Source organism: Rhinichthys klamathensis, unplaced genomic scaffold (assembly GCF_029890125.1).
Source record: "Rhinichthys klamathensis goyatoka isolate OS25496 unplaced genomic scaffold, OSU_Roscu_1.1 h1tg000184l_1, whole genome shotgun sequence".
Lineage (NCBI taxonomy): Eukaryota > Metazoa > Chordata > Actinopteri > Cypriniformes > Leuciscidae > Rhinichthys > Rhinichthys klamathensis.
Window position 1 is genome coordinate 282306 of NW_026606712.1, and position 144179 is coordinate 426484.

The 144179-nt window shown below is 38.7% G+C and overlaps 9 protein-coding genes across 14 annotated transcripts; 5 read left to right on the top strand and 4 right to left on the bottom strand.

Annotated features, from left to right (window-relative positions):
* The first annotated feature begins 6847 nt into the window (after positions 1-6847).
* On the top strand, positions 6848-10884 carry si:ch211-198p11.6 (uncharacterized). The gene is made up of 4 exons (XM_056261696.1): positions 6848-6979; positions 8788-8898; positions 9136-9273; positions 10231-10884. Exons 1-4 carry the CDS (start codon positions 6977-6979, stop codon positions 10315-10317), a joined length of 339 nt encoding a protein of 112 aa, XP_056117671.1. The 5' UTR covers positions 6848-6976; the 3' UTR covers positions 10318-10884.
* Positions 10885-12103: 1219 nt separating this feature from the next.
* On the top strand, positions 12104-16971 carry aldoaa (aldolase a, fructose-bisphosphate, a). Of its 2 annotated transcripts, none has more exons than XM_056261599.1 (7): positions 12104-12252; positions 13616-13734; positions 13820-14086; positions 14255-14415; positions 14958-15216; positions 15346-15545; positions 16446-16971. In XM_056261599.1, the coding sequence occupies exons 2-7, from the start codon at positions 13623-13625 to the stop codon at positions 16539-16541; spliced, it is 1095 nt and encodes a 364-aa protein (XP_056117574.1). In that variant the 5' UTR covers positions 12104-12252; positions 13616-13622; the 3' UTR covers positions 16542-16971. The 2 variants fall into 2 exon arrangements, with proteins under 2 accessions (XP_056117574.1, XP_056117575.1); XM_056261600.1 differs by lacking the exon at positions 12104-12252 and adding an exon at positions 13205-13262.
* A 13855-nt stretch (positions 16972-30826) lies between these two features.
* On the top strand, positions 30827-37489 carry cln3 (CLN3 lysosomal/endosomal transmembrane protein, battenin). Its single transcript, XM_056261601.1, has 15 exons — positions 30827-31075; positions 31161-31197; positions 31272-31368; positions 32330-32407; positions 32540-32619; positions 32930-33015; positions 33097-33169; positions 34091-34234; positions 34327-34487; positions 34592-34644; positions 35239-35307; positions 35421-35476; positions 36704-36797; positions 36920-37060; positions 37153-37489. Exons 1-15 carry the CDS (start codon positions 31027-31029, stop codon positions 37267-37269), a joined length of 1335 nt encoding a protein of 444 aa, XP_056117576.1. The 5' UTR covers positions 30827-31026; the 3' UTR covers positions 37270-37489.
* An 800-nt stretch (positions 37490-38289) lies between these two features.
* On the top strand, positions 38290-43983 carry prpsap2 (phosphoribosyl pyrophosphate synthetase-associated protein 2). 3 transcript variants are annotated; one of them, XM_056261604.1, is made up of 11 exons: positions 38290-38408; positions 38877-39211; positions 40249-40301; positions 40670-40736; positions 41142-41314; positions 41418-41533; positions 41917-41972; positions 42954-43102; positions 43192-43262; positions 43344-43490; positions 43573-43983. In XM_056261604.1, the coding sequence occupies exons 5-11, from the start codon at positions 41161-41163 to the stop codon at positions 43729-43731; spliced, it is 852 nt and encodes a 283-aa protein (XP_056117579.1). In that variant the 5' UTR covers positions 38290-38408; positions 38877-39211; positions 40249-40301; positions 40670-40736; positions 41142-41160; the 3' UTR covers positions 43732-43983. The 3 variants fall into 3 exon arrangements, with proteins under 3 accessions (XP_056117579.1, XP_056117577.1, XP_056117578.1); XM_056261602.1 differs by having other exon boundaries at positions 38877-39085; XM_056261603.1 differs by having other exon boundaries at positions 38292-38408; positions 38925-39085.
* A 5849-nt stretch (positions 43984-49832) lies between these two features.
* LOC130095051 (uncharacterized) lies at positions 49833-51615 on the bottom strand. Its single transcript, XM_056261697.1, has 2 exons — positions 50774-51615; positions 49833-50658 (listed from the first exon to the last, which is right to left on the bottom strand). Exons 1-2 carry the CDS (start codon positions 51239-51241, stop codon positions 50197-50199), a joined length of 930 nt encoding a protein of 309 aa, XP_056117672.1. The 5' UTR covers positions 51242-51615; the 3' UTR covers positions 49833-50196.
* On the bottom strand, positions 51286-57302 carry LOC130095040 (protein FAM83G-like). The gene is made up of 5 exons (XM_056261685.1): positions 56531-57302; positions 55673-55840; positions 53949-54073; positions 51602-53828; positions 51286-51300 (listed from the first exon to the last, which is right to left on the bottom strand). The coding sequence occupies exons 1-5, from the start codon at positions 56987-56989 to the stop codon at positions 51286-51288; spliced, it is 2994 nt and encodes a 997-aa protein (XP_056117660.1). The 5' UTR covers positions 56990-57302.
* Positions 57303-58051: 749 nt separating this feature from the next.
* Positions 58052-66321, bottom strand: grapa (GRB2 related adaptor protein a). Its single transcript, XM_056261605.1, has 5 exons — positions 66009-66321; positions 65816-65913; positions 65107-65226; positions 59455-59623; positions 58052-58645 (listed from the first exon to the last, which is right to left on the bottom strand). Exons 1-5 carry the CDS (start codon positions 66084-66086, stop codon positions 58469-58471), a joined length of 642 nt encoding a protein of 213 aa, XP_056117580.1. The 5' UTR covers positions 66087-66321; the 3' UTR covers positions 58052-58468.
* A 3364-nt stretch (positions 66322-69685) lies between these two features.
* epn2 (epsin 2) lies at positions 69686-99922 on the top strand. 3 transcript variants are annotated; one of them, XM_056261609.1, is made up of 9 exons: positions 69686-69851; positions 74547-75302; positions 81313-81425; positions 85621-85722; positions 90284-90401; positions 93968-94135; positions 94281-94370; positions 94465-94662; positions 97119-99922. In XM_056261609.1, exons 2-9 carry the CDS (start codon positions 74708-74710, stop codon positions 97493-97495), a joined length of 1761 nt encoding a protein of 586 aa, XP_056117584.1. In that variant the 5' UTR covers positions 69686-69851; positions 74547-74707; the 3' UTR covers positions 97496-99922. The 3 variants fall into 3 exon arrangements, with proteins under 3 accessions (XP_056117584.1, XP_056117582.1, XP_056117583.1); XM_056261607.1 differs by having other exon boundaries at positions 69687-69851; positions 90275-90401; XM_056261608.1 differs by lacking the exon at positions 69686-69851 and adding an exon at positions 74359-74382 and having other exon boundaries at positions 90275-90401.
* A 1254-nt stretch (positions 99923-101176) lies between these two features.
* On the bottom strand, positions 101177-103187 carry b9d1 (B9 protein domain 1). The gene is made up of 7 exons (XM_056261698.1): positions 102972-103187; positions 102793-102861; positions 102404-102512; positions 102094-102190; positions 101928-101990; positions 101573-101640; positions 101177-101427 (listed from the first exon to the last, which is right to left on the bottom strand). Exons 1-7 carry the CDS (start codon positions 103032-103034, stop codon positions 101300-101302), a joined length of 597 nt encoding a protein of 198 aa, XP_056117673.1. The 5' UTR covers positions 103035-103187; the 3' UTR covers positions 101177-101299.
* Positions 103188-144179: the final 40992 nt, after the last annotated feature.

Here is a 144179-nt window from a genome sequence, read left to right on the forward strand (position 1 = left end):
TAAAGCCACTAGATGGCGCTCTTCTACTTGAACATTTTTTTTTAAGGCTGGCACTCTATTTTGATGTGAAATGTTGCATTTATTGAAAAAAAAATTAAATAAATATAAAATAAAAATATATATATTAATTCTAATGGAAACAAATAGCTCATAAAAATTATATAATTAATGCAAAGTATCATAAAAAAACTCTAAAAATTCTAAATATTAATTAGAAAATATTATAGAACAAAAATATATTTGATTGGTTATCCTGGGAAAAAATAAAGTTATAAAATATAAAATATAAAATAAAAATATATATATTAATTCTAATGGAAAAAAATAGCTCATAAAAATTATATAATTAATGCAAAGTATCATAAAAAACTCTAAAAATTCTAAATATTAATTAGAAAATATTATAGAACAAAAATATATTTGATTGGTTATCCTGGGAAAAAATAAAGTTAAATTTTAAGGCTTCGTCCGTTTTTGACCGGGAGGAAGCTAAGTGTAACCCATTTACGAAGAAGCCCAGAGGACTTTCTGTTACTGAATTGTGCGGTTACCATAGTGGTGAAGAGTAGCGCCTGTGAACTGTGGGCACTCAATGTTCTATGCTAATATAAGTACTGACACCTATCTTTCCTTAGTAGTTCATTATATACATTGTGCATAATGATGAACAACACTGTTAATCCAACTAAACTGATTTCTTTTGAATAAACTAAATTAAGTTGTATGTAAAAATATCTTCAATGAAATTAAATAAGGGTAATTAATTATTTTTTGAGTGTATTTACATCAAGCTGGAAAAGGACTTTCATCATATAGATTAGAACAAAAAATACTATATCAAAATTATTAAGTAATTTTAACTAGCTGGATAAATCAGGTTATATCTACTGACAGAAATGCTTCAGTAAAACCTTGTTTTTCAGGTTGGTTGAATTCAGTTAAAATCAGTAATCTTAAATAATTTATTTAATTTCAACAAAACCAGTTATTGTAGATGTTACCACATGAAATACATTTTTTAAGTTGAACTGACTAAACATATTTTTCAGTGTATAGTGATGGGATACTTTGAATCAAATGAACCAATTGCTTCAATCCATTGATTGAACCAATTGATTCAATGTTTCCAATTGCTGGAGCCTGGAAATGCCACACGCTGGTGATGCCTGCTGGTCAGAACAGTGTTGAAAATTCAACGAAGCCCAAGCATGAAAATACCTTTTACAAACCAACAGCAATTTTTTTTATTATGTTATATGAAGTCTCTAAAATATGTGTTGTTTTATTAAATTGCATGCTTGTTTTGTTTGTTTGGTTTGGCTTGGTTAATCAGGCTACTCTTCCTTTTTAATTTTACTAATTGTAATGTCTAAAAAAAATTATAAAAAAAACTGATCCATGATTAGGTAAAAACCATAAGCATTCTGCTTCAGTTGCTGTGTTGTTGATTCACATTGTTTCTAGATTATTGTGCAGAGTGATCAAATGCATTTTAAAAGCTTCACTGACCTTTTTGTGTGATAAAAAAATAATACACATTTCACTGTATTTTGGCCCTGGCACCAAATGTCCACTTAACATCATTCCACTGATCATATCATCAGCACATGGGAAAGTGTGAATGAGTACTACACCGTTTTGATTGGATTATAAGAGCAGACTGATTACTTTAAAAGGAATGAAGAAGTGCTTCCAATCCTTATGTTCTTGTGTTAACAATGGTTCCCTCCAAATAAAGATGTGCATCAAAATGGCTTCACATGCAAGGCAATTGCTGCAAATAATGTTGCACCTGAAAGAACCATTTACCAGATTATCAAGAACTTCAATGAGAGCGGTTCAACTGCAGTGAAGAAGGCTATAGGACGTCCCACAGTATCCAGCAAGCACCAGGACAGTCTCCTCCTGAGGAGTCGGCTACAGAATCGTGTCACCACACCAGTGCAGAGCTGCTCAGTATCGGCAGCAGGTGTGTGTGTGTGTGTGTGTGTGAGTGAGAGCATCTGCACGCACAGTGAGGCCAAGAGTTCTGGACAACGGGCTGGAGTCAAGAAGGGTAGCAAAGAAGCCACTTCTCTACAAGAAATACATCAAGGACAGACTGAAGAGCTGCAGGAAGTACAAGGATTGGACAGCAGAAGACTGGTGCAGAAGACTGTTTGGGAGATCTGGAAAACCGTTTGTCCGGAGAAGAGAAAGTGAATGCTACCATGACTCCTGTGTCGTGCCAACAGTGAAGCATCCCGAGACCATCCATGTGTGGCGCTGCTTTTGATTCAAGTGAATGGGCTCTCTCACAATTCTGCCCAAAAACACTAAAGAATGGTATCAAAATGTCCTGCAGGAGCAAATTCTCACAACAATCCTGGAGCAATTTGGTGATGATCCATTCATTTTTCAGCATGATGAAGCACCATGTCACAGGGCAAGAGTGATAATGAAGTGGCTCTGAGATTTTGGATCTGTGGCTAGGCAGTTCCCCAGATCTTAATCCCATAAAGAACCTGTGGTCAATCCTCAAAAGGCAAGTGGACAAGCAGAATCCAACTCCAATCACTAAAAAGGCAAGAATGGATCCCCATCACTCAGGATTTGTCCAAGAAGCTGATATCCGGCATGCCAGAACGAATTGCAGAGGTTATGAAGAAGAAGGTTTGTTGCTGCGAGGTTGCACCCCCTTAAGGATGGCCATGGAACTGGCATTTATAGATTAGAGAAATTCCCATTTTCAAAACTTATGGGCATATCAGAGAGAATAGGACTGGTTTCATCACTTTTAGCTCCATTTAGCCTGTTGAGGACCAGAATGAGAACTGTAGCCGACTACTCCATGTATGTTTTTAAATAACATCACCATCATTGAAATTAATTTCTATTTTACAGTACCTGACCACAGCATCCTCTCGCTGTTTCATCTCAGCTTAAATATTTACACTCGATGGTTTGGTCTGAATTCAGGGTGTTGGGACAGATGTCAGCAGCACTATTCTGTCAGTTTAGCTCTCTTCATTTTCTGTCTGTAGGTTACTGTTAAAATGTAATTCTCAATTTCTTTCAGAAGATTCTCTTGAGCCTTCATTTCCTGGACAGTGAGCTAAAAGTCTAAATCTATCTTGAGGACTCTCTCTTTCTCTTTTCTCACCTGCGACATTCGGCTAGTCTAAGCAGGAAAAAATGTAGTTCCCTTTTGGAGAATGTTTACTTCGTATTGTGTAGCTATACGCAGTGGGAAAAGTCCTTTTCTCTAGAATATTGTAGCCATTATTTTAAAACGCAGTGCAGAGACGGGTGAACCAATCGCGTCGAACCCGCCAGAATGGGCGTGGCTTATGCCTATATAAGCAGACCATTTCGCCATAGAATCAGATTTAATCTCCTTTAGCGAACATCTTCTTCGCTGATCTCCGAGCCTTCGCCATCGACGAGCCCCTGCAGCGGAACGAGCGACCTGTTCAGCGGACGTGGCACCTTCAACTCGGTGCCGCCTTCCCCTGAATCGCCGTTAAGGAGCATATTGCAGGTAATAAAAAATCTAAATTAATATATAACCTTGTATGAAAATACCATATGAAAAGTTAATGCAGGATATAAAATGTTAGCCTTATATCCTTTTTGCTACTTCTGTGTGTTCGCCGTCATGACACTGAAAGACAGCTGAAAGAGAAAAAGAGCAAATTTCTATGGTGTTGTTGCAAATGGCGCGTTCCGGATGTACTTATTGCAGAGCTTTTCTGCATGAAACTGATGGACACAGCGAGTGCGCCCCATGCCTGGGACTCGCTCACGCAGAGACTGCACTCTACAATGGCGGCTGCCCGCACTGCAAGAGCCTGCCCATCTCCATCCTGCGCTCGCGGCTAGCTCTCCTTTTGGACAGCGACCCCGCCCCGCAAGCTTCCTTCCTTCCTCGAGCCGCGACGGAAGAAGCGACGAGGCCAAAGGATGCCTGAACCGATCGAGCCCACGCCGGCCCAGTCCCCGCGTGCTTCGCTCTCTCCTCGCGAGACCCCCTCATCGGTGCTTTTCTCGAAAACGGATCTATGCCCCTCCCCTCAAGCGGCAGGACTCGTTTCGTTTGGCACATCTGAGGAAGATGGAGACGACAGCCTATCTCTGGCTGCATCTGAGGGAGAAGACTGGCCGGGCTCGACAGTTGGTCCCGCCCTTCAGTCCCAAGCCAAAACTTATTCGCGTCCTCACTAAAGCTGTCAAAGGCCTCGACATCGAGTGGTCCCCGCCTCAGGAGCCCACCATAAGCCGCCTCGACGGGTGGTATCTGCCGGGGCGTCAGCAGACCCCTCGTCAAAGACCAGCACCCTGCTTCCCCGAGGTACATGACGAGCTGACTAAATTATGGCGCGCCCCTTACTCGGCTCGCTTAAAAAAATCAACTTCCGCAACGCTCTCCACTATTGACAGTGCTGAGGAGAAGGTCTACAACATGTTGCCCCCCCTAGAGGAATATGTGGCTGCGTATCTCTGCCCGCCCGCCCACCTTTAGCGGATGGAGAACCAAGGCGGTCCCAGAACAACATCAGCCCTCGCCGGTCGCGCTTACACCCCAACTGCCCAGGCTACATCGGTTTTGCACACCATGGTAATCCTCCAAGTGTTTCAGGCCAAGCTGCTCCGCTCTATGGATGAGACTGGCCCGGACCCTGAGGCCTTCGGGGACTTGCGCAGCGCCCCTGACTTAGCCCTGCGCGCCACCAAGACCACCACCCAGGATATCGGCAGAGGTATGGCCAGTTTGGTTGTGCTGAAGCACCACCTCTGGCTGAACCTTACGGAGATCAAGGATGCGGAGAGAACCGCTTTCCTCGATGCCCCAATCTCCAACAAAGGCCTCTTCGGTCCAGCGGTGAAGGGATTCTCTGAGCGCTTCTCTGGGGCGCAGAAATCGCCGCAGGCCATGCGACACTTTCTGTCCAGGAGTTCAAGTTCGGATTCAGAGCGCCCTAAGAAAGCGCCGCCCCCTCAGCCAGTTAAGCCCGCGCCACCTACTTCTCAGCCCCGCCCAGCGGCTGAAGCTCGCCTAAAGCCTGCAAAGCACTACCCGTTCCTGGTACATCAGGGCCCCCGACCCAAGCTTGTGTTGGACCCTGAGCCTCGGAAGCCCTCCTAGTCAAACGACAGGGGGGAAAAGAGAGGGTTTAAGTCCCGCCACGGCTGGACCTCCCTCGAAGAAAGCTTGTGCACTTCTCTCAGTCCCCTCTTCAGTTCAGGTAACTGGAGATGTTCTAACTGTAGTAAGTGGGCCCGTTACAAAACACGCACCCCTACAAACAAACACTGTTTTAACAGCGACCCAAATAAAGCACAAAAAGAGCACTTTTCTATAAACCCTCCTTATAACTGAAGTCAATGGCTGTAAGGCGCGCACCACTGCAGAAAAATGCTGTTTTAGCAGCAGCTCAAACAGAGCGAGAACTGAATGTTTTCCTAACAGCCCCCCTTACAGTTCGGCCGGCTGGAAATGTTCAAAAATCAGACACCAGGCCCATTACAAAGCACGCGCCACTGATAACAAATGCAACCTTTATAGCAAACCCAAACACACTCGAAAAGAATATATTTCTAGCTCTCAAAGTTCGGGCGGTCGAGTCCCCGTTACACGACGGCCTGCCCCCAGATTTCATTCAACCCCTAGCTACATGGGCCGAGGCCTGGCAGGCCATCAGCGGGGTATCTAGCCCTCTAAAACATTATACCTCAATAAAGGGCCTGACCTTTTGTCCGGTCCTTGGAGGGAATTGTGACTTTCAAACTTTACTGTTGACCTCGGGCCACTTAACAGGTAATGGTTCAGGACGAAGTCACTAGCTAACGTAACCTCGGTTCCCTGAAAGTAGGGAACGAGCATTGCGTGCTCTTACGCTTGGCTCAGGTGCTGTCACTTCAGTCGATTTAACCTGGTTCTTTGGCGAAATGGTCTGCTTAAATAGCCATAAGCCACGCCCATTCTGGCAGGTTTCTGATGCGCCCTGGGCGCGAAGCGACCCGATTAGTTCGCGAGTCTCAGCCACCTCGCGATAGGTTCATGCAGTTGCTGCAGCGCAGCCAATGAGCAAGCTAGACACTCTGCTCTGTGCTTGCTGTGCAGCTGCACTGCGTTTTAAAATTATGGCTTAAATATTCTCGAGAAAAGGAGTTTTCCCACTGCATATAGCTACTCAATACTCGTTACCTACTCTCAGGGAACATAGGTTACGTTAGTAACCGAGTACATTATTGAGTGAATGAATTAATAAATTAAATATTTATTCAGTTTAAATTATTAAAGATTTGGTTTAATAAAGTTAATAACATAATAAACGCTTGGAAACCCCTTTTAAAGGGGGATTTAAAAAAATAAATAAATAAAAAAAACAAGAGAAGAGAGATCTTTTTTCTGTAATTTTCCCAGGCATACCTATCCAAAAAAATAACACTGGAGGACTAAACCTAACAATATGTTTATGGTATTACAAATCTGTCCGCACAAACAGTAGTAATATGCACATATAAATTACACAAATACACTAAGAAAACTTTAAATGGCTTCTAGCTTTTTTTTATTTGTTTAACTCATTTAAATTGAAGTAATTTGAATTACTTTATATAAACGCTAAAAAAAAGGGTTAATATTCGTATAGCACAGACGTCTGCATGCATTGCAGTATTCGTTTCCATTCCACTGTCGGACTTTTTATGATGTTTTCAATATGGATTAAGTTTGGTTTGGCAGTAATGCAACTCAATGGATGCCAGCTGCCGTAAAAATCCAAAGAAGAAGAAGAAGAAGATTAAGTTTGGTCCTTCCATGTCGCCGTACACTCATAGGAAGTTGTTTCGCGGTTGCTAGGACAACATTGATCAGCAGCTTCGCTGTAGAAAAATGTGCTATACGAGTAAACATCTGGTTGAATTAAATTAAAGAAATCTCCTGATAACTGAAAACCCTGTTCAATTCCACTGGGAATGCAGGGACGTTATAATGGTATGTAAGATCGTTTTGTGTTTTGTGCTACGTCATTTAAATTAAGATCTGTTTGTTGGACATCAAACTGTGTAGCTGCTAAATGCATCTAACATTACAGCAGCTGCGTCTTCAAGTCGCGTATAACCAAGCGTTCAAGCTACTAACGTTTTTTTCCCTTACAAATTAAGTTTTAGTGTTTTCAATTTTTTTTTTAACCATACTGCGCAATACTTTTTTAATTATAATAATAAGACGAAGAAAAGATCGTGCATATTTAAATGCACACTAATTTGCACACTAATTAACTTCTCCTGTATTTAATAGGTGTTCCGTCATAATTTGATTCAGATTGTTTTTTATTTCGGTAAAGTTATTTTGACAGAAATCCCAGCTTTCAGACTCAAGCAAACTTGCACATAGTTCCTCAACGGTTGTTACTATCAATTCAAGTCCCCTTTGTTTTTGCTCTTCTTTATACAATACAGATTGTTTCAAAGCAGCTTTACAGTGATAAACAGGAGATCAATGATTCCATGATGCAAACAGAATTCAATTCGGATGTAAAGCAGCTCTAAAAAGACAAACGTAAACAGTCATTCAGTTGAAGACAGTGCATTCTGTGTTGAATAGGCTAAATTCGTTTCAATAACTGAGGAAAGTAAATCAATAATGAACTGAGTTCAATTGGCTTTATGCACAGCTGCAGTACTTCCTGAACTTTAGCCAGCTCCTTTGTTTCCTGTCTGCCATTATTGGACAAACTGATTAATCCAGGTGTGCCTGGCCTCAGTAACAACAATCAGGCACACCTGGATTCATCTAGATTCTTCACTGATCCTCCAACTTTGCCCTATTCGCCCAACTTAGTCCCTACTTCAGCCCAAAAGATGCTGAATAATTAATTAGTACATACATTTATTACATCACACATTGACTACCTTCACACTCTATCTCCCGCTTGCAATATTCAAAATTCTGCTGCAAGAATATTAACTTACACTACATGATCTGCTCAAATTACTCCCATCCTATTTAGCCTCCACTGGCTGCCTGTATCATTCCATACTTTAAGTCACTCAATGGTCTTGCTCCCTCCTATCTTTCTGACATACTTTCACCCTATATTCCCTCTTGATCACTCCAACCTTAAGGGTGTGAACTTTTCTGTGTTCCTAGATTTTACCTATCATCAATGGGTGGCAGGTCTTTTTCTGTTATAGCACCAAAGCTATTTAACTCACTCGCCTGACACTTAGGACAATTATCTGTATCCATGAATACAAATAATTTGTTTGCCCAATATTATCAGTCATAATTTGTATATGCTTCAGATCACAGCCCAAATCCCAGATTATCAGTCATAATGTGTTCTTCCATTATTATCAGTCATGTTGTGTATTTGCTTCATGATATTTTTTACTGTCTACCTTCTGCATTGTCTAGACAATGTTACAGTTCTTTGTCATGGATTTAAATGTTTGCACAATGTTTGCAACTGCATTATCTCTTGTTCTGGACTGGGCAAATGTCCATTGTCCATATAATTGTTCATGTGAAACGTCTGAGCCCGGGATATACGCTAGCCTATTTAAATTAACCATATTATTATAAAAAAAGTAAATGTTTCACATTTTTTATATTTCATTGGGATTTTAAAAAGAAAAATCCAAGAAGGATTTGAAGGATGTTATTTTTTTATTTTAAAAACGAAATAAATGACTAATCTCTCAAAAAGTACTTATTCTTATTACATAAAAAAGGAGATTTTTCCATAAGCTGTAGTGATGTCTAGTGAAATCAAGTGCTGTTTCCTTCGACTCTGTCAGGCTGTTCCTGTGTGGGCTCTCTCTCTCCCGCTGCCTGCCATCATCATGATCTCTGTGGGACTCTATATGATGGTCCTTGCGGCTGTGCTGTGGTGTCACCACTGTATCAAGGTACTTCAACATCATCAGTTCCTCTTTCTGAAGAAACTTCATGAAACGTTACTGTAAGCCAAATTGCTGAACAATCTACTTGAGTAAATATTAATGGCTGTTGCTATACACTAAGTCCAGTAAGTATACACTTTTCACAGTTGCCTTGCTCTGAATCTCACTTCCTGCTGTTTACAGTTGTCTCTTTTGAGTCATTTTGGCACTGTGGATCACACTTGTCTCTCGCTCTCTTCACAGGCCAAGTGTGATCCACGGTGTTCAGATTGCTGTGCAGGTTTCTCTCCTTGTGAGTACTGTTTAGTGTGTGCCCAGTCATGTGACTGTCGTCCACCCTCTCTGCGATCCTGCCTGGACTACTCCTGTCCCTCCCCTAATGTAAGTCATATGTCGCCAATTTCTTTTTGTTTTAAGCTGGATGCACACTGCATTGTTTTTGCCACAATTTTGCAACCTTAGACAAATTTCAGCAATCGTAAAATAGTTTTTTCATTGGTGGGAAACTCCCAAAGTTTTTGATTGTTTAAGGTTATATGCTCTCCGAAGGCCAATTAAATGCCTTGGTAACACTTTATAATAAAAGTCTGATTTGTTAGCATTAGTTAACAACAAGTAACTATGTGCAATATAATTCTAAAGCATTTACTAACCTTTTTTAATGTTAGTTAATAAAAATACATTGTCTGTTTATTTTAGTGCATTAAATACTGTAAAGTTCTGTCTTGAAACTCAAGATGGCGCAGGCTAATAGGTCTTTAACCCGATCTGCTTACAATCACATCATTCTCTATAGAGCACTGGTGATTAGTTCCTTCTATATCAGTAGCCAATGATCTCACATGCTCAACCTTCAAATACTTGGTTAGCATTTGTCTTAAAGGGATACTCCACCGTTTTTTCATATTAAACTATGTTATTCCCTTAACTAAGACGAGTTGATACATACCTCTCTCGTCTCAGTGCGTGCACTAAATCGCTCTGTCATCATTTCTTCTCGCTCTATATACGGTAATACACAAAACCACATTCGGACGCAATAAATAATAAATTAAGGTCATTCTAGATGGCATTCTATGCGTTTGTCGTTTGTCTGTCAATCATCATTAGAGCACCACCCTCAGGCTGAATAACGCAATGTGTGTCTAATGTGTTCAGCGATTGGGATATAAAGCTTACAAAATGTTTATCATAAACTAGTGCTAAGACCCAGAATCTGCCTAACCTAAATTTACGGTCAGGAGCCCCACCTTCCTTTAAATATGAACAGAAGTGGTATAAACCTCCTGATACTGTCAGCAGGTTTTTCTTGTTCATCATCATTTCTTCTTATTGCAGTGTGCGATGTGGGATTGTGCTTGTACCTGTCAACCACCAGAGTGTGACTCCATCAACTGCTTCTGCTTTGAGATCAAGTTTAAGTAGAAGGAAAGGTGGAGGAAAAGAGGAAGACCCACCTCACTTTAAAAGATGCCTTAAATTCCAACTCCAAGTGACACTTAGGTATGTTTTAAGATAGCCAGAGAAACTGTGATTCAGTCTGTGGTTGTTCTGTAATGTTTGTATCATTTGGGAGACATTACAGCATCCTTCCTATTCACGGTCATTGATTTAACCAAAATTAACCTTTAAAACATCGGTTCTAAAAGATTTAGATGTGCATTTATTGGGATTGGGAATATACATTGTTTAGTTGAGCCATGTATGGACGAAGTGAGCAAGATTAATAAATGCTTAATAAAACATAATATACACTGTAAACACAGTACATACTATTGTAGTATAATGGTTATTGGACATATTTAAGTCATAGTGTGATGCCAGTTTTCCAAACTGCTGTAATTCCTGAAATACACAATCACTACAGAACAATAGAAGACTGAAGCTAAGGTTAAGGCTTTAAGCTGTGCCATGGATTTTTAAAGCATGACGTTTAATGAATTTTTACATTTCCTCACAAAAGGTCATATTTACAAACTTTTACATTTATTTTTTTAAAAAAGTGTCTTTTCTAGTTTCCTAGTCAGCAATAATGAATTATGCTTTGTGTAGCGAATGTGTTTCTCTGTGGTATCATTGTACTTGGTATGATGGACATTTGTTCTTCAGTTACGAGCCATACAAAGAGAAGAGAGGAATCTATAAACCACACATGCTGTTAAATATATCTCATTCTGGCACAGATGTCTTTGTGTGGACTGTATATAAGATACATGTTCATATAGCGCTGACTTACCAATTTTAGATTGTAATAATCATTTTTGTGATACATACTGTAATACTGTACAAAGGTAATAAAAGCTAGTTCTAATGTTTACTAATGTAATTGTTTACAGGACATCATCCTGTGAAATATGTGTGCATATTGTATTGTGTGAAATATGTTACAGTTATGTATGTGGCCATATTTTTTAATGCTTACAGCCATTTTTTTTGTATGGCTTACAAAGTAAACCTGCTGTGACTTAGTCACTTCTGTCACTTTTCTCTGTTGTCAGGCAAAATTTAAGTTGAAATGAGTTTTTTTGTATCAATTTTTTTATATATAAATATGCGCTATTTTTGTAACTGTGTGGTTTTAAAATGAATTAAAGTTTTTCTTTCATGCAAAAGGCTTTTGTGTACAGTAGTATTATTATCTATCGAGCATTGGTGGTAAAATATTAGAGAATTCACTTTTATATTCATTGTTTGATTGTCTTAGATTTTCTGGTGGCTTCATTTGTTTTCATGCATTTGCAAAAATGTATTTGTTCCTAGTTTCTAAATGTTTCTATAAAGGTTTTCTATTTTTTCTATACCTTCATGAATTGGTCAGACATGTAGCTCTTGCTTATTATAGGGAATATGTAGAGAAGACATTTAAAAGATGAAAGGTCATGACAGAAGATCTCATGTCAGTAGATCCCTTTTCTGATGACAGTTATCTCGTGGGCTCAGGAGGTTTGTAAGGACTGCATGGAGTAATATTAAAGAACATCATGCGGAAGATTCAATCGGGTTATTGCAGTCATCTATAGACCACCAGTCTCCCTTTTCATCATTATTTAATAGGGATTGTATTATACTTCATGCATGTAGCAGCAACATTAATAATCATGTGCCTTGTCCATGACACTCACTGCCTTTCTCTTTAACCTTTCTTTGCTGCATGCCAATGTACATGAATGTCACATCGCCCTTCTCCAGTTGCATCGTGGGTTTGCCTGCTGCTAAGATTAGCCAAACCCACAGAATGTCAAAGGTCACGCCGTCTGAATAAATACAGGTCATCTGGCACCAGAAGAGTGTCACAGACTATCCAGACCTCCTCTGCCTCCATTTGGGGAGTATCTCTCGCTCACTTCATCCAGCTCCACGGTAAAAACGTGCATTCTACTTTCTTTTTTTTTTGGTAGTACAAAGTATAAATGACTACAAAAATAAGATTACCCTATATACTGTTGCCTTTTTTATTTGCTTTTATGTAAGTGTATTTGCTTCTGTCAAATGTTTTTTTTTTTATCAAAGTAATAATGATAATTATAATAATAATAGTTTTTAATATTAAAATGTTTTAAATAATAATGATTATTATTGTTGTACATTGATTACCATAATAAAATGTAGGCTACTGTCAAAATAATTCATACAACACTGATAATCTGTGTTATTTTGGCATGAATTAATCATATTTAATACCAGCTTGATTGACTGTGCTTGGAATTCAACATCACAAAGAGCAGAACCTCTTTCACAAATCAAATCCTCTTATAGAGCTGGATTTCAGCCATTAAATGATTGTCTATATTTAATTTGCCCTTTCGTTGAATGCAACTTGAGCGGAGGGAGTTAAGAGGTTTGTTACTGGAATGTTAAGAGCCTTTTGTGGGGTTGTTCAATGTCCAGTAGACAGAGATGCAATTTGATGTTATACATACCAGACTTCTTTTTTTTTTAAGCTCATTAGTCTTTTAATTCATAGCCTGTTAAACATACTCCTAAAATGCACAGCACACGTATGTCAAGGTCATTTATTCGCTTGCATCCAAAGAGGATTTTAAAATGTCATTTCCATGTCTGTTTTTCCTTGCATGTGCATGTGAACTGTCACGTATCACAAGAACGCGTACCCGCCTCTAATTGTAATAAAACCACTCCCCTTTTGGTGCGTCATTCTTAAACCCGCCTTTCAAAGCACATCAGCCAATCATCGTCTCTACGCCCTGTCCATCAAAAGATGACTCGCGTCCTGATTGGTCAAGCCTTGCAAAATTGCTCGTAATTTCCTTCCTTTTATTGCAAATCGTTGCATCCGCATAATAACGTGACTAGTAGCTACGTTGAAAGTGTGATTCGGAAACCATCGCTTCCTCGACCCGTCTTAATTGGTGAGTTTTTACTTAATTTAAAGCGCCGACATAGAAGTAAAAGCAAATATATTTGACCGCTGTCGTTAGCTAGCCGTTCACTAGTCGCTTTTCCGTTTTAATGCAAAGTTAACTGTTACGTGAGCCGCACAAGGTCATTCATGCTTGTCTCCGAAGGACATTTCATCATGTAGTTTGTTGAAAGATACATTTTCGGTAAAGTTTGCGATCAAGTACACACAAGTGAACTTGATTTAACCAGTCACCTGATTCATTTCTTGATCGTAGGTCACTGTTTTTGTTATGTGATTCATGAGTTTGTACTGCTAATCTGAATGATTATATGAATCTGTTTCCCACACCTATCTCCCTAGAGTCAAGATGCCTCACGCGTACCCATTCCTCACAACAGAGCAGAAGAAGGAGCTGAGCGATATTGCTCAGAGGATTGTGGCCCCTGGCAAAGGCATTCTTGCTGCGGATGAGTCTACAGGTACTTTGGGCTGTTGAGTTCACATTCATTAGTAACCCGTTTATTTGCTCGTCTTATAACATCTCGTATCGTTGATCCTGTGCAGGTAGCGTGGCAAAGCGATTCCAGAGCATCAATGCTGAGAACACAGAGGAGAACAGGAGACTGTACCGCCAGCTGCTGTTTACCGCAGACGACCGCGTAAAGCCCTGCATCGGTGGCGTCATCCTCTTCCATGAGACCCTCTACCAGAAGACAGATGATGGCAAAATTTTCTCCCAGTACCTTAAGGAGAGGGGCATGGTAGTTGGCATCAAAGTGGACAAGGGTGTGGTTCCCCTGGCTGGCACTAATGGAGAGACCACCACACAAGGTGAAAATCCCATGATTATCTGGTAGTAAAAATTACACATGGTATTTTTTTATCCTTTTGTATCCACTTAAATGTTGGGATTTTATGGACTTTGACCGGAATTGAATGTTCACTTAGTTGCTTAGGAATCTTTTTAAACCCTAATTTCTCTCTGCGTTCGGTTCGCAGGTCTGGATGGGCTGTACGAGCGTTGTGCTCAGTATAAGAAGGATGGGGCAGACTTTGCTAAATGGAGGTCTGTGCTGAAGATCACTCCCACAACTCCCTCTAGACTGGCCATCATTGAGAACGCCAATGTGCTCGCTCGTTACGCTAGCATCTGCCAGATGGTGAGACACACACAGCTATGTATCCACCACCACAATGCTTTTTGTAAACTTTCATTCAACATGGACACATTAAATAGATCAAAAGCAACAGTAAAGACACAATGTTACTATTTCTATTTCAAATAAATGCTGTTATTTTGAACTTTCTCTTTTATGTATCAAAAAGATTAAAAATGTATAACTGTTTCCACAGAAAAATTAAGCAGCAGAACTGTTTTCCAACATTGATGATAGTAATAGTTTCTTGAGCATCAAATTAGAAGGATTTCTGAAGGATCATGTGACACTGGAGACTGGTGTAATGATGCTAAAAATTCAGCTTTGCCATCACAGGAATAAATTACATTTTAACATATATTAAAATAGAAAAGTTATTTTAAATTGTAATAATATTTCACAATCTTACTGTTTTACTGTATTTTTAATCAAATCAATGCAGTCTTGGTGAGCATAATCTTACCGACCCTAAACTTTTCAACGCTAGTGTATATTAAAATAATTGTATTCTTGTATTACTGACATGATATCTCCTTTTTCATTAGCATGGCATTGTGCCCATCGTGGAGCCTGAAATTTTGCCTGATGGCGACCATGACCTGAAGAGGACCCAGTATGTGACTGAGAAGGTTCTGGCTGCTGTGTACAAGGCCCTGTCAGACCACCATGTTTATTTGGAGGGCACTCTGCTCAAACCCAACATGGTGACTGCCGGCCATGCCTGTTCCCAGAAAAACACCCCCCAGGAGATCGCCATGGCAACTGTCACTGCTCTTCGCCGCACTGTTCCTCCTGCTGTGCCTGGTTAGTAAAAAAAACGCAATTACTCACTCGCTCATGACAGAGACAGGCCTGCTGGATAAGTTCTTGAGTGTGTAATTATTATAATTTCCTAATTTCTGACCCATATTGCCACACCCCTTCTTGATATAGGCATCACCTTCCTGTCTGGAGGCCAGAGTGAGGAGGAGGCCACACTCAACCTGAATGCCATGAACCAGTGTCCCCTGCAAAGGCCCTGGGCCCTGACCTTCTCCTACGGCCGTGCCCTGCAGGCCTCTGCCCTCAAAGCCTGGGCTGGCAAGAAGGAGAATGGCAAAGCCTGCCAGGAGGAGTTCATAAAGAGAGCTCTTGTAAGTGTCAGTAACTTGAAATAATCTGCTGGTTAGTGATATGGGTGTATGTGTATATATAAATATATAATACACACACACACACAGAGACAGACAGGCACATGCACACACACACACACACACACACACACACACACAGAGACAGACAGGCACATGCGCACACACACACACACACACACACACAGAGACAGACAGGCACATGCACACACACACACACACACACACACAGAGACAGACAGGCATATGCACACACACACACACACACACACACACACACACACACACACACACACACACACACACACACACACACACACACACAGAGAGAGACAGTGTTGGGGGTAACGCAAGTTACGTAATCAGATTACTTTTTCAAGTAACTAGTAAAGTAACTACTTTTAAATTTGCAGCAAAATATGAGTTACTTTTTAAAACAAGTAACGTAAGTTACTTTGTTTTCCCATTTATTGACACCTCTCTTGCCCCCATGTTGAGAGAAATCGGGAGTAAGTGCAGAGGTGTTGTGTGCGCTGTGTGAACATAATGCTTATTGTTTCAGTGTTCCTTAAAAGTGAATAAAAACAGTGAAATAGTATGCAAACCTGCAATAATAAAATATGATAATGCGTATACTTTGTTTAATCTTACTTTATTAACCATACATGTGTTAATTTGCATTTCCTTCAGCCTGAGGCTTATTCATTTCATTTCTGGTGTGAACATGTTTTAATATATAGATATTTATTTATTAAAAAAAGTAATGCAAATTGTTACTATATATTAACTCGCTTGTATTTTTACTTGTTAAAAGACATGGACTAATTAATTCAGGTGGAGGCTAAGCATTTCATGTTTGTTTAGATCTACTTTACTCTTTTTGTCTTGTGCTTCTATCTCCAGAACAACAGCCTGGCCTGTGTTGGGAAGTATGTGTCCTCAGGAGATAAGGGTGCTGCTGCGGGAGACTCTCTCTTTGTGGCCAACCATGCCTACTAATCACCAAGAAGCCTTTTTACATTTCAATCCACATCTTATTCCTAAAGAATCTCTGAACCCAAACACATCTGTACTCTGAACTCCATCATTTGACCCATTCCCTTTTTCTTTCTAGTGTTTGTTACTTCCATGTGTGAAACAAAACTATGAAACTAAGAGATGAATCCTAAAAGAGTAATAATTGTAATTTATTAACTTGATGTCCAGATGTTTTTTGCCCTAATCTCCTCCCTCTTCCTCCTTTTAATAACACTCCCATGTGTTCTAATGTCGAACTCTGCTGAGAACCGTTGCTCTTGTACTTATATTAACTGTATTTGACTTGCACAAAGAACATATGCCTTTCAGGGGTATATTATTATTATTGTTATTGTTTAATATGATACTCACTGGGAAGAAAACAATAAAGTATCTTTCACAGCTAACCTCATTTGCTTCTCTTTGTGGTGTTGTTCAGACAATACGTTTTTGTGAGTGTCGGCACTGTTGGAACATTTCTCATTTGTAGAGGATGAATATCATTATGAGAAGCAGCACTGGTTAAGAACACCTTTGATATTGCAGTAATTGAGTATTATTATTTGTAGTACTTTTTCTTATTATTGTGCTTTGTAAACGCTGCTTCATGAAACTTTTGAACCTTTTTAAGGGTTTAAATTAAACTGGCTAAAGGGTGATATTAAATGACTTTAGTTTTGGCCATATTGCCCATAAGTCATTCATTGCCTCTGTGACTTTGCAACGGCTTGCATTTCTATTGGTCACACCACAAGGTGTCACTGGCCTCAAAGCTTCAGCACTGCCACTCTGAGCTCGATTGCTATGTCTGAAGTAAAACAAGCCCCCATCATTAGCATACAGACAAAGAAATGTATAAATATATAAATGTGAAAATAAATAAAAGTAGAATTAAATAAATGTGGGAAAAATACAATTATACATAAGGGAATAAAAGTATAAATACTCATTTATTTTTGTTTTGTTTTTTTTACAATTCTTTGTATATTTATTTAGGGTTTTTTTTTTTTTTTTTTTTTTTTTACATTTTTTCGTATATTTATTTATGTCAGCTTTGTACTATATAGTTTTGTATTATACCAACCGTAACGAGCACTGATTTGGCCGTAATCCAGGGGTTTTGTCGCAGACAGTCTGCGACAGCAACATCTGGACAAAAGTGTGAGCTTGCCTTCATTTTACGTTTTACCTGTTTTGAAACCTTTCGAAATTCCACTGTTTCACCACTTGATCTCACTGTAAACGCATTAACAGTATCTAATAATTTTAAAGGATCTTGGCTCAGTTTGTTGGCAAATGGCAGTAGTTCATAGCCATAGCGGTTTCAGAAGTGTCAGACCAGCAGGAGCCTAAGCTATGTCAGGGGAATGAATGTAGGCCTACTATAAAAATCCACAAACAACTTGCAATGTGAATATACATTTAATATTAAATATAATTTTATTATGAATTGTATTACAAATTTATAACAGATTATACATTTCTCAAAAAAAGTGTTTATACATTATCTTACAAACTTTTTTATGTAAGTTTTCTTATTAATTTTCTTACAAATCTTCGTATAAATTAAAGGTAGGGTAAGACATTTTCGGAACGGCTAGCAATAGCAAGTTAGCTTTGAAAGGATTAGATCCCACCCTCCCTTCAGAGTGTCTCCAAAGCCATGCCTCCTTCAAAACAAATAATTGCACAAAGCCAGAGCAGAGTCTGCAAAGCGTCAGGAGGCGAGACGGCGTTAAACTACCTCAAAGCATATAACATTATGGCATGAATGCAGCATGAGCTCGTTGTTTTGATTTAGGAGAGACTGTACAAGGCTGCTGCTGTTTGTTTGCCGCACTCAGGTGACTGGCGTCTGTTTAACCCTGCATAGCATGAAACACGCTTATGACATGTGATGTCTGCGCGAGGCGAGCAGGTGCACGGAGGTATGAAAATACATACGTTGACAGGCAGGGAGGACATCATACCATTGCATCCGGACCGAATGCAATGATTGGAAGAACATTTTATGGTCCTATGCCTTCCACAGACTTTCAATCAGCATATCAAACACTGTTTCTGGAACAAATGGCCTACCTTTTTGTAAGAACATTTCTAATGATTTTTATTGTTTTTTTTTTGTTGTTTTTTTTACAAATGTTCTTAATTTAGAATTAAATTTTATTATAGATTATAAATGTTCTCACACATTTTCTTACAAATTAAGAAAAAAAAAAATGTAAGAGAATTGTTTACGTTTTCTAATACATTTTCTTACTTTTTTTATTTATTTATTTTATTTTTTATAAATGACCAGTCCTGCAGTTTAGTTTTTGATGCATTTATGAAGACTGACCAGTAGAGGGAGACAGTGATATGCAAATGATGTCCTGATAATGGAGAATGGAAGAAGTGTTGACTCATGGGTTTGGTAACTAAAATGTCAAATACTTGTTCAAATGGTACAAATATTCTTATATTACTGTGAACAGTAAACTTCTAGTGGTTAATGGGAGGCTACTGAAAATGTGATTTTTTTTTTCATTACCATTTTCTTTTCCAAAAGAAAAATAATCCAAAACTTTTACAAAAGAGGGGAAAAAATATACAGAAACTGATTACGACTGTCAGAAGAAACAATTATTTTTTTGTTATTCACTCGGTTGTTGTATAAGTAACACCCTCACAGCATTGTTTAGTAGTTTTTTGGTCACTTAATGCAAAAAGGTAATAAAACATAGTGAAGTGAAGGCCAAGTACCCATACTCTGATTTTGTCCTCTGCATTTAACCCATCAAAGTTACTGTACACACACACACACAAAGACACAGACACACACACACACAGAGCCGTGGACAGCCATTCACTGCGGTGCCCGGGGAGAGATTAGGACGCGACGGCTGCAACTACAGGACCAGCACGACAACCGTCTGGATTGAGCCGAGTAGGGGACATCTCTAGGGTCTTCAAGTGGGCACCTTCCGTCCTCAGTGTTTCGTCGACTAGCCCACGACCCCTCAAGAGGGCTCGACAGTGACTCTGGCGTCCCAGAGTCACCCCCCTTCGTCCTCCACTCAACTCAGCCCAGCTTACTGTCCTCTACATCCCTCCTGCTGCTGAGACCTAACCACAATCTCACAATCTCTCCGCAACCCAACCATACGCGCCAACCCGTTTGATTAAGGCTGTCGAGCCCCACTGGTGCGTTAAAGCAGTTTCAGTGGCAACGGTTCCGTGTGGCATACCACCTACCGCAAAACACAATATCTGTCTAACCACCTGTCATTCACGCAATATCCACAGGAACGTATACAAATAAACCAACAGACTCTTCGAGCTTTTCAAGGATTCTACGAAACCGTAGCGCGGCGGCCTTTACACAGCCAGCTAGAATCTTTCCGTCTCAACCGCAGCCAGTTGCTGCTCCTTTCTACTGCTTCAGATAAGTTCTTTACTGTGCGACGCAACTCTTGGCCGCTGAATCCGACGTCTCTGAGGAACCGGGTTGTAGAGTGTGCCACAAAACCTCGACAACCCACTTCAACTGGATAAACCTGGACTCTCCATCCTCGCTGTTCTGCTTCAGTGGCCAGATGAGCATACCACAGTTTCTTCCTCTCATATGCCTCATCTACCGCATCCTCCCATGGCACCACGCGCGGCGCTACCATTGGGCCCGGCCATTTTAGGTCCGGGCCCGCCCATTTTGACCAAGGCCTATAGTGAGTAGTGAGTGATTTTCATTCTAGCAGCCCGAGGAAACAAGTGCGAGGAAAGCTTTGAGTGAAAGCTTCTCAACCAATCAGTGGCTTCTACCCCACGTGTGACTTAAGGTGGTCGCACACCGGACGAGAAGTGCAGCGCCGCGTCTTTAAAATTCAAACACATTCTCTACGAGTGTACACACCGGCGGCGCCATTCGTCGTCTGTCTGCGGCGCCCAGCAACGGCTCAGGACCTTGTTCAAAAACCTGCCGCGCCACAGAGCGCCATTTGTTTTATAAATTTAAATGTATTTGTCTCAAATCGTCGTTAATGTATATACTGACTTCACTGTGCTGCAATATACATTGATTTAGTTTTATATTCATTTACAGAAATCAGCTGCTTGAATGAAAATTGCTGATGTTATCGAATTTTCAGCTGATATTCTCAATTCATTCAGTTAACGGACGCTCTGAGGTAAAGTGGCAACGATTGTATTTAATTGTACAGTAAAATCATAACATAGTACAGACATTATCATGTCCTTAAACATAACAGTATTGCTGGCCATAAACTGAGAAAGTGCGCGTCCAGTGTGCGATACCTCGAGTTGTCCTGTAGCTGCTACGCGACGCGGCACAGCGCTTCTTGTCCAGTGTGCGACCCCCCAGTTGCTAACGTTACTGCACTGAGCTGAGGACAGCGACACAAGAGCCACACAGGTAGGCTACTGAGTCGCTGTCCTTAGTGCCGCAGAAAAGCGCTGAAACGGAGATGATTTTTTTTTTGTTGTTGTTGTTGCTTATTTTAACTGGCCCATCCAGTTTTCTGGAGGCCCACCTACAATCAAATTCCTGGCGCCGCTAGTGATTTCTAGTACTAGATTGCACTTTTTTGTGCACATTTCAGTCTATATAAAGTTGGTAAGCATCTGTCAAAAAATGGCACTGAGTTTTTTTCCCAGGATTAGAAACGGCCGTCACGAACTTTACCGAGTATGAATAAGTTTGAGAAACGCGCCATCTAGTGGACAGATGTACGTCATGCAGGATTTTACTACTATCAACTACACGCGCTTCGTGTGATTATATTACATATTTAAATATGGATTACGTTTTCAAAAAGGGAACGTGTCTTTAAAAGACACGTGCCTTTATACATTACGACTCATTGCTTCATTAAAAATTATGGTCAATAGGGGTGGAAGGTTGTTGAGTAGCCAATATCTTTAACGTTTTAACGTTATATTATATTAACGTTTATATAGCTTTATATTAATTGACTTTACATACATAAATTAATCAATGACAAATATTCACTGCAGTGGTTTGACAACCTCAGATGAGTGGAAATGCTTGTGCATATTCGACTAGTAAACATTTAGTCGAGGGATCTGAGCGCAGCTGTCTGTGATTGATAGATGCATAGAATATAGCCTATATTTTTTGTTGTTGTTTTATGAGATTTTTGTGGGTCAACGTATTTTTTATGTTGGCCAATTCTGCAGATATAATATTACACATTGTTCTAATGTTGTTTTTTTAAATTCCTCAGCTACATGAACTAGATATGTCGTCACAGTGACTTTTAGAACGTCGCCTGTGTTATTAAAGCCATTCAACTCTGTACACTTTACTCATTTACTGAGTTTGTAGCTGCTTTAGTGTGATTGATACACAACAGCGATTCATCATCATGGGACACAGAAGTTCACGAGTTCAGCCGTTTACGGATAGCGAGCAGGTTCACGACCTCCATCACCGTGATCGCAAACCCTCAAACCCCAGCAGCGCGGCGGGGAAACATCTTCCTCATCGGCCTGACGAGAAGAAGCCTGAGGGAGAGGGAGACCAGCTTCCTATCTCTCTTCTGAAGAGGAAGAAAAAGAAAGTGGGCTTCTTTAAGAGTCTCTCTTTCAGATGGAAGAAAGTATCCACCGAAAAGAGCTCAGATCAGGGTGAGACGATGAAGGATCAAGAGACGGAAACATCCAGGAGAAGTACCGACGGTAAATGACAAACATGTTAGAGAATAGGCTATATATTGAATATCCTACATGTAAAAGTCACTTCATATTTTACAAATAAATGAGTGACCGTGAGTAACGGGAAATGTTCTGCCCCTTATGGTTTTAAACAGACCTTTTAACTTTCTCTCTATAATAAATTAAGAAACCTCAAAAGTGTAGGCTACAAATGTGTAATATTATACTTTGCACTTTAAAAATCAATCACTTTAATATCAAAGAATCGCTGTTCCCAATAATCAGTATTTTCTTTCACCAGTTAATGGACTGCTAGCTAACTTGTGCTGATATTCTCCTCTTTAGATCAAAAGTCTCTACAGTTCATCTCTAGATCTGTAGAGGTCATTGATCTCGAGGAACCTCCTGTCGATGATCCTGAAGTCCTTCCCGCTGCTGAGCCTCTGGTGCAAGAAGAGCTTCAAACTCAAGTCCACGACGCTCCAGTCCATCTGACAGCAGGTGAAACGTCTCCTCTGACGATACAGCTGGACCATAACCAAGTGAACATGAGACCTGAGGGTGAGTTTCCTGCCACAGTCCCCAACAATAATCTCACAATATCTGCAAAGCACCACTAAACATCGTCTTCTTCTCTTCATCTTTTAACAGACGACATTTGCTGCCGATATTCAATTGGCCGTCAGCTGGGGCAAGGTACACTTGGTGCCGTCTATGAAGGCACTCGTTTGTCGGATGGCTTGAAGGTGACTTTTTTTCTTTTTACTTACCACTTCTAGTTTAGCAAATTGTTTTTGATCTGATTCTGAATTATTTCTAATCCTTTGATATCTCACTTTATCCTATGGAAGACATCTTACTGTATCATATATTCAGTATTTAGGGCTCTTGACCTTTTATGATTTAAACTCTTGCTTGGAATGTATAATATAATCTGTACACACATTACTTGGTTTTTGTTTTGTCCATCAGGTGGAAGTGAAATTTATCCAAAAGACGGAACACATGGAATGTATCAGCATTGTGAGTATACGTGATTTTTTAACAGACAAACTGAGTTAAATCCCTATTTAGAACCAGCTGACATCATATTATGTTTCTTTTTTCCAGCCTGATCATCCCAAACCCCTTCCCAAAGAAGTGGCTCTGACAATCCTGGCCAATAAAGGTCCAGCGATGGACATTATCAAGCTGCTGGACTGGCAGGACCAGCAGGACTTCTACGTCATGGTCCTCGAGCGTTTCTCGCACTGCATGGATGTGTTTGACTTTGTGGGACAAAACGGCGGCAGCATTGACGAGAAGTTTGCGCGGTTCATCATGTGGTCGGCAACACTAGCCTCTGATACGTGCTGTCGCCGTGGAGTTTACCATGGCAACATCAAATTAGAGAACCTGCTGATAAACGTTAAGAAACTCGATGTCAAACTCATTGACTTTGGATGCGGCGATCTCCTGACAGAATCGGCCTACACAAATTACTCTGGTGTGTATTAGTTCTCAAAACTCTTCTGAATCAGTTAACTCAACACTCGAATGCTAATGGATGCTAAGAAGACATGCTGTGGTAGAGACTTACACATCAGACAAACTCTCTTTCCTCCAGGCACAGTGATGTACTGCCCCCCCGAGTACAGAATGAAGGGCGAGTTTCATGGAAAGCCGGCGACGGTCTGGTCTCTGGGGATCCTCTTGTTCAGAATGCTGTGTGGAAACTTTCCAGATAGTTTCGACTTCTACAGGATCAATATGAACACCTGGTACAAACCTGAATTGACAGAAGGTGATTTGTTTATTACTTCAATTACAAGTCTAATGCAAAACTTCATAGGCTTTATAGATGGCTGTATAGATAATGCAGGAATTTGTCCCGGGTGTCTGACCTGAAGATCTCACAGCTTAGAATAAAGAAAGTAGAGCGGATGTAAAGTTTGTGGTAATAATCAGACGTCTCTCCATCTTTCTCACAGAATGCTGTGATTTGATCTGCTTTCTTCTGCAGCAGAAGCCAGAGCGTCGGCTTGATCTGGGCAGGATTGTTCAGCACAAATGGTTTTAGGTACTGAGCCATGAGCCAAAAACTATTTAAGATATATTTTGAAAATCTCACTGTTCTAAGTGTAATGAATTTAGCACCTTTATTTCTGTTTTTCGTTCCAGGTGTAAAACCGGTCACAGCCACGGACTGAATCGACTGTTCTCTCCATCATCAGCTTTAGCCTCTGGCTTGAAGAAGCAACATTAGCATCTGGCGCTATTGATTCAGAAGGATGTGAAAATAAACATACTTTTGTAAATAATTTGAGAGTTGATTAGTTCTTCTGAACAGCCGCAGAGGTTCCTGTCAGAGTTTCACAGAGATCTACTGTCAAGTCATGATGTTAACACACTGTGCCTTCAACTTGTGTAAAATTTTATATTTTACATTTCATATCTGCTTTTGAGAAACACAGCCCAGGCTGATTAATATTTGGCTAATTTGAAATGATATGCACTGGCAAATAATCAAGTCCTGAATGATATACAGCATGTTGGTCTATTATCAGCAACCGCAACTGATTTCCATTACACGAGAGTAGATGTTAAAACTTCATGCTGATTTGTACTCGGCTTTCGCCAAGATAAGCAAAACTAAGACGTAGCTTTACAGTAAACTATGCTTCTCTATCCATTTACGCTTCTTTCCATATGGTGGTGTGACTCCCTTTCTGTCCGGCGTTAACGGCTGCAGTGAGTGTACTTGGCGCGTCTCCAGCACACGTGACGCGAGGCAGGTACCTTGCTCGAGGGTAACATCAGAGACTTTTTATGGTAACATGCAACCTTCAGGTTACAAGTCTGACTCTAACCATTAGATAAATGTTAAAAAAAAATAATAATAATAACTGCGGAAACCCACCATCAGCAATCTGTAAAAAGGGTTCGTTGCACTAGCTATGCGTAGCATTATTGGTTAAAAAAAAACTGCTGGATGCTCCTGTGACCTTTTTTGTTCTGTTTTCTCTATTCACCTTATTTTCCACGACAACAAGGGTGACGCCATTACGTTCGTTTTGTCATCTTACTTCCGGCTGAGAGGGACTTCAACTTCCGGCTGAAAGGACCTACGCTAGTTTCTAGACGTAATTCTATATTTGTAACGGTAAAATATGTAATGTATTATATGCTCAGTTAGGGGCTGCCATAACAATTGAATTAAGAGGATAGAAAAAAAAACGGTGTTACGAACACAATGTAAAGCGATCGGAATGTTGTGGTGTACTACGATTTACACCCACCACCACCTAAAGACGAGGAGCACCTGAGGCCATGGCGGAAGGCGATAAGCTTGAAGTGCCCACCCAAGCGCTCTTAAGTGTGTTCGTTTGTACCATTTTATGGACGGGAAGCCGACTGACGAACACCCTTTTAGCCCGAGTAAAGGCTCGGCTACGATGTTCTGGTAAAGATCATCGCCGGGTGCTGAACAGGTTGTCAGATTCAGGTAAGCTAACTTGCATAACTGTTGTTACCTAACTTACCTATCTATGTGCTTGTTAGCCTAACGTTAGATTCGTGAAGTCCGTTCTATGAATACATTTAAGATTAGTAACGAGCCGTTAACAAAATACAACGAATCTTGCATGATTACCATTGGCCACCTATAACAGTCATATTTCTTATATTTCGTTTACTTTGTGATATGGACCTAAGGGTCTGAAGTAAAGAATGAATGAATGAATATTCACGATAGTACAATATATTATGGTACATTACAGCCTTACAATAGCTCACATTCTTCCTGTAAGGAGGCCAGCTAGCTCTCATCTCTCTTTCAGATATTGATCTACGTAGAGATTGTGTGTATACTGTCTCGTTTTTAATGCATCTCTCTTTTTCACACTGTTCTAAGTATGAATGCCATCATAAATTAATTCTCATGATCTATGTTAAGTAACTGTTACTAATGTAAAAATGTTTATGGTTATATTATTTCCTTAGATCATCAATGAGCGTCAGTGTTGCAGTGGACAACTGTGAGGAGGATCACAGCCACATGCCCCAGACCTGTGATGCAGAAACACAATGGGAGGATCCATCTGTCTCTGACCACAACTATGCTACAATATCTCAACTCAACCTGAAGCCACCTACATTTGAAATGGGAACACAATGCGTTGAGCCAGTGCTATAGTACATAACTCTGCTGAGAAACGACCACCTTTGTCAGCGGGTCGACATTGGATGCATTCCATTCAGTAGCCGAGCACCTCACCAGTTCATACACCAACAGCTTTCAGCTACACACTTGAGATCAGCTCCTAATGAAGCTGCGTCTTAATTTATTGCAGGGTGATCTTGCTGTAAGGTTTGGTGTTTCTCAGTCCATTGTAAGCAAGGTGATTTCGCGTTGGCTTGACATCATGGAGGAGAAGTGTTTCCAAACACAACATGTAGGGCTGCACAATATATCTAAATATAACAAATGAATATATTGCAATATGCATAACTTTTTTAGCTTTAATAAGAATCAGTGTATATATATATATATATTTAATTCATACAGTGAAAACTAAGCAGTGTTTTATTTTTACATTTGATTATTCAGTTTCTGTTGTTAAATAGACCTAATGTAGGATAACCTGAACCCCTTAACCCCGTGGTTTACACTGATGTTAAAATAACACTTCTTATGCTACAGTAAAACACTGCTGTTCACTTTCACAAGTTGAAGGGATGTTTTCTTGTCACAAAAAAATTTGAAACACGTATGTAGGTTATATAAGTTTAAATCTAAATTAAGTTAATTTTATAAATTTTAAGCACAATCGTATCGAATATCGCATTGTTTAATGAGTAATCAAATTTTTTCTTCAATATCGTGCACTTAATAACTTCGTCCAGGCGATGAAGTAATGGCAGACAGAGGCTTCACCATTACCGATCTCCTCTATGAAAGGAAGGTGAAACTTGTCCTTCCTGTAAACTTTTACAATGTGCCCATATTTTACCTGTTATGAAGTTATTTTTATAAACCTTTACAATGTGACCAGATTTTACCTGTTATGAAGTTATTTTTATAAACCTTTACAATGTGACCAGATTTTACCTGTTATGAAGTTATTTTTATAAACTTTTACAATGTGACCAGATTTGACCTGTTATGAAGTTATTTTTATAAACCTTTACAATGTGACCAGATTTTACCTGTTATGAAGTTATTTTTATAAACCTTTACAATGTGACCAGATTTCACCTGTCAGTCATTTATTATTAAACCATATGTGAGCTCTGTAGATTCCCTTTAAAACTTAAATGAATTAAGTCTTCTAGTTAGAAGGAATAAGTCACGTCAATTTTGCAAATGAATACCATCTTGGTTTATTACTTAAGACATTTAAATGGTGAAATGTATCTACATGAAGGTCAGTAGAAGGTGTCTCTAGCTTCCTGAAAACATCAAACACTTCTTACAACTGATTTTATAAAACTTATTTAATCATTTATATTTAACCAATTACCTCATCTCCTATCCTTAACTAAATATTCTCATTCCTTCTTATTTACACATAATTTGTTATTGCTGCTCCATCAACTCCTAACAGGACGAAGTAGTTAAATATGTCCACATATATGGCAAGCCGTTTTAGCTTTAATTGTACCCAGCCTTACTCGTCGTAATTACATTTTTACTAGTAATAATTCAATTAGAGAGCTCTACAATTCAGTTATTACTAGTAACAATTACAATTAGAGAGCTCTCTAATTCGATTATTACTAGTAACAATTACAATTAGAGAGCTCTCTAATTGAATTATTACTAGTAACAATTACAATTAGAGAGCTCTCTAATTCAATTCTTACTAGTAAGAATAACAATTAGAGAGCTCTCTAATTCAATTCTTACTAGTAACAATTATTATTAGAGAGCTCTCTAATTCAATTATTACTAGTAAGAATTACAATTACAGAGCTCTCTAATTCAATTCTTACTAGTAACAATTGCAATTAGAGAGCTCTACAAATGAATTTTTACTAGTCATATGTCTCCATTGACTTCCATTCATTTTTAATTAGAGAGCTCTATAATTGAATTGTTACTAGTAAGAATTACAATTAGAGAGCTCTCTAATTCAATTATTACTAGTAAGAATTACAATTAGAGAGCTCTCTAATCCAATTCTTACTAGTAACAATTACAATTAGAGAGCTCTCTAATTCAATTCTTACTAGTAACAATTACAATTAGAGAGCTCTCTAATTCAATTCTTACTAGTAAGAATGCAATTGCAGAGCTCTCTAATTCAATTCTTACTAGTAAGAATTACAATTAGAGAGCTCTCTAATCCAATTATTACTAGTAACAATTACAATTAGAGAGCTCTCTAATTCAATTCTTACTAGTAAGAATGCAATTACAGAGCTCTCTAATTGAATTTTTACTAGTAAAAAAACGAATTAAAGATATGTATAATTGGAGAGCTCTGTAATTGAATTAGAGAGCTCTGCAATTGCATTCTTACTAGTAACAACTGAATTAGAGAGCTCTCTAATTATAATTGTTACTAGTAATAATTGGATTAGAGAGCTCTCTAATTGGAATTCTTACTAGTAATAATTCAATTAGAGAGCTCTACAATTGCATTCTTACTAGTAACAATTGAAATAGAGAGCTCTCTAATTGAATTAAAGAGCTCTGCAATTGAGTTGTTACTAGTAAGAATTGAATTAGAGAGCTCTCTAATTGTAATTCTTACTAGTAACAATTGCATTAGAGAGCTCTCTAATTTAATTGTTACTAGTAAGAATGCAATTAGAGAGCTCTATAATTCAATTACAGAGCTCTTTAATTGTAATTGTTACTAGTAACAATTCAATTAGAGAGCTCTACAATTAAATTGTTACTAGTAAGAATTGAATTAGAGAGCTCTCTAATTGTAATTGTTACTAGTCATAATTGGATTAGAGAGCTCTCTAATGGAATTGTTACTAGTAACAATTGAATTAGAGAGCTCTCTAATGGTAATTCTTACTAGTAACAATTCAATTGTAGAGCTCTCTAATTGTAATTCTTACTAGTAACAATTCAATTAAAGAGCTCTGTAATTAAAAATGAATGGAAGTCAATGGAGACATATGACTAGTAAGAATTCATTTGTAGAGCTCTCTAATTGGAATTGTTACTAGTAAGAATTGAATTAGAGAGCTCTGCAATTGTAATTGTTACTAGTAATAACTGAATTAGAGAGCTCTCTAATTGTATTTTCACTAGTAAGAATTGAATTAGAGAGCTCTCTAATTGTAATTGCTACTAGTAAGAATTGAATTGTAGAGCTCTCTAATTGAATTCCTACTAGTAAGAATTGCATTAAAGAGCTCTCTAATTGAATTAAAGAGCTCTGCAATTGCATTCTTACTAGTAAGAACTGAATTAGAGAGCTCTCTAAATCAGTTTTTACTAGTAATAATTGCATTAAAGAGCTCTCCTAATGTAATTCTTACTAGTAAAAACTGATTTAGAGAGCTCTCTAATTTAATTCTTACTAGTAAGAATGCAATTGCAGAGCTCTTTAATTCAATTAAAGAGCTCTGCAATTACATTCTTACTAGTAAGAATCGAATTAGAGAGCTCTCTAATCGCAATTGTTACTAGTAAGAATTGAATTAGAGAGCTCTCTAATTGTAATTGCTACTAGTACGAATTGAATTGTAAAGTTCTCTAATTAAATTTTTACTAGTAAAAATGAAATTACAACAAGTAAGGCTGGGTACAATTTAAGCTAAAACGGCTTGCCATACACATAGGTTAACTGTTACCTCTGGCCACGTTAACAATGACGATGGATGAGACAATGTGAGACCAACTGATCGTCCTATGAAGTTTTCTCCGTGCTCCCAGTTTAAAACATTTATGGTATTAACGTTATTTGACATTTTGCTAAAGTTTTGGCTAGCTAAAAAACAATCTTCTAACAACTGAAATAGCTACCGGATGTGCCGTGCCAGTTTAGCGGAAGTCGGATGACAAAATGCGGAAGCGCGAAGTATTAAAAGTGGGCGGGGCGGAATAAGGTGAATAGCAGTGATATCTGACATTTCCTACATAAACCAAGAAGTCCAGGTTTAGCATAGCACAGTTAGTTGGTAGGCGTTTTGGCCAGTGTTGGGGGATGCATTACAAATAACGCAAGTTACGTAATCCGATTACTTTTTTCAAGTAATGCATTACTTTTACTTTTACATCAAAATATCTAAGTTAATTTTTCAAATAAGCAACACAAGTTACTTTTTTTTTCCCATTTATTGACTGACACCTCTCCTGTCCTCATGTTGAGAAATTGTAAGGAACGAGTCGAGGTGTTGTAAACTTGATGCTTATTTTAGCGTAGTTCTAGACTAAATGTGAGTATCTGATAATATGAGTACAACAACAGATTCAGTATTACTCAAAATGAATAAAAACAATGAAATGAAAACTCAGAATAGATATATTGTGCACTGAAAACAGTCACTGCAGTCGGTGGGAACTGTTTACTTCTCGCAGCATTGTGCTCGGTCGGATCTATTTCTGTGCAGCACCCTCGTGCTGTTGTGATTGCTGTCGCTTGTCGCTTGTCATAATTTGAGGTAATGAAAGTGGAAGACAGTGGATCCGTGTCTGTCTGTTTATCTAACATTACACCGCTGCAAATGAGAAATGATCATTTAGATACACCGTTGTTATGAATATGTAATGTTTACGGATGTCTGCAGTTGAACTCTCAGCTAGAGAAGTAGTTTTCTGTATGTGACAGTTTTTTCAGTGCGAAAAGTCGCAATGGATCGAGCATTAAACTCTGACCCTGTCATTACAGCTCACACTGAAGGTAGGATGCTCTAATGACACTTTAACAGTATTTTATGTTTTATAAAATAAGCATTTTTTTTATCCTGACGTGTGTTTTTTTATAGGTCGTTTTCAGCGCTGGAGAATTTGTATTGGGTTTTGGTAAGTGAATCTTCTGCAAACTTTGCTTAAAGTGATACGCAATATGTAAACTAATCTTCATTATCTCTATCTAGGTTACTGGGGCTTTGCAATAACTTTGCATATGTGGTGATGCTGAGTGCAGCACATGACATCTTACAAAAACAGGAATCTCAAAACACAACAACACCTGTAAGATTTTTCTGAGATTTGGCTATGATTATATTGCTAAAAACAGTTGTCACAGCTCCATCCTTCCCTTGTGAAAAAGAAGTGCGCTTAATTGTATTGAATGTGCACGAGTACTTTGAATTAAAAGTTTATTTAAAAATAAATGAATAAATTACTCGCAATTAATATAATTAATTAAATAACGTGTTCTTAAAGAGAGTGTTTATTAACAAAAGTATTTTTAAAAAGAACACTTTGTAATAGTCAAATGTTAAATTCATATTTCAATATTCTTTTGTCATGCTTTTAAGAAGTACACTTATTATTTTAAAGTATTGACTAACATACTAAATATTTAAAGTAGATATATTTTAAATATACTAAATTGCAGCTTAATCATTACAAATGTGTAATTACAAATATATTTAAATACATGACATTATGTTTTAGTTTACCATTAATGCTTATCTGTACATTCAGCAGTTCACTTCAGTCATATTTCAAAGACAATAGAGGTAATTATGAAATTACATATAGGCCTGGTTATATAGGCTTAGATTAAGCCAGGATTAGGCCATAGTTCAATTAGGACATTTAAGTAGCTTTTATAAACGTTCCTTAGAAAAAAACAATGCACTGACATATTTTAAGATATATCAGTGCGAGTTTCTTTCAGTTGAAACGGCTCAAACATGCATTTTAGTCTGGGACTAGCTTACAGTAAGCCTTGTCTGTGAAACTGGGGAATAAAGATGTACTTAAGTCCTAAGTCCTACACTCTTAATTTGAACTAATTGCATTATATTAGGAATTTAAACTATAATAGAATTTCCGAAAACATTACGTTCAGTTCAGACTTAATATATTCTTTTAAAGTATATTATGTCCATTATGTACTCTTTTTAAAAGTATGTTAAAGTGTACTTTTTCCACAAGGTCTGATTACTCGTGTTTGTCGTTTTTTATTTTGTTCTCGCACTAGACTCCAGCTCCAAATGGGACTAACATAGAGATAAGGAACAGCAGCAACCGCTTTGACTGCAATCCTGTGTCCACTGCGGTACGTCTGTCTTTCTTTCTCTCTGTCATTCCTTGTTTCAACTGTTCAAACGTGTCCCCCATGTTGTCTAGGGATTTTAGTGTATGTTTAAATATTTGTCAGGGACTGACACTGTTTTATTTCTGTTTCTAGGCTGTGCTGTTGGCTGACATCTTACCCACCCTCATAATCAAATTCACAGCACCTTTCTATATACACAAAGTGCCTTATGGGTAAAGTTGACAAGCACTTATTTATTTTATGTCTAACAACCGTCAGCATCTTCAGACAGGTTTAGCTGCGTAGATGTTGAAATTATGTCATGTAAGACTGTGATCAGAGATGGATAGTGTGTGCAATAGTGTGAGAAATCAATGTCAAACCCGTTAACAAAGTTGAAAGGATGAATTTGATTTGATTGTAGCCCCGCACAGTGTTTTTTTCTGTTAAAGAAACTAAGGATAGTTCTGTGAAAGACAAAAAAGAATTATACCTTTAATTGTTAATTAATGTGTTATTTTCTTTCGCTTTTATTATGAACAGTTTCCGTGTTTTGGTGTGTTTCTTTACGGCAGTAGTCAGCTTCCTGATGGTGTCATTTTCTTCAACTGTATTGATGAGCATAACTGGTAATGAGCATGTCCTCTTTTGAATTGGATTAATGAGATCTGATAAGTGTTGTGATGATGAACCTCTGAATCTTTCCTCAGGTGTCGTCTTTGCCAGTATTAGTTCAGGATTGGGGGAGCTTTCCTTCCTCTCCCTCTCTGTGTTTTTCAGCAGGTAGCGCCTAGAAACCCATTCATTCATTCAAACTGTTCTGAATTGGGATGTTTTTGTACCTGTACAGTATGCACTATTTTTGATGTTAAAGTACCCATTATTCAAATTAATATAACCTTATTATGTTAGTCTTTTGGTCATTTCATTTTGTGAATGTTCAGGTATAACTGTGGTAGTAACAGCAGTTATTATGCCAACAATGCTGAGTACATTGCATTGTGAGATCTTGCATCTAGTGTGCTGCACATTTTGTGAAATTGAGTTGGTTATAATATCTGGGTATTCTACGCATGCAGAAATTAGCATACTATGCACAGGATTCTCTACCATTGAACAGTTTGGCTTCTGTAAAACATTTGTAAACAAATTAACACACTTATGGTGCATTAAATTGATCAAAAGTGGCAGTAAATACATTCATAATGTTACACATTTATACTTCAAACAAATGCTGTTCTTTTGAACTTTCTATTCATCAAAGAATCCTGAAAACATAATCAAGGTTTCCACCAAAATATTAAGCAGCACAACAGTTTTCAACATTGATAATAATCAGAAATGTTCATGTGACACTGAGGACTGGAGTAATGATGCTGAAATTCAACTTTGCATCACAGGAACATTTTAAAATATAGTCAAATAGAGAACTGTTATTTTAAATTGTACTATTATTGCACAATATTGTTGCTTGAACTATGTTTTTTGGTCAAATAAATGCAGCCTTGGTGAACATAAGAGACTTTAAAAACATTGGAAAATCTTACCGACCCCAAACTTTTGAATGGCAGTGTAATGACTGCATATTACAGAAAAAGTATGAATAATATGTTAGTATCCTATTCCGAGCATAGCCCTAGTCACTGATCTCAGTTTTACTTGCTATTTATCAACATTTTGCGTCTGTGTTTCTGTCTCTTTAAGGGATGTGTTAAGTGGCTGGGGGTCTGGCACGGGTGCAGCAGGAGTAGCTGGAGCTTTCCTCTACTCAGCATTTACACAGGCTGGTCTGACCCCCCAAGTTACGTTATGGATCATGCTGGTTGTCCCTGTTATTTTGGCTGTTAGGTCAGAAAAACTTTCTCAACTCTATTGGTTGAACCTGTTGACCAAATTGATTGCATAAACATATCTTTTTCTCTCGTGATTTTATTTTCCAGCTATTTCTTCCTCCTTGTGTTCCCACCCTCGTTCCCACAGTGGAGACGGCACAATGTTGGTCACAGTTATTTCAGAACGCCGAACTCCAGGGAGAGACGCCCTTTAATTGAGGAAGAGACTGATACTGATGAGGACTCTGAGCCTTCTCCTGAAGAACAAGGTGTGTACATTTAGGAACTGGCTGCTTGTATTGTTGCAACTTTTTATTCTCATGGTTATGTATATGATGGTCCATTCAGATAACTGTACTCTTCCTTCTGACAGAGGACCATCACATCGGACCCCTGACCTTCACTGACCAAATATACGTTTTTAAGGTTAGACCTGCTGTGTGCATCTATATGAGCCTCAGTTTGGTGTTTCTTGTCTGCTTAAGTGATATTGCATCTGCTTTGTTCAATAAATAAGTAATGTAATTTGATCGTGCACTAAGTCATTTTTGCAGGATTATTTGCTATGATTTATTTATTCACAGACCTTGAATTTTATACTGACACCCATAAGGATGAATGCAGTGTAGCATTTTTATTACCGTTTTTTTTTTTTTTAGCATATCAGTAAATTTGTCTCATGATTATTATTTAAATCTAATTCTTATAATAGTTTAGAATTACTGAGGTAAAATTTGTAATTTTCACTTAGTCATGGGATGTCTGTCTTTATTTGTATTTTTGTTCAAGGCCACTGAACATCAGAAATGCTGTGTATTTCTTTTGGGGTTACATTTAAAAAAACAACAACATGGTGCACATTTAAAGTGTGAGCATAGCTTGTGTGTGTCATGTAGGATAGCAGTGTGTGTGTGTGTGTGTTTTGTTTGCACCTTGTTGTGCTGCAGTCAGGAAATGCACTTCCTCTTTGAGTCTTTTACTTATTTTAATGTTTGTTCTTACCCATATGATCTCTTTCAGGGCCTGTTGAAGTTTATTATTCCTCTTAGTGTGGTTTACTTCGCTGAGTATTTCATTAACCAGGGACTGGTGAGTGTTTTCTGTAACAGTCACAGACAAGTCAAAAAGAGTAAGACACCAGTAAAAACTACCTGTGTTCTCTAAATAAATATCACTATATATTTATTAATCTCTCTCATTAGTTGGAGCTGCTCTACTTTCCTGACTCTCCTCTCTCACATGCAGAACAATATCGCTGGTAGGACACATGACAAATCTCTTTAATTTCATGACTTTGAATTACACTACCGTTCAAAATTTTGGGGTCGGAACTGCTTTAATTCGATTTTTTTTTTGTTACTAAATGTTACTACAATTTAAATGTTTTCTATTTTAATAAATTTTGAAATATATTTTGAACTGTAATTTATTCCTGAGCTGAATTTTCAGCAACTTTAGTCTTCAGTGTCACATGATCCTTCAAAAAATATATTTAGTATGATGATTTGATGCTCAAAAAACAATTCATATTATTTATCAATCTTGACTTTTTTTCCCGTGTAAACCATGATACATTGTTTTCAGGATTCTTTGATGAATAGAAAGTTAAAAGAAACAATATTTATTTGACATTGAAATCTTTTGTAACATTATAAATGTCTTTACGGAGACTTTTAATAAATTGAATGAGTCCTTGCTGAATAAAAGCATTTAAAAGCATTAAATAATAAAAGCATTAATTAATTTCTTAAAGTATTCAACCAAGCTTTGCAAAGGCATTAAAATATTTAAAAAAAAATTACAAATAGACTAGTGTAATGTGTATTTTATCATAATTTCAGTAAGTTTATAATTTAATCAAACAATCTTTGTGTAATTAAATTATAAACTTACTGAAATTATGATAAAATAAAATAAGGTACAATTCTTCCATCGTGCCCTAATAATGTAGACATCATAAAAAAATATTGTTGTCACATTCACTTAAAAAAGAAAATGCGACATTAGGGGTGAATATATGATGAAAGAAATTCTCATTTTGGGGTGAAGTATCCCTTTAAAGGGATAGTTCACCTCAAAATGAAAATTCTGTCATCATTTACTCACCCTCAAGTTGTTTCAAACCTGTATGAATTTCTTTCTTCTGCTGAACACTTCAGGAAGATATTTTGAAGAATGTCAGTAACCAAACAGTTAACTGGACCCATTGACTTCCATAGTATTTTTTTTTTCCTACTATGGAAGTCAATGTGTCCAGTTAACTGTAGAGAAATTCATACAGGTTTGAAACAACTTGAGGGTGAGTATATGATGACAGAATTTTCCTTTTGAAGTGAACTATCCCTTTAAGAGAACATCCCAAATCCACTTAATTTGGAGACTTGGTTCTTCTGTCTCAAACATTATCAGTTTTTGTTTTGATGTTGTTTGATTCCATTTAAATGCCAGCAAATGCTCAATGTGCATCATTATCTCTCCTCTGCAGGTATCAGACAATTTACCAGATTGGTGTGTTTGTCTCCCGCACATCTCTTGTCTGTTTTAAGATCAGGAAAATTTTCCTTATGTCTCTCCTACAGGTGAGATCTGTACACAACAGTACATAAACTTATACATACTGTACATATGCAACAGTAAAATACAAGAAAATAGAAAGCATATTTAAAACTCCTCATGACACCGATTACTCTTTCTCTTTCAGTGTGTGAATGCTGTTGTGTTGGGTTTTGCTGTATATTACCAGTTCTTGCATTACCCATGGGTGGTCTTTATTATTGTCCTCTATGAGGGTCTGTTGGGAGGAGCAGCCTATGTGAATACCTTCTATTTCATCCATGAGGAGGTATGTGACCTTCATTCGAACCATTTGATTAGATCAGCATGTATTAGTCATGGTCTCTCTAAAGCATTCTCTTACGCTGTGTTTCTGGACAGACCGCTGAGCGTGAGAGAGAGTTTGCCATGGCTGCAGCAAGCGTGGGGGACAGTCCGGGAATCGCTCTCTCTACAGCTGTCTCCTTCCCCGTTCACCAGTATTTCTGCTCTTTATGAGTGAATGAAAATGTGTGTATGTGAAATATAAAGACATTTATATCATCATAAAAAAAATCCTCTTAACATCTTGATCAAAAAACAGTACATTCCATTAAACTTTGGACTAGTATGTTATTATTTAAATGAATGTCTTCTTTGTAACTAAAAATCCTGGAATCAAATGTGTAATGTTTCCTAAAAGTATTCTTTTAAGTATTAAAATATTTTGCTTGAGGTACTTATGTGTTGCTCTAACGACAACTATTGGAAAATAACCAACTAGTCCCTGAAATTTTACTGCCTCCATTTATAAAGCATTTACATTTCTCTTTTCGTGGCTAATGGTGACGGTTGTAGGTCCTCACCCTTGGTTTTGCAATCGAACTTATGAAGCAAATGTCTGCAGACTTGGCAACAGTGTGTTGCTTTCTTAAGAATCATTGCTTTCATTTCCCATTCCCTCCCAGTTGCATGTGATGTTTCAATTTAACTTCATGCAACAATTGAGCAATGGAAAAGTATTATAACCAGGCACTAGATGGTAGTACAGAGTTGCAGCCGTAAAGGGAAGTGTGTGATGGGTGATGCCTGACACATTTAAACTAATCATGTGACACGTCTTCGTCAGCTCTGAGTTGACAGTACACTTTAACAAGATTTCAAAGACAATAGAAGTCATTTGGAAATTACACATAAAGATGTACCGATAAAATCACTATTTTAAGGATATTATTTCTGTAAAAATTATTCTTTTTAAATGTATGGGAAAGTTAATTTATTTTTCACAAGGGATGAAAATTAACAACCACTCAGACTGAAATGTTTATTCCAGCAAAAAACAGGCCAACTCATATTTTGAACAACTATTATGATATGAATGCAGTTTTTACAATCATATTTATTGACACAATACATGGACTTTTGTACAGTGGAGGAAACTGGAGGGGGGAAAAAGCAAAAATGTGAATAAAAATGGTGACCAGTTATACACACATATATAAAAAATATATATACAAAAAAGTAAACAAATTACTTTTATTTTGAAAATCTGTGTGTAATAGCTGCCATCTTGGGTATTTCTCGAAGGTAGCAATGTTCACATTGGTGCAAATGAGACCGTAAACCAGGCGGAGGGATTGATTAATAGATCAAAACTGGTGAGATTTGTCAATATTTTTTTTGTTTGCTAAATCAAACCCACAACCCACAAATTATGTTATGCTAATATTAATTTCTGTAACTGAATGTATCTTTCTTATCCTTAAAAGACATAAAGGTTTAGCTAGCTTAGCATCATAATGAATGAGTGAACTTAGCAAAACTCTTTAGCATGATAATTTTGTTTTTGTATACGTTTGGACTCATTGCAATGTGGATGTCGAGTTATTAATTCATACTGTATTGTCATGACATGCCCGACTCGATGAGGGTCTGTTGGTGCTCCTGTCACGAACCGTGATTCACCACCATCGCGCAGACTCAGTCAGAAGTCTCCTGTCTGCTGTAATTATGTGTCAGTAGTTAGTCATCCATGTGTGTGTGCACATTTCTCATCAAGTCTGGGTTTATTCGTGTGTGTGTGTGTGTGTGTGTGTAAACATGGCATCTTCCCTTTGTTCTTGCAGGAAGTGTCTGGTGTTAAACTAACAGTGTGTCTGTGGTCCTGTTGATAGGAAGGGCTCAGCAGTGCCTGGGTGCCCAGGGAGCCACTGCCTGAGTCCCTAGAGGTAGACACCAGACAACCACAGGACATGAGTGCCGCCAAAGGAGGTCTGGTCATCTTCACGGCCAACTCCAACCCCTCCAGCAGAGAGCTGGGCAGGAGGATAGCCGAGTAAGTTGCCACTGGAGGTCCCTTATAACCTGGCAGTTATATTGGGTAGTTAGGAAAAGTGGTAAGACATAAATTCTCCAACTGCAGATCTGAGCTGGAACAACTGTATTCTTTTGAGTACCAATGGTTAGTACCAAATCAAGATTTTTTTTTTGTTGTTGTTTTACTAAGAGATGTTTTTTTTTCTTCTATTTTAAAATACACTATTTTTCAAAGGTTTTGGGGTCAGTATTTTTTCTTACCTTTTAAAATACTTTTATTTAGCAAGGATGCATTAAAGGGGTCATATAATGATACATGCACTTTTACAAGTTGATTGTACTGAAATGTGTGTTGGCAGTGCCTGTACACAACCATCATAAAATGATAAAAATCCATCCAGTGTTTTTAGGGTGACCAGAAGTCCCGAAATCTAAGCTGTTGTCCCGAATCCCGAAACTGGCCTTAATTGTCCCGAAAATCTTGATAAAACAATAAAAACTGTCCGTGGAAGTTGAGTTGTCCTGCAGTAAAATAAGTGTTTTCTTACAATTCTAATGAGAATTTTTAATTAAAGTATATTACAAACTTTTAATTTAGATCCTAAAGAATCATATTAGCTTGTACAAAAATGGCATTATATGACCCCTTTAAATTAATCACAAAAAGTGACAGTAAAGTCATTAGGTTACAAAAGATTTATGTTCTAAATAAATGCTGTTCTGTTCATCAAAGACAACTGTGTTCACTTTTATAAACGTTCTCAACATTTATAATTATGTTTCTTGAGCACCAAATTAAATGAGCATATCAGATTTTTGATCAAATAAATGCAGCTTAGGTGAGCATAAGAGGCTCTTTAAAAAAAAAAAAACATTACAAAAATACAGAACCCAAACTTTTGAATAGTAGTGTATGTTTGGATGAATCTCACAAAGGCTCACATTTAATAAAAAAAAAGATATATGTACAGTATATAGTATATATTTGTAATGTATGTATATATACCTCCATGCAAAGAATAAACATCAATAGTTATGTTAACATTTTAACTATGGGTCTTTCTAGTCTAACTGAGATTTACATCTTGTAACTTAAATGTAAAATACGGATGATTTCTGCTGTGTGTTTCCATTTAAGTTGTTTTTTGCTTCATATTCCTCTGAAAATTTGTTCTTGCACAGGCGGTTGGGTGTGGAACTTGGGAAGGTGCAGGTCTATCAGGAGGCTAACAGAGGTGAAGGCCTGTTTTCTGCTCAACTTTCTATTAAATATCTGCTTTTTTTATCTACACTAGCAGTGGCTGTAGCTGAAGTGGTTGTTCATTCTTTGCGTGCCATACTGTAGCGAGTAGACAATACAGAGCAGGGATCTGAGCTACTATTGGCTAATTCAACTGACAGTTTTTGTTTTGGTTCATGCTTGTGTATTGTGAAATGGAGATACGCTTACACTCCCACATGCAGACACTGTGGTGAAATTCTCCCATTATTCCCTGCACAGTCAAATCTTTGTGCAAACTTTTAAATAGCTAGTCTGTTTGTGTGAAAATGTACAGTGGACCTAAAAAATAAAAAAAATAAAGTAACATTTCTTTTCCCACAGAAACACGTGTCCAAATCGAAGAGTCTGTGCGCAGCAAAGATGTTTTCATCATTCAGACCGTGTCCAAGTAAGAAGCCTTAAACACAACAGTAGGAGGCAATCATTTTTTCATCATGTAAAGGCAATTTAATTTTGTTGATATATGTATTTATTTATTTATTTTACAAAAATGTGTTGTTATTAGTATTTAAAATGTTAATGGTTTAACATGAAGTCAAAAGAAAGGTTGACTAAATGGGGAATTTTTTCAGTGAGATTGGAACCATAATCAACTTTATTTATTTTTAATCTCCAAACTAGTTTTCTTTTTCATCTAGAGCCCTGTTTTGACAACTCAAACCTCCTGCAGCCAGTGTGTAGCATTATGCAAATTCATGTAAATTATCCCTCACTTTGACATTGATACTGATGTATACAAATTAGTTTTCCTAAATCCCAGTCTTTGAAACCTTCCTTCTTTCCCCATCTGCAGGGATGTTAACACCACCATCATGGAGCTGCTCATTATGGTGTACGCCTGCAGGACGTCCTGTGCTCGGAACATCATCGGCGTCATTCCCTATTTCCCCTATAGCAAACAGTGCAAAATGAGGAAGAGAGGCTCAATCGTCTCTAAACTACTTGCCTCAATGATGTGTAAAGCAGGTAAATGAGTCCATCTGAGACTAAACTGTCCCTTCATTTGTGGTTTATAAAGAAAACTGGGCAATTATAGTCTTCTAACTCTGTCCAATGTGGCTTTGAGCAGGTCTGACTCATCTCATTACTATGGATTTGCATCAAAAGGAAATCCAGGGTTTCTTCAACATTCCAGTGGACAATCTCCGGGCCTCACCGTTCCTGCTACAGTACATACAGGAAGAAGTAGGTCCTTGCTTAACGCTTGTCTGGATGTCATGCATGAGATCTGAGATTCCTGAGATACTGTTGTTGTTTTTCCCGTTTGTCCTGTCAAAGCCTTCAGTTTGAAATAATAGGTCAGTCCATGTTATGTTGCTAATAAATAGAAAGCAGGACAGAAACCGGATTTATCAGACGCTGATTTTTCTCAGAATAAATTTCTGCACTCAAGCTTATGCATTCATTTATTCATGATAAATTTTCTCTCCTGCTCAGATGGAAGGTCATCTGCCAATAGCTAGTAATGAGCGTTGACTGTATGTGAATGCATAATATATGTGTGTATTTCTGCCTTTCCTTTTAGATTTTTAAATCGTTTTTTTTACTTACTTTGCCTCTGCATTCAGATTCCTGACTACAGAAATGCTGTAATTGTGGCCAAATCTCCAGCATCAGCCAAAAGGTAAAGTCATATCTTACTTTTGCGGTGTCATGTCATGTAAAAGATCCACAGGCCTTTGAAATAGAGACTTGCAGGAGTAATTGACTAGTCAAGTATTTGTACTAGACCAGCTAGTAAGATTATAATATTAAATAATATTACCTTCCCACCAAATCCCTCACTTAAATCTCACTGATGCAACTGTATGCATTGGGTGGCGCTGTGCAAACATGATGTTGAGGTAATGAAAGATGATGATGTGTGCTGTCAGATGCATCCAAGTGTGTCAGTATTTTAATTCCTACTGGTATACTGGTTCTTTTTACAGTCATGCATCCCACGGGATAAAACAATTGGTTGTAAATTTGAAAGTAAATGAGAAATTCAATTAAAAAACATTGTCTGTCACATGGTGATATAAATGTGTCTCACAAACAACATCAAAACATCTATATAAAATAGACACAATAGTGCCAAAAAATATAGATGATTCATAAAAGGGGGTGGTGATGGCGCAGTGGATAAGACACTTGCCTTTGGTGTGAGAGACCCGGGTTCGAATCCACTACGAGACACCAATGTGTCCCTGAGCAAGACACTTAACCCCTAGTTGCTCCAGAGGCGTGCGACCTCTGACATATATAGCAATTGTAAGTCGCTTTGGATAAAAGTGTCAGCTAAATGAATAAATGTAAAATGTAAATGTCATAATGTCGTATTTTCTATATAATGTCGTATTTTAAAAAAGAGGACAGTGTAAGACACTGGTTCTCAACCAGGGGGCCGGGCCCATTAGGGGGCCTCGGCAAAATTCCCTGGGGGTCTTTAAATTATGTTAATTTGGTTATAAATGCTCATCCCTACCCGATTACCAGGATTTTGAGTAGCATTTGCGGCTCTTTTTCTTCTTTCGTGTTTGTTCCTTGGTTTGTGTCAAAACGGTTTAGTAGAGCCACATGGAAAAAAAACTTGAAAAAAAAAATTCTGTCTGTCCTTTTACAGGGCCCAGTCATTTGCTGAAAGATTGCGGCTGGGGATCGCTGTGATCCACGGTGAAGCCCAGGATGCAGAATCGGACCTGGTGGATGGACGCCATTCCCCACCCACTGTCAAAAACAGTGGCGCCATCCTTCCAAGCCTAGAGATACCATGTGAGAATCTCATCTCAGCTAACTCTCTCAGTCTGTTTTACTTTTTTTCCCTGATTATTCCCTATTGTCTTTTTTTTTTTCTTGCATAGTGCTGATTCCCAAAGAAAAACCCCCAATAACTGTTGTGGGAGATGTAGGTGGACGAATTGCCATCATAGTGGTGAGTTCAAGATGATTTGAATGTATTCAGGGAGCTATTTTAAGTTTATCCGTCTTCTTAACCTTTTTTGTTTTGTTTTAGGATGACATCATTGACGATGTCGACAGTTTTCTAGCAGCAGCTGAAACTCTGAAAGAAAGAGGCGCCTACAAGATCTTTGTCATGGCTACACATGGAATCCTCTCCTCAGATGCCCCTCAGCTAATAGAGGAGTCCGCCATAGATGAGGTCATCATAACATCATTTTAATTTGAGGTTCAGAGTGACAAGTGTGTTGTCATGAACTGAATTCTGATGTCTGTCTGTATAGGTAGTTGTCACCAACACCATTCCACACGAGATCCAAAAACTCCAGTGTCCCAAAATAAAGACGGTGGATATCAGCATGATCCTGTCAGAAGCCATTCGCCGCATCCACAATGGAGAATCCATGTCTTACCTTTTTCGTAATATAGGCATGGATGATTAGCAGGGTCATGTGAAGTCAGTCTTGACATGTGCACAGAGGTCAAGACTTTTTCTCTCCCTATTGCCTGTATCATTAACCATTTTTCCTTCTGTCGCCCATTATAACTGCTTCACCTCGTTGTATGTGTAATATTTTGAAATAATAATTGTACGTTCAAAGAACCGGGATGTTCTGCGATGCTACATGTTTTCAGTGTCCTAAAATGCTGATGTCAAAGCGTTTAGAGGTTTGAAGTGCAGGAATACTCAACCTCTTGATCTGAAATGTTGGCACTTTTATATGAATTTGAAGTACTGGATTTAAAAGAAGGACCACTGGATGTTCAAATTACCTCTTCGGTTCTTTTTAGCCGTAAATCTTCTGTCTTTGCTTCTATCGTTTTTTTTATAATTGGAGAATGGACGACTCCACTTTGTGGCCAACAATTACAAAATGGTACCATAATATATAAAATCTATGTTGTGACATATCAGTGTCAGTGCCTCATGACTTGTGTAATTATTGTGCCACAAGTAGTTTTTGTGTTTCTGTCTGGTAATGCTAAGTAGTGCTGATGTTAAATTCAAGAATTACTTTGTACAAGGCAAAGGTACATGCATAGACCTCAATATAGCCCTTAAGATCGAAACTAATGTACTTGATTGAATGTGCCCCCCCCTCCCCTCCCCTCCCCTCGATTCTTCTACTAACACTTTAACTTGAGAGCCTATTTCTTTTTAAGCATCTTTGCTTCATAAATGTTTGATCATAGAGGCCAGAATTTCTAAATATATTGCCTCTAAGACCTTGTCTTCTCATTTTCAAATGAAATGCAGGGGTTTTGTTATGTAACTAATATTTAAGGCTTTTGTATTTATTCACAGCACTTGATGACAATAAATAAACAAAGACTATATGTGTCATATGTGTACAGTGTTTAGTTAACGATCCACCCTTTTCTCATGCCAGCTGAGATAAGATTGACAACTAGGTTGGCAGAACTAGAGTTTCAAATTTATTGTACCATGCTACTCTATGCTATGCACTAGCTTTTGAGATCTGCCTTAAATTGGTTAAACTAAGTTTACTTCTAAGTTCACCAATATAATTAGCCAACAGAGGGCAGTCAACACTTCACAGAAATCCCTAAACAAATTATTTGGTAACACTTTAGAATATTCTTTCTTACTTACTGCATAACTATTAAGGAATTACTGAAGAACTAATATGTTATTCTTTATTAACACTTAAGTCACTACTGTTAACTACTAAGGAAGAGGTGTTAACTAATCAGTATGTAATAGAATTTTATGATTGTATTAAGTATCAGTTAGTAAAACTAATGAATTCTGTAATACCTCCCGAAGAACTACTATGATCTATTAATTAGGTTCAAGAAAAATAACTATTCAGTAATGAACAATCCTACACTCACTACAATAATCCGTTTTTTTTTTTTTTTTTTTTTTTTTTTGCAGTGGAATGAGTGGTGGTTATTTAATCTATAAAATCATTACTGTGCTGTAAATCATTTTATTTTATGCAAGGCAACATGAAAACGCCGGATCCTGCATAAAACAAATTATGTTATTTTTAAAGATACTAAATCTATTTACATCCGATGTTAAAATATGTTCTCAGAGCTGTGCACTGTTGGCTTATGCTTATGGGCAGGTTATGGAGTCGGCAATGAGTGAAACGCAGGGCGGCGGTCTGAAGTTAAGCAGTTTCCCCGCCAAACACAAGCCCAGCTCCCGCAGGAGATCCAGCACCACTACTGAGGAAACGGGAGAACAAAGACAGGTTCATTTGACTTGAATTGCTTTTAAAAGTTTAACTTTTGATTCTAAAATGTTTGTTAAACGAGTTTAAATGTAGGCAGTATTGTACATGTTGAAACGAAATAAAATATGCTGTATTATAAGAAATGTTCTCATCTGAAATAAAGGAAGATATCATGTAGCCTAAAGCTAAACGAGCCTTGTCGTGTAACTTATTTTACAAAGGTTTAGATGATTACGTTAATAGTGGGGGTTTTTTTTACAGTAAGTTTGATTTGAGTCAGAAGTATGGTCAATCTTTATTAATTACTAATGGGCATTTCTCAGATTAAGGGCCAAATTGGGTTGCTGCAATTTTTAAAATTAAAATCCCAAATTTGACTAATTGGTATACATCAAATGATCAGTCCTTAAGTCAGGTACAATGTTATGAGCTTGGTTGAGACCATAAGATAAGGGAATTTATGATTTTTTGCCATTTTTTTAAACTATGTCAAGTAGTGTCATTACCATCACATCATCGAATGTTATGTAAAAGAATAAAACTTAAATGATAAATCAGTGCTTTTAAGACATTTTGTGGTTTCACATGGAATCTATTTTATCTTGAACTTAATGGGATTGTTGATTTTTACTTGCAAGATGAATTATAGTCACTTAAGTGTCTACATTTCTGATTCATCAATCTACCCTGGCTTGGAATATAAGCTTATTTTAAGTGAATGCCATATATCAAAACTTTTTTAATACAGTGATAATTTAGAGTTAGACTGTCCAACTTTGTCAGAAATATATAATTGTATGATGTTTTTGTAATTTATACATCATTTATTGGCAAAAATATGTATGGTAATGGTGATGGTGATGACATTGCAGTTCTGGTAATGACAGTTTGTTGCGGTGATGACAAATCACTGATCATAACCTACTGTAATTTAAGAGCCTAAGTGACTTCAGACCAAAAGAAAAAACACACCAGCTATTAATTGGTTTAAACATCATAGTTTAATCTGATTATGTAAGACCAAACATGAACTGTGTATCTGCCGTCATCACCACCACAACCTGTCATTACCAGCACAAGCTGTAATGTGCTGGTAATGACTGTGCTGGGAATGACAATTTAGTAAAAAAACTAGCCTTGCTAGCAAAGATGATGACTAAGCAAGTGTAGCTAGCTTTCTACATGTAATGTACACTTTTTTAACTAATAAAGTGATAAAAATAATCCAAAAATGTTTAAAAATACAGAAATACAACACATATGGTAATGACGCATAATAAGTGTACATGCCCAACACAAAGAATAAAGAGTAGATTTATTACTTTTCTGGACATCAAGGCATCAGTCTTGCAGCTTGAAATCCATGTGCTCCACTATGCAATTATTAGGTTACCATGGCTACCAAATAAACCTTTGATGAAAAAAACTGTTAAAAAGTGCCTTTATGCAGAGCGTGTTGGTAATGACAGCTAAACCATGGACAGGTAGAAATTAAGCAAAATAAAGTACAAAATGCATATATATGCTTAATCTGTGCATGTAGTTTGTTAGTTCAGGTATAACATTTAATTCATATGCATATTTTTTTTAATTAATTTGTGATAAATAATGTTTGAGATTTGTTACGACAAGTGAAAACTCTGGTGGCGGACAACACCAAAACACAGATATTGTACCACAAAACACCAATAAAATGTGTTAAAATCATTAGTAAGAGCAGCCATAAAATAAGTCTAGGCTTGTTTTTGTTTATACTAATTAGTGGTGCTAAAATGTATTAGATTGAATTAGTTTTTAATAGAATTACGCCCTCAGGACAGAAATAGGCCCGAATTCTGGGAAATACCCAATGTGTTCCCTATATTTTCACTTTAGAATACTGTTTCAGGTTCTAAGTAATTCCTGCAGAATTATTTGATAATTATTTATTAATTACTAAGTTCCCTATTTTCCCTACATCTCAGTAGTTACCTTAAATAGGCCTACACGAATTTACTCAATGGCATTCTATGCTGAGGAAAACAGACAGACACAGTACTGTATATAAAATATAAAAACTAATCTGAGGTTAGTTATGGCAAGGCACTTGAGTGGGGTTCCTTTCTGAAGTTGATTTCTTACAGAACACTCACAAAACCACACAGGCAAAAACATAATACTACTTCTATTAATAACATTAGTAAATAAGAACGGTCACAACTCAATCTAGTTCTGTATGACTGTGGATTAGTTAGTTATTTTTCTTGAACCTTAATTAGTAGATAAAGTAGTAGTTCTTCTGGAGGTATGACAGAATTCATTATTAGTTATTGATTAAATGACTGTTACTTAACACAATCATAAAATTCTATTACATACTGATTAGTTAACACATCTTACTTAGTTAACTTAACAGTAGTGAAGAAGTAATTAATGAAGAATTACCTATTAGTTCTTCAATAATTCCTTATTAGTTATGCAGTAAGTAAAACCCGTATTCTAAAGTGTTACCATTTTATTTTACAGTATGCTAGCAACACCAAGGTCATAGGTTTGGTTTTATGGAGTGCACAAACTGTATAGCTTGAATGCATTTTAAGAAAGATTTGGAGAAAATCCTCTCCCAAATGCATAAATTATGCTGGTGAATTTGATTAGCTGTTCAATAGGCAGAACCCTTATCCAGTAGTAACTTGGATTTGTTTATTAAAGGAAAGATGGGGTTTTAAAGGGATAAAGAAGATTCCCTACGGTTCAATTCATTTCATTAAATGACACAGATAAGCAGAGTTAGACGATATAGACTGTTCCTGTTTGAATAATGACTCTAGCACCCTGAGGGCAGAAGATACTTCTGTCATGGATATGGCAAAGACTCTGCTTCAGCAAAAACGTCTGTAATGGGAAGTACCGCTCTACAAAGCTTAAGATGTATGACCCAAGTAATCTTGCGGCTAGTTTCACAGGGAAGTAAAAAATCCTGATATTTCCTCTTTTCCTGCAAATACTTCTTATAGAGATATTTTTAACTAAGCTGGGCAGCAAACGATTGTTCTTTATGTCTGTATTTAGTGAGTGACAAGTCTTGAGTTGCCCACAAATCCTTGCTCAAACCTAGCCCCTTCAAAGGGATAGTTCAGTCAAAAAAAGAATTTATGTTATTCACTCACCCTCATGTTTTACAAACTTGTATGACTTCCTTCTTCTGTAAAACATAAAAGATGATGATTCGAAAAAATATCCCAGTGATTTTTTGTCCATACAATGAAAGTCTGTTGATTTGGACCCTATTGAATTACATACATTCTGATGACTGAATTGAACTATCCCTTTAAGAAAATCTAAACTTTGTGGTTAGCAAAACAAACTGCAACTGCACCATTACTAAACTGGCAGGAACACATTATGATCATGAACAATTATAAGCATTCTTAGGTTAGGTGTGAGGTATGGTGATGCTCTTCTTTATGAAATGGCGTCTCAAGTAGGCCTTTGCCAAATTAACTGCTTATATGGCCCTTATTTGCCTGCTCTGTAACCATAAAACTGATGTAGACTTTATTGGAAATATATTTGGATGACTAATCTAACTTCCATGTAAATTACCCAGCAAAGGTTCCTAGAGTTATGGCCTTAACACTTTGTAACACTGTACAGTCTGCCACAGAAGAGAAGACCTGTCAACAAAAGCAAATTACTGAGAAATTTTTTTAGACTTACTGATATTTAAATTAAAACCCGTTACCAGTCAGTCGAAAGTATCATTCATTCTTCTTGATGGCTAGTTTGTTTACAACAAGAAGGTCTTTATTACATGGAGTAAGATATCTGTTAGCATTAGCATCCTTATCATCTCAGTGGCAGTTGCTTGTCTGGTCCATCTTTGCACGTGGGCTCTTAGTTCTGCACACAACTGTTTTTCACTTGAACTATAAATTATATATGATTAAATCTGGAGTTTCCGGAAAATTACATTACGATAAAGATGGTGGCTGACACCACAAGAACACTGACAGTCCCAGGCCACCTAAGAATAACTTAAAAAGTAGCCAAACTGAATGAGGTTATGGTGTGTAATCATGTTTGAAGCTGCTTCAATAAGTAGCAACGATTGGTAAAGCGTCTTCATATAATTAAATAAAAGAATAAAGTCCAGCCGTAATCAAGTGAACTCGAAGGTCTGTTTCAATAATTCAATAAATGCGTGTGCACAGTCTGGGGATTTCTAATCTTCAAAAGTCTGGAGGTTTTTTTTACCTCAATCTAAATGAGTAACACTCATATCCATTTCCTTTAGTATACCAATTAACTAAAATCAGCCCATAAAAGAATCAGGAAATAACATGTAATGCAAATGGTGAACTATATGTGATGATTTAATGAGGCCCATAATTGATCATTTACAATAAATTGAATTTAAGAAAAATAAAGGATTTACATATTAATAGCTTTAGGGACAATCATAAAGCTTTATCTAAAAGTCTGTGTCTGCAATTTACATAAAACCTTCACTTTAGAAAAACCTGTTTGTATAGGGAAAACCCTGTTAGCTTGAGTGCATTGTAGGAGGGCGAAATTCTGTTTGCTAATTGGGATGAATAAAACAACTCAATTAACTAAATACTAAAATAACATAGTGGCTTTTTGATTTCTATTGAACATCATTACATTTATGAAGTCAGTATGCAACCGTGAATTCGAACTGCACTTTGTTCCCTTATTCTAGTTGCTTGGTGGAGACCCTTTAAACGCCTGCTTCTTTACTTGTCCTGGACATAAAATTCCAGAAGAAGAGCAGCTATATTTTGTAATGGATGCAGAACGTTTCCTGGAAACGTTTGGCTGGTCTGACTGCCTGATCCTAGGTGCAATCAGCTGGACCTGAGGCTGTTTTTGGGGAGAGATGGGACTGTTTGGTGAGGGGACTGTCCGAGGGGGTCTCTGGGGAATTAGTGTTGACCTAACTGGAGCAATTCCTCCTGTGGACAATTCTTCAGGAGATGGAAATAATGTAAGGCTGGGCTTATTTTGCCCCAGTGGTTTTCCAAGTGATGGCAGCTTGCTATGCAAGCCAGCTTTAGGAGCTTGCAGCCCGAATGAGCGAGTGTCTGCTTTGCTGATGGTTAACTTAGTTAACCCTCCTCTTGCTTGAATAGGAATTCTGGATGATTTTTGATGTGGTTGCTAGGATGAAGAACATAACATTTTAAATTATATTACCTTCAATGCAGTTCTCCAAATTGATTTCTAATTGAACTAGTGCTTGCTTTTTGATAGTAATACTGTAAGAAATTCTTACCTTCCTAACCAGACACTCCAGCTTGGATTTAGCCTCCGGCAGGATCTTGTTCATTTGATTTGTACAAATATGTTCCCCTTCTTGTTTCTCCTCAACCAGAGCTGTTGGGTGGCATGTTTCCTTCTCATTCCTACTGTAAACATCATGACCAACCTTATTTTCTTTACGTTTTCTATCATTTGCCGTTTTTGGTTCTATAGGCTCTGTTTTGCTGAACTTTGTTTCTTTGCTCAGTGCAGCTCTTGGTCTTATGGGATCAGAACTGTTCCGCTCTGTCTCTTGGGGGTCCGAATCCTCTAATATCAACAGCTCAATGGTTTCAAACTGTTCTGGCAGCTTCTCTTGAGGATTGTGCTCCTCAGAGTTTATCTTTAACACCGCTGGACTGGCCTCATCATTCTGCAGCCTTAAGTGTTCTTCAGATTTGAGGTTGGGTGGATGATTTGATCCAGAATCTAAATAAGTCATTGGATTTTGCAGTTCTTCACTCTTAGGCAACTCTACAGACTTTGTTATCCTGGTCTCCTCTGGAATTACAGAAGTTATATCTGCTTTAACTTGCAGTATTGAGCTTCTAGATTCACTGCCTGTTGCCAAATGCGGTTTGCTGATAGCATTCAATTCTGAAGGTTTGAGTATTAAATCTGGACTTTCCTCGGACTGTGGGTCCTGTTGTGGCGGTATAGTAGTTGTCTCGGGTAATTGTGCAGATTGTCCCTCACATATTAAATCTAGACTTACCTCAGGTTGTAAATCCTGCAGTTGCAGTTTTGCAGTTTTCTCAGCTAACTTTACAGACCGTCCCACACAGTTTACATCTCGACTTACCTCAGATTCTAAGTCCTGACGATAAAGTTTTGGATTTTTCTCAGCTAACTGTATAAACTTTCCCTGACATATTAAATCCAGACTTATGTCAGATTGTAAGTCTCGTAGTGATTCCTCACACACTAAATCTAGACTTGCATCAAGTTTTAAGTCTTGCATTGGCTCTTTTTTGACTTTCTCAGATAACTCTACAGATTCTGCCTTGTTCTGTATCTCTAATTTCTCCTGAGATGCACTTATCTTATGTTCTTGTAAACAGTTACTCATTGATTTGCTCTCTACTACTGGCTCTGAGGTAACTTCAGACACTTGTTTTTTGTGTCTGTGATTTTTCTTATTCAGTTGAGTTTGAGTAATATCCTCAGACCCTAAAACTGCCTTAATTTCATCTGCCACTAGGTGACTGTCAGTTGTTATTTCTAGTATGTGTTGAAATTCAGGCTGCTCCTGTCCAGAATCCATTTCAGGTTCATCTTTTTCTTTCATGCTCTGACAGCTTACCTCAAATAGTTTCTCTGCTTCCAGTACGGGCTTCAGTATTTCCAGAGGTTTATTCAGGCTGAAGTTCTCAACTGAGCTTGGTTTCTCATGATCCATACCATGAATATCTGGATTCAAACCCAGTGTGTCATTGCATTCAAAGTATTCCTCTGAAGTTGAAGAGAAGTTGAAGCAACCATTAGGAGTCTGTGAGAAATAGCGGATTTCACTATCTTTGACTGGTAGTCTACTATCATTTCTTGTGATAACTTTGTCACTTTCTTGGGCAAAGGTGGTTTCGGAAGTTGCAGTTGTTGTTTTGAACTCTGTAGATAAGAAGTTGAAGACAATACTGCAAGAGGTTTTCAAAAGTTTTGGAGTAAACAAGGTCTGTTTAGTATCCAAATCTGTACAATCTTGAGTTGAGGATGAATTTGAACAAGGAAATTCCTGCTCTTGATGATCATTTCTGATTGGATTATGCAAAGATTCTTGTGTTTTTTCAGCCACAAAAAAATCTCCTAAAGACCTTAAGTCAGCAACAGGGCTAAAACAATCATAGTATACATCAGACAATGAAGAGATGCTGGAGTCACAGTTAGACATTTGTGTACCATTACAGCCATTTTGGTTTGTCTCTGGTTTTGTATATCTGTGTTCTTGAGTGGCAACATCAATTAAGACTTGGTCATCAAGGCTTTGCTTAACAAAAGGGGTGTCTGGGATTGCAAATAAGTCACAATGAGTTTTGTTGTACACTCCTGATGATGATTTAATGTCAAGATCCTCAGAGGTTTGAGCAGGACATTTCAGAGGTTGTGGAGTAACCACGGTTTGCTTTGTATCTGAGACTCTATCGTCTTGAGTAAAAGACACATTCGGAATTGCATTGGGAAAGTGTTTTTCAGAGTGAATGTTTTTACTCTGCAAAGATGTAGAGATGTCAAAGATGTCTTTTTCCATTACACATAGTTCATCTTTATCAACTTGATGACAGGCAAGCACCTGCAGAGTTTCTGGCTTTTCCACAGGCAAGATAAGATCCTCACTCCGGCTGCTTGTTTGATGTTGATTTTGATCAAAATTCTTCTGAGCTTCTCCTGATGTTTGATTCTGTGCTGGAGCTTCAGGATCAGAGGGAGTTTGGGATATGGGTCCAGGACAAGCCCTTAGATATATAGACTCCTTTGGCTCATGAAAAGGATCCTTGAATCGGATGGCTTGAGACACTTCAAAGAGCTCTGAGCGCATTAGGTGAGCTTGCAATGGCTTGTTGGAGTCTCTTATGTTAATGAAACCAATGACATCACTCGTTGGGTCAGGATCAGGCCAGGTCGGCACATAATTGATCATGTTCGCCTTTCCCAAGTTTAGAAGTCCCGGGTGAACAGATGGCACCACTGGGGAGTCTTTGATTTGTTTGATGACTTCTGTCTGATTCTTGGAAATGTTGTTCTTGGCACTTGTCTGGTCAGATATAGGTCCATTGGTAGTGAAAGCACAGTTAAAGACCAGAGTGTATTTTGGGTTAATGAGCTTGAGTGCCTTGGTTGCTGAGGGAAGTAGAGTTGGTACCGCCTGAGGGAGGAACTCAGGTTCAGGCTCACTGCTCAGATTAATCTTGCTCAAGCACACTCCATTAGACATCACATACATGTCCTGAAACAATGCGTCAAATGTGTCGACTGCTTGGCCAGAGAGAACAGTGATGATGTTTCTGTCCAATCTAGAGGCAGACCATGTGAAACTGAAAATAATGAAAACCTTTTTTTATTTTTTTTATTATGTATATTATGGATGTATTTAGCTAATTGAATAATAAATTAGGTTAAGTCTAACCTTGTTAAACTGGGTTGACCAGACTTACCTATATGACCCTGAGACTGCTTTGTCTCCGTCAATAAACATGAACTTCTGGCTTTGGCTTCCACACACTCTCTTTGAGGATCGACTGAAAAATTGTGCCCCTCTGATGTTACGCACTCTCAAGTTCTGATGGCAGAAGAGAGTTCAGCATGTTTGGTTAATGCGTGGATGAAAAAAATATCCACAACTAAAAGAACTTCTCTCATAATAGCAACTTAATACAAAATGTATACAAAAGTCAGACAAATATTGTATTAGGGTATAACAGAAATGATCTACAAACAGCGTTTTATGTGTACCATGAGGGATATTTGAAGGTATAGGTAAAAAATGGCATTTATTTTTTAGACATAGGCTGTTCACACTGTAATTTTTGGGATTTGACAACCGCATTTACTTACAGGTGTGAGTCTCGAAATGTCACATTCAAACAGAAACTTACAGTAGCATCTCGAATACCGTCTGTATGAACGTGTGACAGGAGTCACACAGTAATATAAAAGATGGTGACATCCATAAAACTGAAAAGTCTTATCACTTATGACACGACAAGAGTCCAATTCAGCGGCGAGTTCATCCATCAAACCTTCATTAACTGACAGCAGCTTTTATGTCGGGGTGGAGAGCGGAGCATTTGAGTCACGCGTAGAACATAAAAATGACGGTAGCTCCGGTGGAGAACAGTGACTTGATCTGAAACCTTCAGATGACACACAGCTCATATCTCCATCAGTATAAGTAACCGAAAGGGAAACCACACATGAAAATGAGCAACACATGGTAGAAGCACGTTTGTGCATCGCAGAGCAGCTCTCTCACACTGTATGACGTGATAGACAACTAGTTGTCCAGTACGGATCTGTTCACACAGCGGAGGTTTTCCGAGAATGCATTTGTGAGTCCTGAAATTGTACAGATGTGAGTTCAGTTATAGAATCCGGTTGTCACTCTCCGTAAATAACCGTACTGTGTATGAACGTGACCGTATTAAGGACTCAAATACAGGACTGACAACCGTATTCTGATGCTGTGTGAATGTGGCCATAGTTTCTGAGACACTGTAGCCTATGTTTGACTTGGTTTCATCAATGACAGACTATTAGTATGATCACATTAGCAAGTAAACACACAACAAGGACTAATTTTCGTTTATGTCACATCTCTGTAATGTTTTCACACTTATGCACATTGATGCTAATGCTGAAACGAGCCTTTTGTATCATGCCTTTATCACTATTCACATTCCAGTATTTAAATTTCCTGTTTGCTGTTGGGTTTGTGGTGCCTTTAGGTGATACACAGACAAAAGCTAATATCTCAAATATTCAGGTCAACCGATTCACATATAAAATTCTGTAATAGAACAGAAGTAAAAATATGTGTAAAAATGATTGGTATGAACACTATACACATTATTCTAATAAATCCATTACTATCACTGATACAGTATAAGATTTTATGTTATTTCAAAAATGTGTTGCAAAATTATATCATTAGCAGAAATCTGCTTCAGTCTCAAAATAAGACCATCAAGAGTCATAAGCGCTCACAGTTGCCTCAGGCGGTTTAGAAAATTAGACTTTCTGATTTGGAGAACTTAAGTTATCTCTCGGTTGTTTCTACTCATTAAACTGCAGGCGTTTAATAATATGTTTCTTTTCCGCTAATACATATTTAATCTTAAATTGTCGGTCAAATGATTTTCTAATATTAATTGTGACATGCCTTGAGGTGTCCAGTGTGCATGCCTGCTTTCTCACACATTTTCAGAAAATGCTTTACTCCGGTGGCCTCCAGCATAATGTACACAGCAACCTTCCGCTTGTAGCTTGCATCCAGTAGATCTTTGAAGATGTCAATATCTGTAAACAAGTCCATGACAATTGCAATAACCTGCAAAAGGGACAAGCATTAATGAAAACACAAGAACTTTGAGATAAAAAAAAAGACAGCACATTGTAATATATCTGTCAAAAACACACTGTAATCCAAATATTAATTCATGCAAATAAAACTGTGCACACAGATGAAAAACTGGACATTCTTAAAAAATGTATTCAAAGTAACCTAATCACAACAGCAGATTTGGAAAAGTGCATGGGACACTGTGAGGACTATCCCAAATAGAAGCTGTAGGGTCCAATCATGTATTTTCTTTATTACAAATTATATTATCAGTATACTAATTTGTGATAAGAAAAAAGAGGCAAGATCTGACAAAACATAGTTTATTTAAATTAGATTGAGAATGTCAAATTTTCAATGTGAACTGTGCACAAATAAAATTTAGTTTTGTTTATTTAATTGTTATTATTGATTCGCCTATATTATCATTTACTTAATATGTGTATCGTTTTATGAAGTGTTTTAAAATGTCACTTTATTATTCTAAAAGTCAAAGTTTCAGAAGGTACCCAGCCTTATGACGCAGAGGGCTGATAATGACATAAGCCTGTTTTATGAGATTGAGCACACGTGTAGATCTCTACATGTTCACTGGACTTTGATCAGTGTCTTATTCACCAGAGGTGAGTCACAACAAAAATCACAAAATCATATATATAACTATTATCCACTACCTACCCTCTGTGCTTGGCCGATAATTTTTCTAACGACCTCTTTAATATGTGGCTGACCCTCATAAGGGGGTTGAGTGTACACTTGGACACGCGTCACTCCGCGGTAGGACACCCGGTCCAGCCACCCGATGTCCAGCTGTGGGATCGAGCAGTCCGAGCGGTCGGGCCAGTACTGCAGGGAAAGCTCTTCCCCATCACTTTCCCCGTACAGTTCAGCGTTATTGTCGTGGGAACCCGGGCTATACACCTCCACAGTGTTGAGAATCCTCTCAAGTTCAAGGTCCGATAGAAAGCAGCGAATGTTCTTTGTTTTGATGTAGTCCTCAAAGGCGTCCTGTCCGTCATGTATGAGTGTCTCCAGCGCGATCCTCTGTTCCTCGCTGTAAAAGAACTCCGGCTTGGACTCGTTAGTGCGCAAGTTGATGTGATTGTCATCAAGGCACTGAACCTGTGACAGTGCCATTACTTGAACTCAGCGTTATTTTTAACAGCATTTAAAATGCTTTTGCGTAGGTAGGCTATAATTTTGTAATTAAAAAAGTTTAGTTCAACTATTTTAACCAACAATGTTAAATAAATATTATATACAAAAACTAAGCCACGCGCTCTCTCCGCTTCTGCTCATAGTTGATCCTGTCAAGAGTATGAATGTGTGTTCAGTACTTCACGCACAGATGCAAGTACAGGTAAGCGCGAACACCTCAGTCACGTGACTGACTATCAACCAATTGTAAAAGAAGCCCAACAAGCTTTATGGTGTTACTAATCGTCGTTTAGTAGTGGGAAGTTTTCTACGCCAGTTTGAAGGTAAAATGATCAGCTATGTCGTGCAATACTTGTAAATATACGTTTATTATTTTTAATTTGAGTCTTAGTATCTAATTGTAAAATTATTATTATTTTTTAATTATTTTAAATGACACAGAAAGCCTGTGGTTCAGTCATATGATGCATTTCAGAACTTGCTGCCCTCTGATTGTTCTGAAACCATCAAAAAGACATGAAAGTGCTTCATATAGGCCCAGTTATTTAAAACATGGGCCATTGTATAAATAATTCATATTTATATTTGTATTCTAATGTATGCTTATGTCAATAAAAACATGCGTTGTTTAATAAGGACTACAGCTACAGCAAGGATGATAGTTTACATTTAATTAGAAATTGTCGCCCATTGCAACTTACATTTTTAAAAGCACACTTTGGTTTAAAAATTCACATCTGGTGTATGATTGTGTGTAATTTATGTTGTAAAAAAGTGAAATTAACCACCTTGTTCTACTCATAAAACTATTCTCTTTACTCACAAAATGTCTCCCCTGGGTCTCTATCTACTAATGTCTCCTTAGGACTCTATTTGACTTTGCAGCACATCAGATTTTGAAATAATGGAAGACGAAAACTTCTTGAACGAGCTTATAATTTCATATCAATTTAGTAATTTCATGGCTTGATCCAATAGCCATTTTGTGCCCAAACTGAAGATTATTGACATGTGCATATACGAACTCGTTTATATTCAGTCATTATAATGCTAACATTTACATCATCAAAAGACATCAACAAAACAACATACACAGAAAAATTGATTGAAGAAATGTTTGAGCTAATATCCAAATTTGTAAGCAAAGTGCAGTGAAGAGATTGTATTAATATACAATTCAAAATCTATATATGCATTTTAATACACTTGAATGGATATTATTTTTTGTACAGTGATGCTGGATAATTTGGCGGCTTTTATCCTATAAAGCTGAAATGTGTCATCTTAGTGTCAACAGCATGATTACGTTTTAGTAACTGTCCATTTCGGTATGTTTGCGTGTTCCAAAGTCATTTTCAAACACACTTAGCTTGATGATTCCTGTCGTATTAAACCAATGAAAGATGCTAACAATCGACTACTGCTATGTACACACAGTGTTGTTATTGTCCTTCAGAGTCAGTGAGTCAGCTGGACGTACTCAGGGGGGAAAAAGCCCACACGTCCACGGCAACGACCTTTCCAGCGTTGAGAATCTGAGCAGTCCAGCAGGTCTATGACATCACCCCGCAGGAAGTGCAGCTGGGAGTTGAGCTCTGGATTGAAGTCAAACAGGGCATGTGCGTGATGGGGCCACTGATGGGAAACAATAACAGACAAAGGTCATTATTGCTGTGCCTACCTTCACATTTTCCACATTTAGGTCCTTTTTTTTTTTTACTGTCATACTTTATGTGCCTCACTATTATGATGACACCTGATATAGTTTCATTACTGATTAGTGTGTTTTTCCTGTGTGGATTACATGTCATTTGGATAAATGGCAATCGGATATAAATTATTATTATTATAAATGTAATGGTAACTCTTTACAATAAGGTTCATTAGTTAACATTAGTTAACTACATTAATTAGCATGAACTAATAATGAACTGTACTTATACAGCATTTGTTAATCTTGGTTAATTTCAACATTTACTAATACATTATTAAAATCTTGTTAACATTAGTTAATGCACTGTGAACTAACATGAACAAACAATGATTGACTGTATTTTTATTAACTAACTTTAACAAAGATTAACAAATACAATAACAAATGTATTAGTTAATACATAATGTTAACTAATGAACCTTATTGTAAAGTATTACCAATTTAATTTGCAATGCATCCTTGAAAGTCTAAACATGCTTCACTTCAAGTAATCACTTCTTACACCTATGTGCTGCTCACAAATCTGAATACCAATGTTTTTACACATTTGCTGTCTTTTCCCATTAAACCAATATTTTCTTGCTCTTTGGTGAAAAAACAAAAACAAATGCTGTTTAAAATCCGGCTTTCATTTTAGAAGCATTTAAGTATGACATTTTAATTGCTGTTGGCAAAATGTTAGTACCCAGTACAAAATATTTTCATAAGAATAATATAAGTGTTGTCTTACCTTTAGTGCATCTTCTGTATCCCTCAGAAACACAGTCCTTTCCCTTGCAATGCTGTTGGTCTTGTAGAATTCCACAAGCTGATTTAAGGAAGGGAAGATCTCCTCCCAAATAAAGTAATAGCCATCTCTATCCTTTAACACCTTGAAATGCTGTACGTGATCCCCATAGCTGGTAAGAAGAGACCAAGATTCAAAATAAACACACGGCACTACAGAATAAGCCCTCATATCTTGCAGTGACACTTCTGTGCCACTAGTGGCCACAAATGGAATTGCAATAATGACTGTTTCCAAACAGGTTTTCCAAAGCATTGTTGTTTTAGTTTGTTTATATCATAGTATTTAATACTATTTTGATTCCGCTTTTATTTTATTATTAGCTTTTAGTAATTGCTTTGTAATTCCATTTTGAGCAATGCTGAAATTACCTGTACAATAAAATTCATAAAAAAAATTTAACGAATCAAACTAAATATAGGCTATAACCATTTGGCAATGCTTAAAACAAAACACACACTTTCAAACCAAAACATTTCACAGGAAGAATTTGCTGGGGTTTTTTTTAACCCTGTATCAGGGTCATGATACAGGTTCAAAACCGTAAGGACCGTACAATTGGCTGTGTTGTTGTCTTTTGTCGCGTCGCATTGCACCGCTCGCGTCCGCTGTATACACATGCTGTTAAACATCCGCTCTTATTTTTACATTTTTGAATCTGTAAACAGCTGTACTCGGTGCAGGCCAAACATTTCACAACAATTAGTCAGCATGTCTTAAAAAAGTTTAGATGTGTCTTTGGTTGTGTTAGGTTAGAAAGCTCCTTGATGTCCTTAAGAGACTCTGCAAATATACTTTTCAAAGCTGTGAGAACATATAAATAATTCAGCATTTGAAACACAGCAAACTTTGTTCTTTCAACTGTATGACAAAGGCATGTATAAAGACTAATTGAGCTTCATGAATATTAATAAGATATCTTGAAATTTCAAAGGAAAGTAGATCAAAGGTAAAAGCATGAGTCATCTCATCTCATTTTTGTGTGCTCACAATGATACACATCTCTCTGCTTTCTGGAGCGATCAAATTCATTTGTCACTTAGTTTACCTGCAAAAAAAAAAAAAGTAAAAACCATAATGTTGGAGAGCTTGTTTTTTAATAACCCTAAAAAGCTTGTGACTGTCAATGTGAACTACTGTACTTCCTCAAAAGCTTCCTGAACGTCAGAGGATGGATGCTTCATCATTCAGTGCTATTGAAGGGCTGATTTAACTAGTCACAAGCACACTCTTGAATTGAGTCACAAGTCCAGCTAAATTAGGTTGTTTTAACAGAAATAAAGTCTGATTATTAACAAGTGCAGATTATTTCCCATGTAATGCTTTATACACAAATTAAAAGCATATAAGAAGCTGTGTTTAGTTTTCTTGTGAGTCATGCCACTAATGGCCTGAAGGTTTCTATGCATGAAGAGGAGGTTGAGGACAGAAACAGTACTTAAATATAGATGGACATGAGTTGGTGGTTCATCAGCAGATCCTGTCATATCTCTCAGCCATCAGTGTCATTAACAATGACCTACATTCAGTGCTTAAATCTTCAGTGCTGTTGTGGTTTGTAGCAAGGCAGGTACATCTCGCATGTGTTGAGGTAACAGCAAATGACTGTGGTATGTTGCATGGTCTTCAGTTTACTGCTGTAACAAAGCTGTTTTATTTGAATATCTCTGTGATTGAAAGTTAAATGATTTTATCTAGGGAACAGCCCAGTTGCAATTTTAGCTCCCCAATGCAGGATTACCTGCTTGCTGGCATTCTCTCCGTTCACTGAAGATGATTGACAGGCTGAACTACTCTCTGTTTTGACCCTTAAGCAACATAATGAAACCACTCTGTCAGAAAAACATTATTGTTATAAGTTAACAAGTGGTTGCTAGGATGTTCTGGATAATTACTAAGGTGTTGCTAGGGTGTTACTGCATGCAAGTCTTGTGACTGCAGAGGTGTTCTAGGTATTTTTAGCATGTTGATAAGAGGTAGGTTGCAATTTTATTGCATTGCTAGTTTTTTATTGTCAGCCAGGCATGAAAATAGCACACATCTCAACAAGACCCATGTTTTTGGGTATCATTTATGTCTGTATTACAAACAGTGAGGTACAAGTTGCACTTAGGAGGAAGAGTTTAATACTTAGTATTAGGGGGTTGGTTTAAGGATGTTTGCTTTAGCAATGTGAACAAATATATATTGATGGCAATGATCCATTCAAGCCATCCAAGCTTTGAGTTACTCAGTGTCACATTTAAAGACAGACAGATACTAGACATTTCACAGCTGAGTTATCATCCTTTCATCTTCATTTGGCCAAGTGGAGTGACTAGGCCTGTGGCACAGGGCCAGAATAGATACACAACACCTTCTAATTAGTACCAGGCCTTGGTGTTAACAGACCTGACTGATCCCCTGCAAACAGCAGAGGATGCCATCTTGTCTGGGAAAAGAAATGGCATCATTACTGCAGTCTTCAGTGTCACATGATCCTTCAGAAATTATAATATGATGATTTGCTGCTCAAGAAACATTTCTTATTATTTTCAAAATCCCTGGATATCTTCTTTAAAATCCTGGTGTTGTAATGTCTGTCTGTGTTCCCCCTGTCTTTGTGCTTTTGGTTCAGTCCTGTTCAGTTTTCCCGCTCCTCGTTTGTGTTCATGTATACCACGCCCCCTTGTTATCTTGTTTAGCTTGTTTGGCTCTGTATTTAAGCCCTGTGTTTCAGTCCAGTCTTTGTGAGTTCTTGTTGTTGTAACCTTGATGTTGGTGGTTCTGTTCCTGAGTCTTGTGCCCTAGCCTGAGTCTTTATGTAGTTTGAGTTTATTGAATAAAGTGTGCCGCAATTGGATCCTGCTTCCTCCTTGCTTCCACCTCCTCATAACAGAAGAACTCACCAAAAATGAATCCAGCAGCACAACTGATATGTCTCAGCCAAGGAGACCGACCGATTGAGGACTATGTGAGGGACTTTTTGGAGCTGGCTCACCTGTCTGGTATGGATGATTTGTGCCTAAAGATTTTTTTCGTGGAGGTCTTTCTGAGCCGCTCAGCTACCTGATGCCACTGCATGACCCAAACGGGTCTATTGAGCAGTATGTCGACCTGGCCCTTTTGCTGAGCGGTTCGGCATTTACTGTGGGCTTGGCTGATGAAGCACCCTGCCAGCTCACCGTCCAGCCAGAGACCGTCCAGCCAGAGACCGTCCACGTCACGTCTGCTCAGCCAGAGACCGTCCACGTCACGTCTGCCCAGCCAGAGACCGATCACGCCACACATGCGCCGCCTGAGCCCTCAGTGACCGCAACACTGGCCATTATGGCCACAGCCATGTGGTGTGTGTGGGCTACGCACACACTTGAGCCGGTGTCCGCTGATCCTGCGCCAGAGCCCGCTGATCCTGCGCCAGAGCCCGCTGATCCTGCGCCAGAGCCCGCTGATCCTGCGCCAGAGCCCGCTGATCCTGCGCCAGAGCCCGCTGATCCTGCGCCAGAGCCCGCTGATCCTGCGCCAGAGCCCGCTGATCCTGCGCCAGAGCCCGCTGATCCTGCGCCAGAGCCCGCTGATCCTGCGCCAGAGCCCGCTGATCCTGCGCCGGTGTCTGTTCCTGCTGATGACCCCATGGCTGCCCCTAAGAAAATTTTGGGGGGGGGCAGTAGGACCCTGGATGGGACTGTGAAGGCCGCACCGCCATGGCTGCCCGAAGGGTCTTCTCCGCCATGGCCGGCCGAAGGGTCCTCTCCACCATGGCCGGCCGAGGGGTCTTCACCGCCGTGGCCGCCCGAGGGGTCTTCACCGCCGTGGCCGCCCGAGGGGTCTTCACCGCCGTGGCCGCCCGAGGGGTCTTCACCGCCGTGGCCGCCCGAGGGGTCTGCTCCGCCCTGGACGCCCGAGGGTCCGACAGCTCCGCCCTGGACGCCCGAGGGTCCGACAGCTTCGCCCTGGACGCCCGAGGGTCCACAGCCTGCTCCGCCCTGGTCACGCCCACAGCCTGCTCCGCCGTGGCCTCGCCCTCAGCCTGCTCCATCGTGGACACGCCCACAGCCTGCTCCGCCCTGGCAGTCTGTTCGTCCAGCTCCGCCCATGTTCCATGGCCCAGGTCCGCCATCGCAAGACCCCGGTCCCGTTCCCTGCACGGACCTGGCCCTCCATCCCTCCCCCAGGACCGCCTCCGCTCCACCACCCTCCCGAACTATATTTCTAGTTTTGATGGGCGTCAGGAGCCGCCCATAGAGGGGGGGCTATGTTGTAATGTCTGTCTGTGTTCCCCCTGTCTTTGTGCTTTTGGTTCAGTCCTGTTCAGTTTTCCCGCTCCTCGTTTGTGTTCATGTATACCACGCCCCCTTGTTATCTTGTTTAGCTTGTTTGGCTCTGTATTTAAGCCCTGTGTTTCAGTCCAGTCTTTGTGAGTTCTTGTTGTTGTAACCTTGATGTTGGTGGTTCTGTTCCTGAGTCTTGTGCCCTAGCCTGAGTCTTTATGTAGTTTGAGTTTATTGAATAAAGTGTGCTGCAATTGGATCCTGCTTCCTCCTTGCTTCCACCTCCTCATAACACCTGGCATATATGGTCTCAGAGAAAAATGAAATATGCGGGAAGATGAGTGATGTGAAAAATAAAATAATGTGATCGACTGAGGTTTCTTGTAGTCTCGTCAAATGAACCTGCTTCAAACCTAGATGACATTGGACAATAATGCCCAAAGTCATCAAAGATTTACATTTTTAAAATCAAAGGCATTCCATGCATTGCATTGCTCATTTTGCACTATGACCTTGATTTGTCATTTAAAGGAATAGTTCACTTCAAAATGAAAATTCTGTCATTTACTCACCCTCAAGTTGTTTCAAACCTGTATTATTTTTTTTCCTACTATGGAGGTCAATGGGGTCCATCAACTGTCTGGTCACCGAAATTCTTTAAAATATCTTCCTTTGTGTTCAGCAGAAGAAAGAAATTCATACAGGTTTGAAACAACTTGAGGGTGAGTAAATGATGACAGAATTGATATTTCTACTATTCCCTTAACAGCGTTTACTTCTTAGACAGTCTGATTAGTAATCTGAATTGGCAGAGAGGGCTCTCTCAAGGAATGCATGGATAGAGAGTTTGTAGCTGCGTCACATATTAGCCCTGGACCTGCAGACCAGCTGCCAATTCCCCTTCTCGGTGTGTTTAATCTCACAATGTGCTTCCACACCTGAGGCCAGCCCTGCTCCAGACCGCAGCTCATTCCCGGGATCCCGGACAGGCTCTGCCATGCAAACCCAACTCAGCCATCAAGAAGTGGATGGTAAGGAGTCGGACAGAATAATAATGTGATCCCAGCGCGTTTGATGAATTTTAAATGAAATCTCTGCTCCGACGTAAATAGCTTTCTGATGCTCTCATTTTCAGACAACTTCATGGTACATTTTCTTAAGCAGAAGGGGATATTGGTGTCCTTTGCAAAGTAGGTCAGATGGGTTTTGATGGACCCTACAATCTTTCTTCTTCTTCAAATTCTAGTTATACTTTTATGAGGCGTGCAGCAAACAACAAATTACATCGACCCCCAGGAACAGCGTATAGAGCAGACTTGGTTATGCAGGTTGGGATGCGTCTTACCTCACTGACATAGAGAATTCTCCAGGTGCACTCTCACTTTCTCTTACTAAGAAGCTTCCCTGTTTCTCCTGGCGCAGTCGATTCTCGGCTACATTTCTGGAGATACGGCCCGCAAACCATCTGTGGGCGAGATAGAGGGGAACAACAGCACTATTAGTGATGCAGTTAACAGCTAGACAGGCCACATGTGTCTGGCTGTTTGCTGTCACATGATCCTTCAGAAATCATTCTAATATGCGGCTTTGGTGCTCAGTTATTAGTAATGGTTATTATTATCAGTGTTGAAAAGTTTTTGTTGCTTGATATGTTTGTGGGAAACACATATACTAATAGGAGATTTAGGATATGTGTGTATACGGTAGTGTATACGGTATAAACTGACATACTGTAGAGCTATAAATTAAGAATTTGATGAGAAATGTTTGTGTTTACTGAAATTTCTCACATATTACAGTACACTTTTGGTACCAATTTGAGATTTACGTTTTTCTCCATCTGTGGAGCAGGAGACTTCAGTAAATGTCTCCATTTTCATCGTTTAATCTCATTGTTGTCTAGGTAGGTGAAGCAAATGAGATTAAAGACATCACACATATGCTTTTTATTCCCAGGACCATTCTGCCTTAGTGAATAAAGACTAGTGAATACCAATACCAACACAAGTCCACACAATATTTTCCAAGATTTACAGACTTAAAATTGTACTTACGTGTGTGGCCTGACGCTAATATAGTTTTTAGGTACGTAGCCCTTCCTGTTAACCAACTCTGCTGTGTACCAGTTAGGATCATCTTCCTTATTAGTGATCTAGTGGAAGAACAGCCAGTAAGCTTTGACCAGATCAAATTATTTGTAGCAAACAGAAGCTCTGTATGTATAATCCAACTCAAAACAGTTTATACCTTGAGTACATCTCCCTTCTGAAAGCTAAGCTCATCACTTTCCGTAGCACAAAAGTTGTAAATAGCTATTGCTTCCATCCTGAGTCCACTGAGCTGGAGGTGAACCCAAAAAGATCAATATAACTAGACGTCCCACCACAGCCACAAGATACTGACCGGAGGAAAGGATTGAGCCAGAGAGCATCCACACTGAAACAGACTGTCCAGAGACACGCTCACTGTCAAACACTGCGCCCTGATAAATGAACCGAGAGAACTAGCATGAGAAAGTGTGTGGGTCTAAAAGAGAGCAAGAGAGAAAAAAACATGTGGGAGGGAGGCAGGGGTGGCAGTTCCTGTCTCAGCGTGCTCTAATAGAAGGAAATACAGCTATGCGAGAAACAGGAAAGTTAAAAAAATGATGGGAGGACGACAAAAAGAATGGCCTCTCGAAAACTTCCCCTCATCAGAGAGCCGGACCTGCGTATTACAAGTAAAGAAAAACACATATGTGTTTGCCAGACTGCTGTTTTATGAGCAGATCTGTAGTTTGTAAATTTATCTGGTTAATCTGTGTTAGGCTTGCATATTACTACTCCCATGTCTGGAAATAGCTGGTGATGAATTATATCAGCCGAGGAGCTCATCTGAAAAGAGTATATGATTCGAAGAACATATGTGTTTCGAGATGAGCAAACGTCCCCATAGAGCTGCATGACTCACAGTACAACTCTCATGTTCCTCTATTGGTGGTGCTGTTTAATCCTGAAATGCACATGGACGTCCCATTTTTGCTATATTTCTCACATAAAGTGGTCTTTTCTTTTGATCTCCTCAGTTATGGTGCCTTTGAACCTTTTTTTTTTTTGCATATTTATGCTTTTTTTATAGTAAAACGGTTTTCATTAATACTTAGCTTCCATATGGTATCTGTTATCAGCATGTAGAAATATACTTTAATATCACATTGATATCCATATTTATATTTAGAAAGAATGATTGCAAGCTGTCATTTATAAGATGCACAATGAACAATGTATTAACATTAACAAAAATGAATACAGGGTAAAATTGTCCTTTTTACGCATGTTACATGTTCTTGTGAATAACAATAAATTACATGCAACTAACTTAAAATAAACCCTATTCCTAACCCTATACTAAGTACATGTTAATTAATATTACTCAGTACTTAAATACATAATTACACAGTAACAAGGACACCTTCAAATAAAGTGTAACCATACTGTAACAAATGTATCACTCATTGCAGTTAATGTTATTAAATCATTAAGTAACATTAACTAATGGGACCTTATTGTAAAGTGTGAGCAGTGGGGTATAGTTCAGTCACATTTTTTCTCACACACATCTAAAGTGTCATTCAAATTTATTTTTCATTGACTTATCCAATAATTAAGATGGCACACATTAGATAACCAAATTCAACGAGTCTATCATTGGCTATACAAGAGGACCATAATGGCACTCATTACATGCACAGACAGTCAATATTGCTGTTTGAGCTGATGTTATGAACACTACCCTGCTGGGCGAGAGTTTAGCCTTAAAGAAAGAAGGTCGCTTCATAAGCTATCACTTAAACATGATATATCTCTTGTATGTGTACAGATATCTCCACATAAACTACAAATTATGAAATCAACTCAACAACATTTTCCGTGACTTAACTGTTACATCATATTGGAAACATTTTGCACCACAAAAGGCAATCTGTAAATGTCAGCAGCACTCAGATGTAAGAGTGCTTGTGAGAAACTGCTTGGTGTGAAGGTGTGTGGATAGTCAGTTAAGATGCTTATGTGTGAGATACTTTATTGCCGGAAACCTCTATATCTATTTATACACTCTAAAAATGCTGGTTTGTTCAACCCATGTTTGGGTCAACATGGGTTGAACAATATATATATGAAAGCCATAGTATTTAAAATGTAATTATATTTTTTTTAAAATCCAGAGAAACTTACTTATCAATATAAACAATCATATGAGGGACAGAAAACAGGGCGTCCTGAGCATGAAACAAGGAAACCACAAACCCATGTGACAGAGGGTGAAAGAGACAGTTGCACCATTTTACACTTGATTGCTCATTTGACTCAGGTGTATGATTAATAACTGCAAAATTTAAACAATCCTCATTTAAAAGTCATGCACTGTATTCTTTGTCACCAATAGACTGCAGTGAAACATTCTTCTAAACAAAAGAAAATATAAAACGTTTAAAGGGATAGTTCACTCCAAAATGAAAATTATGCCATCATTTATTCACCCTCATGCTGTTACAACCCTTTATGACTTGCTTTTTTCTTTGGAACACAAATGAAGATTGTTGTGTGTCTGTCCATGCAGTAGTAGTCAATTGTAACCAAAAACTTCATTGCCATGTGAAGAAAGCTATATGCAGATTGGGAAAAATTTTGACATTGCTAAATGGAAACTACTGTTTTGTTTCTCGGTAGGATGTCACATGCAGTCTGTGTGCAGAAATAAATGCAGGCATGAAAAGAGCCACACGGCTCAACCACACGGCTCTGATATGGTCATAGAGGGGGATCTGTTTACTTTTAGATTCACTATACATTTACCATATTCTATAATTAATGAGAGTATAATACTGAGATTTAATATCTGGAGGTAAAACTGTGGTGGCAATATAGAGATTGGCAGACTTGTCTTACTTTTTTTGTATTGTATTAAACACAGGTCTATTTCTGTACCACGAGAAGGAGGAAAATCTTTACCATGCTGCCACTTACTGGTCAACTCATGTCAATACTATCAAATCTTTTCTAATGTAGCTGCCCAAAAGGCTAGGCTGTGTATGAGATGTAAACTAAACATTCTTCTTTTGCTTATCGACATGCATTCAAGAATTTAATTCCAACAATTGCGATAGAAGATATGTAGCCTATTTGTTACTAAAAACATCAAATTATGCAGTCCAAGTGTAAAAACATAGTGTAATCCTCAGGCTTGAAATGGAAACCAGCAAGTCTATGTCTATCTATTCAAAGCAGACACCTGATATACTTTCTGATATATTGCAGTGACTATAGAATAGTAACTTCAGTAGTAGTAAAACTAGTAACTTGGTAGACATTACTGTCAGAAAATAAAATATAAAATAAAATACAGAGGAAAGATTGTTGGAAATCCAAAAAATTATTTGTTATGGCTTTATATTATTAACCATTACTGTGGCGTTCAGGTGGAAAATATTGTAGCCTACATTTTGTACAAAAAAGGGGGAATGTTATTGTATTATATTAATATTAGGCTGTACAAATAATGTTATTATTCATTTACTTTGTAAATCTTCTTCTGATAGGCTACACAGTTACTTTAAACATGATGAGAATATTAAATTTATTTCCTTGAAAAAGCCCATCAGGGTCACAGTCAGATTTCTCTAATTTCAGCCCACTTGGGGGCCACATTCCACCGATTTGATCAGTTTCGGGAATAAGTCTCACGATGACGAAACCTATGCTCTAATTTCTGCTGAACACCGTATAATGCGTGTCTTGGTGGACTTTCATGGCCGTGAAGAGGCTTGCGGCGGTGATATTTCTGGAAATAAACAGTTTTAAGAATGAAACCCAGTGAGTTTGGTCACACCCTTTGGCTGGTCTCGCCCCTCCTGAGGAGGATGAATGTGCAATCAGACTCAGAGCGCCATGTTGAACGGTGTGGGTGTCACACACACACACAAGCCCAACACACCAACACTAACGCTCACCTCGGCCGTTTCTTAGAAAATAAAGTTCCTATATCTCTCATACGAGTAGTCTGTACTTATGCCGGGTGTTACCCCCGGTCATCATCAGCACAGGAGGTTTGGTAAGTTATTGTTTTTGTTTTCTAGTCGCTTCTCTCAGTGCGGCGATATCTCCACCGAGCACCACACTTCGGCTTGAGGTTTAACTAATTCAGGAGTTTTTTTAAAAACAAACTCACTTCTGAGAGTGAAGGACTATGATAAAGCTAGGTATTATTTGGGGTGTGAGTGGAATTAGAGCGACATTTGATTAAACTAGCAAGTTAGTCAAAGCATAGCCACAGTTAGCTAGCCTAAGCGGCTAATACTTCAAATCACTTTATAGCTTTTAAAAAGTCGTTATCCCTAAAAATAAAACATCAAAACACTACAATTCAGGTGTGCTAAGTCTTGCAACATTTTTAACAACATTATATTAGCAGCATAAAATAGTTTAGTTTTTAAAAAGTTCTCACAGTTGATGAAACTTTCGTCGTGGTTTCTGTTACGTTAGCTTGCTAACGTTAGTTAGCAATTAAACGTTAATAATGGAAACGGTCTGAAGTCGTTAACGTTGCTGTTGTACATCTTTTTAAACACACACGGACATTTAAGCGTAGGTTTATTTTTTATTTTGGTCAACAATAGAACGTTTTATGGGTTTGGTTTTGCTAACGTGCTAAAGTTAGCTTGATACTTAAAACATTTGTAACCGGCCTTGTTTGGTTAAACTGTTGGCAACAAGTATCCGTGGGATTTTGTGTTTCTATAATAGTTATACATTCAAATAGAGTTGTAAACACGTATTTTCTATTCATCTCTAATCTTCGTCCATTCCGTATATCTGTAAGTATAATTCCTCTAGCTATGGTATCTTAAATATTTTACCACGACTTAACTTGGGTTTATACAGTCCTTTATTGTTACGTTAACTAATAGCTTTCTGTTCTGATTAGATTTACGGTTTCTAATTCAGTATTGTTGTAGGTGTATCTGTGAGATTACTGTGTAGTCGCAAATCATTTGCTTAAGTTTGTGTAAAGACGGATTTGTAGATTGACCAGTTTGTTTAGTCGACACAACAAAGATTGTGGACAGTGTGACCCGACAGAACCGTTTTATCCCCACAACATGGACGTTTCACACAGTTCCCCCCTCTGATCTCCTAGTGGACACACCCGTGATTGAGGAGAATCATTGTCTGTTGTTTCTATAATCAATTTCTGCATCTTCATCTTTTAGTGTTTTGCTTCCTGTAATTAGACATTGTCTCTAGAGGACAACTGAGGAAGGAGCCGATCATCTACCTTTATTTAGCAACTGAAGTGGAGTTTACCAATTATCATGTCTTAAAAATAAAATAAAACTGATTTAGAGCTTGAACATAATATATATTGTAATATATAATATATGACGTGTAATTTCAAGGACATTCTATAGTATTATAGGACACAGTCTACTTGAAGTGGCAGAACCGGCTGGATTACCGGAGAGCAGAATATAGTGCTCATGCGCCCATTCTCACAAGCTCTGGCTTATGTGAAATTCACCATACCTTTTTCAGTTTTCCCTGCAGGCCTACGATGGAGGAATTGTAGATATGTGTGTATTTCAATGTTAGTGTTTATATGTAATAGTGTTTTGTGTGTGCATTGCAACATCTTTACACCTGCTTTTTCTTGCTGCTGGATTCACTTTGCCACCTTCCTTAGCGCTTCCACAATGGATCCTAAAGAGGCGAGACATGCTGGCGCTTGCCATGCACGCTATCTTTTGTTTGAATTGAGTCATACCTGGTTGCGCTGTCCTTCACAGCTGTGCAGATCTTGCTCTTGGTGTTTCTTATGCAGGATTTGTGTTCACTGCATGGGTGTCATGCAGCCCGTCATGGATCGGCATGGCCTGCGCATGTCAAATGAAGGAATAGGTCACATCAACTGCTGTGTGCAGCAAGGTCACCATGATTTTGGCGATTTTGGCTTGTTGCTTTTCGCTGCTAAAATGATATTGCCTATGTAATGTGTGCTGGTTTTTGGCGCCTGTATGTTTATGTAATTTTGCATTAGGTATTAACAGTTGCTTATTGTTGAAATCTTATTTTACATTTTGATTCTCTTTTTGGAAAATAGACCAAAAATATAGAAGACTCATTCTGCGCTGTAGTGATTCATGACTCATTGATGACAATTAAAGCCTATTGGCTGTTTAAAAGTAAAGCACGTCTCACCCAAACCTCAGGTTTCAACAGGCAATACATCAACACAGAAATGAAAACTGTGCTTGTCAAGCCATTTAATGTGGTCTTTAATTTTTATATGGTAATGCTTTTTAACCGCGTTAGAGAAATTACATTTACTTTGCTGTTAAGGGGAAAATATATTTTTCAAGGAGATATTTAGGTTCTCAGAATAAGGACTTTCTTTTTGATGGTATTAGATTTATGTAGTCGGAAGAGGCCATTTACATAGACCTTGTTTCTACAACTTTTCCAGTGTTTTCCTATGTAAACGGGTTAGAGGCTAGAAGGATGTCTTTGACTGTCATGCTCACATCACGTCTTTTGCAGCATCTCGCACATGACACTTCATTCTAAAATTGGAGAGCATATCATCAACCGAGTTCAACTTTTAAAAACACATCGGACGACCTTGTGTATTAAGTGAACTGAAATTATTAGCTTTGTTTTCAGCCCAAATTTATTGAAAATTGGAGGAGAATGTTGACTGCAACTGCAAGGATTTCAATTAGCTTGTACGCAAAAGCAGCTCTTCACTTTTCTGTTAAGAAGAAAATGTTATTGTTAGTTCAACCAAATGTTGAAGGTCATTTCAAGGAAGTTTTCAACAGTTCGCACTTTGCAGAATAAGGAAGCTCTGTTGCGATCTGGTGTTGACCAAACACTGCTGTGATTCCTCAAAATATGTTCATAGCAGCATTTCCATGTAGTGTGTGAGAGGAGTGTTGTCAAAACTGAATATTGTAGATGCAGATCAGGTTCTTTGGCACTCTTGTCTCAATTTTTTTAAAGAAGCATTTATGTATTTCAAAATTTTCAAAGTATCCTAAATTCATTAGTAGAAAAGAGAGGGATGTTGAGTGCGTTTACATGCACGTTCTTAAACCGATTATGCTTAAGCTGACATCGTGTGTGGTCATGTAACCGCTTTAAACCGTTTTCTTTTATCAGCGCAAGGCCATAAACCAATCGAAGCAGCTAGTTTTTTGCCCATTACCCCGATTTCGCCTGGCATGCAGCTTATTGAAGTGTGCATGTATGATATGTGACAGGAAACCGTTCTTATAAGGGAGATTTCAGCGCATCCTTATAGCCAAACTATACATTTTTCTTGTCCTTAGAAATATAAAAATGTGTTCTCATCTTGTGCAGCTGAAGGACAAGTGGTATAGTTGTAGTAGAAACTTTGGATTTCATCAAAAATATCTTAATTCTTGTTCTGAAGATGAACTAAGGTCTTTGGGGTTTGTAAAGACATGATGGTGAGTGATTGATGATACAATTTTCATTTTTGGGTGAACTAACCCTTTAACATCAACTGGCATAATAAATGGAATGCTTTGAGTGAAATACATGGATGCTTACGTTTAGACCACCACCGGGGAATAACCTAGGTTTTTTTTTCTTGAAAATGTGGTTTATTTGCATTGCCAGGTTATTGTTTAATTTGCATGTAAATTGGTAAATATGGTTATTTCAATAAACTGATTTTTGGTAGTTATCAGCAGATTGGTGTGCATGTAAACATGCTCTGTGCTGCTAACAGGACTTGCTATGCTGGGTCTTTGGCTCTGCTTCAACACTGATCACTGAGACTCCTTGATATTGGCGGGACATTGCCAGACCTGTTCTTTTAGTATGGAGGAGGCCACCACTTGCCTTGGATCCGCACACAGACCCGGGCCTGTGTACTGGCTTCCTGGGCCCCCGTCACAGTGAGAGCCACTGGAGCTTTGTTCCGGTAGTGATACAGTTGCCCCTCTCTTCCTCTGATGTGCTGGGTCTGAATTGGTCATTAAAGCAGCAGATGTTTCATTAGGCTGTGGCTGTATTCATGTGTATGCGGGCTGGGGGGAGAGGCAGTGGGGGTTGCTCGCAAGGCAGCGCTCTATTGGCTCCTCCGTGGGAGAGCAGGAGTCACATTTCAGTGGCTTTTAATGAATTTATGGGATAGGTTGAGATGTTTTGTTGGCAATGAAGCATCCCGGTGTGCTCAGGACAGGAAACTTATATTTAGAATGGCTTTGATGCTAGCAGAATTGACTGATGCGTTTGAGCTCCAGAACATGGATTGGTTTTACATGCCGTACTGTAACGGAGAGCAAAGTATGGTGCAATTACTTTTGGGAAATAAGATGTCTTCCCACATAAGTGAGTGTTGTGTTACCGTAAAGATGAGTAATAGAAGCACTTCACACACTAAGCCGCCCTTCTGTGTGTACACGGTTATGTTTTACCCCACACATACCTGGGTGGTAGACTTCTACTTGTGCTTAGTTTGAAAATGGAACAGCTGTGATCTATTTCTCTTTATCTGAACTGTGGTATCAACAGGAAGAGCTGCAAACTACAGTTCAGGAATGGACCATTAAACTTCTGTATGTTCATGTAACGCTTATCAACATGATCACTGTCTTTTCTTTGATAATTGCCTTAACTGTTTTTATGCACACTAGATTTTATGTAGTAGTCTACTATTATTTCTAGCTTCTCGTTTGAACCTTTTCTATTTCTGTCTGACATTTTTGGTTTTGTGTTTCAGGTAATGGAGGAATTCATCGAGCTGGCTTCCTTCTCTGTGTGGAAATGGTTTTAACAGGCACAGAGTAACACAGAGAAACTGTTCAAACGGATAACGTGTTCGAATAATTGCACAAAGGACTTATTTTTTATTTTCAATTATTTTTGACACTACACGCCACAATGCCAAGCTCAACTATTCGGAGACAAATGAAAAATGTGGTTAATAACTATTCAGAGCCAGAGAAGAAGGTCAGGGAAGCGACTTCCAATGACCCGTGGGGCCCCTCCAGTTCTCTGATGTCAGAGATCGCCGACCTCACTTACAATGTGGTGGCCTTTTCAGAGATTATGAGCATGATTTGGAAGAGGCTGAACGACCATGGAAAGAACTGGCGGCATGTGTACAAGGCCCTGACTCTGCTGGACTACCTAATCAAAACGGGCTCTGAGCGAGTGGCCCTGCAGTGCAAAGAGAACATCTTTGCCATACAGACGCTGAAAGATTTCCAGTATATCGATCGGGACGGCAAAGACCAGGGCATCAACGTCAGAGAAAAGTCCAAGCAGCTGGTGGTGCTACTAAAGGATGATGACCGTCTGAAGGGTGAGCGCTCTCAGGCCCTGAAGACTAAGGAGCGCATGGCACAGGTCGCCACCAGTGTGGGCAGCAACAATCAGATCGGCTTCGGCCGTGGCTCCAGCCAGCCCAACCTCTCCACCAGCTACTCGGAAGAGTACGGCAAGTCTGAGGGTTCACCTGCATCATATCATGGATGTAAGTTTCTTTGGTTTGTTAACTTACCAGGCATGGAATCCAAACATTTGTTGGTGCTAGCTGTGGGGTAAAATGGTTTTAAATATGGTAAAAAGTCTGTAAACAGTTTGATCTGATCAAGCCAGATATTTTGCCAAATATTTAAATAAAATGTATAAATATTAATAAATAAGTATTTGAAGTGCACTATCAGTGAGAACACTGCTCACACTATAGAGCTGGATGATTCTGGATCAATTGAGAATCATGATTCTGAATAGACAACTAAACGATAACATGTCATTTAATACTGTTTCTGACAATGTTAATGCTGCAGTCTGTATAAAAAATTATTCAATTTAGATTTTTCTTTATTCAGTTTGAATGAATGATTTATGAGTCATTCATAAAGACCACTTGTTTAATTACTGGATGAATTAGTGTTTTTAAACTAATCTTTTGAAAGAATGAGTCACTAGCCATGTTTCCATCCACATACATTTATGCAAATTTTGGGATGTCACATAAAAAGACGCAGGATGGAAACGCCAAGATGCGCATAGATTCTAAAAAAGCGCATAAAAAATGTATGCACAGAGGCGGATACATTTCCCCCCCCCCCATTCGATAAGACATGCGCATAAACTACAATGTAAACCCATATCCTCGAAAAAAATCCCTTGATCGAGATTGTGATCTTTTAAAGGGGTCATATAATGGTACATGCACTTTTACAAGTTGATTGTACTAAAATGTGTGTTGGCAGTGCCTGTACACAACCATCATATAATGATAAAAATCCATCCAGTGTTTTTGTTTTAATCTCCATATGTTTTCCCCTGCCTCAAATCGAGCCCGTTCGACCGTGTGACGTCACAGGGTCGGACGCCCCTCCCACGATTGTTGATTGACAGCAGTGTTTCAACACAGACCCGCCCTGAGCGAGCTGTCATCATAGTCCGTCATTGTTGATACGCTGGAGCAGAATAGCGTCTAAGCGATTGTGGTGTTCTGTTCTTGGGTGTAATAATGAACACAGCAGTCATTTTAATGTTCCTAAATCCGAACCGCTGAAGACGCAGTGGCTGAGTTTGTTTTCGAAGGGAATATTCCCCACGAGCAACGTCAACGCTTTCATGTTTGCGCAAATCATTTTATAAACGAGGGTCAGTATAAAGCTGGTTTTGCTAAGAAGCTGCTCCTGAAAAAAGAATCGGTAGCAACTATTTATGTTCCCTCTGCACCTTCAGAAGAAGTGAGAAGTTTTATTAACCTTTATATTAATCTTTGCAAATCGCGGGAAAAAGTTTTTCATGACCATTTGTTACGTCAATCTGTCAATGAACTAACGTATACATCAGTAAACACACATAGCGTTCGTATCTCACTTCTCTACCCTGCCAGTGCATACAAAAATAGATCAAAGTGACATTACGTTAACCAACCATTCAGAAACGTCCTGTTCAAGCCTTAATTGTCGAACTCCTTCGGGCCGTCATCTTGTTCTGGGTCCGACTCCGGTTCAAATTGATACGGTTGCACAGATGTGTCCTCAGAGACTCCCGCTGCCATTGTCAAGGCAACACTCCACGTGCGTTGTGTCAAAACGCCCGCAGAACAGAGGGGCGGAGTCATTATCATTTAAAGGCATATGTACTGAAACGGCGTGCTGAAAACAGAGCTGTTTTTGACCAGGTAAAATGAGTGTTTTCTTAAAATACTAATGAGAATTTTTAATAAAAGTATATTACAAAGTTTTCATTTAGAGCCTAAACATTCATATTAACTTGTACAAAAATGGCATTATATGACCCCTTTAATGATTAATCTTGCAGCTCTATCACTCTATTTGTACTACAAATAGAGATTACAAGAATTTTCCATACATATGCAAATTGTGACTTACCTTCAGTGTTCTTGTTGAGGTCCCTCTAGAACCCCAAACCTATGGTATTGGCTGAAAGAACATTTGATGGGTACTCAACCTGCACAAAGTAATAGCAAACATTGCAGCTTTTGATCAAGCATTACAAACAGTAACCTTCTGGAGTCCTAGAGAGCCAATGAATAATTCTTAATACTTGCAATGACATGTATTCATCTTATTCTTAATGTAAGAGTGGGCTAGGCCATTGTAACTTGATAGTATTTGAGGCGTCCGGTCTCATTCGCTTCCAGGGTTTTAAAATCGCTGTAACTGTGGAACTAAAGCTTTTTTAAATGCTACAGGATGCATTATTCTTGAGGACCATATTAAGCCCTTTACTGACAGTAATAGGTTGGCATCCTGCTGATCTTTTCCCTTTATATGTCTGAGTTGTTGCTGTTAATGGCAACAACTAAATCTGGGCTGGTGCTGTTGTAAAGGAGTCAACTTTGTTGAATTCATTTTGAGAAACTCTGCACACCTGGAGCTTTGACCACATGGGGCAAATTCTTTACACTGCAGACCAGGAAACTGCTAGTCTGCTGTTACCCTGCAGGAGATACATCCTCTGTTGTGCCTCCCTGCAGCACTGAGTGGCTGTACGTCTGCCCCGGACAGCTGCGTGCCGTTCATGTCCCACCCCTTTCCCTGAGCTTGTTACAGGAAGACAGAATTCCTCAATTCCCAGAGGTCTTTTGCTCTGCCCTGTGCTTCAGGGAGGAAGCTGTCTCTCTCCCTTTTTCCTTACTACCCCCAACCCCTTTTTATACAGGATTTGATAATCTTCTTGAGAGTAGTCAGCCAGTGTATTTTAATGACCCACATGTTGTAAAGTTAGAAATCTAAACATATGGTTAAGTTTTGTGACCTTCTCGTTGTGTGTCCTTTGTCTTCAGTTGCATTTAAGTGTGTTGGATTAAGCAGAATGTAGTTGAAAATAAAGAGTGTGTGGGGAGCTTCATAGCACAAAAGAGTCTGTAAACAGCTGACTCGTTAAAAAAGTGAAAATTAGAAGAAAAGCTGATATGTTGGCAGGAGTGTTTTGCATTCCAGTGCTAGTTTCCTTGTATTGTTTCTCTAGAAAGTGTAAATGGGCTCTTGGTCAAATCTAATTCACACTTCAACAGACTGAAGAAAATCAGAACATGGGTGCTTTTGGTAAAATGTTAAATTAATTCAGTGTTGTACGACAGAAGCTTTTGGATATTATTTTCTAGCATTTAGAAAGTAGAAAAGTAATCAATATGAATAAACGGTTAAGCCGAATTTTCAAAAGCGACACGGTCACTTTTATATGATCAACAGATTTAATATGTGCTTTTATTTGTATATAAACATTGATCAGTGCACATAAATGGAGACCAAGAAGCTCAAATATGACAGCTTGATGCGTGAAATTAAATGCATACAATGACAAAGATAAAGACTTAATATTTTTAGCATGTATTTTTATGATTTGTCTGGACAGCAAATAATATTTTGACAATAAAATTTGGATATTGTTTTTAGCAGTTTCAACCAGAAGTACAATATCAACATTGGCATGTGATCCTGAACAAAATAACCTATCAAAAATGAATAGCCTAATATGGATAGAAATACTATCCAAATATGTGGGTAGTACTTAATTGGAGTGTACTTTCCAAAATTACTGGTCATGCATTTACATATTACCCTAAAAATGTTAATACAAAATGAAAATACAATTATTGTGTTTTTTGGTGGTACTCACAAAATCCTTTGCAGTTTTACAATCTTCTTAAAAGTTGTGTTAGTCCTGCAGTGTGATATAAAAAACTTAATCTAAAATGACTTTAAACGGCATTGTCCATGCAGTTTTCATATTAACTCAGACTACTTTAATGTTTGTTTATTAATTTGTCATACCATAGGACCATTTAAATAAACATAAAGGCTAAAGGTTGTTTGGATATGAAGGTGATCTGTTAAATAATCTGAAATTATAGTTATGGTCATTTATTTATAAAATTTCTAATAAAATTGTGGAAAAAAGTTTGTCCATTTCATTTAGTAATAACTTGCATGCTGTTAACAAGTGTTATTACTGTTTTAGTCAAGTGATGTAATGTGACTACTGCTTATAAAACCGCTGACGGAAAACCTTTAGAAAATCCTCTCTAGTTTCTAATTTAGAAACCTATTCACATGAAGTCATTTTCAGATGTCAAAACAAGCATCCAGATTTAATCGCAAGAAAGCGTGTCAAAATGACTACCTATTTCCAAACTGTAAATGATTAGTTCATCCCCCCCAAAAAAATTATTCTGCATTTTACTCACTTTCATGTTGTTTTCGCACGGCAAGCAAGCATTTGAACATCCGGGTTTACTACAGTATGCGCGTCGCTGTAAATCTGTTCATCATATAATGCTATCATGTCTCTTCAGAAGACTTGGATTTGGATTAGACCACTCGATTGATTATTTTACAATGCCTTTGACATTTTTTTGGATCTTTTAAGTTTTAGAGGATTAGACTTTAAATGGATTTTTTACATAGTTTTTTTCAAGGCTATAAAATTATGTGAATTTTATAGCCTTGGATAAAACAACTCTCTATCGCGAATCATATCGTTTACATCAATGCATATCGTCACATTTTCATATTGCGATATCTAAATATAACAATGTATCGTCACACCCCTATTGGTAAAACTGTTTGTGAGATATTCCTTTAGCAAAGGTTTTGATCTTGTTTTAAATAGATTCTGGATAATTTACGTCAGCCAACAATAACATAATGCAGCCAAACTTTGCTCATGTCTTCAAACTCCAAAAACATTGGTCTTTTTTTGTGCTTAAATTAATCAGTAAAATTATTAAATTAATCTGTCATACAATGTGACAACATTTATTGCCTTTTATCAGAATCTTGGCCACATTTTGATTTTTTTTTTTTTTTTTAAATAAAAACCTATAGTACTATCAGTCAAACATCCAGCTGTGTTTCAAATAAGAACAACTGCAATTTGGTAGTACATAGCTTTAATGTCAGATGTCAGATCTGATGAACACAACCATAGTTATGAGTAAAATGGTGAGCCAATCCTGTTTACTCAGACACTGACAGTCTGTTAACTGACTGTCTGGTTGCACAAAAACAGCAAGCTCTAATCTGATTGGGTGCTTTACATGTCAGTCAGTCAGCCTCTTACTGTTTAAATGAGTGGTTATTGGTCAGAATAAGCTTTAAAAAAAAGTAGACGCTCTATGCCAATAACCAAACATCTTTCTCAGTCAGTCTATGAATGAAAAATAATTCTTGTTGCTTAAGTTATGATTCTAAGAAATTGACGCTGAACCACGCAGTTTGCATAATGAGTCATGTTTCCACTTTAGCCCAATAAGGTTGGTGTGGTGAGGACTGGAAGCACTTGTGATGTCATCTGTGATCTCACCAAAACACCACGCTCATTTCCCCTATTCGCCTTCACTGCTTTTCCCACAGAATCTCAAGCCCTTTGGTCGTAATTTCCATTCCCTCGAGGGTTAGAAACCGGGAAGCTTGTGTTTCTAAAGGCTGAGGCACTGAGAATCTCCAAGTCCAGTTTTTCTGATCGTTACTGAAGCGATACATCAAGACTAGGCCTAATGGCTGTCAAAGATATTATGGATCACAGACGAGCAGTCTATTGATTGATACTGCTTGCAATAAGACCGATGGAGACTTAAAACATCAGAGCCTTATCACAAATGCAAAGCTCTTTTTGTCAGATGTGCCATGCGCTTTACAGTTTGAGCAGTTGTGGTTGCTTTGAACGTAGGGTTAATTCTAGCCTTCTGACCTGTACTTTAAGGTGTTTGGCTCTTCAATGGCCTGTGACTGCTTCATATGTGCTTCTGAGATGCTTGTTTCATAAGCACATGGCTTGCCCTAATCCAATCAGTGTAGGAGGAAGTACTCTCGTCCACTGCTTTAGCAACAAGCTTATAATATGCAGGCTGTTGTGACTTGCCCAGCATGCAGATGGAAGTTTGGCTTCTTTATTCTGGCCTGACAACTTTCTCATAGACCCAACCGGGTGTGGTAGCAGTGCATTGCTTGAATGATAATGGGATTGTATGTGTATTTTGTTTGTTTCAGCCACATCTCCCAATGCATCTTCAGAGTTGGAGCAAGCCAGGCCTCAGACGAGTGGAGAAGAGGAGCTACAGTTGCAATTGGCTCTTGCCATGAGTCGAGAGGCTGCCGAGCAGGTGCAGTACATCACGTTACAGGGCTCCAGACTGACATTTCAGAGCAGTAGCCACTAAGTTCTACAGATGGTGGCACCAGCACCTGATTTGGTAGCGCTGGGGGGATTTTTAATCATAGAATTGATGTACCATTACTTTGAAGTGCTGGAAAAGGGCTTGAATTTCACACTCAACGTTGTACGAACCCTGAAATGAAAAATGCAAAAATATTACGCTTTTTCTGCCACAATACCATGGTTCCAGTTAGCGTTGCTACATTAAATGCATGGTGAATGTTGGTGATTTGTGGATTGAAAAGCCTTCTATAACTTGTTCGGCGGGTCTACCTTGAAGCTCAGAGGTACATTTTTATGTTTTACATTTTTAGAGCTTTTATGGCTTATATATGCTGCAGTGATTTCATATTTTTGTAGGCCAACCTGAAAGTTAACAACACCCTGGGTTCCCTCAATTAGTTAAGTATTTTTACAAGAGCACAATTATAAACAAAAGCGGTCTAGTGAGTAGATGACTCTACCTGTTGTGGTATTTAATGTCCCTGACAACCTCTGTAGTCCTGTTTAGCCACTTTTTCACAACTGCCTTTTTATGTCATAGAATAAAACGTGAAAATATCTTGAGCTTGGGTTAACCACTGACCCTATTTCAGACATTTAACCAAAAACCTATTCAAAAAACCCTATTGACCTCAAGAAGATGGAACCAGGAGTGTCAAAATGGTAACTTGTTTCTGAGTTTTGGCCTCCAAAAATACATCATCCCTGAAGCACTCTATTGAGCTGCACCTGCTTTGGACATGGCGTGAGGCCTATTCACGGAATACATTTACAAGTTTAAAGGGCATATTGCAGGTTAGAGGACCCAACGAGTCAATGTATAGAAAAATAATTTAGGAACTATATTTTCTTTAAAATATACTTATAAATACGCTACAGAAGCTTCTGGAGTCGTTTTTGTGAGAATTTTACTTCCGCGCCTGAAAATGGGCGTGGTGGGCGTGACGTAACGGGCGGGAGAGCGGTCGATTCAAACAACAGGAAAACAATGGATCGCAATGACATTTCGGACGCTGAGGAAATACTTACTCGTATGACGGACCACAGCCATACAGTTATGAGCCTGCTATGCTGCCGAGAGAGCAGGACAGGCCAGGATTAATGTTCGACAGAACGGTCAGAGACCAATTGAGTTGTGGAGTGAGGAGAACCAGTGGAGAACAGGGCAGGTGTCTTGGTGAGAGAGACCGGTGTTAGCTTATAGATATACATGTTCGCTAACGATATACACAATATTGTACAGATTATTACCATCGTATATCAGGACAGCAGACATGAGCATGTTTAGGGTAGATATATACTATTAAATGTATAAAATCTATACTTGAGTATATTTGTATTGTCCAAAAAACATACTCAAGTACATTTTTAATACATATTTTTCACCTGGGTTATAACATAAACAGAAAATTAAAGATTTGAATATTTAAACAACCTAATAATTTAGTTTTTCAATTACAAGTTGCCTCTATCACACTATTTGATGCCATTGGTACAGTATAAGGCGATCAATATTCTTGGTTCGGCATCCCATGTTGAACTCCATCATATCGCCGGGATGATAATCCTCCGATCTGAAGTGAACGCTACACACGACCGCATTTCTTGAAGCCGATGCGGAAGAGAAATCCCGTCTCTTCACCTGCACAAACCGCACCAGGCACGAAAGATATACAGCACCGTCCTTTTTCTTGTTATGGAAACCTGTGGACTCGATGTCCTGACAGGCCGGAGTTTTTGCAACCTCCACAAACACAATAATTTACCATGACGATGATAAATTGAAATACAAAAACTACCGAAAACACACTGACTCACGGCCGCTCTCACTGAATACCAGCCTACTCTGCACTGAGCCGAGGCTGAGGCTCTCTGACGTGACGTAAAATGACGCGATGTTGAGGAAAAAAAGCCATTTTTACGAGCAGTCCAAGAAACGCTCACTTTATCTACTAAATTAGTGCCCTTATGTCGTTTTAAAACATTTTATGTCCTGCATTAACTTTTCATATGGTATTTTCATACAAGATTATATATTAATTTAGATTTTTTTTTTACCTGCAATATGCTCTTTAAAGATTTAGAAAATAGATTTTAAAATAAAACTGTGCATCCCTATGAACTCGAAATAACTTCAGTTATTGATTCTGGTTATTTTCATTCCTTGATTTTAATTTGCTTCAATATTTATGAACAACACTACACCGTTAAAACCGTATTTTCACCACCCAGACAAGCAGCACGCAATTTCAGAGAATGGCTGTCTCTAATGGTTTACCATTAGCAAAGGTCTCGCCACACTGTGAACATAATCAAATAGTCATTTACTGCATCAAATGTGGAAAAGTATTTGTGACACAGGAGTTTGAATTGGCAGTGTGATTTTTATGTTTAGGCCAGTATTTGTCACCATAATAATTTGTATGTTGTCTTATCAGATACATATTTACCTTACTGTGCCTCCCAGGCATCTGTACCATTTACACACACTAACCAGGTCACTGTATTATTAGGCAATGGTGATAACTCTTATTTCTGGGATTTTTGCATAACATGAAAGCCGCTTTCACTACACTTGCATTTCAAATCTAAGTGTGCAGCATCAAGAAATGGGAAATATGGCCGTCTTTCTTCCCAATTGCAAGTTACACACATCCGCCCAGTTGTCCTTTTTTTGCAAGTTCGGGCCAGTCCAGCAAGATATTGTTTAGGAAACGTGCATATTAGTGTGGAAGCCATGCAACCACACAATTGTCTTACTGATTTAAAACCACATCTTGCACGTCTTATAAAAGTGATGAAGTGGGGCAGCTGATACTTTAGGAAATGTAATTTTCCAGGAAGCTCTGATTATGCTTGGGACTCGTATCAGCTGCTCAAGGAATAATGTGAAGGAATTCTGTGTGTGTTTGGACATCTGGGATAAATTTCCAAATGGAAAACGGGCATGTTGGAACTGGTGAGGGGGGGCTCGTCTCATTTCTGTGTAGCACTACTGGCCCGCTTAAACCTCACTGTACCTGTTAGCATATAGCTAGTCGGGTGTCGATAAAGGGTAATTCATTCTGTGAGCTTCTTCCCTGTCAGGCAAACTACAAATAGGGGTCATTTCATAAATTGACATAATTGAATGAGACAGTCAGATGTCCCAGATTTGTGATCATTATGAGGTGAAGGGAACCGTAGCGTTTTAACCGTTGATATAATGAGGCTTCTATTAAAATGTTGAAAGAGCATCACTCATCTCTAACTTTTCTGCTGTGTAAACAATGTCCTTTCTCTGTTGTATTTGCCTTCTGCATAAATCATTCTGTAACATCATGCTCCATATTACTCTAAAATATGCAAAAACGATCACCAATAAACATGTTTGATATTTTCAGTTAACCCAACCTTTAGCAGCACTAAACCACAGCAGCCTTGATTGATCACCTTATGAATTTCTGATAGTTTTTAGTGATTTGATTTGCAATAAAAAAAAAATCAAAAATTCAAAGTGAAATTCCAAAGACTGTACATTACCAGACACAATATGACTACTTTAGTAAAAGAATTCCCATCTTCTACATAAGAGCCTATTGCCATTTATTTGAAGTCTCATTGCAGCTGTTGTTATTTTTAAGTTTTATAATTGTATAATATCGGTTATCAGCCAAAAAAAGTTATTATATTGGTGTTGATTTATATCAGTCGAACCCTACAGCAGATCTGTTCTTGGTCTCCTTCCGCTTGGAAGGTTTAATTCATCTTGAATTTGACTAACCAAATGCAAAGTTATTTACTGCCACCAAATTAGCATAGGGACTAGATTACAGCCTATCTTCAGTTGCTTCCCACTAACATACTTTACATTTCTCACTTCCTTCCTGTCTCCTCTGTCCTTTGAAAGCAACCCGATGAGGAAACAAAGTACCGGGTGTGTCTCTTGGTTTTCTAACACAATTGAGTTTTGGTTTCAGTGTGTAATTGTATAATCTTTAAATTTTTACATGCTTAAGAAACTGATTTTTGATGCTGAATCATGATGAATCACAACAACAGGGCAGCAGGTTCACGCTGTGATTCAGCAGACGGCATGCGCTCCATAATTCGTGTGCTATAACGTATTCTTTTGTGTGTCTGTGTTTGTGGTTGTTCAGGAGGAGAGGATGCGTCGTGGGGATGACCTGCGGCTCCAGATGGCTCTGGAAGAAAGCCGTAAAGACTCCAGCGGAGGGAAAGTGGCCAAGAAGAAGAAAGAGGTAGGTGCAGGTTCTGAGCGCTTTAACTCATCAGTAGGCCTGAAATGAATCTGTGGCCACTAGGGGTGGGAATCGCTAGGCACCTCACGATACAATATCATAACAGCATATTCTGAATCTCTAACATACAATAATAGACTTATAACCAACATCCTCCTGTTATGTGCTATTGAGCAATATAATCCTTCAGACAAAAAAAACAACAAAAAAATAGAATCACAAGAATAAAATCACAAACAGCTTTCATACAAAAATATAGAATTATGTACCAGCAGCTCTCATACAAAAATAATGCTTGTGGACTTGCGCATATTTTGAATAATTTATGATATACAAAGCTACCTAATAAATAATAAAGAATCTAAGACTTATGACTTGAAATTGTTGCTGTATACCACAATCAAAAACAGCTTATACAAAAAAAAGTATATGAGAATCTGTAGAGAGCACAGTCAAAATGTAACTTTTTGTGACTGGCATTGCACTGATACACACTGTGACTGTGGAGGGCTGTACAGTAAACCTACGTATAAAGTACGTATAACAGATCTTTTTACAGCATATTGATGTGAAAACTTAACAATAAAGAAAGCAGCTCTCATACAAAAATACAAAATGGGCCACAATGAAATTATGCCAATTTTCCATACGTTAGATTTTAACTCAGAGGGGTGCCGTTCGGATTTCGCGCTCAGCCATCATGCATCTGTTATGTGCACGCCACAGACTGTCCGGGCGCTGGACTTCCGCGCTTCAGAGTTCCGCCTTTTACGTTCCGTCAATATTACGTTATTAGAAAATATATTTGTTTTTAGAAAATCGATTTTTGACATTTGTGAATCGATTCAGAATCGTCCGCATTGCGATGCATCTAAGAATTGATTTTTTTTCCCCACCCCTAGTGGCCACACAAAACTCCGGTTTACACACCCCTCACCTCCTGCATGTTCATTTATTAAGAGAGAGTTCACCCAAAAATGTTTAATTCTCTCATAATTTACTCAACCTCATGTTGTTCCAAACTTAATTGATTTTCTTACTTGTCTAGAAAGTACCATAAAACAAGAAGGCCTAATTTGATAGAATTTGTGCACTTGAAGAGTTTGGTTCCAAAACGCGATAAACGCCATTTTTAAAAAAAAAATTAGTTACTGCAAAAATCAGTATTGTATCTGGTTGGTATTGAAAAGTCAATGTTTAATTTTAAGTAAAATGCGATATCCGCCGTGTTATTCTGTCATGTTTTCTCCCTTTCTTTCCAAACCGCGACAAACGCCAGTCTCCCTTCTCTGCAGAATGTGATATATCCGCTCTCAACCAATCACAACGCACCATTCCACGCAATGTAAACAGTAACGGCAGCGCCTTAAATACACCCGGCTTCCTAGTTTTTCTTATCTATTTTGTACTTTTCGATCTACAAACAAACAAAAAAAAAGAATAATTTTGACGGCATTGATGACTCGTGGTTGTTTCTGCGGTGGGTAAGAAACGTAAGGCATCGAAATCGAATCATTTACGTGAGGAGATTAAGAAGATGAGGCACTCGGGAGGAGGAAAAATGTTTTCAATCTTCTTTACAGTTCTTAATAAAAATATTATACTAATAAACTTACGTTGTTGTGTATTTTCAACAGTTTCAATAAATAAAAAAAACTTGTATATTGATTCAATGGATTAATTGCATTTTGATTTTTTTTTTTAATGGATTTATTGCATTTTGGGGGAAAAAATAATCAGTTTTTATAATAAATCTTTGAAAATCAAAACCTGGATTTTAATTTGTTTTGTTATTATGACCTACAAATGCTATGTGAAAGTTTGAAACAGAAAATAGTGGTTTTCATCTTTCCACTTTCTTGGTAAAGAAAACACATTTTTACTCAAATTAATCAAAATGGATTTATTGCGTTTTGGAACCAAACTCTTCACTTTTCTCCCCAAACTGGTAGAGAATTCTGCTCAACACTGTGAAGTAGAAGAAGAAAAAAATTTCATTCATCATTTGGTTTGATTTTAGGTTAGAATTTATGAATACATAAATGTACACTAGAGTTCAGAAGATTGTTTTGTCTCTTATGAACATTTATTTGATGAAAAATACTTTGTTACTATTTAAAATAATTTTCTATTTGAGCATTTTTTTTAAATGTAATTTATTCCTGATGTCAAAGCTGAATTTTTTTAGCATCATTACTCCACTCTTCAGTGTCACGTGATCCTTCAGAAATCATTCCAATATGATGATTTGCTGCGTAATAAACATTTATTATTAGGCAGCGGCTATTTGCACTAAGATAGATATTAGGGATGGGACGGTATGAAAATTTCATATCACGATTATAGTGACCAAAGTTATCACGATTATCAATATTATCACGGTTTTGTTCAAATGAGATGGAAATGTTCAAAAAGAACTGATGCTCACCCTGAAAACATTTGAAAATCAACAAACAAAAAATACAATTAGCAGTAATATGCACTTTTTTAAGCATCAACATTATATTAACATTAACATGGAGCCCTGAGAGTGAGATGTATAAGTTTTCCTAGTGCAGGTTTTAATGAACCCGTCATTAAAGCCTATCATTAGTAATGATAATAACACTTATGGATGTGTGTGACTGAATATTATTATTATTAATAAATAATAAATCACTTTCTCTCTCTCTCACACACACACACACGCACGCACGCACACACACTTTAAATGAACAAAATATGTTGGTTGGGTCAGGGTGACTAAACTACTGGCATACTTATAATGACTGTTGTAAATAGCAACGCACTACACAGCGCACATCCATGTCTCGGATCACCGCGGACGCAATCTCTGGTTTCATTCAAATGTGTATGTCTTGCGTCTCAGTTTTGATTGTATTGAAAATAAAATCAGAGTAATTTAGTATTAATACTACTACAATATTGTTGTAGTGATCACATTACTTTACGATTGATTTGGACACTGTAACTTGTATAATGGATTTATAAACCGGTAAGATTTAAAAACATTAAGTTAATCACAATTCAATATTTCATGTCCCTGAAATTATTTCTGTGGTAAAAAAAATAAAAATAAAACTGTAATAAGTTTACTATGAATGAATACAATACATTATCCCTTAAATGTCACCCTTAATAGTTTGAATATGTTCGTTCGTCTTGGCTCAAATCCACTTGCTGTAAAACTTTTCTCTTCGCGGAAGCTTTGCAATAATTACAAGTGAGATAATGAAATAATTCATCTCCAATAAATTTTGTCTAATTATTTGCCCAAGTTAGTTGTGGTATTAAGGTAAAAATTAAGTCAGTGGGTGGTTGTCACGTAACGTTAGATGACTTAGCAGATTTGACGTGTTTCCCCCTTTTGCAGCGAATTTCCTCTTGCAAGATTTGCAGACAGGGTGCCCATCCTCGATTAAATTGCCCTCGGGACTCTTGTAATAGCCAAAATACACCATACCTCCGATTTTGTCCTCTTGGATGGCTGAAAAATCTCCCGTGCGCTGTCACTGCCTTCCGCCATGTCTTCTCGCGCAAAAAAAACAACATTGCATCTGCGCGCCTGCTCGCGCTTGCGTCAGACTGATTCTGGCTGGACAGGATTTACCGCGAATTTTCAAAATCACGATAATCAAACACGGTTTTTATGATAATTAAATTTTAAACGATAATACTAACCGCCAGGACATTTTATCGTGGTTTATTGTGAAACCGGTAATCGTCCCATCCCTAATAGATATTGCAATAGATGCTATTTACACTACGTGAAAATAGCATATTTTCTTAGCGACACATGCTATTCACACTAAGTGCAAATAGCTATAGGTTCTATTTACACTTAGTGAAAATAGCAGTATTTTGCGATGTGTAAATAGTAGTTGGATACTATTTGCACCTCAGTATTTTAGTTCATTATAAAATAGCATGCAATAATGACACATTGAGTGTAAATTATGTATTTATTCAATAAATGCCGCCTTATTGGGACAATAAATCCCACACTACACCTACCCTTAACCCTACCCGACAAACACTTTATTATTAAATAACCGTTAGGCACGGAGTTAGTGTAAATAGCCTCTACTACCATGGTGGGATATTTGCACTTAGTGTAAATACAATAGACACTGTTATTATTATTATCATCGATGTTGAAACTGTTGTGCTGCTCAATATTTTTGTTAAAACTAAATACATTTGTTTATTGATACATTTAATGCATCCTTGCTGAATAAAAATACTGAATTTGTTTTGATCACTTTGTTTTGCCTTTTCGTTTTTTTGTTTGTTTTTTTATATATAAGTTCTATGGTCTGACTTTAATGTTTTACCACAAAACTACTTTTAGCTAAGTAATGCCACCAGAAAACCATTTTTTAAATCTCTTCAATTAACATAATTTTCCCTTTCTTTCCTTGCGGACTTGTTTACTCAATGTGAGTATTTATCTTCCGATTGGCTACCAAGTTCACATTGACTGTAGCTGGTGTGATTGTTTTGGACAGTAGGATGTAACTGTGGGCACTTATCTCATACACTGTGTGTTTAGCCTCCACAGTCTTCTCTGATGGATCTGATTGACCCGGTTCTCAAGGGCCCTGCCGATCAAGCTGCGGACCCTTGGGGAGCAGGTGGTGCAGCCGCAGGCCCCGCCTCAGACCCCTGGCAGTCCTACGGTAATTACAGACACGCGCACAAACTAGGGCTTGACAATATAAATAAGATTGCCATTAGACTTGTTATACTATCCTTCCTGTTTTTTTCACCATTTATATCTACATTTTACAGTGCAAACATTTGCTTAACATCAGAAATCACAGTTTTAAACCAATTTGGTGCAAATATATAAATATTGAGATATGAGGAAAATATATCGCCCAACTTTCTCACCAGAATCATTTGCATAATAGATATAAGGCAGATTTACATCTAATTTTGTCACATATAAAAGAAATAACCCTCAATGGTCAGGATGTGAAGACCACCTGTTAACCGAAAGCTCCCTTTTCTTTAAGGGCCCCACTCCCCCCCCACAGGCTCTATTTCATAATGTTGTTTGTGCCTGTAGCTCTTCGTGGCAGCTCAGTAATGTAGCTAGGCCGGTAGTTGTGCATTCCAGTGTGCACAAAACAAAAGAGATTCAGTATTCAGATCTGCACTGGTAGAGTGAGCACAGAGTCTGTAAAGGGGTTCCTCTTCGAACAGCCCAGTTCTCTTAATCTCTTGCAAATGTTCTGACTAAATTAAGCCAGACTAAAGTCATGAAGCGAATGGAGAGAAGGTCTTAGGCAGGTGTGCGTGTCTTCTGGAAGACGAAACCCTAAAACTCCCACTGCATATTTCATAATTGGGTCACCTTCACTCCCATTTAACTTGCGTCACCTGTCACACCCATTTGTAAAGTAGAATTTCTCTGGTTGTTTTAGCTATTTTTGATATAATTAAATAGGTGCAAATGACTTAAACACCGCATAAATTTATTTTCTAAATGCATCTTATTGTGAATGTTATTGCTGCATGTTTTTTTTTTTTTTTGTAACTTAATTTAATTTTTAAATGTACTTTTTTTTAATAAAAATGTCAGCTTGACCTTCCAGTGAAATGACAGACTTATCTCTGGTAACTTGTGCTGAACTTCTCCAATCATTAAGTCCGCTTAAACCCAGTCGCTATCTTACAATCAACTACAAGCTTGCATTTAGATCAAACTAATCAACAAGTGATGGATAAGAAGTACCTGCCCTACTTTTTTCTTCTTTTTTTTTCATAATCCATTTCACTCAGATATACGTCACAATTTAGCTTTGGAGGTTTGTATCTATGGTAGTTACTCTGATACAAAGGTTCTGCATTGTGGGGTGCGTCAAGGGAGTTGCCTTGGACCACAGTTATTTTCTATTCTTATTAATGATCTGTCTTTTATTTTGAGGTGTGCCACTATTGCCCTATATGCAGATGACTTGACTATTTTTGTGTCTGATTATGACTCTACCAGACTTAATACTCTATTAAATAATGAACTACAATTAATTGAAAATTGGAACAGAGTAAATAGATTAATGTTGTGAAGAGTAAATGTATGATGTTGGGATCTAATCATCTTTTAAAAGATTCCCCTGCTTTGAATTTGTCAGTTGGTGGTTTGATAATTGAACAAGTGGCGGAGGCCAAATTGCTCGGCGTGATTTTTGGACAGCAGGTTGACCTGGAACGCTCAGATAAAATTATTATTGAATAAAATGGGCAGGAGTATGGCTGCAGTTCGCCATTGCAGAAAATGCATACCGATCAATAGTTTTGTGTCATCTGGACTATTGTTCCATCATTTGGGCTTCAACTACAGAGAATAATTTAAACAGATCACAGATTGCACAAAATTAAGCATCTCGGCTTGTTCTAAACTGTTCTTTTAGAACAAGTATCAGGGACATGCACAATCAGTTAGCATGGCTTCATGTAAGAAGCAGAATTAATTATTCTCTTATTAAATTCTTAAAAAATATGATTATTACAAAAGCACCTGAAATTATTTATAGAAGATTGACCACCTTCAGTGACGTTCACTTCATACCTATTCCACTCGTCAATCAAGTGAAGGGCGTTTCTCGTTACCTGCCTGTCGAACAAATCAACTTCAAAGAACCTCATGGTATAGATCAGGGGTCTCAAACTCAACTTAACTGGGGGCCGCTGGAGGTAGAGTCGGGGTCAGGCTGGGCCGCATCAAGTATTCCTTAAAAAAATAGTATTCAAGTATTCCAAAAAAGGAGTACAACTGATCCAATCTTCTCAATATTTATTATTAACGTTTCTTCTGAACTGTTCCTCTGAATTTGAACATTCCTTTCTGTACATGATTGGTTCTTTATGAGCTGTCCTTCTGACAGTTGAAGTTCATTTTACAAACTTTCTTTATCTTTTCCTTATAACACATATTTGTGATATTTATATTTGCTTATGTCCTTTTTATTTTCTTTATACAACACATTAATGATATTGAATGTTTTTTTTGGAAGGCACATTTCCTTTTATTATACTTAGAAAAACAATTATTGCTTTTGAAATACAAATATTTGCAGTCATGTCTGCCCGTCTTATTGAATTATTTTTACACATGTACAGTGTCTCAAATTACTGACTGCACAAATCAAAGCAAACCTTCTTATCAACCTGTTGGACACATATTACAAGCTCAAAATGATTATTCTCACATTGTTTTAGAGCAGGGTCTCTCTCCAACACGTCGCTCGCGAGCTGCCAGTAGCTCGTGGCCTGATTGGTGGTAGCTCGACAAGGGGCCGTTCACATATCGCGCTCACATATTTTGTGCGCTTAAGTTCGTTATTTCAAATGTAGGCGCGCTGCAATCGCGCTCATAATTGAAGCGACGCGCTCATTTTTTTCCAGGCGCAGTATGTTTGTACTTTGCGGTTGTCTATGACAACTATTGACAACAAACCCACCGTAAGCTGTCACGAGACTATCTATGGTAGCCCGTAAGGGATACATTTTTTTTATTTTTTTTAAAACGCGGCATACGCAATGACGGGCCGCACTAACATTAAACTTTAATGTCAAGTAGGGGGCCACAAAATATCGGGCCGCAAATGGCCCGCGGGCCGCGAGTTTGAGACCACTGTTATAGAGCAATGGTGGCATGGAACTCGCTCCCGATATTTTTGGTCTCAGAGTCACAATGTTAGTTTTTCCAAAAGATTGAGACTATTTATTTACTTTGGAGTACCGTAACTGTAATTAATAATGACTGGAGAATGAGCTATGGTAATTGAAATGTGATTTTCATATTTTATATTCTACCCAGAGAGTGGCAATATTTTGTACATAGAAGAGCTTTCATTGTGATATGTTGTTATGTTTAGTGTATATGTGTTGTGCTGTGTGTGTGATTTAGATGACTTATATGATGTTGTGTGCACTTCTGTATTTGTCTTCATTGTTGTACAGCTTTGATGTTAATATTTTGTTACAAATTAAGACCCCAGGAAGAATAGCTGCTGCTTAATGGAGTAGCTAATGGGGATATAAATAATAAACAAATAAACAAATGTGGAAGAAAAGATCTGACGCTACTTCAGTTACATTGCGACTTGGAAGTCTCATCAGGTTTTTTAAATTTTATTTATTGTTAAAAGAGTGTCCGATTAGGATAGTGGCAGTGATTTTTCATCGTAGTTTTTAGTTAAGTTGCCAGTTACCTAACACATCTGTGTGTATCTTCCAGGTGCCACCCCTAAGCCAGCTGCTCCTGTGGATCCCTGGGGTCTTCCCAGTGCCTCTTCCTCAGTCACTCCTCTGAAGAGCAGTGACCCCTGGGGGTCGACCCCAGCTCCTGCAGCTGCTGACCCCTGGGGCCCAATGCCTGCCACCCGCCCCAAAGCTCCTGCTACAGGTGAGCTCTGAATTCTCAAGTTCAAAATATTTCTGTTACATTAGGAAATAAGGCCGCTCTCTTATTTTGAATATATAGATCTTTATAATGTCTTTTATGCTTTCTTTCTTTATTTTTAATCCCAACCATCTCTCATTTCCCTCAGTCGGTAGCTTTGATCTTTTTTCCGCACCAAATGGTACTTCCAGGGAGGACCTCTCTGAGTTTGATAGTCTTCGTTCCTCGGCACTGACAGGTAAATGCTGACCACTTCTACTACTACAGTTTACTAGTTAAAACAAGGCTTGTCTCTTGTTGGGAATGACATGAGGATGTGATATTTTTCTCAGGTGATGGTCGAGGAAGCTCTGCCTTGCCATCGCAGACCAGCTTGTCTGTAGGCTCTGATCTGTTTGACTTACCGAGCGGCCCAATCAGAAAAACTCCAGAGTCTTTCCTGGGTCCCAACGCCGCTCTTGTCAACCTAGACTCTCTGGTCAGCAAGCCTCTCCAGCAGGCTCCAGTCTCCAACCCCTTCCTTGCTGGAGGTACCCTTCACCAATAACAACATGTTTTAAATGTATTATATCAGTAATCGTGATACTGTGTGTATGTTTATATTTCAAAATAAGAGTCCTGGTTTATTTAACTCTTATTTCTAGTTACAAATTTATTTTATTTTTCCGCTTTATGCATATGTATTTTTTTCTGTTTATTATAGATATTTTGCTTACACAAACAATAATCGGTCTATCTTTAAACGCATCTAATAATGCTCAACCTCTAATTCCTTTAAGTATGTATTGATTTATTGTAGGGATGCACCGATATGAACATTTTGGCCGATACCGATAACCGATAATTCTTTACATTTGAAAGCCGATAACCGATATATTGGCCGATAAATCTCAATTAAAATTTTGATATATACTTTGATAGCCTGTATACATAAACAAAAGGCTCACCATTAAAAGCCTTGTCTCAAACACTTTTAACATAAATCAAACATATACAATACAGTATAGCCTAGTTTAAAGCAGTGTAAGATTCCTTAACTTTTAAAATTAATTTTACACTGGGCAACTTCCTTTATTAAAAAATGGTAACACTTTATAATAAGGTTTAATTTTGTTAGCAGCCATTAGTTAGCATGAACTTATAAGACATTTTTAATAAAGTTGTATCTGTTAACATTAGTCAATGCACTGTGAACTAACATGAACACATATTTTATTATAACAATAACAAAAGCTATTGCCTCTCTGTTAGTTAATGCATTAACAAATGAGACCTTATTGTAGTGTTATCAAAAAATCTATTGCCTAACAAAAAATAAAATACCTAAATAATGCAAACAAGTCATTGGATAACATTGGGCTGCTGCATATAAAGAAACAAAATGCATGTGCCATGGATCAATAAAATGGAATCGCCTCCGCACGGACAATAAGGAAATTATTTTAATCAAACCATATCGTTGATGAAAATAATACGAGAAGAAAATAATGTTAGTTATTAATTATAACGCAATGTTTAAAAAAATATATATATATTTTTAATATTACAGTGATAGTAAACATCTTTAATAGCTTAGTTACTGTTTCAAATGACATTGCTGTGTGAGCGCGCGCGCTGAAGCTGAAGAGAACAAAACTGAATCGCTTTGCTAGAAGGTTAATCAACTCAACGGTTGCTGTATTTACAAATTTATTACAATAGTGGATACAATTATAATTATATGATAGTCCCAATCATAGCTTTTAATGTTTTGCATTGTTGTTTAATCTGCGCGCGCTGAAGCTGAAGAGAACGAGCACCGGGGAAATTGAAGAACTTTTCTAGCAGGTTGTTTAAACGAAACGCATCATATGTGAGGTAAGGTTAATCAGATATTTATATTACATCAACTTTATATTACGATTTATGACGTGAATGCACAATCGAACTTGTGCAGGATCATAATGTGTCAGCTAATCCCTGTTCTGGACGCGCTATTCCCACAACAACGCGCTGAAACGGCAACTAAACCCAGAGAATTCACAACGTTTTATTACAATAGTGTTCTCATTATAATGGCATGTATATGACAGTCCTATAATGTAGTTATAAATGTGCATTGCTGTTTGAGCTGCGCACGCTAAAGATAAAGATGATCACCGGTAGGTCTACAATGAAGCGCTATGCATCGTTAATTAACTCAACCAAACGCATCCTATATTAGATTAATCAGAAATATATATATATATATATATATATATATATATATATATATATATATACACACAAAATAAACATATTACAACTTACAATGGCACAGAATGCTGCGAATGCTCAAGAGAACTTGACTGTGCTTGCCATGAAGGCTTAACTCCACAGACGCGCTCTTTCCACAACGCGCTCGACGCGCTGAAACACTGGCGAACAAGAATTCACAACATTCTTTTGCGTGTTTTTATTATAATGTTATGAAGCCTATGTGACAGATTTGTGCTGCACATGTTGCACTGAACTGTATCTTCCTTTTCGAAGTGATTCCAATCATTCAGAACCATCATGGCGAACCGCGCGCATCTCTCAACTGAAGTAAATAATCTATTATTTATCGGCTTTGACATATCGGCCCAATTTTCTTTTCGGACCGATAACGATAACATCAAAAAAGACCATTTATCGGCCGATATCGATATGTGGTCGATATATCGTGCATCCCTAATTTATTGGGACATAAACCAAATTCATTACATATTGGATAAAACATGACTTGCATATTTTAAAATTGCTTTTAAAAACTATGTTTTGCTAGTAGTATAAAGAAGTATAAAGTCCTTGTTGAGCAGCCTGTTTAAAGAAGTAAAGGTTTTTGATATGCATCAATTTATTTATTTTGAGACCGTATCGATTTGTTCTAAATAGACATTTTATTTGTGCAGTTCTTGAGCCTTAAATTTGCATTTTAAAAGCCCTTGTTTAGCAACGAGCTCACCTGTATCTCCCACTGGTTTAGTTTCAGCCTCAGGAGCAGCTTCGGCTCCTGCGCCTGCAACTGCAGCTCAAGTCAACCCCTTCCAGGTGAACCAGCCACAGCCGCCCACCCTCAACCAGATGAGAGTCAGTCCCATGATGGGCCTGAGTGGGCAGGGCTTCAACAGCATTGCCCAGAGGAGCAACGAGCCCTTGCCTCTCTCCTCATTGCCCCCAGCCGGCTCCGTCTCCATGGTACCCATGACCGGCATGGCTCCTCTTGGGCCTGTGGGCCAGATGATGCCAAGCATGGGGATCCCAGCATCCATGTCCATGCCCCAGCCACTCATGAGCGGAGGGCTGCCGCCCACAGTCGCAGCAACACAAGCCGGCGGCACAACCAACCCCTTCTTATTGTGAGGAACAACATAGGCTGCCTCCCCGAAACCCACTGAAATCTCTCTCCCATCCCCGTTTCTATGGTGTAGACAACATAGTCGGTCGTGTTCCCCCAAAACCGGTGTGCTATTTTGAGACTTTTGGGAGTAGCAGTGGTGTTTACAGGTTTTACACTGGCAGGTGATTCCCTTCCTCTCCTGTCAGAGATTGGTACCATACAGCGATTTGGTATTCTTTTCTAAATTTCCTCGAAAGACACCATCAGCGATACAGAGTCTAGGAGATTTTCCTCTCCCGTTCAAAGGGGTCCTGTTTTTAACTTCTTATTGATGGCTTACTTTTCTTATTCAGAGGCTTAAAACTAGGAGTACTGGTTTGTCTTAATTTTTCTAATTTCTAATCTTTCGAGCAGCGTGCTAGATAAAGCTCTAACCCTTTTAATCCAAGCAGCCTGTACTTTCTACGCAGTGCATATACACTATGTGTATTTACAGTACGCTTAAGTAGACAGTTTAGAGGACTCTCTATCAGTTTACATGGAAATGATTTTGATGTTCCAAGCAGGGATTTTGCACATGCTCTGATCTATCTTCCTTTGACTGTTTGCCCACCGTTAGCCCTTAGCGCGAGAAGCGATGGGAAACCGTTCACTAAGACACGAGCAAATCTGAGGAATAGGAGAGAGAGTCTGTGAACTGCATGTGTGAATGGTTTGAAACCTGATGCATTGAAAGATGAACTTCATACTGAAGTGGAGAGTTGTTCTTTTTTCCTTTTCTTTTTTTAATGCATGACACGGAGTTGGTTTGCATATCATAATACGGCTCAACTTTTATACCGAAGCCTGTTTTTTACTGCTTTACAATCCCAAGACATTGTTTATTGGGTGAATGGGTTCTTTCAATTCAGTACGACTCACTATTTGCACAGCTCCATATTTCCACAGCTAATCGATACTAATGATTTAAATGTATCTGCTTAGCTTCTCTGTGAGTATCCAACAACCTGAAATGTGATCATTTCAGTGACGTTTTTATTTATGTGTGCGCGTGTGGATGGAGAAAAGGGAAACAGGAGGTAATTTTGTGTTTGTTTATCTACATCAGGTCCTAATGCATCTTACTGTTATAACCAACAGCTGTATCACTAATCACTGCTTCCGTTGGAGAAAAGTATATCAAAGCTTGTTGTTAACAAAATCCTCTGTTCTGTATGGAAAGCGAACTTCCTTATTGTTACGTGAATGAGCGGAGATGCTAAGACAGCTCATAGTGTGGGAGGGGTCCCGTAATGGATTGTATGATCTGTTTTCTAGGGTTGTTTTTGTTGTTCAATATGTGGTGTAAATGTATGTTAGGGGTCATATGCATCTTTCTGCAGCTAGAGCCCTGTGGTTCAATTGCATTGTTCTGTATTCATATAATGAGTTTATTTTGCCCACGGTTTTGTCATTACATGAGACTGAAACTAGACTTTGAATCGTTTGATATCACAATTAGTGGTCGATTTAAAGCAAGAACGCCTAGACTTAGGTGTGTCGTGTGGCTTGCTATGTCTACACTTTTTAATTCAACCAGTTAAGCACAAGACGGCAACATCTGCCACCGAATAGTAGTTACCAAAGTGACATTGCTTGTCCTTTTTAAATGCAGAGCTGAACTGACTACACATTTATCGATCTTCAATTGTTCCCATATTATTATCATCAATATTACTGCTTTTGTTTTCTTGATTACTAGAGTATGGACTCTACGGTTTCTCTCATCTGTGAGCTAGCGACCTCTGCTGGAAATATTGTGGTAGTACTGGCCATCTGCAGCCTTGTAGCAGAGCCCTGGGTGTGTTATGGTAAATAATCTGCAGGCATACTCAGGCATTTTAGGGGGTGGTTGTGGCTAAGAGAGCTTTAAGTTGTATGTAATGCGCTTTTGATGGACATGATGGTTTAATCAGGCTCTAATCCTGCTAAACAAGACTCCCTGCTAGTGAACATCACTGTACTCGATTATGCAGACTAGTTTGACTTATGAATCCATATACGATATCTTGCTCATTTAGTCTCGGCCATCTTGGTTTGCTGTTACCGTGTATCACTCGTTCTTCTGTTATGTACTCATTATGCATTTATTGTGGAGGACTAACCTTGTGAACATGCATAACATTTTACTTTTCCATGTTGTTGTGTCTGTGTATTTACCAAACTGTCTCATATTACTGGGAGCAGGCTGCTTTTTATGGATATGTGCTCAACTTGTTGGCATTATAACTGTATAATATAATTTATCATCTGTTCTATTGTAACATATTGTTGTGTACCTTATTTCTGTGTAATGGTTTTGTAGGAAAGTCACAGGAAGAGTGATTGTTTTATTGCCATCTAAACCACAGCAAGTGATAAAGGACCTGTAGCTGCAGTGGTAAAACAAATAAATCGTATCAATGACTTTTGATCTGTCTCTTCATGCTGTTAGTAAACATTTTTTTTAAAACATTTTACTTTTGTATTTTGAACTAGTATATTACTTATTTAAAAGTTTTTCCGTTTTATTTATTTTAGTACATCAATTTAGCAAATCAAAATGAGGACTAACTGAAATAAGTTTATTTTAATGTTTGTTTAAATTATGTTTATTGTTTTTCAAGTAACAAAAATATTAAAGGTAAAGGGGTCATATTATGCCCTTTTTTGAAGTATTAATTTTGTTTTTGAACTAGAATGTTTTCATGCTTGCTTGTTAAAAAAAACGCATTATTTTTCACATATTTTATATTATTACAGCTCCTCTCTCCAGTCTGGTTGAACGCATCGTTTCGATTAAGTCCCTCCTTCCAAAATACGAAGTGTGCGGTGTTATTGGTTACTGGCCCAGTGTGGTTAGCTGGCCCCGCCCCTTCATAACCGTGTGTTCTTCTCTACTGTAAAGTTGAATAAGGATGGTGTCAATTTCAAACCAATTCGAATCCGATTCAGACTCTGACAATGTTAATGAACGAGAATCGTCATGAACAGATTTCAAGCACGGCGTTCACAGAACGTTTCAAAGTGGTATGTTTTTTTTTTTTTTGTATTTCTTATGGATATGTTATCCACCATTTAATCATTTGTCGGAAAACTATGGTAATACAAACAGTAATCAATCACAAAATCATGGTAATTTTCCTAGGGGGTGATGAACAAAAGCTAAAGTAAACACTACATCAATACTGTAATGTCAGTTAGCAGGCTAGCGGAGGCAAAGCTTTGCCTCTCATTTACATCATAGCAACTACATAAAGCTTATAAATGGAACTGTTAATAGAAAACACAACTACAAATAATAAGACATACAAGTTGTGATCCATAAACAACAGATTGTCCCTACAAAATGGGAATGGTTATGTCTTTAAGAAGCTTTTGTGCATATAGCCTGCATATTGTAGGCTACTCTCTCTAGGAAGCTGTTCTCCATAAAATGCAGACAAACGTTGAGGTTATAATGTTAAGGATTAAGTATAATGGACCCATTTCGAGATGGTCCTCACTGCAGAACACGAAATCCAACCTTACATACCTAAACCTACCCATCTACGCCCCCTGATCCCTAATCCTACCCATCTCCATCCCTTAGATCTGGATCCAACTCCGCCCCCTGGATCTTGTGTACTGCAATGAGGTGCTACTGGTTATTTCAGTCAGAAATGGTTGACTCTTCTAGACCAGCAAAACAAGATCAGTTTATTTTAAAACATACAAAGCTGATTAAACAATATAACGTGTAGTTATAAAGCAGCTACAAAAACTAACTGAATAAAGCAACTAAGATACAAAAAAGATCCTTAAGGTTATCAAAGCTGTTGTGGTGTTCTTGCAGGTGAATGCTCTATTGATGTCGTGTCATAACCCAGCTTCTTCATGTCCTTAGTCACAATGTTGAACTGTAGCGTGACACAACCTTGTGAGCGCACCCTTGTGACTGCAAATAGATAAATCGGCATCAGTTATGGCTCATAATTACACTTGTTTGCAGAAGAACAATTTTTGAAGACTCAATATGATGAGAGATGGTCAACGTCTACTGCAAGGTTTCATTTTAAGTCAAAGGTTAAATGAAAGTTTACCTTCTCTTCCCTCTCCTTGAGCAACAACCTTGGGATCTGTGAATTCTGGACGCCTTCCCATCAGCCAGCTGAGTACAAGATAAAACATGTTAGATACAGGGCCATTCATGCAAATCAATGTTTTCAAATTACAATGTACTTGCTCATTTGAAACTCTCATTCAAGTTGCACATTTAACTAAAACAACTTGAGTTCATATCAATTCTTGAGGACAAAAGAGAACGGCAACAAGAAATTAAATTCAGATCACAAACCCTAAGCTGGTGCATAATAAATTGGGTAATTTTAAAATGTTGCCATATGTCTGCATTTAAATGCGTGAAAAACACTGAGCATGTGAGAATTGAGTTCTAACCTTGTGAACTTCTGCAGTCTTGACGTAGACTCCGGAACAAACATAGGAATGGTCTTGGTATGTCTGGAACAGAGAGCATTCACATGTAATCGTACATTTCAGACACATCTCAAGCATGTTGGCTGCTTTTGTCACATTATGACACCACAATCTCAGAGTGACTCACTTTCCAGGTGTAAACGGGATGTGCACGGCTCCATAACCTCTCACAATATCATTTCCAAAGGTGTCAGGGCCATATACACTAACTACAATCTGGGGCCCTGGAGAAAAAGAAAATGTGAAAAGATGAACGGATATATATATATATATATTACAGCTAACCTGATATTTCAATGCATATAGTGATCACAATTAAGCTGCATTACAATATATGACATAGATATAGCAGATTTTGTGCCGATCTTAAGACTAATATTACTCTCTATACAATGCAAGCATATTATTCTGATTCAACCAAAACAAGGTGCACTTACAGCCAAATGGGTTCGTGCTTTTGAATGTGATGTCCAATGGGAAATTCCACACCAAACTCTGAGATCCTCTACCTTTTGATGTTATTTGAGAAATGCCCTCTTCCAAGCCCTGGGAAAAGACAATCTTACTGTTGAATATGAAAATAATACAAAAGCTTATATATCACGTCACTAAAGAAAGAGTAGTGGCGACTAAAACCGTTAAACAATCACTACTTTATAAAGATGACAATTACTTAGTAATATATGACATATTATTATTATTATTATTATTCAAGTTACATATTAAATGATGAATATATTACATGTTAATATATAAAGGTTATAGCCCTGATTTCCGTTACTGTAAGACAAAATGAAGTAAGTTAAAGCAGGTTGATGTCACTCACTGATGTGGGCGCCCAGTCGTGTCCATAAACAAAACAATACTTGCAGTACAGATCATCATATTCTGGGAACTTTAGACAAAACACGACATGTAATTAATCAAATTAACCCACGTTAACGACAGGCTTCTCACACAGTTTACTGCATCAAACTCGGCCTCTATAAATCACTGTTAACTTACATCAGCTGCTTCGATTTGCCCGTTGATCATGAGAAGAAAAACAGCTGGATTGTTTGAGGTCATTTTTACACCATTAACACCCTGGAAAACATTTAAATCACACCAAACGACCCTCGCTGCATTGAAATATCAGGTTAGCTGTAAATTAATGGATTCCCGTTGTCAACAGATCGCTGGCTGCTATGGACGCTTTCAGTACGGCAAGCAATAAAGTCAAAAATTGCTAGACAAAACGCGTTTGTAAATTGCTTTTCCACTAGGTGGTTGTCGTGGACATGAAATTGGGGCCGCGTCTGAAATCGCATACTCTCTTGAGTAGGTACTTATTTTGAATAAGTCATTACTTCACGACAGCAAAAAATAAATAAAAATAACAATAAATAATAAAATTCGACATGTTGTCATTACCATGTTACGTCGCTTACACGGTCATTCGCAAATCCTTTTCCGTGGCCTCATGGATAGCAAATGTCCATCATTTCAGAATCTCGCCGGAAGTAGTCGGTCATCTGGGTACTTTTTGCATGCTCTTTAATGAGTACTTTGAATTTGGACATAGGCTAGGCCTACTTCTTTTGTCACACATGTCAATGTAGTTGGGACGTTTGCGATTTCGGATGCAGCTGAGCTAGGGCCTATAAGTTATATGAGTAGGGAAGTATGCTATTTCGAATGCATAGCCTACTATGAAAAATGCACTTTCCGGTTTTATGGGGAAATTTGTTTTGGTGTCCTGCGTTGAAACTAGCTCTTTCTCTCCTAGAGAATAATTTATTTGCATGATACACATGGGTTTATATTTCCAGAGCAAAAATAAACATTCCACAGATACACTACAAGTCAAAATGTGTGTGCCTACAAGGCACACACAACTTAATTTGATTGTTTTCCACACAAATAATACATAGGCCTGTAAAGACAGACATTTTAAATAACTGGTTTCTCATAGACATGTCCATGTAGACCATTGTTTATGCGCAAGTGTGGTTTTTGTCCCACTGGTTTACCTTTTCTTATGGAAATAATTTACAAACCTGGATCTGGCATGTTCGGTCATATTGGATGTTAAATGTAACTCTATGGTTTGCAAAGGAAACAATTTGCAGGGAAGAAGAAAGAAATCGTGTATAATTACAGATCATACAGAATCTAATTACAGAATTAGAGATATCTAACCACCTCATTATTTTGGTTGCCAGATCTGTCTGTGTCTGCTAATACATCTAGTATAAATTCCAACAGCTGCTAAAATAATAAACCAACCAACCAATGGCAAATCACTGTTTTCTCACCTGAGCAAAATGGATTACCATCTCAAGCAATAAACCCCTCTGCCCTTACATGATCTGGGTAAGCATTGCAAGGCTACTAAATTACTCTCTCACCCTCTCTGTTGATTGAAAATTCACTCTGCACGTTGTTTGTTCTGGATGCATTTTCCCTTGTGCAAAGCTCTCAGCTTTAGGGAAGCTGAGGTGAGGCCGCATTACAGACACCGAGACTTTGACACTGAAAACAAAGAGAGACATCCATTAAATAAAGCAAAAAAAGAAAAGTCCCAGTGAGACAACATGTTACGCAGAGAATCAATATACAAATACAAATTCATGGATTGAATTTAGGGCTCAGTCCTTTGTTTCAGTTCTACACCCCAGTAAACTCTGATTCAAGCTTTTTTTAACCTAGACGAAGACCTGCCTGTCACTTTTTGGCCCTACAATGTCCCAGTTTGAGCTGTCCTCGTCTGTTGCCAATTTTTCCCTCTCTGAGACCAGGTCTTTGACATACAGTCACTATTTATAGCAATAGACTTCTGTACTACTTAGAAGTCCTCTACGGGACCTGTGTCTCCCTTTTTTAGGACTGAAATAAAGAGTCATTCAGTCATTTCCGTGGGGCATGTTTTTTTTTTTCAGTCCCAACCCTTGTGGCTTTTAGGTTGAGCGTATTGTTCTTGTCCTCCATTAATAGCATATAGCACAAATGCTTAGTTGCTTAGTTTAAATTTCTGTTCCTCAAAACAGATCTCAACATTACGTGAATAGCTGTGTCCATCTGATTGTTTGGTTGACCTTTGCTAGTGTCACCCAAACATGCACCAACTGTCCACACCATAGCAAATGTTATGGAAATGTCATGTGCCCTGGGCGGATTTGGTTGGTGGTCCGAAAGATGATCTTGTGTTTTCTTAAAGACAATTTAGTTTGTCATTTTTTAGTCTTAAAAGAGCTTATAATAGCATGGGTTCATGCAGTTTATGGGTCTTTTGTAATGTTGTAAAAAAAAAAAAAGATGTTGTAATTTGTTAAAACGTCTTTGTTAGAACGTATTAACCTGAAAAATAAATACTTTCTTTGAAAATTAGGATGATTCAGATAGATGTGTTCAAGATATTAGTGCAGTCCCTGACCTGCATCTGAAAATACCAGGTTACTCTTTCTATGGGTGTCTTTGAAATGCTCAGCTGAGATACAACCTGAATGAACGTCATGTCAAATTGTTATCGATTTATGTCCTTTCCTCCAAACTCCAATCATGGTCAGAAAGCAGAGTGCCATTTATTATGAGGTCTGATCATTAATATCGCCTCTCCATTAGCTGGAGTGCAGCTCTGTGACAGCATAATGGCCCGCGTCAGACAGACGAGGGGGTCACCGTGGATCTGCACGTGTCAAATTACAGCAGCCCACTCTTGTGGCAGGGATCAGGGCTCTTTCATTGTGACCACTCCCTAATTTTGTGTGCAGGATAAATCTTCCCCACCCAGGCTTTTAGAGGTTTTCCATTTGATAAATAATAAAAGAATGAATTTTCTTTTAGGAGCACATAAATGGTTTTGTCTCTGGCATTACCGTAACTGATGTTTACTGATTTTCTCGGATTGATCTGAAGTTAGACAGGAAATATAACACAGGAAGGATAAGAACTCATAAAAAAAATTGAGGTCATTAAGGTTTTTTAAAGTAAAGTGTATCGTTTTTTAATTTAATTTAGTAAGGGTGCATTAAATTGATCAGAAGTGACAGTAAAGACATGTCTAATGTTTTAATGTTACATTTCTATTTCAAATGCAGTTCTTTTGAAGTTGTATTCATCAAAAGAATCCTGTTTTCAACATTGATAATAATAAGAAATGTTTCTTGAGCAGCAAATCATCATATTAGAATGATTTCTGATGGATCATGTGACACTTAAGACTGAAGTAACTTTGCTATCAGGAAAAAAATAACATTTCAAAATATATTAAAATAGAAAACTGTTATTTTAAACTGTAATCTATCACAATATTACTATTTCTTCTGTATTTTTTAGCAAGTAAATGTAGCTCTGGTGAGCATAAGTGACTTTGTGTATGTTTGCTTCATTCAGCAGTTCTTGTAGACCACTTGAACAGTAAAAAAGAAAAGGTGTTTTGTGCTCTTTTCTGATAGTTTTAAATGAATGTGCCTATACGGTTCACTAGTTGAATGGAACACTTGTGTTTAGTTTATTGATGTGATATGATCACTTGATTTATGCCATTTTGTTTAATTTACACGCTTTCAGACTTTTCAAGCTCTCAGTAGAAGATCCAAGACAACAGGGAAGATAATTACGACATTTTCAATCATTGGTAAACTTGCAGATACATTCTGTAATATATATTTTTTTGCTTTGTAGGAACTGTCTGCAACAAGAAAAGTGGACTGACCATGAACATGACCTGTCTGCCATTGAACAATATGAAGAAAGATGTTGAGCGATTTGAAGGTAAGGGAAGTTCATTTGCTGAGGGCGAGGCCTCAGACTCTACAGATCAAATTTAACAACACATTTCTGAGTTGGTGGTCATGACCTCGTTTAACTTATGTCCGTTTAAATTAAACCCTGATCTGTGAATTTATGTTCCAGATATTTAATTTATGTTTGGTCTACTGTGCCACTGCCCAGAAGCGCATATGACCTTAAGAGTTACTTGAATAATTTATGGGCAGTAAAAAGTGATGATATACTGTATGTTCTCAGTATTGATTAGTATCTGAGCTTAACCTCGGGTCACTGAGCACTGATCACTAATGACATCATAGTTGGGTGCTTTGCACTAATGAGTGAGGATTATAATTTAATTTTAATCAGAATAAAAGCCATGTTAAAAATGTGTTATTTGCAATATATTGCTCTCCTTGTAATCCTTATAGGGCTGCAATATAACTTTACAAAATGATTTTATTATATCTTATTTCATTAAAAATATTTATACATATTTATATAATAAATATTATTATTCATATTTATAACAATAATACAAATGTAAATAAAATAACCTTTTTAAAATTAGAAGCAATTATGACAGATAATAAATAAATATATTTTATTTAATAGTATTATTATTACACATGCATATAGGAAGCTAAGTATAATATATAATTTACATTATTCGTATTAATATTAAATAAATATTATGCATATAGTGTACATTATTTATTTATATACACAGTATAATAATATTACAATTATAATAAAATAAAATAACATGCAAATATGTATAATATTTATTTAACATACAGTATGTTTTAATAATAATAATAATAATTGTTGTTGTTTTGTATATTTAAATTATGATAAAAAGCAGTTGGAGGTGTATCGATAAACATTTGTAAATATTGAAAGGCTGCTTAAGAATAAACATTACTGCAGAAGATTTTTAACTCTAAAGAAGTGTATAATATAAGAAATGGTATACAGATTCCATAGGCGATGAAATTTATATTTCAGGAACTGCAGAGCCTGCACCGCACATGGCCTGTCTACTTTGAAGCCTGGTTTCATAGAGGGAAAGTCCGCTTTGAGGCTGGTTTTGCTCTGCTCTCAGACAGGTCTCTACTTATTCCAGTTTTGAACACTGTGTACACTGCGCTAGCCGCTATTAAGCATTCTACAGTGAAGTGCTGGCATGAGATGGAGTTTGTGAGACTCACAAACAGACGCTCTGCAGCATTTTGCCTTTGTTAGATAAGACCTCTGAAAAGAATCTGAAAAAGAAAACGAATCACTGCAAACCTAATATGAATTGCGAGCACTGGCTTGGTAAAGAACCAGACCATTTACTGTACTATGGCGGCAGCGTGCATTGTTTTTGTGTGTCTTTGTGTGTGTGTGTGTCTCACAGCAATAATGCATTCAGCAGAGTCCCTGGTGAAAGAAAACACTGTCAGCATCTACCCCTCTCCTTTTCTCCACACCTCACGCTGTTACTGAAAAGCCACTGCAAACAAATCCATCTCTCCCTCAGTGTTTATCTCCCCTATAGTACCTGGACTCAGCTGCGGTTCATTCATTTTGCGGTGGTGTTTACAACAGTGGCTTTAATGTGTATTTTTTTTATTGTTGAAGCACGAGTTAAACAATCCTTTTGAAGATCCATGAAAAAGGTTGTGTAGCTATCAGCGTAAAAGCAGCATGAAAACAGCATTGAATAAAGATGAAAATTAAACAATGCGGGGAGCTTTTACTTTGAGAGTAAATATCTTTGTGAAAATCCAAAGAACGAAGCTACATGTATCCACATAAATCAGGGGTCTCAAACTCAAATTAACTGGGGGCCGCTAGAGGTAGAGTCTGGGTCAGGCTGGGCCGCATCAAGTATTCCACAAAAAAATAGTATTCAAGTATTCCAAAAAAGGAGCACAACTGATCCAATCTTCTCAATATTTATTCACGTTTCTTCTGAACTGTTCCTCTGAATTTGAACATTCCTTTCTGTACATGATTGGTTCTTCATGAGCTGTCCTTCTGACAGTTGAAGTTCATTTTACAAACTTTCTTTGTCTATAACACATATTTGTGATATTTATATTTGCTTATGTCCTTTTTATTTTCTTTATACAACACATTAATGATATTGAATGTTTTTTTTGGAAGGCACATTTCCTTTTATTATACTTAGAAAAACAATTATTGCTTTTGAAATACAAATATTTGCAGTCATGTCTGCCCGTCTTATTGAATTCTTTGTATAGTGTCTCAAATTACTGACTGCACAAATCAAAGCAAACCTTCTTATCAACCTGTTGGACACATATTACAAGCTCAAAGTGATTATTCTCACATTGTTTTAGAGCAGTGTCTCTCTCCAACACGTCGCTCGCGAGCTACCAGTAGCTCGTGGCCTGATTGGTGGTAGCTCGCCAAGGGGCCGTTCGTCACATATCGCGCTCACATATTTTGCGCGCTCAAGTTCGTAATTTCAAATGTAGGCGCGCGGCAAGCGCGCTCATAATTGAAGCGACGCGCTCATTTTTTCCAGGCGCAGTATGTTTGTACTTCGCGGTTGTCTATGACAACTATTGACAACAAACCCTCCGTAAGCTGTCACGAGACTATCTGTAGCTCATAAGGGATACTTTTTTTTTTTTTTTTTTTTTACGCGGCACACGCAACGACGGGCCGCACTAACATTAAACTTTAATGTCAAGTAGGGGGCCACAAAATATCACCCCGCGGGCCGCAAATGGCCCGCGGGCCGCGAGTTTGAGACCCCTGACATAAATGATTGCATCTCAATTTTACAGAACTAAATCCAAGACACACGCCGTTCCAAATACAACAATCGCTTCTAAAGGGGACAATTGGCCTTGAAATGAAAGTGATTGGAATTCTTTTGAAAAATTGAATTTGCAAGTGGAATGGTTACATAACAGGTCTATTTCATACAGCGAGTATAACAGGGTCAAAGCTTTGACACGTCCAGATCCCGGCAGAAAAGAACATGGAGGCAGGTGAGTCTAGAGGAAGGGGTGGGAGTTTTAATGCCAGAGAGTTTTGATTGAAGACTGCCGTATGACTCATGTGACTATTATTTCAAAGATTTCATTCACAGTTGTATATTCGCTGCGTGTGATGAAGAGAGTTGGAGGCTGCCAAGCAGCAGTGTCTGGGCCGTGTGAAAAGGTATTGCAGTTGACAAAGGAAATCAATCTCTGTGCCTGGTACATGTCATAACTCTCACATTAAATGCCTTTTTTCTTCAGTTCTTCAAGTAAAACCTGGTGACCTTGGTAATCTGTTAAAGGGATGGTTCACCCAAAAATGAAAATTCAACCTCATGTCAAACCTGTATGACTTCCTCCCTTCTGTTTAACACTAATATAATATGAAAAAAAGTCTTTCTTTATTTTGCCTGTACAATGTTAAAACAACATTGGACCCCACTGACTTCAATTGTTTCAACAATATTCTGTTTAACTGTTTCAATTCACTGTTTAAATTATGGTTTTCCATTTGAAGGAAATTATGTTGCATGTGATGCGTGGCCAACTGGCCATTTATCCCCGCCCCTTCCGTGACAATTACGACAACTACAGCTGTGCCCCAATTCAGCTGTGCCCCCAAGTCCGTGTCCTTCAAAGGATGCAGCCTCTGAATTGAGACGTAGTGGGCGTTGTGCCGTGTTCCACATTTTGTTTTTTCGTATGAATAAGTACATTTTTCGGGAACTCAAGGTGCACTAAACCTTGCTCCGTACTTTCAATAGAGAGACAAAAATCTCTCAAGAGATGAACAGAAGTCTATTTTCGCTTGGAATGACATGAAAGATGACAGAATTTGTGGGTGAACTATCCCTTTAATATCTCTACTTAGCACCCTACTCACTGAAGGAATTCTGTAAATCAGGTGATGTAAGAAACACGTCCCCGAAAACTTTTTTAATTGTAATTTATTGCATGGTGCAATTTCTGATCTTGTGGGTTGGTTCTGTAAGACTGGAAAAACTGGAAGCATCCTAATCTACATTTCTTTCCCTCATCCCCCACTCCTTCTCCCCCATGCGAAGATCACCAAAAACTCACCCAAGAATCTAAATGGTTTAATGTGAATGATTATCATCGAATAGTTATACATGTTTAGTATCATTTGAAATGTCTCAGGGTGACTTGTACAAATGTCTCATTCCCAAAGAGTAAAACAAAAGGTAATAAGGTTTTTAAGAGTTTAGAGATAACTGACACACAAAGGAAGGTAGGCAAATAGGCAAATTGTTTATTACGTTTCCATGTGAAAGAGGTTCTGTCTATATAATGAAATGCAGCAAAAGGATCGTGGCCTTCTGTACCTCAGATCAGCCCGTGAGGCTGAGAGTGGCCGAGACTCTCAGCTTCATGTATTTCTTAATGTCGGGTTTGCATCTTTTCTCTTTATTCCAGAGCATTTGATGTCTTGTATTGATTATCTTTGAATTGATTATGTAATTAGCATGATACATTTACCTGACATAATAAATTGTTACATTTACCTGACATAATAAATTGTTACATTTGATTATTCTAACTGATGATATTACTTTGATATAATTTCCATTAAAGCTGCAGTCCGTAGCTTTTTGGGGGTTAAAAATGATCCAAAATACATATTTGAGAAAATACATAACCAGCCAGTTTTCAATTATGTTTTAATGTTTTTAATTCCAGTGGTACTGGTGGATTTCCGCGGGAGATTTGAGCATGTCTTTGCATCATTAGGTCACATCTGTACACATAAAGAAGGAGTCTCGGCTAGTAGGCTATATTGCGAGTGAGGATGCTGGAGGTGGAGATTTATAGCCTTTTCTCACAGCACTTGATATAATTAAACATCAATTTGATGGCGGATCCAGAAAGGTTCAAATGACAATCACTAGTGACAACTAGAGATTCACCCGCTGTAAAATGCAAAAGACTTCGTTCGGACTTCGGAGTGGCTAACTTACAGAAAAAAAGAGACTGCAACCGGACCCATGTGAAAACAAGGATACATATCGGAAGGACAGTACATGTAGTCACGCAATGCTGACGTTGTTAACATTAACAATTTGAGAACAAAGTATAATTTGCACGGTTTTGCGTGATATGATAACTTATAAGCGATTGTTAGATTTAATCAACGCGATTTACTGCAATGTCAGAACCAGAACAAAAGTGGATGTTTCTTACTTGTTCAGATGACATTTTCCAGTGAAAATTATTATGTTGGTCATACTTCCAAAAAGAATAATCTGTGATTCTGAATGCCAGTATCCACACCGGCGGTGACTGACAGCCTCACAGTCTCCTCAAACATTGTGTTCATCCGCGCTGTGCCGTGTCGAGGGTGTCGAAGTACAACTCACGTAAAGTTGATAATTCCGCGAATGACTGCAATTGCAGATTTCTAACAGAGATGGCGACAAAGAGGAAAAACTGCGGACTGCAGCTTTAAAGAGTTAAAAAGAAAGAATAGTCGAACATTCGCTCACATTTAATGATGCACAGATATCATTAAAACCTTTTCATTTATGGAGTCAGATGAAATAACGAGAGAATACATATGAGAAAATGTATTTCATTTAATCAAAATACTGCCACGCGGAAAGACAGTAACACGCAGAGACCTTCCCCGCTGATCGGATATCTCTCTAATGAGAAAGAACCAAATTGCTTACCACAGCTATGCAGACGACACACAGCTCTACTTAGCCCTATCGCCTAACGACTACAGCCCCATTGACTCCCTGTGCCAATGCATTGATGAAGTCAACAGTTGGATGTGCCAAAACTTTCTTCAGTTAAACAAAGACAAAACTGAAGTTATTGCGTTTGGAAACAAAGATGAAGTTCTCAAGGTGAATGCATACCTTGACGCTAGGGGTCTAACAACTAAAAATCAAGTCAGGAATCTGGGTGTGTCTCTAGAGTCAGACCTTAGTTTCAGTAGTCATGTCAAAGCAATAACTAAATCAGCATACAATCATCTGAAAAATATTGCAAGAATTAGATGCTTTGTTTCCAATCAAGACTTAGAGAAACTTGTGCATGCTTTTATCACCAGCAGGGTGGATTATTGTAATGGACTCCTCACTGGCCTTCCTAAAAAGACCATAAGACAGTTGCAGCTCATACAGAACGCTGCTGCCAGGATTCTGAGCAGAACCAGAAAATATGAACATATCACACCAGTCCTCAGGTCTTTACACTGGCTCCCAGTTACATTTAGGATTGATTTTAAAGTATTATTACTGGTATATAAATCATTCAATGGGCTAGGACCTCAATATATTGCAGATATGCTCACTGAATATAAACCTAACAGATCACTCAGATCATTAGGATCACATCAGCTAGAAATACCAAGGGTTCACTCTAAGCAAGGAGAGTCTGCTTTTAGCTATTATGCAGCCGCAGCTGGAACCAGCTTCCAGAGGAGATCAGATGTGCTCCTACAGTAGTCACTTTCAAATCCAGGCTCAAAACACATCTGTTTAGCTATGCATTTACTGAATGAGCACTGTGCCACTGTCCGTCCGACTGTTTTTACTGTACTGTTTTTGTCTTTGTTTGTTTTCTAATTTGTAATTTATTTATTTACTTATTTTTATAATCTCTGGAAGAGATTTTGAAGGAGAGCGGGAGAGTCTTCACTCCGATGAGGCGAGTGAAGGAGTAAGTTATACTGCTGTATAAGAAGTCGCTGAGAGCGTCGTTAAGGGTAACGGCAGCAGACAGCGCACACGAAGCGTGCTCTGTGGGGGCCCCGCTGGGCATTACTGGTGTAGCACCACCCCAGCAGAGTACGTCCCTGGGCTAGAGGTCCAGTGGCACCGTAAACCGGCTCAATCTCTTCCATCTCAGATAGGGGTGGACCAGTACTACTTTATTTGATTTTTTTATTCTAAACTGTTTTAATTATTCTTATTTGTTTTGATTATTTTAATTTCTTCTATGTAAAGCACTTTGAATTGCCATTGTGTATGAAATGTGCTATATAGATAAACTTGCCTTGCCTTGCCTTGCGTTCCCCGCTGATCGGATATCTCCATTGGGCCGATTTAGCCGGGCCTTACACTTCTGAGCGTGAGGTTGCAAATCTATAATGAGCTAAATTGGCATATAAGGGAGGCATGTTTGTCTTTAAAAAAATGACAATTACTTAATTAACATATTAATGGCGCAGCACTATTTCTACACACTAGCTTTTCGTTAAACTGAATCGTGCGTAGTTATAGAATAAGATGCTTTGCTTCACTTTTAGACGTATCAAAGTCCCCCTCCAGCACATAATCATTTTATATATTTAATAATTGAATTATTATTTTGTTTTATGTTTGAGTGTAATTTTGTTATAGCGCAAAGAAAAGCATTGTAAAACATGGTTTCATGTTGAAACCTTTGACAAGTTGCACCGAACAAGCACACAAGTTTTTGATCCTATTACGACTACCTAATTAAGATTCATTACCTAATTAGTATTCATGAGCTAAGCTAATAAAATTTGTAATGTCACCTTTCAGATCTTTTATTTTTTTCAACTTTCCCTAACAGTTCAGTGAATTTGCCCCCAAGGCTTTTTCTTGTCTTTTTGCATCATAACAGGAAGTGAAGCGAATGCCATACATTCACATCTGTTAATGTTGTGGTTTGGGAGAAAAACGTGCCTGATGTGTATGTCTTTGTTAGATCTTAAGGTCCTCTCGTGGGAAGAGCAAACAACTGTGACGAACCATACTTGCCTGCTGTCTTCGCCACTTTCTCTGATGCGTTTTTCAGGTGGGATTTAAGCAACACTTCCAATATTCGAGATGCATATAAATAGAGGCTAATCTTAAGGGTAGAGAGATTTAAAACGCCTGTGTGATCGCTGATCTGGAGCGCTAGTGTTTTCATAGCACCAGGTTCCATTACAGAGAGGATGTTAATGCTTTCATACAGAGCCGTCTTGTTGCATAGCAACTAACTTATCAGACTACCCCCAACCTCCCCCTCCCATGCTAGTTCAACTACAACCTGAAAAAAATCTTTACCAAGAGATTTTCTTTAAAAGAGAATAATTGAATGGCATTTGCTACACAAATTTCAGTGGGAAAGAAACAAAAATGTTGGTTGAACTTGGCATTGGCTTGTCCCCCACTGAATCCATCAGAGCCCACTTCAAAGCATTTCACAAGAAATGCCAATAAGCGTCTGCGCAGGATACCTCTGCAGTACAGAAAGACAGAGAGAGCAGAAAAAGAGGAAATCAACCATTTCAAATTGTAGCTGATAAGAAACAATGCTTCTCTTTTTGCCGTGACCCAGCGCTAAACCCGATATAAAAAACAAAACCTTCCAGATATTAATTCACTTTGCATTTGCTGAGATTCTCAGTGGAACATCAGCGCTATGAATTCTGCATGTTGGGATAATCAGCATTGCTCTGTCATACTCCTTTCCTCCCCCTCCATGGCCTAATTTGGAAATATATCCTCTGCACTCTACCTTCATTTTCTAAGCAACTGCAGTACACCAGCACATCGTATGTAAATACGGTTCGCGTCGAGCTTCAGGTCTACAGGGGTTACGCTCCTCGTGTTTGTGTAGCGTACTGCAGCTCTGCACCACTCTAATTGCTGTTTTAAATCAGACGAGGCATTTGTACCATTCACCTCCTTTTGGCAAACCAGTTTTGTTACTCGGTCCAGCATGTTCAGGAATGGAATGAAGAAAAATTCCTCTCTGCCAAGTGAAATACAGCAGTGTGATCCAATGTACGGCTTGCTTTTAGTTTTAACCTCCCAGGTACAATTCGGAAGGGTTGTAAAGACGGAGTGCTTGTGTATTACTTCAAGGGCATGGTGTAGTTTAGTGGTTAAAGTTCTGGGTTTAAAACCCGCAAGGGACAATCCATGAAATTATCATCATGTGCCATTGAGCAAGACACCCAGGTTGCTCCAGGGCGACTGTCCTTTGTGACTCGGGATAATTTGTCAAATCAAGTTCTTCATTGTTCAGGTTCACTGGTTCACTGCACAGTGCAGTTCTTACTTTGCGTTTCCCCCAGACCGGAAAGTCATAGATAGAAACGTATAAAAAAGCACAGAAGATAAATGGAAGGACAAAATATACAGTATAACTGAATGTGAGCAACATATCAGGAATTTGGCAGTGCATCCTTGAAGATACGGATGAGAAAATAATGAACTGAACCAAAAAACAAAATCCTATGAAATTCTGTTTTCAGACTGAAAAGCCTTTAAGTGAACAACACCTCAATCGATCCGAATGAAATTCCCAACGTTTACGTATGTTTTACGTCTTATTAAAAGGTGTATGTTTATTTAACGTCTTAAGAAATGGTCATTGGAGGGGACTGAATGTTTATTAAAAAATTGCTTAAAAGATCTTCTGACAGATATGTACGTTTATATATGTGACCCTGGTTACAAGTAGCACAAGTATATTTGTGGCAATAGCCCAAAAAACATTGTATTTGTCAAAATGATCCATTTTTCTTTTATATCAAAAATCATTAGGATATTAAGTAAAGATCATGTTCCATGAAGATATTTTATATTCCTACCATAAAGATATAAAACATTTATTTTTGTGAGTGAATGCAGCACAATCACGAACATAAATGGACAACTTTTAAAGGCGATTTTCTCAATGTTTCGATTTCTTTGCACCCTCAGATTCCAGATTTTCTCGGCCAAATATTGTCCTATCAGCTTTCAGATGATGTATAAATCTCAATTTCAAAAAATTGACCCATGTGACTGGTTTTGTGGTCCAGGGTCACATATTCATTCTGAACGCGCCAACTGGACTCAGGTTTTGTTCGGACATGTAAACCAATTTGTGAATCGGATTGCAACGTTTAAGGCTCATTTAATCTGAAATTGGATTGGATCAATTCGGATTGACTAAAATGACTGCAATGAAACACACTTAAATCTTTAGTCACCATGAAATCAAACCTGACAGGTCTTGTTTTTCATGGAATATTGCAGGATTTATTATAAATGATTTATCCAAGCTCATCTTTTTTTTTTTTATTCCCTATCGTAATCTTTGATCTAAATAACTTCCCCTCCCTCTTGTACTGACATCTCTTCTCTGATGGCGTGTTTACTGGTCGATTAATGTTCGAGAAGCTGCTTCACATGGATATTCGTCATAATATGGAGGAAATTACTATTGGAACTTCCATTTCATGCCACCTTTAAGCATGGCATAAATGCGAAGGCGCAATGACCATCAGAACGGCAAACAAAAAATACAGTATTATTGTAATTACATTTAAACTTTAATGTGACTTGGCTTTAATACATAGTATTTTAATATAAACATACCAAAATATTAATCCCAAAAATAAGATAAATGCAAACTATAGAAATACTTATAATGTTTTAGTGTGTGCTGTGGAAAATATACAGTCCTTCTAGTTCAACAGTAAGAAACAACGTACGGTCACTTTTCGAAGTGCAACAATAAAAGCTTGAGCTGAATGATAAATTAGTAATTAGTACAGCATTAGGTCCGTGAATGGCTTAAGTGCTAGTTTTGGACGAAGACTGATTGGTAATAGACTTAATTATGGTGTACTCAGTGCAAAAATGGACATTTCTACCCAATCCTACCCTCCCTCAGCAGTGCACACATCCTCCACAGCACAGCTTTAACTGAGCATGACAAGTACATTGCAGTGCCAGTGAATCTGATCCTCTCACGCTATCAGTTATTCTTAAGCCTTGGGTGTAAATATGCAGGTGTTGTCATTTCCTTCTTCCCTGTCAGATTAATGATCCTCTAATCCAGATGGAAGTGATGTTGTCAAATGTATTTTGTGCATGTGATTCCATTGATTTGCATGATTTATATCTGAATAAGCGAGATGTGTGATAGCAGTGTACTACCACTCCAACAGCGCCTCTAGTTTCGGTGTGCCGTGCCCAGGATCCTCACCGTCTGGCTTCCAGCCTTTGGCTAGTTCCAAGCACCACTGACTGTGCGTGTCATATTATGTAAGGTCACAGCATAGAACAGTAAGCGCATTGACACTGGCTCCAATTTACGGTTGGCTTTTTAACACGTCTGTAAGTAAATACAATTTTGACCTAGTCCAAATGAGCCCAGCATGCTCTACTTTCTGACAGGTCTTCTCTACGTATGATTTATGCATACAGTACCAACAGTTACTTAAACATATACTCAGAGTGGCAGTTTCACCTTGAGTGCTTACAGTCTCATGAATAAAAGACGGTTTGTTGATGGGATACTAACCCAGGGTTTGTACGTGACCTTAAAGGGCTCATATAATGGTACATGCACTTTTACAAGTTGATTGTACTGAAATGTGTGTTGGCAGTGCCTGTACACAACCATCATAAAATGATAAAAATCCATCCAGTGTTTTTGTTTTAATCTCCTTATATGTTTTCCCCTGCCTCAAATTGAGCCGTTCGATTTTGTGACGTCACACGCTCGGAAGCCCCTCCCACGATTGTTGATTGACAGGAGCGTTTCAACACAGACCCGCCCTCGCTCGTGAGCGAGCTGTCAATCATAGCCTGCGCGGACCGGCGCGGTCATTGTTGATATGCTGGAGCACTGTCTATGAGCAGAATGGCGTCTAAGCGATTGTGGTGTTCTGTTCTTGGGTGTAATAACGAACACAGCAGTCATTTTAATGTTCCTAATTTCGAACCGCTGAAGACGCAGTGGCTGAGTTTGTTTTTGAAGGGAATATTCCCCACGAGCAACGTCACTGCTTTCATGTTTGCGCGAATCATTTCTCACCGACTGCTTTATAAACGAGGGTCGGTATGAGCTGGTTTTGCTAAGAAGCTGCTCATGAATAAAGGATCGGTACCAGCTATTCGTGTTCCTGCTGAACCTCTAGAACAACTGAAGTGAGTGTAACGTTTTATTAAACTTTATATTTATTTAATCTTTGCAAATCGCTAGCTGCACGCTTCACATTGAATGCGTCTAAGGTTTACAATTAGGGTACATTACGGCATGTTTTCTATGTATGATGTTCTCAATATAATTCATAATCCCACGTTTATAATGAACAACGTGTTATGGTTATTGTGTCATTGTGTTACAAACGGTGTATGCACAGAACAGAGGGGCGGGGTGAGCAAAGCTCATTATCATTTAAAGTCATATACACTGAAACGGCGTGCTGAAAACAGAGCTGTTTTTGACCAGGTAAAATAAGTGTTTTCTTACAATACTAATGAGAATTTTTAATTAAAGTATATTACAAACTTTTAATTTAGACCCTAAAGAATCATACTAGCTTGTACAAAAATGGCATTATATGACCCCTTTAACTAACACGGTTAAAAGCAGAAAATCCTCCAACCGCCCTCCATGTACCTTTTGATATTAGCTCAGCACCCATACCGGTCATTTATTCATCTGGGTAATGGAAATGGAGTCATATCGATTGGTCACTCACTCAAGATATTGACAACATGTTATCGATGTAATGTTTCATAGGGAATTGAATTACGATGTGTCAGTCAACTTTTATTTTCTGTGGTGATGATGATGATATGGGGAGCTTGTGGAGGGGATATCCATTTAAAGGGACAATTCACCCCAAAAGGAAAATTGTTTCATTAATCACTCATTTTTAGCATTTTTTTCTGTGAAACACAAAAGGAATCATTTTGAAGACTCATTCACGCTTCAGAAACAAACAAAAAGTGCAAGTAAATGTATCAAAAAAATGGTTCATACGACCAAGTCTTTGTATAGTTATGTGTGGCAAACAGACAGCAATTTAAATCATAATTCACTGTAAATCTTGATCCACCTAGGCTCTCGAATTTGCAATGATTGACATCCCAACTATAGCAATGGACGAAATAAAAATATGGTCAATGTCAAAATAGATTGCCAATGCAAATTAATGCAGACTAATAGATGAATAGAAAAATATTCAAATTTCCACATCAAAATATTTTCGAAATGCTGTTCCAATTAATTGTAAAAGTAATGACATAAATAATTTAGTAAATCTCCCCCTGTCATTCTGTTTTGAGAATGAAGTAACATACATGTCAACTTTTTCTAACCCTACCAGTCTGCTTATACTCTACAAACACTCTAGTGAGAGTTAGTATACAAGAAGGTGCAACTTTACTTATAGTCAGCAGAATGTGTTAAAGGGACCATCAAAATTGTGAAACAATTTGTTTTATATATTTCTATTTATTTCTGTTTTAGTTTTAGTAATGTTAGTGCTTCAGCAGTTCAGCTTAAATCTATTTTACAATTGAATTGCCAAAGCACCAATTTTCCAAACGTTTTTTTCATCTAATGTTTTTATGGCACTCACCTGTTATTTAACAATAACAACACAAATTAGTTCATGAGTTCAGTTCACGGCTCACTGGAGGAGAGGAGGCTTTTCATTGAATAACAACTTAAAGTTTGGTCTGTTCCTTACACAAATCTACTGTACAACTTTAGGAGACTTGCAATCTAGTCAATACGTTATCTAGAAAAGTAGTTACTGGAAATGGATAATATTGATGTTTGATCCCTGAAGAGAGCAAACATGTTACCATTAATGTTCCATAGGGAGTTGGATGACAATCAGTGTCTGCCATCTCTTATCATCTGTGGTGATGGGGAAATCAAATTAAGGTCTTTTGAACACCACCTGCTCCTCTGAGCTCCATTCGGTGATGTTATAGCAGCAGAGATCCTCCAGTGTGGCACAAATAAGCCAGGGAGAGGTGGTGTTAACAGGGCCCTGTGCTTCACAAGCCTCTAACCCCAGCGCACCCACGCACTGTCTTCTCATATCTGACAGGCAATGGCTTCTCTCACTGTGATACGAATCCTGCTCCATCGCTCTCTCCTGCTGCAAGCACAAACCATGAAAACCCTGTAAATAAACGGAGCCATTGTATTCTCCATGAAATCAGGAATCAATCTTTTTTCATGTACATTTCGAAGCATTCCTGTTAAAGCATGGGGTTCGTGCAGAGGAGTTTCTCAACGCTTATGTAAACAGTTGCACTAATGATGAGCGAGCAGGCTAAATGTATTCACATATTCATTTTCAGTTAGAGTTTAAATAAAAGATGAATCTTCACATGGCAAACGAGAGCCAGCCAATGCTGCGCTCACGTGCCGCTGGAACTGCAGGGGTGGAAATGAGCGAGGAGGGGGCTGGCTGACCCATATTGGGTCTGATTGGTGTAAAACAAAACAAAAAAGTCAGGGGCAGCATTGTGCTCGGAGGAGAGGAATATTTTCCTGCTAACTCATGCTTATTGCTGCCTCTCGTGCAATGTGTCATCACAATCTGATGAAATATTTAACCTATGACATTTTCTGCTGGTGCAACAAGAACACAGCATTTGATTGCATCCTAACGTTTCCCAGTTTGCGCATTAGCTGTTTGCTAGAGGAAGGTTAGCAGAAGATATCACGTGTTTAAATGTGTAGGTGGATTGGTGACTGATGGGCTTTGTATTGCCTGTGACATTTCTCTCTACTTTATATGTCACAGTGATGTTTTATCCAGGTACAAACTTAAAGAAAAGATGATAGTTGCAATTGTATTATCAAGATTCTGTACTGATTTCTTGTTATGCATCACATGATCACTATTGTTGCACAACATTTTGCAAATCTAACTTAATGTATTAAATATACAACATTAAATATTTAATATATTTAGTATGGTATATTTAATATTACATTATTTAATATTGAAATATATTGAATATAAATTACATAAAAAATATTTAATAGATAAATGTAATATTCTTTAATATATAACATATAAATATAATGTAATATATTAAATATATATTTAATATATAAAATTAAACCCCCCCAAATTATTTTAAAATATTTGTTTAATATATATATATATATATATATAAACTGAATATGAACAATTGTATTGTTGATATTAATGTTTAATATATTAAATCCACAATATTATATGTTTTTAACATAAATAATTATATAATATAAATATATATATATAATATAAATAATATAATTTTATGTAACATATACTTTTGGGGGATTTATTTTTCTTAAATGTATCTATATATCTCAAACTTAGTGTTGTAAAGTTGTAAAAAATATTTAAATATATATGGTATACTAAATACATTTTGTATTAATGCTTAATTTATAAATATATTTAATATTTAGATTATATATATATATATATATGTATATATATGTATTTATAATATATATATATATATATATATATATATATATATAAAATCTAAATATATATACACTCACCGGCCACTTTATTAGGTACCCCATGCTAGTAACGGGTTGGACCCCCTTTTGCCTTCAGAACTGCCTCAATTCTTCGTGGCATAGATTCAACAAGGTGCTGGAAGCATTCCTCAGGGAGTTTGGTCCATATTGACATGATGGCATCACACAGTTGCCGCAGATTTGTCAGCTGCACATCCATGATGCGAATCTCCCGTTCCACCACATCCCAAAGATGCTCTATTGGGTTGAGATCTGGTGACTGTGGAGGCCATTTTAGTACAGTGAACTCATTGTCATGTTCAAGAAACCAATTTGAAATGATTAGAGCTTTGTGACATGGTGGAAGTAGCCATCAGAGGATGGGTACATGGTGGCCATAAAGGGATGGACATGGTCAGAAACAATGCTCAGGTAGGCCGTGGCATTTAAACGATGCCCAATTGGCACTAAGGGGCCTAAAGTGTGCCAGGAAAACATCCCCCACACCATTACACCACCACCACCAGCCTGCACAGTGGTAACAAGGCATGATGGTTCCATGTTCTCATTCTGTTTACGCCAAATTCTGACTCTAACATCTGAATGTCTCAACAGAAATCGAGACTCATCAGACCAGGCAACATTTTTCCAGTCTTCAACTGTTCAATTTTGGTGAGCTCTTGCAAATTGTAGCCTCTTTTTCCTATTTGTAGTGGAGATGAGTGGTACTCGGTGGAGTCTTCTGCTGTTGTAGCCCATCCGCCTCAAGGTTGTGCGTGTTGTGGCTTCACAAATGCTTTGCTGCATACCTCGGTTGTAACGAGTGGTTATTTCAGTCACTGTTGCCCTTCTATCAGCTCGAACCAGTCTGGCCATTCTCCTCTGACCTCTGGCATCAACAAGGCATTTCCGCCCACAGAACTGCCGCTCACTGGATGTTTTTTCTTTTTCGGACCATTCTCTGTAAACCCTAGAGATGGTTGTGCGTGAAAATCCCAGTAGATTAGCAGTTTCTGAAATACTCAGACCAGCCCTTCTGGCACCAACAATCATGCCACGTTCAAAGTCACTCAAATCAACTTTCTTCCCCATACTGATGCTCGGTTTGAACTGCAGGAGATTGTCTTGACCATGTCTACATGCCTAAATGCACTGAGTTGTCGCCATGTGATTGGCTGCTTAGAAATTAAGTGTTAACGAGCAGTTGGACAGGTGTACCTAATAAAGTGGCCAGTGAGTGTATATATATATATATATATATATATATATATATATATATATATATATAAAATAAAATATATAATTTAAATATAAAATTAAATATTGCATATATTTATAAACATTAATACATATGTTTAAACAGCTATATATTACAATTTATTTGGTATTAATACTTAATATATTTAAACATATTTTACAACTTTACAACACTAAATTTGAAAAGGATTTTTTTCAGCAATGCCCTTCGTGTTGCTCCTAATGTTCCAGTTGTAGTGTATGAATGAATGGTGTGGAATAAAATTCAAAGCAGGTGGGAGGCGGAGGGCGAAGTTAGGCTCTAAGACATGCCAGTGGGGGCCCCAACGATCCCATCCATCCCCCCACCTTTATCTGACACACTACTGCATGGAACCCCAGTAAACACACAAAACACACCATTTATGAAATTATAACATACCTACGCTTGTATATTCCTAAACATAATAACATTAGCAAAAAGGAAAGATATATCAAGGACAAAGGTTGCTTAGCAACTTTGCTTTTACCTGTCCTGCTTTGATGTAGAACAGTCACAATCCAGCAGGCAACCTAGTGTATTACAGCACCTTTTCTCCCTGTAACTGTTCAACATTAGAGCGCCGTTCTCCACACCACTCCACGTTCACTCATGCCCACAGCAGATCAGACACCACTCTGTCGAGGATACACTTCCAGTCTGTACTTTAATGCAGGATAGTTAAAATAGTTATATTGGCCACTTTTGAACAGAAAGCATCGGCTGAAAGGAGTCTCTATGGTGATATAGTTTTTGCTCCACGTTTCTGATGCATGATGCATGCTGGAGATATGCAGACACGTACATCAGTGAATACTAATTTTACCAAAGTGAAGGACATTTCACTTCAGTTGTGGTGCAGTGACAAGTAACTACTCATGAGAAACGGCATACTGACGATCACATTATAGACAGGCCAATAAACTGTTTGCTAATTGCATTCAGGGTCATGAAGTGTTTTGCGCTGGCCTTTAAAGAGACTGGTTGACTCTGCTTTGTGTGTTATTGAGGGCTGACCTCTTTCTTTTCCAATAATGGTGTGTTATGAGGTCTAAGGGCTGGACAACATTCACCCTAGATCGATGGCTCAGATGGTTCTTGCATTTCAGCTTGATATAAATTTGTGAAATTGACACTAAGCATAATGGTAGCTCATATGAGATGGGTCATGGTGTGTGCAATGGAACGATTCATCAAAATGCATCAGGGAAAGTGTGTAAACAGAAATGCCTACGATATTGTTTTGAGAGCATTGTGCTTTATCAGAGATTTCGATAGCATATCTTAAGCGATCCATTTGTTGAACCTGTCAAAACTGTTCTTGCAGATAATGCAGTAAGATAAAAGCTGTCACTCAAAGAACAGCTTGAACACTCCCCTCCTCCACACGCTCTAGCCAAACGGCATGTTTACATAAAAAAATGCGTGTTTTTTTTCTCACCGATCTCTTTGCGCAGACATCTCAATGTCTGTGAAATCTCCAAAACCTGACAGCTCAGGAAGGCAAAACAGATCAGAGTTCGTTGTATGTCCCTCTCTCAGATCACCCGGAGTGGACACGGCGCACACGCACAAACAGGAAACCTGAGGTTTTATTGCATGTTGGAAAGACGAGAGATCTCTCGGCTGCTGTATTCTGCGGTAACCTTGGTGATCATCCTCCAATGAGGCGCTTCTAGGCCATGCTTGATCTCTCTGTAATGACGATTGTTGGACACTCTTGGGCAAGTGTCCCACAAACAGGGGCAGTCCACTGAGTCAACAGCTGATACACCAACCGCAAGACCAGATGCCTGCTTAACTCTGCCAACATAACAGATGCGTTTAGTACATGATCATTGTCGTTGCCTCACAGTGAATGTGTGCGCTTCGGAATGGCCTTTAAAACAAGCACTTTGGCTGGATGCATACATTTTAGATGGTTAATTCTGGCATCATTTTTTCTTTTTCTTTTTTTTGAATTTAAAAAAAAAAAGGTTTATTTGATGCATTTGCTTGTTAGGAATGGGATCAGATGACCCCACCAGGCCAGACTCAAAACCTGGGTGCCCGTATGTTTTGAGTATGAATAAAACACAAGCATAACCACATTAATAAATACTGGTAAACGTCCCAATGTCTACATAGTTCTAACAAATCATGCTGTGGTAGCTTCACTGTGCTAGCATCCACTCATCCAACATCTAATCATCTCAGAGCAAGTGTGTGTCACCATTGCAAACTTATTGCATCAGTCGCTCGAGTAAGTATCCATGTGCAACTTACACCTTGTGTGATGCTTTCACACATTGAGCACTGAGCCAAAAAGGTTTACAGATCACCTGAGGTCACTCAGAAGTCAGGTGCTACAAATACAAAAACACAATTCAATCAAATACAGAACCGCACTGCAAACAGCACAAAGCTCAATGCACTGCAACTGAAGAAAACACATGCAAATAAAAAAGACCAGCAAATTAAGAAAAGATCTTCATCAGTTTGACAACACATGCTGCAAAAACTCACAACACAACCAAATACAGAAACGTGGAGCAAAAACTCACAACACAACCAAATACAGAAATGTGGTGCAAATACTCACAACACAACCAAATAGGCCTACTAAAACGTGATCCAAATACTCGCAACGCAACCAAATACAGAAACATGTTGCAAATACTCACAACGCAACCACATACAGAAACACGATGCAAATATTCACAACGCAACCAAATACAGAAACGCGTTGCAAATACTCACAACACAACCAAATACAGAAACGTGCTGCAAATACTCACAACGCAACCAAATACTGATACGCACTGCAAATACTCGCAATGTAACCAAATACAGAAATGTATTGGAAATACTCGCAACACAACCAAATACAGAAACGTGGAGCAAAAACTCACAACACAACCAAATACTGAAAAGCGCTGCAAATACTCACAACACAACCAAATAGGCCTACTAAAACGTGATCCAAATACTCGCAACGCAACCAAATACAGAAACATGTTGCAAATACTCGCAACGCATCTTATCATAAAGCCTCTAACACATATCTGTAACCTGTCGCTTAAAAACGGCTGTGTGCCAAGAAAAATGAAAATTGCTAAGGTTATACCATTGTTCAAAAATGGAAATAGGAATCACTTTACTAATTACAGACCCATTTCTCTCCTTCCCCAGTTTTCAAAAATCCTTGAAAAGGTTTTTGACAAACGGTTGGAAATTTTTACATATAAGCATAAGCTAATTAATGAAGGACAATATGGGTTCAGACCCAACAGATCTACTTCGATGGCCATAATTGACGCCACAGAAGAAATATCGAAGGCTCTAACAAACAAAAAACATGCAATAGGAATTTTTATAGATTTCAAAAAAGCTTTTGATACCATTAATCATGATATATTACTTAAGAAATTAGAACGATATGGAATACGGGGAGTTGCTGGGAAATGGGTGAAAAGTTATCTGAGCGACAGAGTACAGTTTGTTCAAATGGGTGAGTTTTCTTCTGGATGTCTTGACATTGCTTGTGGTGTCCCGCAGGGGTCAGTATTGGGCCCCAAATTATTTAATTTATATATTGATGATATTTTCAATGTTTCTCAATTGGTTAAATGTGTATTGTACGCTGATGATACAAATATTTTCTATAGTAACGATAGTTTGGAGCGACTGATTAGCGTTATAAACAAAGAACTAAGTAAATTTAAAAAATGGATGGAAAGTAATAAATTATCATTAAACCTAGATAAATCCAAAGTGATGTTTTTTGGAAAGTATCAAGCTGATTCGCAGAAAATGGTTGAGATAGATGGAGTACACATTGAAAATGTTCAGGAAATTAAATTTTTAGGTGTAACGATAGACAACAAGCTAAGTTGGAACGCCCACATCAGACATATAACAACTAAAGTCTCCAAAAGCCTTGCCATAATAAGTAGAGTTAAGCATATCCTTGATTATAATGCACTCCATACCCTGTATTGTGCTTTAATACAGCCATATCTAACCTACTGTGTAGAGGTATGGGGCAATAATTACAAAAATGTAATACAGTCACTTTTTTTGCTACAGAAAAGAGCGATACGAATTATACACAAGGCCGCCTATTTCGAACACACAAATCCTCTCTTTCTCAAATCTAAGCTATTAAAAATGAAGGATCTTGTAAAATTATATAATGCACAGTTCATGTTCAAAGCGTATCACTATTTATTACCTGTGAACATTCAAAATATGTTTTCTCATAAGGAGCAGTCGTACAGTTTGAGAGGATTTGGAAACTTTGTGCTCCCAATGGCGGGTTCCACCAGGAGGAGTTTTTCTATGTCTGTTTGTGGGGTTACTTTGTGGAATAATCTGGGGCTTGAATTAAAGCAGTGTCAAGGCATTCACAATTTCAAACGTCTTTACAAACGAAAGGTCTGGTTCCATTACAATGACAATGAGGTTTGATTGTTTCATGTTGTGTGGATTGTTGGATTAGTTGTTATTTATTTACCCTTGTGGTATTCCATCTACCATTGTTGGTAGTTGTTCGTCATTATGTACTCTTGTAGTATTCCATCTACCATTGTTGGTATTTGATAATCATTGTTATGTACCCTTGTGGTATTTCGTCTACCATTGTTGGTATTTGATAATCTTTGTTACCTGTGGATAATCATTGTTACCTGTGGAATTATCTGTATATTATTAATATGTATGGTATGAATGTATGGTTTTGACCCGTGCAACCACTGTTTCTAAATGAGGTATTATTATTACTATTATTATTCTTTTTTTTATTTTTTTATTATATTATTTTCTCTTTGAGATTATTGCTGAAGGAAGCAGCCTTTATTTGTTTGTATAAATTCTTTTATAGATTGGGGTGGGGTTTAATAAGTTTTACTTCTTCCCACTCCATTTTCAAGCATACGTGTATAATTTGTTATTATTGTGTATCTTTTCTGTTGTCACACTATTTTGCTTGAAATAAATAAATAAATAAAATAAATAAAAATAAAATAACGCAACCAAATACAGAAACATGTTGCAAATACTCACAACGCAACCAAATACAGAAACACGCTGCAAATACTCACAACACAACCAAATAGGCCTACTAAAACGTGATCCAAATACTCGCAACGCAACCAAATACAGAAACATGTTGCAAATACTCACAACGCAACCAAATACAGAAATGTGGAGCAAAAACTCACAACACAACCAAATACAGAAATGCGCTGCAAATACTCGCAACACAACTAAATACAGAAACGCATTGCAAATACTCACAATGCAACCAAATACAGAAGCACATTGCAAATACTCGCAACACAACCAAATACAGAAACGCATTGCAAATACTCGCAAAACAACCAAATGCAGAAAGATGCTGCAAATACTCACAATGCAACCAAATACAGAAGCACATTGCAAATACTCACAACGCAACCAAATACAGAAATGCGCTGCAAATACTCGCAACACAACCAAATACAGAAACGCATTGGAAATACTCGCAACACAACCAAATACAGAAACGCATTGGAAATACTCACAACACAACCAAATACAGAAACGCATTGGAAATACTCGCAACACAACCAAATACAGAAACGCATTGGAAATACTCACAACACAACCAAATACAGAAACGCATTGCAAATACTCGCAACACAACCAAATACAGAAACGCATTGGAAATACTCACAACACAACCAAATACAGAAACGCATTGCAAATACTCGCAACACAACCAAATACAGAAATGCCCTGCAAATACTCGCAACACAACTAAATACAGAAACGCATTGCAAATACTCGCAAAACAACCAAATGCAGAAAGACGCTGCAAATACTCACAACGCAACCAAATACAGAAATGCGCTGCAAATACTCGCAACGCAACCAAATACAGAAACGCATTCGAAATACTCACAACACAACCAAATACAGAAATGCGCTGCAAATACTCACAACACAACCAAATACAGAAACGCATTGGAAATACTCACAACACAACCAAATACAGAAACGCATTGCAAATACTCGCAACACAACCAAATACAGAAATACGCTGCAAATACTCGCAACACAACCAAATACAGAAACGCATTGCAAATACTCACAACGCAACCAAATGCAGAAAGACGCTGCAAATACTCACAATGCAACCACATACAGAAGCACAATGCAAATACTCACAACGCAACCGAATACAGAAACTTGCTGCAAAAACTCACAACACAACCAAATACAGAAACGCACAGCAAATACTCACAATGTAATTGTTAATCAGTATAGCGTCTAGTTATAGATTTTTTTGCACTGCAATTTGTGACTGTTAAGTAAAATTTTCTCTCAAATTCTCTTTCTGAGATCCCCACTGTAGGAGTCATTATAAGACCTGCTCTGGACCTCAGAGCCTGTTATTCAATCATACATGCACATATGTTTATTGTGTCAATTCTCTTCATGTGTCTTGTTTTTCTGGTAATTCACACAGCTTTGCTGGTGCACCATTAGAGGACAAAAAGTGCATTGCAGTAATGGTTTTTCCACGTCTGCATTAGGAGAGGATTTTTACAAGCTGACTGAGGATCCTGCCAGTTGTCTGGGAAACCTTTTTGATCTCTGGTGCATATTACAGACATGCACTGGAAGCTGCTGTCGATTGTGGGTTGCATGGAACTGCAAGTCTGCATCATAAATCACTGCATTTCCATGTCAGGATATGTGCTGAGTGTAAAATTTAGTGTTTAAAGTGTTTAAAGGAAGTATAGGGTTGTCTTCATTACACAGACACTAGACTCGTGCCCAATCCAGGAAACAGCCATCACTCACTCTTGGCAGACAGTGTCTGTTGACAGGGTTTTGTGAGCATTATTCAGATGAGATGAATAGAGGCTTTATGGATCCCTCTTGACAGTTAAATCCTGTGACAAGCTCCAGATTTTGGTCAGTCTGATGGACATATAACGTAATTTTTTTACGTCATGGTGTCAGGTGTCATGTCATTCCATGATGTCATAAAAATATATCATTGGCTGAGACTGTAGAATAGTTCTGCTATTGGAATGAAACCTATTTCATTCACTCATTCTCATGTCATTCCAAACTTGTATGGCTTCATTATTTATTTATTTTTTTCCATACAATGAATGAATGATCTGGTTGTCTGATGAAATTGTCAGTGACTGACATAAGAACATGATCTCTCAGGTTTGTTTCTTTGAGACTGTGTGGTGCCTTTGCCTTTCACATTGTGTTTAGCAAACAACTCAAGAAAACGCAGTTAGGCCAGTCTGACATGAGTTTAATGAGCATGTTTTCACATAGAAAACCCCACTGGAGATCTCAAAGCCTTGGATTACTGCTCAGCACAGTTCCTGATTTGCAAATTATGCCCAATCCTGGCAATGTGAACCGCTGTGACAGAGGGAAGAGGTGACTCATGTGTCTTCTAACAGTTTAGGTCGACAATTCAGCAAGTGAGATGGTGCTAATATTTTGTCCATTATATTATATATCCATTATATTATATTGAAATATATTTAGCTGTTCTTTCACACAAATTCTGATTTGGTGGACAGTAAACATGAGGAAATTAAAATATTGGCTTGACACTAATTTTTTTCAGCCCAGATTTACTAAGTTATTTAAAATTAAATAAAAAAAATGCAAATCATATTTTTTTCTGAAAAAGATTCTTAAATACTTTGGCATAATAGCTTGGCCTTAGCCTTAATTATTATTGCTTAAACAGTTGTAACTGAAGCAGTTTTGGTTTAATATGAGTATTTGAAATACTTTTGTCTGTCATATCAAAGACAATGTGGTGTAACCACAATGGCAGCGAGCCATTTTGTTATGCAACAAGAAACAAGGAAATTTCCAAAAGTCTCTTCTGCTCACCAATGGTGCATTTATTTGATCAGTAAAAACAGTAATGCTGTGAAATATTATTACAATTTAAAATATATGTTTTCTATTTGAATCTATTTTAACCTGTAATTTATTCCTGTGATGTCAAAGCTGAATCTTCAGCATCATTACTCCAGTCTTCAGTCACATGATCCTTCAGAAATCATTCTAATATGATGATTTGATGCTCAAGAAACATTTCCTATTATTATCACTGTTGAAAACAGTTGTGATGCTTAATATTCTGTTGAATCTGTAATACTTTTTTTTCAGGATTCTTTGATTAAAGAAAGCTAAAAAAAAAAAGAAGCTTTTATTTTAAATAGATTTTTGTAACATAAATCTATATTTATTGTTACTTTTGATCAATTTAATGCATCCTTGTTGAATAAAAGTAAAATGCAAGGGATAATGTTCATTCAGGTCATTATCAGGAAATATCAGACCTTGGAAAGTCGTGACTAACCAATCAGAAATAGATATTCCAGAAAGCTGTGTAATAAACGCATTTATTCAGGGGTCAGATGGCTAATGCAAACTCATGTCACTTTGTTGCTTTTGTCAAGATTATAATGATTCATTCCATCCCTAATGGAAAGTACAGTCATCAAATTAATGCTAGTATTAAGGGTGCAGAAGCTCATGGATGAACGCTGCACTCTTCCTGACCTTCTTACTGGTAGTCTAAAGAGTGAACTTGTGCGTGACCCTTTCCCTTGGACATTAAATGAGGACAGTGATACAGTATGTTCGATGGAGCCCTCTTCAAGGCCAGACATACAGTGGACTACCCCACACTATAACTCATTCCAGGTCCTACTACTACATGACAATTTATGATTTTGTTCCATCATAAGAATTGGGTGATTACACGGCTGCACAGCTCCTTATCAGTTTCCAACAGCTTCCCCAGAGTCCTGTTGAAAGATTCCTGATAGCTCTCGCAGTATCAAAAAATGCCAAATAAGCTTTATGAGGTGTATAAATATGCCTCTGCTCCGGAAAATTTGGCCTTTGCCCCTCCTGTTCTTTGGAGAAATTAGGAGTAATGTCAAAAACCAAAAGCTGCCGGCTATTATGTGCAGATTACATCATATCTAACAAACAAGTCTACCTAAGAAATCATATTTCTGAAACTTGATGATCCCAATAGTCAGTGGTAGCATCCGTTTCAAGGGTGGAAAATGTTGCTAAAGGGATAGTTCACCCAAAAAGGTGATATATGTCTATATATGGAAGTCAATGGCTACTGTCAACTGTTTGGTTTCTCACATTCTTCAAAATATCTTATGTGTTCAGCATAAGAAAGAAATTCATACAAGTTTGGAACAACTTGAGGGAGCAAATGATGCCAGAATTTAGAGATTTGGGTGAACTATCCCTTAAAAGTCAGCATGAAATGAAAATTCACTGTTTTGTAAATGCATGTTATTGATTTTACTGTGAATTATTCATCCATGCATACGGGTAATTTGTAAAAAAGAAAAAGAAAAATTGGAACTATTGTTTAGTTAAAATGTCATAACTCGATCTGGTAAAGCCAACGGTCTTCTCTCTGATTACTGGACTTCTCCATCATTTAGACCACTAAAAAGTCCCCCAAATTAATAGACTTAATAATGTAAAAGGGAGAAGAAATAAAATCCCATATTTTTCCATTGTTGATGTCAAAGGCTGACACCCAATCAAACTCTGCATTATTTTTGTGCAAATTCATCTGTCACTTGGTAAAACCAGCCAAATCAGGCAGATGCCATGCAGCATGGACAGGTTGTATGACATGGCCTCATCCTCAAACACTCAAAAAAACAAACAAAAAAAAACAGGCTAGATTAAATATGGGTTGCTGGTTTGAGCGTCACTTGATGTCCACTGTAAAATCCGGCTCATGAAGCAAAATCAGTTGAGAACTCCTTGCTATGGGTTTCGTGACCATCTGAAAGTGACTACACAGTGCTGGAGGCACGGTGGTGGTGGCTCGGTGGATGAATGATTTGATTTTTGATTTTTGTCTTCTCTCATTATTCCAGTGTGTTATTCCAACCTCAGCTTGTTAGAATCAGTGAAAGCCATTCTCATTACCACTGTTTTTCTACCCACGGATGCTTGTAATGTTTCTGCCATTTCACTTTCAAAAGATTGAACATAATCACTTTTCGTCCACAAATGTTGGCATTGCAACTTTATTGTTGATATGTCTGGCAGATCAGTTGTCTCTTTCAATACTGGAGGATTAAAGAGTTACAGAAGATCAAAACAAAAGAAAATCTGCATGACGTCTGTTTAAAGAAGACTCTCATTTGGTTCTGCAAGTTGTTTTTCCCCCCTGACAATGTAACTTAGTATTTTCTGTGTTAAACCGGCTCTGGACCACATGCCACATTCAGATTGCCTCAGTAAAGAAAGGGAAATGAAGAAAACATGCATGTAGAAGCTCAATCCGCCCTTAAGGAAGAAAACCGAGATGTTATATCAAATATCAGCACTCTTGGAGAACCCCTGATCAAGAAGATTAGAAGATCGGAATCTGTTGTATAATAAGATATCCATGGCCATTGGATTACTTATTTCCGTCCCATCAATGGCTACCGTCTTGTAAGGATGAATTAAGTCCTCCTCCCTATATTTATAAGCAGAAAGTGGTGGCCGTGTCCAGATGGCTCCTCAGCCACCGGGATAATGAGATGCGTAAACTAGGGGGTTAAAGCAGCTTTACAGATTGGAATGTACAGCTGCTATTCAGATGATACCAGTGACATGACACGTTTGACTGCCCAAAGGAGCCGAGTGGGACGGAACACCTGATAGAACACTGGGAGAAGACGAGCAATATTTGAGTACCTCCTGCATGAGTGCATAATATAAGAAAGAAAGAAGAAGGTCCTTGAAATATACATGCTTTTCACAACTTTCACAAATCAAGCTGCATCTAATCTCTGAAAAGTCTTGAATAGAAAAATAAATCTGTTATAGTCCCAGATATTGCTTGCAAATATTGACTGTTGTACAGAAAGAACTGTGAAAAAAGAAATAGAATCCTTAAAAGAAGAATTCTTTCGAATGGCTTGCAGTGATAAAAAAGGCAGGGAATGGAGGAGCAAATGGGGCGGGGCAGTCATAACCACCCAGGGGATGATTGATAGGTTGATAGTGCTGCTTGCAACCCTTCGAGAACACGTCAGATTCTCTCACCACAGATATTGGAGTGGCTTTAGTTGACGCTGCACAACTGTTGGATGCTCACCAAACTGTGCAAACCCCTTGGCCCCAACAATCATCAAATACATTTCAGTGTAATTTAAGCCACACACCTGTTTCCAGACTTGTCGATAGATCTTTCTCAACTAAAGAAGTGGTGGTGTAGAGTTTGACAGCTCAGTGAGTCATTAATATCTAGTCAAGTGGGTTCTCTTTCCTATTAAAAATATATCAGTGCTGATAATCGCATCTCACATAAAAGGTTTTATTGATATATATATATATATATATATATATATATATATATATATATATATACAGTGTGTGTGTGTGTGTGTGTGTGTGTGTGTGTGTGTGTGTGTGTGTGTGTGTGTGTGTGTGTGTGTGTGTGTGTGTGTGTGTGTGTGTGTGTGTGTGTGTGTGTGTGTGTGTGTGTGTGTGTGTGTGTGTGTGTGTGAAAAATAGGCTACATTGTAAATCTGAAAAGGTTGGCAAACTAAAAAAACTGAGGTAAAAGGTTACTTCAATGTTTAAGTAAGCAAAACTGGCAGATTTTTATTTTGTACTCATACATTTGAATGGTTCTTAACTTGAAATATTTGAGTAAGCTAATACATTAAAATTAAAAGTAATTGTAATTTCATTTGTTTAATTCATTTCATTAATTTAAATTCAATTTCAAAATGTAATTTCAACATATATTTTAGTAGTGGAAACTTGGCTAGCTTTAACTAACTAACTTGCTAATACAATGCTTTGATAGCATTAGCAAAGCATAGCATAGCAATTATGCTGAAAGAATATGACAATCAGTTCACATTTATCTGTTCTCAAACCAAGCTCATGCTCCACTCGTCACCATGATGGTAACCCCCACACAAAAAACACATTACCGAAACTCTTCTAAATGATCATAGCAAAACATTAAACTAAATCTCCAACACTGTAAAAAGTGATCAGTTGACTTACTTAAAAAATGTAGTAAAACCGTTGCCTTAAAATTATTAAGTAAATAACCGTAATGCTTAATTGAAAAATGTAAGTTATGTGAACTTGAATATTATTACTTAATTTTTTCAATTAAGCATGAAGTTTATTCACTTAATAATTTTAAGGCAACGGGTTTAAGTCAACTGATCACTTTTTACAGTGAACCTAACACTAATATTGCACAAAAAACCCCATTACATTTAATTTGAATATTTACTCTCCCTTTTGAGTGTCATGGCAACGTCACAGTCACCATCTAGTCTCCTCCTCCTCACTACATTTCCCAGCATCCTCCTTGGCCCACACCTGCACTGTCACAATCACCTGCATGTCATCAATCACCATGGACACTAATTGTTCTTCACAGCTGTCTGTCATCATCTCGTCTTCATCTGTGTATTTAAGTTCCTGCTTGTCATTCATTGTCCGATCTCTGTTACGTGTCAACCTTCCGCCGTCTACCTGTTTAATTTATAGTCTGAGTAAAGGTTTGTATTAGTACTTTTGACTCTTCCTCATCTTCTTCTGCCTGCACTGAAATAGAAATCCCAGCCCAGTTTCAGATAAATTTAGTCCAAAAAACTCAAAACGATGAAACAATTCAGATAACTTAAAATGTGTCTGTTTGGTGAACTCAAAATACTCATAAAAGTTAATTTGAACTAATTTGTTAAATTTTAGTTTACCCTACTCAAACCAATTAATTATTTTGAGCATTAGGGTTTACAGTGACACATATTTTATATTTACAAACTTTTATGTAGCCTATGTTTGATTTGACAGCACACACACACTTGTATATATGTACATATACAACATATATGTTTAAACATTTTTATTGTCATAGCTAAAAAGCTACAGTTTTTGAACAGGCATGTGAAATTATGCTTAGGCTTCATCTCTTCCCTCTGATGTTAATATATTGTGAATTTCTTCAGTAGCTGGGCTCATGTGATAATCATTAAAAGCATTTTTTTTTATGTTTTGCTGTACTCATTTACAAGATAACTTGAGCGTGGAAGGAAAGCATGTAGACTCGCCCACTGCCTCTCAATAATGCATTCAGTCCATATATCTTCCACTGCTGTTGTACAGCACATGTGCAAGCTAAATCCAGCAAAACCCCAGTGCTGCTATCAGTGGCGACCACATGCTTACCCTGAGCTTAAGAGGTCATTCTCCCAAAAGCAGTGTATTGATTGTCTCTGGAAAACAATGGATCTATTGGAGGTTTTCTTCAAAATTACAGTTAATTTGCTGAGATTCTAGATGCCATGGAAACAGTGATACTGTACGCTGTAAAATGCTTTTCTCAGGGATTTTTTTTTAAAGACATATTGGGGTTACGGAATGTCTAACCCTTTTGGAGGCAATATTGATTCACACTGAAACAATGGCTTACTATTCAGAACACAGGAAAGTGTGTTTTTAAATGTAAGAGCATTTTGAATGCATTTTCAATGCCATGTTTGACAGTCAACTCACATGAGTTGTTAAAAACCGCAAAATCCTCATCCAGTCCAACAGAAATCAATGATGATTTATTACAAGTAATAATGCATTGTATTTTTTGTAAATTTAAAGGGGTCATATAATGGTACATGCACTTCTACAAGTTGATTGTACTGAAATGTGTGTTGGCAGTGCCTGTACACAACCATCATATAATGATAAAAATCCATCCAGTGTTTTTGGTTTAATCTCCTTATATGTTTTCCCCTGCCTCAAATCAAGCCGTTCGACCGTGTGACGTCACACAGTCGGACGCCCCTCCCACGATTGTTGATTGACAGCAGCGTTTCAACACAGACCCTCCCTCGCTCGTAAGCGAGCTGTCAATCATAGCCCGCGCGGACCGACGCGGTCATTGTTGATATGCTGGAGCACTGTCTATGAGCAGAATGGCGTCTAAGCGATTGTGGTGTTCTGTTCTTGGGTGTAATAACGAACACAGCAGTCATTTTAATGTTCCTAAATCCGAACCGCTGAAGACGCAGTGGCTGAGTTTGTTTTCGAAGGGAATATTCTCCACGAGCAACGTCAATGCTCTCATGTTTGCGCGAATCATTTCACAGCAGACTGCTTTGTATACGAGGGTCAGTATAAAGCTGGTTTTGCTAAGAAGCTGCACTTGAATAAAGGATCGGTACCAACTATTCGTGTTCCTGCTAAACCTCCAGAAGAACTGAAGTGAGTGTAACGTTTTATTAATCTTTATATTAATCTTTATATTAATCTTTACAAATCGCTTGCACGCTTCACGATGAATGCGTCTAAGGTTTACACTCAGGGTATACGGCATGTTTTCTACGATGTTCTCAATATAATTCATAATCCCACGTTTATAATGAACAACGCGTTATGGTTATTGTGTTATTGTGTTACAAACGGTGTACGCACAGAACAGAGAGGCGGGGTGAGCAAAGCTCATTATCATTTTAAGGCATATGCACTGAAACGGCGTGCTGAAAACAGAGCTGTTTTTGACCAGGTAAAATAAGTGTTCTCTTACGAGAGGTTCTCTCGTATTGCGTGAGCTAGCTTACGCTACGGTAAAGATTCATATTTTCTGAATTATTGAAGCCAAAAAATTATCCTTAATTTTGTATCCATTGTCAACGCAGTGCAGCAGCTGCAGACTTTGAGCGGGCTATCTAGCGAGCTCATTGGTCGCTCTGCGGGAACTGCTGCAGCCTATGGACGGACAGAATGAACTCGTGTCCAATGAGAGGCGCTCGCGCCTTCATCACGTCACAGCCCGCCAAACTGGGCGTGACTAGAGTGTATATTAGAGCGGTCCAAAGGCTGCCTCCCTGATTTTCATCTCTTCAGCGAAGCTCTTCGCATCTGATTCACAGAAGCCGCGTCGCCGTCTGACGGGCATTTTAGCCAGCTTGGATAGCGCTTGAAGAAGCCGGCCGCCTTCGCCACCTTCAGCCATCCGGCAAGCTACGCCATCCGGTGACGTATCCTTTTTTAGAGCTAAGCTAGTTCCTCAGGGAACTTCACAAAAGAGCACGAGCGTCTTTTTGAAGATGCCTTGCACCAACTGCGGCTCATGCCGCGCCCCTCTCAGCGCCGGAGACCGCCATCTCATCTGCGTTCTCTGCCTGGGACTGGAGCACGCAGAGCTCGCTCTCGCTGACGGCGGATGCGCCCTCTGCGAGGAGCTTCCGATGTCGACCCTGCGGGCTCGACTCGAAGCATTTAAAACCGAAGCCGCCGCGCCGCCTTTTGTCTCGCCGCGCAAGAAAAAGCGCCGCTCCCAAAGGCCGCCGGAACCGATGCTAGAAGCGACCGTCTCGCTGGAGCCTCTCCCTCGAGCCTCGCCTTCACCCCCCCTGCCCTCCCCGGAAGCGCAGTTGCCGCCGAGCGGCCGCACTGCTGCCATTTCGGATGACGAAGCGGAGGTGAAAGACTGCTGTTCCGTCTTGGCTTCGGACAGCGAGGAGTGGTCAGGCTCTCTCGCCTCCTCCTCGGCCCGCGAATCCAGCAGGACCCGCACCGGAGTCGAAGAGGAATTAATGCGCCTCCTCACACAGGCCGTCGACCGCCTCGGGCTCGAGTGGTCACCGCCCCCTGAGCAGACCCCCAACAGACTCGACGGCTGTTTTCTCCCTTCCTGCCGGAACTCCACGCCGAGCTCACTAAGTCGTGGAGCGCGCCTCTCTCGGCCAGGACCCGCTCCCATGTCTCCACGTCTCTCTCTTCGGTGGATGGCGCCGCCGAGAAGGGTTATTCTTCCATCCCTCAGGTCGAGGATTCGGTCGCAGCGCACCTTTGCCCGCCCTCCGCGAGATGGCGGTCTAAGCCTATGCTCCCGTCTAAGGCCTGCAGAACCACTTCCGCTTGTATTGGCCGCGCTTATGCCGCCGCCGGCCAAGCCGCATCCGCTCTGCATTCCATAGCCGTCCTACAGATCCTCCAAGCGGATCTGCTTCGAGAGTGGGATGAGAAAGACAGGCACTCAGAGGCTGTATCAGATTTAAGGAGCGCGACGGACCTTTCTCTTCGCGCCACGAAAGCTGCAGCCCAAGCCCTGGGAAAGTGCATGGCCTCGCTAACAGTAACCGAGAGACATTTATGGCTAACGCTTGCCGACATGGGGGAAACTGAACGCGCCACGTTCCTCAACGCGCCGCTCTCTCCTTCCGGTCTCTTCGGGCCCGCGGTGAGTGGCATTATTGACCGTTTCTCGGAAGTCCAGAAAGCCACCCAGGCCATGAACCTTTTCCTGCCTCGTCGCGCTAGCTCCTCTGCAGGCCGCCCACGTGACCGGCCTCCTGCACGAGACTCTGCACAGCGCCCAGCTCAGCACAGCCAGACCTCTCAGCGTCGACAGGGCGGCCGCCCTAGATCGCGCTTCGACAGCCGCCACAGACCGCCGCCCCCCCCGCGGGCCTCGGCCTCGGATCACGCTGAAACCCGAGAAGCCGAAGTCCTCCTAGCTGCGCTGAGAAAACGACGGCTCAGTCCCGCCACGGCCGGACCGCCATCAAAGCTTCGCCCCCTGTCAGTTCCCTTCTCTCAGGCTACTGCAGTGGTGTATACAGCAGCCAACAAGCCGGTGATGCTACCCGCTTGCCTGCACCCAAACGCGACCCAGAGAAATCTCTTAAAGAGCAAACGTGCCTTATGTGTAGAAAATGTGCCCACAACCCAGTGTTCGCCCCTACACACAAGCATTACACTACCCGTGTCCCTGTCAGAGCCCACTCACATAAAGCGGGCACAGCCCGCTCGAGTGTTAGAGTCAATAAACGCGCCCACGAGCCCGTGCGCGCGCCCCCTCTCTGCCCGCTCTGTCACACGGCCAGCCATCACCTCTCTGTATACAAGTCCCGCGCCCGTGACTATGCTTGCGCATCACTTAACAGATGTGACTCTTTCCCCATTCACCTCAATCGGGAAGTCACTCACAGAACAGCCTGTTCCTGCTGTTTGCGAGCCGTCATGCATAAGCACAGTAAGCGCGCTCACACATTCTGTTCAGCTCGCTGTGCGCGGCAATCAGGGCGATTTGGCCATTCACCCTCTAGCGTTACGCTTCAAACCGTGGGAAGCTATTCCAGGGATACCCAAATGGGTGTTAAGCACGATAAAACAAGGTTATTTGCTACAATTCGATCGCCGCCCTCCCCGCTTCCGAGCTCGGCTCGAAACGACTGTGAACGCGGCAGCAGCCTGCATGCTTCGTTCAGAAATAGCAAACCTTCTGTGCAAAAGGGCCATAGAGAGAGTACCGCCTTCTCTGAGCGAGTCGGGGTTTTACAGCCGTTATTTTCTTGTTCCCAAGAAAGACGGCGGCCTCAGACCGATTTTGGATCTCAGATTTTTGAACAGGGTGCTCGTGAAGAGACCGTTCAAAATGCTTACAGTCAGGAAACTCCTCGCGCATGTGCGCCAGAGGGACTGGTTTATATCTCTCGATCTGAAAGATGCTTATTTTCAGATTCAGATAAATCCCCGTCACAGGCCATTCTTGAGATTCGCCTTCGACGGTCAGGTTTATCAATACACCGTCCTGCCGTTCGGCCTGTCCCTAGCACCCCGTGTTTTTACGAAGTGTATGGACGCGGCGCTCGCACCCCTGCGGAGCCAGGGCTTGCGAATACTGAACTATTTGGACGATTGGCTGATTTTGGCACAATCACAGACGGAGCTACTGTCTCACAGGACAGTTCTCCTCAGTCATCTGAACAGCCTGGGTCTCACAATCAATTGGACCAAGAGCTCACTTCAGCCCAGTCGAGCGATTTCCTTCCTTGGAATAGAGCTAGACTCCGTGGCTATGTCGGCTCGCTTATCAACACAGCGCGCGCGCCGTGTTCAGCGACTAGCCGCATCTTTTCAGATGAACAACCTCACGCCTCTGAAACTATTTCAGAAGATGCTAGGTTACATGGCCTCAGCCTCAGCAGTACTCCAGCTGGGTTTACTGCGCATGCGCCCGCTTCAACATTGGCTAAACACCCGCGCGTTTCGCCGGGCTTGGGCCACAGGCCGCCAGCTGATCAGAGTGACTCAGACCTGTATTTCAGCTCTGCAGCCCTGGACAGTGGCCGAATGGTACCAGCGGGGAGTGATGATGAGAGCTGTGTCCCGCCGAAAAGTCATCTCGACAGACGCGTCCAACACGGGTTGGGGCGCGGTCTGCGAGGGCTCACCAGTGTTTGGCCTATGGTCAGTACAGGAAAAGCTCCTTCACATAAATTGTCTGGAAATGATAGCGGTCGAGTACGCGCTCGTGCGCTTCCTCCCGGTCATTCAGGGTCACCACGTCCTGGTCCGTTCGGACAACAGATCTGTGGTATCCTATCTAAACCGTCAAGGCGGCGTCAGGTCCAGAAACCTCTTCCACCTGATAGAACGCTTACTGAGTTGGTCCCAGTGCCATCTGCGCTCGCTGAGAGCGACGCATGTGCCAGGCCACCTGAACGACGGCCCAGACAGACTGTCCAGAGACAATATTCCCCCAGGGGAATGGTCTCTGCACGCTCTAACAGTCCAGATGCTATGGCGCCTATTCGGCAGAGCAGAGATAGACCTCTTTGCGTCAGAGGAGAACTCTCACTGCCCAGTGTTTTTCTCAAAGAGCAAGGACGCACTGGCCCAGGACTGGCCCAGCCGCCCACTTTACGCCTTCCCTTCCATCTCGCTATTACCACAGGTAATACAGAGGATCAGGGAAACGCGCTGCTCGGTGCGCCTCATAGCCCCGCACTGAGAGAATCAGAATCATCTCTCAAGCTCGCGGCACGATCTGTCAACCCCACCCAGAGCGCTGGGCGCTGCACGCGTGGGTGATCAACGACTACCCGTCGCTTTGTCAGAGGGCGTTATGAACACTATCATACACGCTAGAGCTCCCTTCACGAGAAGATTCTACGCGTCCAAATGGTCTGTGTTTTGAAAATGGTGCACTGACAGAGATCTGAACCCACGGACATGTGGGGTTTCGCCGCTGCTCGTGTTTTTACAAGAGCTATTGGATAAGGGCAGGTCCCCATCCACGCTCAAAGTATACGTGGCGGCCGTCGCGGCGTTCGCTGAACCCCTGCACGGCCAGTCACTGGGAAAAAACGAGCTGGTCATCCGTTTCCTCAGGGGAGCTAGAAGGATGAACCCCCCCCCGCGCCCCATCGGTTCCTATCTGGGATCTTTCTATAGTTCTCGAAGCTATGAAAGCCCTTCCTTTCGAACCGCTTCAATCCGTGGATGTGAAATACCTTTCACTCAAAACCGTTTTTCTGACTGCCTTGTCATCAGTTAAACGTGTGGGAGACCTTCATGCGCTGTCTGTCAGCACTGCGTGTCTTGAGTTTGGACCAAATGACTCCAAGGTCATTTTAAAACCTAGACACGGCTATGTCCCCAAGGTGATCGGTACCCCGTTCAGAGCGCAGATCATTTCCCTATCGGCTTTGCCAACAACCGATAGCGAATGTGACGCCAATCTCCTCTGCCCTGTGAGAGCACTGAGATTGTATACTGCGCGCTCTGCCTCTTTCAGACGCACTGGGCAGCTTTTCGTTTCATTCGGGGGGCGCACCAAGGGTCTCGCCGCCTCGAAACAGACACTGTCTAGATGGATAGTGGACGCTATTGCTGCTGCGTATGCATCAAAAGACCTGCCATGCCCTTTGGGCATTAGGGCTCACTCCACTAGAGGCATGGCCTCATCGTGGGCGTGGTCCAGCGGGATTTCCATTCACGACATATGTGTGGCAGCGGGCTGGGCTTCCCCCTCCACCTTTGTCAGATTTTACAATCTGGAAGGACCCGCCCTGCAGGCTAAATTGCTAGCGGTCTAAGACGCTACAGCTCTCCTGGTGAGCTGCACTGATGGGAAACTCTCCACAGACCGGCATTACCGCTCTGTCTCTCTTCCCGCTATGTGCTTATGTATTGCATTCACACTGGCCCACGCTTTTGCTGGCTAAAATGCTTTCCCCACTCATAGGGCTCCCCGGGGTTTTCTCCCCCTGGGCTCATGCTGTGGATGCTTGGCGCGCACGGCGTTGACAATGGGTTCCCGTAGCGTAAGCTAGCTTACGCAATACGAGAGAACCTCTCGTAAGAGAACGAATCGGTTACCTAACGTAAACCTCGGTTCTCTCTAGATGAGGGAACGAGTATTGCGTAGCCGGCCGTGCTCGCGCCACGAGCGTTTTTCGCTTCATTCTATGAAAACCAGGGAGGCAGCCTTTGGACCGCTCTAATATACACTCTAGCCACGCCCAGTTTGGCGGGCTGTGACGTGATGAAGGCGCGAGCGCCTCTCATACCCCTTTTCCACCAAAAACGAACTGGTTCGGAACTGGTGCTGGTTCAAAGTTGGTTCGGAGTTGGTTCAACTTGCGAACCTTCTCAGAACCTGTTTGTTTTTCCACTGACTAGAGCGCCCAGCGAACGACGTCGTTACGTCACTGTGTACGTCGCCATACATCTTAGCTAGAAACGCTTGCAAGAAGAACATTACTTTGGGATTATCTCTAACTCGTGAACCAAGAAGGCTTTAAAAAAAAATGAAATATGTAAGTATTTTAATCTTTTCCTTTGATATGTAATCTTTTCTGATTAGTTATGTACTCCTGTCTTGTGTCTCTTTTTTTCTTTCCATTTATTTGTTCTATATTGTGACTGTTTTCTCCTTTGCTTACATAACGTTTTCAATAAAAAAATAAAATAAAAAAAAACTAGAAACGCTTGCGCCAACTTCAAGCATAACAATTACAATGGCAGACTACATCGTGTTTCTGCAAATGTTTCTCCTGGCTTTGCGATCCTATTATGTCAGAAAATATGTTATCTAAACCCGCCCCCAGCCCC

Coding starts and splice junctions, on each gene's coding strand:
- si:ch211-198p11.6 (XM_056261696.1), top strand. Junction 8,899..9,135: donor GGTGTCACCACTGTATCAAG/GTACTTCAACAT, acceptor CTCTCTTCACAG/GCCAAGTGTGATCCACGGTG. Junction 9,274..10,230: donor ACTCCTGTCCCTCCCCTAAT/GTAAGTCATATG, acceptor TTCTTATTGCAG/TGTGCGATGTGGGATTGTGC.
- aldoaa (XM_056261599.1), top strand. CDS start 13,623: ATGCCTCACGCGTACCCATTCCTCACAACAGAGCAGAAGAAGGAGCTG. Junction 14,087..14,254: donor TGGAGAGACCACCACACAAG/GTGAAAATCCCA, acceptor TTCGGTTCGCAG/GTCTGGATGGGCTGTACGAG. Junction 15,217..15,345: donor TGTTCCTCCTGCTGTGCCTG/GTTAGTAAAAAA, acceptor TTCTTGATATAG/GCATCACCTTCCTGTCTGGA.
- cln3 (XM_056261601.1), top strand. CDS start 31,027: ATGGATCGAGCATTAAACTCTGACCCTGTCATTACAGCTCACACTGAA. Junction 34,488..34,591: donor GCCTTCTCCTGAAGAACAAG/GTGTGTACATTT, acceptor TCCTTCTGACAG/AGGACCATCACATCGGACCC. Junction 35,477..36,703: donor CATGCAGAACAATATCGCTG/GTAGGACACATG, acceptor TCTCCTCTGCAG/GTATCAGACAATTTACCAGA.
- prpsap2 (XM_056261602.1), top strand. CDS start 39,003: ATGAGTGCCGCCAAAGGAGGTCTGGTCATCTTCACGGCCAACTCCAAC. Junction 40,302..40,669: donor CTATCAGGAGGCTAACAGAG/GTGAAGGCCTGT, acceptor CTTTTCCCACAG/AAACACGTGTCCAAATCGAA. Junction 41,315..41,417: donor CTCAATGATGTGTAAAGCAG/GTAAATGAGTCC, acceptor GGCTTTGAGCAG/GTCTGACTCATCTCATTACT.
- LOC130095051 (XM_056261697.1), bottom strand. CDS start 51,241: ATGACTTATTTAGATTCTGGATCAAATCATCCACCCAACCTCAAATCT. Junction 50,659..50,773: donor TGGAGTGTCTGGTTAGGAAG/GTAAGAATTTCT, acceptor TCTTCATCCTAG/CAACCACATCAAAAATCATC.
- LOC130095040 (XM_056261685.1), bottom strand. CDS start 56,989: ATGGCACTGTCACAGGTTCAGTGCCTTGATGACAATCACATCAACTTG. Junction 55,841..56,530: donor TTATCGGCCAAGCACAGAGG/GTAGGTAGTGGA, acceptor TCCCTTTTGCAG/GTTATTGCAATTGTCATGGA. Junction 53,829..53,948: donor GCAGTCTCAGGGTCATATAG/GTAAGTCTGGTC, acceptor CATTATTTTCAG/TTTCACATGGTCTGCCTCTA.
- grapa (XM_056261605.1), bottom strand. CDS start 66,086: ATGGAAGCAATAGCTATTTACAACTTTTGTGCTACGGAAAGTGATGAG. Junction 65,227..65,815: donor ATTAGCGTCAGGCCACACAC/GTAAGTACAATT, acceptor TCTCGCCCACAG/ATGGTTTGCGGGCCGTATCT. Junction 58,646..59,454: donor ATACAGAAGATGCACTAAAG/GTAAGACAACAC, acceptor GTTTCCCATCAG/TGGCCCCATCACGCACATGC.
- epn2 (XM_056261607.1), top strand. CDS start 74,708: ATGCCAAGCTCAACTATTCGGAGACAAATGAAAAATGTGGTTAATAAC. Junction 81,426..85,620: donor GTCGAGAGGCTGCCGAGCAG/GTGCAGTACATC, acceptor GTGGTTGTTCAG/GAGGAGAGGATGCGTCGTGG. Junction 90,402..93,967: donor AGACCCCTGGCAGTCCTACG/GTAATTACAGAC, acceptor TGTATCTTCCAG/GTGCCACCCCTAAGCCAGCT.
- b9d1 (XM_056261698.1), bottom strand. CDS start 103,034: ATGACCTCAAACAATCCAGCTGTTTTTCTTCTCATGATCAACGGGCAA. Junction 102,862..102,971: donor GGCAAATCGAAGCAGCTGAT/GTAAGTTAACAG, acceptor TTTTGTCTAAAG/TTCCCAGAATATGATGATCT. Junction 101,991..102,093: donor ATCCCGTTTACACCTGGAAA/GTGAGTCACTCT, acceptor TCTCTGTTCCAG/ACATACCAAGACCATTCCTA.